Raw genomic sequence first — 144,179 nt, 5'->3', positions numbered from 1 at the left:
TCCAAAAACAGAAGACAGTTTTGCATACCTTACTGTTATGCACATGCAACACACTGTTGTGCCCGTGCTTCCCAATTCATGTTACCTTGTTGCCCCTGAAGACATCTGACTTCCAGTCCTTGCTCTGAGGCTTTATCCTTGTCAGCTGTCCTGCTGATTCTCTGGGAGTCACCTCCAGGAATCAGAGCTTGGTCTCCTCTTCCCCTGGAAAGTGCAGACCTCTCTTATCTCCTTTTACGGCTAGGGAAACCCTCTTACTCTCAAGGAAGCTTCCTTTTTCTAGTCACTCCAGTTCTTCCTACATTCCGTCCTCATTCTTCCACCTCATCCCATAGACCACCATCACTGACCACCTCTGCATTTCTGCACATTGTTTTCCCCTTCTGTTTTCCATCCTGTCACATTTACTTCCCAAGGCAGTGGGATTTAATGCTGTCTTTCTCTTTGAATGAGAGGGAAAGAAAACAGTCATAAAGACCAGGAGAAAAACTTAATACTCCAAATATGATTCCACTATAGTGTATAATTATTCCAGGTTCCTATACTGTAAGGTAACAAAGTAATTATTTCAGTCTCCTAGCTGAACTCAAATTATATCTAATAAGTTAAATGTACAAGCAATTTAAAAAGATAGAATACTTTGAAAATACACTTAAAATTCAGTCAGCCTTTCCTATTTGCCCACATCCATTTTTTTTAACCTTCAGCAGATAAGACTCAGATTCTGCAGACCATAAATTTAAAAGGGTGACCTTGGTTTAACATAGGTAAACTGAAACTCTCATAAGTCTCTCTGTATTTCCATCACCCCAAGTTTCCCCAAATGCTTCACCAGTATTTTATTTCCTAAATCAGTCTTCCCTTCCAAGGAAAAGCTCCATATCATTTTCAACTCCTCAAAGCACATTTCTTGACTTAACCTACCCTCCACCATTTATACAACTTGTAAATTACACCTTCGACATTCTTCTCAATGAACACTTTCTTCTGATTAATGAGATTAGTCACTGTTCCCATCCTGACCTCACTCCACCTAGATGTGCTGCTCCCCCCATTTGGAACACCCTTTAATGAATCTTCTGTTTTATTGTTAGTATTTATTTGCATTTTCAGCACACCTGGGTGGCTCAGTTGGTTATGCATCTGACTCTTGCTTTCGGCTCAGGTCATGATCTCACAGTTTGTGAGACTGAGCCCTGCATCAGGTTCTGTGCCAACAGCATGGAGCTTGCTTGGAATTCTCTCTCTCCTTCTCTCTCTGCCCCTCCCCCACTCTCTCTCTGTCTCAAAATAAGTAAACATTTGGGAAAAAAAAAGATTTATTTACATTCTCTGTAACTCTATCCACCCTAACATTGTGTCTCAGGAAGTGGAGGAGGGCACAGACCTAGGTTTAGTTTTCTGTGATCCTAGGCACTGGGACAGGCGGATGTAACCCCAACAAAGGTTTCACATCTTGGCTACCCACCGTCTTCTGCACTAAGATAGCCAGGTTTTAAACAAACATTGGGTTTTTAACAATGAGTGAATCTTCCCAATAGTTGGGATGTCTTCATGGTTCCAGAAAGGATAACAAAATACCACATGACAACTTACATATGCAGATAAGATTAATTCAAAGAGTGACACCTGGGTGGCTCAGTGGGTTGAGCATGCTACTCTGGCTCTGGGTCTCTGGGTCCATGGGTTTGAGCCCCACATTGGGCTCTGTGCTGATGTCTCAGAGCCGGCTTGGGATTCTCTGTCTCCCCCTCTCTCTGCCCCTCCCCTGCTCATGTTCTGTCTCTCTCTCAAGAATAAATAAACATAAAAAAAAAAAGATTAATTCAAACAAAGTTGACCAGTTTTACCACAACACACACCTTCATACTAGGCTCAGTCCCTCATTTCCTCTTTGCTTTAACTAAGATCTCTGCCTTGTCAGTCTCCATTGCCAAGTTTAAATCATTTGCACTTTGGTCTGCTCAGCTAAAGCTTGTTTCTCTAGCTTGTCTCATGAGCAGGTGTGGCTAATTTGCTTCTAGCTGTTACTAAGTTCTTGAAAGTCATATCTTGACAAGAAGATTCCTTGCCATCACTCATTTTACAGCTAATTGGAAGCCTTTCATTCATGGCCAATTATAACAGTTAATTAAGCTTCAGTAAATTGATTTAAATTTTTTTAATGTTTATTTATTTTTGAGAGAGAGAGAGAGAGAGAGGGTACAAGTGGGGAGGGGCAGAAAGAGGGGGACACAGAATCCAAAGCAGGCTACAGGCTCTGAGCTGTCAGCACAGAGCCCAACACGGGGCTTGAACCCACAAACGCGAGATCATGACCTGAGCCAAAGTCAGACGCTTAACCTATTGAGCCACCCAGGCACCCCCAGTAAATTGACTTTTAAAAATCTTTTTCATAAGATGAAAAAGAATTATATTTAGTAAAAGACACAATTTTTCTTTCTCTTTTATTTTTTTGAGGTTGCAATTTTATTTTTTTTTTAGTTTTTACTTAAATTTCAGTTAATTAACATACAGTGTAATATTACTCTCAGTTGTACAATATACTGATTCAACACTTACATACTGATGGCCAGCAGACACATGAAAAGATGTTCAACATTATTAATCATCAGGGAAATGCAAATCAATACTGCAATTAGCTATCAACTCAGAATGGCTAAAATCAACAATACAAGAAACGACAGGTGTTGGTGAGGATGTGGAGAAAGGGAAACCCTCTTGCACTATTAGTGGGAATACAAACTGTGCAGATACTTTGGAAAAACAGCATGGAGTTTCCTCAAAAATTAAAAATATATTATCCTACTGGCAACAATTGCACTACTAGGTTATTTACCCAAAGAATACAAAAATACTAATTCAAAGGGGTATATGCACCCCAGTGTTTATAGGAGCATTATCTATAATAGCCAGATTATGAAAACAGCCCAAGTGCCCTTCGACCAATGAATGGATAAAGAAGATGTGGTATATACATATGTAATGAAGTATAATTCAGCCATAAAAGAATAAAATCTTGCCATTCACAATGACGTAGATGGAGCTCAGGAGTATCATGCTAAGCAAAATAAGTCAGTCAGAGAAAGACAAATACCATATGATTTCAATCATATATGGAATTTAAGGAACAAAACAAATGAGCAAAAGGGGGGAAAAAGAGAGAAGAGAGACAAACCAAGAAACAGTCTCTTCACTATGGAAAACAAACTGATGGTGGCCAGAGTGGAGGTGGGGGGCAGGGGATGGGTGAAATAGAGGATGAGGATTATAGAAGTCTTTCTCTTTTTCAAGAGTTTCATTTTATAAGTTGCTGTGAAAAAGCAAAGTTACTCATTTTCTGAAATTGCAAAGAGCAATACTTTAAGTGATTCCATTTTGATCCTTCTCAGATGACTTATTCATTTAAATTCCACAAATGTTCACTGAAAACTAGTATGGAACCTGACCAAATATAAAAGATGTAGGTCCTAAACTCAATTGTTGATAACTCTGTAGGGCTGAAGATCACATACACAATTATGATGAAAGATGGAATCTACTAAAGAGTAGGGGAAAAAAAGAGCCCATGCTGCCAAGGTGGGACACTGGAGGAAAAGGTTCAGTCCAGCTGGGGAGGGGCTGATGGGTTAGGGAAGAAGGAGACAAAGGCAGAAGGAAGGGACAGAGAAGGCATTTCGGGTGGACAGAACAAAGTAGGCAAAAGAATGGGGGCCGGTGAGTAGACCTGCTCAGGGGGAGTTTGGGTGAGCTCAACCTTGGAAGAAGAGGAAGAATAGGGCTGGGAAAGCAGCATGGGCCTCGGTCATGGATGGTGTGGTGCTCATGTCAATCAGTTTATACTCCACTGCATCGTCTATATGGAGACAGTGGGAGTTTTTGAAAAAGAATATGATCAGGTCTGTGTTCAGAGAATCTTGCTTTGATGCTATAACTTACGAAGTGGGAGTTTTAGCAGGGTTGGGCAAGCTATAGCCCGTGGGCCAAATCGAGCCTATTATATGTAAGAATGGCTTTTACATTTTTAAATGGTTGGAAAAAAGTCAAAGAAGAGCATTTTGTGATACCTGAAAATTATATGAAATTCAGGTTTCAACATCCATAAGTAAAGTGTCATAAGAACACAGCAACACTCACTCATTTTTGGATTATCCAGGATGCTTTTCACCACAATGGCAGAACTGAGTCATTGCAACAGAGACCATCTGGTTCCAAAAGCCCAAAATATTTACTATTTGGCTCTTTACAGAAAATATTTTCTCATTCCCTTGTCTAGAGCTCTAGTTTAAAGAAATCCAACTTTGGACAACCAGAAACTGCAGGGGGAAAATGTAAAACACACAGAACTCACACTAGTTTAGGCTTGATACCTAAATTTTGCTCTCCATTAAGACAGGACAAAGTACTTTCTTCTTTATCCTTCATTCATTCATTTATCGACTCACCCCACGCTAGCCAATTAGTAACAAGTTGACTCTTCCAACTCCAAACACTGCTGTGGGAAAGAAGCAAATGAAAAATGCACGTTCAGTGTTGAAGAGGCACAGGCGAAGAAAGCCCTGCCTTCCCTTACCCTTTGCCAAATAGAACTAAGTCCCAACTCTAGAGCTGGCTGTGTCCCCTTGGGAAAGCTACATAATTTCCCTTTATTCATTTCTCATCTCTAAATTGGGCTCATATAATCTCCACTTCCTGCCTCACAGAGAATGAGATAATACAGAGGATAGTATTCTGTACATTTCACTCAACTAATATTGATCACCTACTATGTGCCAGGGAGTATTCCAGGCTCTGAGGCACGTGGGTAACAAAACAAAGATGCCTACTCTCATGGGGCCTGTCTTCAGTCTAATGAAAATGTTAGTCTCACCATCCTTTTTCCCCATCTATCCCTGTCCCCCTCCATTGGCAATTCCTATGCTATGGAAAATTGTTATAATTATACTTCGTTGTAACAATTTTCTATTGAAGTTGCTATATGCTAAATCCAATGGGCCGTTCTCTGACACAATAGCTTTTCCCCAGTTACCAGCTCTAAGGTGGGAGTGAAACGGCTATAAATTACTGTTGACATGCAGAGTGGGGAAGGAACTAGGCAGCCTTCTTATTCCTGGTAAGGATCAATCTAATTTGTCCAGATTTGTCCAAAGAGTTTAGTCATGGTGCATGTAAATATTCTTTTCTAAACGCAATTTTAATTTCTCTTTGCCAATATCAAATAGCTATGGAATGCTTTATAAAAATGGAGATGGATTCTCTGGGAATGATCCCAAAAGACATTTTCTGAGATTACAACACAAAAATAAGGCACCTAAACAGTCATATCGAAAGCATTTGAATGAAATTTACACACAAAAGATCACTTCTGTCAGAGTCTGCCTTTAGATGTATTCCAAATTCTCAATTTGAAGTCTAGATTTATTTACTTCCTTGACTTACTTAAATATGAAAGTTTATCTTTTTTTTTTAAATGAGCCTGAATCATACCAGGTAGAAATTCATTTCAAAAATATCTTATGCCTTTGTCTAATAAAGATCTAGAGTAGCACCGTCCAGTCGAGTTTTCTGTGATGATTAAAATACAGTGAAACCTTGGATTGCGAGTAACTTGTTCTGTGAGTGTTCTGCAAGACAAGCAAACATTTCTACTAAATTTTAACTTGATAAACGAGCGATGTCTTCCAATACGAGTAGTACATGATGCCGAACATCACATGATCACAACTGAGCCAATGGTTCTTGAAATTTGCTTCGATATACAAGTGCTTTGGATTACAAGGGTGTTTCAGGAACAAATTATGCTGGCAAACGAAGTGCTTACTGTATTCTAACTCTGTGCCACTAGCCACATGTATCTAATAAGCACTTAATATGGGTCTAGTATGACAGAAAAACTGAGTTTTAAATTCTATTTAATTTTAATTAATTTAAGTGTAAAATTACATAATAACCTGTGGTCAGTGCTTGCCGTTTTGGGCACTGCAGATCAAAGGGCTTCTAGACCGTAAGAGCCACAGATTCTAATCCTCCCTGTTTAAATGTTAAGTGAGAGTCCAGATTGCTACCACAGTGCTCACTGCCTCTTGAGAAAAGCAAAACCATCGAAAGACACGCAGAGGAATCTTCCTCTTCACTTTTGCACAGGGCAGAGGTTTAGAAGAGAGATGGAAATTCTGTGCTCGTATTTCGCTTTATAGGGCCAAAGGGAAAAAGTGTTATAGATATCTATCCCCAAACCACCATTTTCCCATGAATCCTAGTACGTACTCTGTGAAATACAGAAAGAATGAAAAGATTCTCTCTGATGTGCTACAGATATAAACAATTTCTCATTTTGCCCAGATAGGAGAATCTCCTCCTAAATCCTTTTCTTACTCAAGTTGGAGTTTTATTCATTCATTGAACAGACATCAGTTAAGCACATTGACTGTGCTGCTGTATAGGTAATCAAGTTATTAAATGCTGCAATCATCTATACAAATCTAACGCTTACTGAGTTAGCCAGTAGGGCACAGAGATCATTTTTGCCCCAAGGATGCTTCAAACCCTCTCTTGCCTGTTCTTCCTATCCCTGGTGCAAATATGGAACATATTCCACAACTTTTCAAGTCCCCTGCAGTCACAAGAGCAACGGCATTCAGTAGTTTTGAAAAGTGTCTTCCACTTTAACCTTGAAATGTCCATCTTTTATCCAATTTAAAGCCTCTGCCTCTCCCATCAAGGTCGGTCTGTGGCTGGGAAATCTGAGGGGTTAGGAGACACAGGTGGGCTTCTTCCTTACTCCTTCTAGCCTCCTACCTCCTCACTCATGCACTGGCTGCTGCTATGGGCCCCTCCAGGGTTGGAGCATATGGGAAAAGAGAGAAGTAATAGTGGGAACCTATTCTAACTATACTAGTAGACAGTCATAATCTGGTCTTAGTGCCCTGTGGGTATGTCAGATGCGTAATTGTGGACTCTTGTGATGCAGCCTTGCCTCTATCCAGTACCCCCACATCATCCCAAGTGGTCTCTTGCCTATAGCTCTTTCCTTTGGATAAAGATGCCTCCTTGGTGAGCCACTGCCATTCTACCCTCAGCCCTCTGGTCCCCAGGATGTCGGGTCACGTTGGCCTCCAGACCATCCTCTTAGCCAGAATCCTTCTCAAGATGATCCAATAAGCCTCCTTTGGAAGGATTCACTCAGGCCCATGGTAATACTTCTGCACCTTTGCCCTTTCAAAAACAACTATCTCTTTGCTTCTAGGCAATTTCAGCCACAGTCTCTTCCCTCAGAACTTAAATATGTGAGGCTCTATGTCCTTCAGACTCTATGGGGCTCACATCAGGTTCTCCAAGTGGTTCTCTTAAAACCTCTCCTTTGACCCGAGGTAGGAGAGTGACACTTCGCTCCTGAAGGGGGGTGACCTACACCCACAATCCCTCCAGGGAAATGCAAACTCCCAGATTTCCAACCTCCCAATCACTTCTTAACATTCTATTATAAACTGTCGATAGATATCTTGTAGCAACTGGGTTGTAGCCACTTGGCATCGATCGATACTTTTCCAAATGAATTATTAAGTGACAAACAATGACCAGCAGTTTTTGATTCAACATGTGTATCGGCAAGGACGCTTTTAGTGGTAACCGGTGATGTGCCAGAAAATGTTTATCAACCACATTTCCAGGGGAGGAGAGAATAGCCCTAATTTGCACCATTTGTCAATTCCTGAGTTTTAAATAGTGCCGTCGTGGCTAATTTCAAGCTAACAACACGATGTCACCGAATACAGAGTTGGGAAGAGATACACACTATCAGCTCTAGTGAGCCCACAGGAGCTGGTCCTAGCACTTACTGTCCCTCCAGTAGAAGTAGCAAATCGAACTGGTTCACGCTATAAGGGATATATTGGCTTACACTACAGGAAATCTGAAGGGTCGTGTAAGCGTTAGAGCCTGCTTATCTATGGGTTCATGGAACTCATGAAAGACCCAAGTTCTCTCTGGCTCTCTGTGCCTGCCAACAAAAAATGTTGGCTTGATTCTGAATCCTTGCTTTTGACTCTAGAACAGCCAGCTCACTCTGAATCTTTTCTTGGTCGGAGCTTTGAAACTTCAACTTGGCATCAAAGACCTTCTGAGTAGATGATTTTTCTTTAGAACTTAATGTCTCTCTTCTCTTCTTATTCTCAATATACAATTTTCAGGTGAAAGAAAAAGTTGTTTCAGATGATCTGTAAGGTCCTATCACCTTTTAAAGAGTTACAACTTGCTCCTATAACTTGTTTCCATCTATCCTGTTTCTTTGTACTCTTTTCCATGATGATCTCATCTTCTCACATGGCTTCACTGAATGTCCTGTGTATGGCAGATAACTCGCAAATATGTCACTCTAGCTCTGAAATCTCTTCATAATTCCAGTCTTTACATTTAAAAATGCCCAATTGGGGCGCCTGGGTGGCTCAGTCGGTTAAGCATCCGACTTCGGCTCAGGTCATGATCTCAGGGTCAGTGAGTTCAAGCCCCACGTCCGGCTCTGTGCTGACAGCTCAGAGCCTGGAGCCTGCTTCAGATTCTGTGTCTCCCTCTCTCTCTGACCCTCCCCCGTTCATGCTCTGTCTCTCTCTGTCTCAAAAGTAAATAAACATTAAAAAAAAAAATTAAAAATGCCCAATCAACATCCTTTTACAAGGGTATCCCAATGACTTCCAATTCAACCTATCTAATCCAAATAGATCAACTTTTCTTGTTCTTTCCAAGGAAACAAACAAAATAACCCAATGCTTTTCCTGAAACTGTCAGTCACTGTTATAGGCACCACTCCAGGGTACATAAGTTGACTCATCTTTTGAGAATCAGGGATGATGCCCAGGTCAAAATCTGATTTAAGAACCCAGATGGCTGGTATTTTAATTCACTGAGGGAGGGAAGAGAGTGATGGTAAGGCAGGTGGAAAAGGAGTGGCGCACATGTGATGGGATTCGTTTGGGGTATACTACATTTAGAGGGTGATTGCGATGTTCAAGAGAGGGTGTCTGGGAAACAATTATACTTGCTGGCCTAGTACTGAGACGAGGGATCTGGGCTGGAGAGAAAGATGAACTTGGTGACACTGATGTGGTTGAGCATACTCAGGGGAGCAGGCAGGAGGAGGAAAGAAGAAAAACTAGGCTGGACCCTTGAGTGTGGCACTGAGGGGAAGGCAGGGAGAAAAAAATCCTGAAAGATCAACTGAAAAGAAGCAGAGAAGTCTGAAGAAAGCCAGGAAGATGAAGTGTTATTGCAGTCCAGAGAGAAGCATGTTCAAGGAAAAGTTGTCTAGAGAGTCTAGAGAGGGTCTAGAGAGTCAGACCCTGCTGAAATCCAACACAGGGTGAGAACTGAGAAGCGTCTCTGGATCAGCAACAAAGAGCCTGTAGGAGCTTCCACACAGCGTTTTCAGGGGTGCGTTGGATGCAGCAGCCAGAACGTGGTGAGTGGGAAGTGAGGACGTGAATGACTGTTTGAGAAAGGGTGTCAAAAAAAGTGACAACCTTTTGGGAGGCAGAATCAACAAATGCTCACTCATCATCTATTATATTATTACATGGCCAGACTGTGAAATAAAAACAAATGCGAAATAAATTCCAGTGCTTCCCGGCAGGGAAAATGTGAGAGAAGGCTGCATCTGAAATGCAGCCTGAAGTTCACTGGCATTCTCAGGGGTAGATGTGTGAAGGGAATATCTAAAATACCAGAATGAACACGAGTAGGGGCATAACCACAGCAGATTAGGGTAGGCGTGAGGAGCTGGAGGGGATAGTCCAGTGTGCTTGGAGCTGAATTTTAGAAAAATGAGCTGAGATCAACCACAGCAGAGCAAAAAGAGGGAGACCAGGAAGTAGAACACTGGTTAGGAGGATCCCTTCCACTGGAGCTTTTCATCGCCATTGCAACATCTTTAAGCCCATCTTCTTTGAAAAGCAATCACCACCACCATCACCATTACCATAACAACCCCTGCCTGCCACTGCACATTGTTCTCTCCCTATCCCCTTCTTCTCTTTGCAAGAAAACAATTTAAAACACTTTCTACCCATGCATACTGACCTCCTTGGAGTCCCTTTGAGTCAGAATGTCAAGGTCCTACTATTCACTCCAAGCTACCTTTTAAGGCTTATCTCCAGGTTCTTTTCCATGGAGGAAGGGAGAAAGGGAGGGGTGTGTGTGTGTGTGTGTGTGTGTGTGTAAGGTAGGCCTTTGTGTTGCTAACAAGCAGAACAATTCTCTTCATTCTCCTTGGCTTCTGCCCCTCCCTGCCACAGCCTTCCTCCCTCTGAGTCACTGGTCTTCTGTCCTCTGTCAATCTTCCAGATGTATTTTGGAACTTTGTTCAATGCTTGCCTACTTTCTGTTTTCTTTGCTGTTATAAATATGTATTCCTTTACTATGGGGTCTTGGAAGGACTCAATTTTATTTTTGAAAATAGTCTAAGAGAACAGATAGATAAAAAGAAGAAAAAGAAATTATTCTGCCAGATTCTTATTGACCCAGCTTAAACGAAGCTTAATTCTAAAGAGAAAATCCATCAAGTGATGGGTTACAGCATGCTAAGGTGTCCTTTCCTTAAGGCCTTTGCCTCACCCTCCCCTCTAATCGAATGCTCTAACCTTGCCTTGTTCCTTCTTCTCCTTCAGGACTCTGCTCTATGTCACATCCTCAGAGAGCCCTTTCTTAATGATCAGCCTACCCCTGCCCAGTCACTCTCCCATCACCTGTGTTTGTTGTCTTCAAAGCAATTACCACTGGGTGAAATGATCTTGCAGAGATCTTGCCTCTCGTTCATGGTGAAATCCCAAGAGCCTTAGAACAGTGCTTGACCCTCAGTAAATACATAAGAAATATTACCTCCATAATTTCTTTATTTGATGAGGTACATTCAGAACGCTTGTAGTTTTTATATCCAAAACAAGCAATATCCTTTCCTTCCTTTCTGAAAAAATAGCAAAAAATGCGGCTTAAGTGGTTAATTCTAGGTCCTAATTATGGTATTGAAGTCTTGGAAAGATTCTATCATCATGCCACACTTCAATTTTTAGGAAACACCTAGTGAGGGTAAGTGTGGTAGAAGACACAGAGAGGTAAGTGACAGTCACTGAGTCCTGCTGAGCCACCTAACAGGGTTCCTTATGCCACATAGCATCTGGGTAAAATGTTCTGATCATCTCCAAGAGCTGCCACCCTCCTCTCCATCGCTTGACCACATAGCACTCTTCAGTCAAGTTCATATATTAACCATTCATGTGTCTCTGTTGATTCCATACAGAGTACTCTCTTTCTCCATAATCACCTCCCAGCTGTCCTTTAAGCCCCAGCTCCAAATTCCTTTTTCCATGGGCCTTTCCCCAAATTCCATGTCTCCATTGTTATTCATCACCTTCAAACACGCAGAGTGTACAATCTGTTACAGAGCTTCAGCTTTGTATTGTTCACTCTTTCCTGTTGTAAATCCCGACTCCCCAGTGGATTATAAACTCCAAGAGGAGCTTATGGTGGGTGCTCCTTGAATGCTGATGGTCTGAGCACTACCTGACTGAGTCTCCTGAAACAGATTTAAAGTTCAGAATCATGTTCATGCGGTAGAATGGAAAGAGATCTTGAAAACTCTTCCGACCCCTCAGTGTGTTCTCTGTATTTAAGAATCTCTTACGATTTGCCTCCCTCTCTCTTTTTATCTTATCTTTCCTTCCCTTCCCCTATGTTTATCTGGTTTGTTTCTTAAATTCCACATAGGAGTGAAATCATATATTTGTCTTTCTCTGACTGACTTATTTCACTTACCATAATATACTCTAGTTCCACCCACATTGTTGCAAATGGCAAGATTTCATTTTTTAAATCATTGAGTAGTAGTCCATTGTGTGTATATATATGTGTGTGTATATATATATATGTATATATACATGTATATATACACATATACGTATGTATGTATACACACACACACACACACACACACACCACATCTTCTTTATCTTCTTTATCCATTAATCAATCAATGGACATTTGGGCTCTTTCCATAATTTGGCTATTGTTGATAGTACTGCTATAAACATTGAGGTGCATGTGCCCTTTTGAATCAGCATTTTTGTATCCTTTGGATATATACCTAATAGTGCAATTTCCAGGATGTAGGGTAGTTCTGTTTTTAACTTTTTGAGGAAGCTCCATAGCGTTTTCCAGAGTGGCTGCACCAGTTTGCAGCGTGGTTCCCCTTTCTTTGCATCCCCACCAACATCTGTTGTTTTCTGAGTTGTTAATGTTAGCCATTCTGACAGGTGTGAGGTGGCATCTCATTGTGATTTTGATTTGTATATCTCTGATGATGAGGTGATGTTGAACATCTTTTCATGGGTCTGTTAGCCATCTGGATGTCTTCTTTGGAAAAGAGTCTATTCATGTCTTCTGCCCATTTCTTCACTGGATTATTTGTTTTTTGGGTGTTGAGTTTGATGAGTTCTTTATAGATTTGGGATACTAATCCTTTATCTGATAAAGGGTTGCTGAGGGGAGGTGGGTGGGGGATGGGCTAAATGGCTGATGGGCATTAAGGAGGGCACTTATTGGGAATGAGCACTGGGTGTTATATGTAAGTGATGAATCACTGGCTTCTACTCCTGAAGCCAAAACTACACTGTATGTTAACTAACTTGAATTTAAATATATAAATTTCAACAACAAAAAAAGAAAATCCTATTCTATTCTCCACCCAAGCTAACACATGCTTGCTGCCGTAGACACAAACATCTCTTACACTATTATAGACAAACATGTTATATTTGGGATGATGTGTCTCCTTGTACTCCAACTCTTTCCTCTTCCCACCCTCCAACATCCTGGTCCATAACACCAGGATGATAGAATCTTTAGAAGGATTAAAGTGACAAGGTGGAGGGAGGGTGAGGAGGAAATGGGAGAGTTGGATATTTTTTTATTTAGAAAAATGTGGAAGGGTATTAATTTATCCATTCTTTGCTTGACTTCTGAAAAAGATTTCAGTGGGAAAAGAAATGGGATTGCAATACCTCTTGTCTTTCACACTTTAAGCACTGAATCGTGTGTGTATCCATGTGTGAGTGTATGTGTGTTTAGCAGTAGAAAAGAAAGGATTCCAAAGCCATTGGTGTCATGATGCCAAAATATCCAGATGAAGAATTCAATCAATTGTGCAGATGTTACAAATACATAATGCCAAGTATCCCAATCTGTGGAAACATCGACTGATTTTTTTTTCATTAAAAAAAAAATATTTCAGCAGGGAACAGTTGCCGCCTGATTTGCCAAGCTTAAGAGCCAAAATCACAACACTTTCTATCCAAAGTTATCAGGTTGATGCTCTGGAAAGAGGTTTTGGTGTCTCAAAGATTTATCTTCTCTTCTTTCAGGGTACTCTTCAAGCAGGATTTTTTCTTTTTTACTTTTATTACGTATTTAATTTAATCAGAAGGGGGACACAAAAGATAGACAAAATGGACAAATCCTCAGAAATTGCTACAGAAAGAAACATTGTATTTTTTAAGTGGTATACATCAGAACAAAAAAACATTTTTTTGACGAGATTTAAATAGTCCTAAGGAAAACAACGTACAGAATACCATGAAGCGAGTTTTGTTGTGTTGACATATTAAGACTTCATAGCGCAGCCTCTGTAAACTCTGGTCTAGTTCAGGAATGCTCTAAATTGGCCCAAACTATCCAGGTCCTCGAGTACCTGACACCAGAGTACCATTTGGAATTTTGCATCGGGTAGATCCCACCTAGCTCCACACCCCTGCCAGGCTGGGTCACTGCCCAAACCGCAAGCCCCGTGGTCACGGTCTTCTTCCTTACTCCACCTCAAACTGCTCTTAGTTTCTTCTCTCCCTACCCAACCTCCCCACAGTCTCCTCCTATCCAAATCCTTGATTATTGGAGAAGAGGGGAGGCAAAGAACAAAGGCCCTTCACCCTCACTTTTGAAAAAGCTAAGGTCCTCTTCAGTCGTGTTACCATCCATGTTTATTTTCAGAAAATATTTTATTGTCACCATGATTAAATAGACAATCAAGTGTCGTTACTGTCATCCATAACTATCTTAACCAAGTTACCAGTTCACTCTGAAATTTTTTTTATTTTTGTCTTCCAAAAATTGAATCCTAAATATTTTTTAAAACCCCAGATTCTCAAGCTACTTTTCATACCTAAAACTATCTTTGAGATCACCCAGATGGCCCCTGAGAAATTATAAATATTGATTCTTTCACCGTATGAAAAGAGAGATGCTGGTTTGTTTGACGAGTTGCACGGGGAGGGTTGTCAGACCAGGAGAGACATTCATTCCCAGGTTAACTTTGTAGAAGGAAAATTTTATTAACATAAATTTATGAGAAATGGCCTGCTTTCTGGGAAATCCATGGTGATTTTTCAATATCTTTGCTGTCCACAACATATTTTAACCTTCATGGACGACATTGATCAAAACTCTAAGAAATAGCTGTGTTGGGTTTTCCTGTGTTTACCAGTCCGAGTATTGCTCTGCCTGATGACCTGATGAAGCCAGGCAACTATGGTGTTATCAGTCCTAATATCAGTTATTGTTTCAAATCTACTTGGCTGTAACCTTGCTCCTTTAATTTGGAGGTAGCACCTTTTAGGCCAGTTGCTCTCAACTGGGAACCTGCATCAGACTTAAGTATGGAGTTTTATAACAATACAGCTGTTTACTCCTGAATCTCTCTCTTTTTTTTTTTTTTAATTTTTTTAAGTGTTTATTTATTTTTGAGAATGAGAGACAGAGCGTGATTGGGAGAGGGGCAGGGAGAGAGGGAGATAAAGAATCCGAAGCAGGCTCCAGGCTCTGAGCTATCAGCACATAGCCCAATGCAAAGCTTGAACTCACAAAGCCACAAGATCACGACCTGAGCCAGAGTCGGATGCTTAACCAACTGAATCACCCAGGCGCCCCTAACTCAATCTCTTTACTTAGTATTCTTGGCACATGATAGCTCAGGATTATTATATATTATATCTTGAGGTTTTTTTCCGCTCTATAAAAATTATGTTTGTGTAAATCAGATGTGATATTTATTGACTTCATTAAAGATAGGCTTAGTTATTATACTTAGATATTTTATGTGAAAAAATGTTAATAACTTGATTGCTTTGGCGATATAACATAGCCTAATCACAGAAGTGAGCTCCACCTTTCTCACTGGTCCTGGGGTCCTGGCCTCTCACTCAGGGGGAGGGGACTGTATAAAGCATGGAATCTTAGGGGCCAGCTTAGAATCCTGCCCTACTCCATCTATCAATCCATCCTCATCAATATTTAAAGTAGCAGAAACCCTTCTTTTGTAATCTTTAATTTGCAGTCCAACTGGGAGTTTTAATTTTATTTATTTGGTATTTATTTCTTTTGGTAACTTCTTGTCATTGGAAGTTGGGAGAGGACTACAAGTGACATCAGGCTTGTCCCCTTTGTCTCCTAGACTTCTCTCCGCTTCTTGCTCTCTCTGCTGCTTCATCTCAGGCTCATTCACTGGCTCTTCTCTCTGTCTTATAAGGTGGATGTTCTCTGGGCTTCCATCCTCCTCCCTACTGTCTTCTCCCTGGATTTACTTTAACGGAATGGTTGCATCTGTTCCCAATTGCTTCAACCCCCATCCACATGCCAACACTGCTCACAATTTATATCTCCAGCCCAGTTATTTCTCCCTGATTTAACCATAATTATTCTCATTTTCCTTGATTTAAATCAACTTGGTTACCATGTTTACATATCAGAGACAATAATCTGTACTTTTCATGACATTTATAAACCTTGACTTCCTTTAAACCCATTTTATGGTACTATTGATTTTCTTAATGAAACTTGACAGGGTTTTAATATATGTTAGCTCAGAAACTGGCAAGTGGGACAATTAGTACCTAAAAGCTGTATTGCAGATTCAAGGAGATCTTCATCATATTTAAAGTATTTTTGTAAATGGCAGTCAGGAAAGTCCGAATGGTTAGGATAGCTAAGTGACATTTGCAGAGGAAATATTTTATTCCTGGGAGTCTTTGTATTATCCCCTTTGAAAAAAGATTTAAAAGAATGTCTTTACTCTATTATTTTTTTGAAAGAAAGAGTGTGTGAGCCAGTGTAAGCAGAGGAGGGGTGGGGGGCGGGGAGAGAGAGAATCTTAAGCAGGCACCACACTCAGCATGGAGCCCCACTCCGGGCTTGATCCCACGACCCTGGGATCACGACCTGAGCTGAAATCAAGAGTCAGACGCTCAACCAACTGAGCCACCCACGCCCCCGGTCTCATTCTCAATATGGTATAGCAGGTGTTACCTGCCAGATCATCAATCAAAAAGCCTGAAATAGGAGGTATTTTACAGGAACTTACTATCAACATCATCACTGTAACTACATTGTACATGGGTGCAATACATAAGAAAACATTTCCTCTATTTTGAGAGAAGCGATCGATGTGGGGGAAGGAGGAACAGGTCAGAATGGAAGTAAAGAAGTAGAGAGGTAAGTGAAAATACCAAGCTGAGAGCATTGGAGGTGTCAAAGGAAAGGGGACGGGCGGTTCCTTCCTGATGAAACCCCGTGCCTCACGCTTTAGGCACACTAGCACCCCTTCATTACTTGGCTGGACATGGGCACTGAAAGTCAGGAGGGACTTTAGCAGGCAGCCAGAAAATGCAGTGCCCGTAGAATTGGAATTTTCAAACTGTTTGGAAATAATTAGCAAATTGAGGAGAGGGAGGTAGGAAGAGACAGAGAGGCAGAGACGGAGAGAAATCAAGAGGGAGACATACTCAGAAAGAGGATCAGAGAACACTTTCCAGGCAAAGCCCCTAATAGAGTTACACAAGACAGGAATCTGGTTCGACGTTATGATTCCCGGAATTAGAAAACCACGGCCAATAAGGCCTTGTCATAATGAGTCAGTATAAAATGAACCAGGGGGAAAAAAAAAATCTGTCGATCTTCCCAGTGTGCATTAAGGGCAAGATTTTTGTCACCACATTTTGCCCAACATGTTGAAAAAATGTTTAATAAAAAACTTTAGACGCTAAAAGCAATATTTCTGTCACATGTAAAACCGTTCAAAGCAGATAGACGAGACAGCTACATGATGCCTTTTCCAAAACCCAAAGCATCCTTCAGACCCTAAGACCACCTTCACCAATGGAAGCTTCCACAAAGTTTGCTCTATGCAAGTCCCTCTAAGCTGGTCTGTAGTTTTGAAAATATGCTTGTTAGATCTAACGTGAACTGCTGCATCAGAAACATAGGAAATGAGTTATTATTCACACAAAAAAGTCCATGTTCGAGTGACATTCTTAAGAAACTTTAAATTATTCTGTTGAAACTGGAAGCATTCTGCTTTTCTCCCTTAAAACATATGCCAGTCGCTAAGTTGGTCAGCACTGGCCTTTTTTGCACAAAATAATGACAATAATGATAACAGCCATCGTCTACTGAGCACTGACTTTGTGGCACGTATCGCTCTAAGCGAAACTCTTGTATGAGATACGCTCTGTCGTTCACATGCACAGGGCAGTTAATTCTCACAAAAGGCAATATTTTGGTTTAGTGATTATCGATGATTCCATAGAGACATGGAAAGCAAGAGACAGAGAGGCTGAATGAGTTGCCTCGAGTTCCACAGTTGCCGGCGTCTGCTCAAGCTGCAACGCACCTGCGATGCTCTCTTTCCGCGTCTCTGCCCACCAGCGTCCCACACCCCACCCTTACTCCCACGCCCAAGAGAATGAATGAGCCCCTCTTCTGCGACCTTCTAGCACCTGTTCATCCCTGCAGCACAACTCTCTTTGTACTTCTGGTTTCCTTAAGACAGCATCTAGTACCGCGCACAGCAGATGCTGTCCAGATGCTGCCTACAATTACTGAATAAACTCTATACCTCCCACTAGATAGAACTTATTTCTCCTCAAACCTTCTACAACATTTAGCACATCCCTTATACAGCTTCATTTTAACGTTTTTTCATGCCAGTTTACTCTCTCATCTTGGTCCAGTCCCTTTCCACAGTTTAGAAATTCCTGCACGTTAGGGGCCTTATGTGAGGTATAACACGCAAAATCTGTGTACCAGGACGGCCCTGGGAAAATAGCTGCCAAAGTGAATGCCTGGAAACCACATCTACTCTTGTCAGAGCATTCATATCCCTAAAGAGGTGTCTCTCTCAAAATCCATTCCTTAATTATATCCCCCAAGTCGGATTCTTAACAGCCCTGTGCTCTGCTTAGCTGGATAACTACATGAATGTTATAATTCTGGCCCCCTCCACCTTACACAAGAGCCACGTTATCAGATTCTATGAACAGAGGCGTTTTGATAACTATGAATTATGTAGTAAACAGCTCATCACAAGGAGGAAAACTGGGAGCCCCAGAAAGTACAGAGTGAGAACCTGGTCTGAGAAACTCACTCTTCTGATAACAAGAGGTTAATAAGTGCATGAGACTAAGAATGGAGGAAGCCTGGACAATATTGGACCCTGACAGGGGTAGGTAGATAGGGGTCGTCAAAGAGTGCGGCATCCAGGGGACTAAGGATCAGGAACAACTAGCTCCCCTCCTAGTCGGGAGCTGTGGAAAAACCCACAGTTGGCAATTCAGCCAAGGCAGAATGCACTTAGTATCTTCCAATTCTAGAGCTGTGGAACTGGGCAACAGGGCCTGCCCCAGCCAGGCAGGCTGGTGAGCTCACATGAATGCCTCTACTCTGCTAAGCTAGATACGCTCTGTCCCACAGAATTCCTTATGCTATAGCTGAGTTGATCGTTTACTCTGTCCGTGTGCTGGGATGTAGGGTGAAAGCACGGGTTGAAAGGATAGAACATGATTGTTAATCTAAGGTGGTCTCAAAGGTTTGGCTTAATATGTTTTTTGTTAAATTTTTTTTAACGTTTTATTTATTTTTGAGACAGGGAGAGACAGAGCATGAACAGGGGAGGGTCAGAGAGAGGGAGACACAGAATCTGAAACAGGCTCCAGGCTCTGAGCTGTCAGCACAGAGCCCGACGTGGGGCTAGAACTCACGGACCATGAGATCATGACCTGAGCTGAAGTCGGCCACTTAACCAACTGAGCCACGCAGGCGCCCCTGGCTTAATATGTTTTTTAATGTTTCTTTATTTTTGAGAGAGAGAGAGCATGAGCGGGAGAGGGGCAGAGAGAGAGGGAGACACAGAATCCGAGACAGGCTCCAGGCTCTGAGCTGTCAGCACAGAGCCCGACACAGGGCTCGAACTCACGAACCATGAGATCGTGACCTGAGCCGAAGTCGGACCCTTAACTGACTGGCCACACAGGCACCCCTCAGAGGTTTGGTTTAAAGAGGAGAATTCTACTGTCCTGTGGATCTTGGACTTGCAAGGTTCAGAGGAGATGAATGAGGTCATCGTGGGTCCTGAGGCGTGGGTATCTTTAAAACAGCCCCTGGCAACAGTGCTGAGCCAATTCCCCAGAACTGCCCTACAATACTCTCACTCTGTCTTTCTTAACTTTTCCACCTGGCAGCTCCAGGCTTTGAGATGAGCCCATGAACTTTGTCCTCCTTTCTTTTTTCTTGGCTTCCTTCCAAAAGGCACCAGCTATTTATGGGGAGCCTTTTCCTGGTCATAAAACATATTGGCAGAATCGGCTTGGGGACAATTCTTATTTCTCTTGGGATATCTTTCTTGCAAGGTAGAACTACTGTCGTTGGATGATAAGGAAGTCTGTGAAAGGTCTAGATATATCGTGAGTAAGGAGCATTTCCAAGAGAGTTCCAAGTTAAAACTTAGCCTATATTGCAGTTTGGCTTTCAGTTTAATGTGGTCTTCAAAAGAAAAGAACGTGCCTTTACTAAGTAAAAAAAAATTTTAATGATTAGTTTTGAGAGAGAGAGAGAGAGAGAGACGGAGTGCAAATGGGGGAGGGACAGAGAGAGGAGACACAGGATCTGAAGCAGCTTCAGGCTCTGAGCTGTCAGCACAGAGCCCAATGCGGACTCAAACCCATGAATCGCTAGATCATGACTTGAGCCAAAGTCAGATGCTTAACCGACTGAGCCACCCGGGAGCCCCTACTGTGTAAGATTTCTGACAGCCTGTGTCTATACGTCACATTGCTTTTGCAGCGCTGTCATTAAAAAACTGGATTAAAAGTAGTTTATTCCAATTAATACATACACGTGGTCTTAAAAACAAAGCTGTATCAAAACATCTCTAGTAAAAGTCAGCAGTTGGTTAACCCACCTCTCTTCATAACTACAACCCCCCAAATAACTTTCAATTTAACTGTTTCTTCTGGGTTTTCCCTTTGTGAGACAGAGAGTGAGGGAGGGAGGGGCATAGAGCGAGGGAGAGACAGAATCCTAAACAGGCTCCACACTGTCAGTGCAGAGCCCGACACGGGCTCGGGAACTGTGAGCTCACGAACTCACGAGCTCATGAACCTTGAGATCATGACCGAAGCTGAAACCAAGAGTCAAATGCTTAACTGATTGAGCCACCCAGGTCCCCTTCTCTAGTACATTCCTAAGGAAGGATGCATAGGGTGGTTCTTTTTCTTAGTCCAAGCATATGTGAAAATGTCTTGCTCTCATACATGATTGATAGTTGGGCTGAGTATAGAACTTTTGACCTAAAGTCTTTTTTTCCCCCTCAGATTTTGAAGACATTTATTCATGTAGATGTTCAAGGTGTTTAAACCTTCTCTAAGAGCTGTATATAAAATAAAATATATATTATATATATATAGTATATATATTCTGGGGTTCTTAAATTTCAAGATGGTTGGAAATGAATTTTTAAAAAATCCATTATTGAGAGTGGTCTGTGGGGTTTTTTCAATCTGGAAACTCATGTCGCTCTCCCTCTCACTCTCTTCCTCTCGAGCCTCCTCCTTCTAGCCATAGGAGTTTTTCCTGCTTTCCATACCCTCTGCTCTTTTTTTCTAGAAATCTTATTGTTGACAGCTTTGAGTTGCTCTCTTTGTTATCTTATTGGGTTACAACTCTTCATCTTTTATCTTACTTTCTGGGATAGTTTCTTTGATTTGGTTGTAATCATATTTGTATTTTCAAGGCTCTTTCTTTATTTCCCTATAGCAGTTTGGTCTGCTATGCAAATAATGGCCTGCAATATTTTCTCTTCTCTCTGAGGATACTAATAAAAAATGTTTTCTATGTAATTTTTTTAAGTTGATTTATGTTTTGAAAGAGAGAGAGAGATAGAGAGAGGGAGAGGCAGGGGGTAGGGGAGAGAAGGAGAGAGAAAATCCCAAGCAGACTTTGTGGGGACAGCACAGAACCCAATGCAGGTCACGAACCATGAGATCATGACTTGAGCTAAAATCAAGAGTCAGTTGCTTAACCAACTGAACCACCCAGGCGCCCCCAAAATATTTTACCTTTTCTTTTATTTCTTGTATTGCATCTTTGCCATCCAAGTTCATTTTTTGTTTGTTTCATCAGTGTCTCTCAGGTTGGAGGCCCATAGGTGTTTGGTAATCTGTGGCTGTCCATTCACATTACTGTAACAGTATTGAGAGATACTTTACACACCTCACAACTCACCCATTTAAAGTGAACATAGCAATGGTTTGCAGGTATAGTTTTGCAACTATCACCACCTAAACTTTAGAACATTTTCATCACCCCAAAAAGAAACCCCATACCCGTTAGGAGTCATTTCCCATTTCTCCTCAGTTGATCTTCTCTCCCCTGCTTCTTCTGACTCAGCTCTAGGAAACCACTCATTACTTTCCATTTCTACATATTTGCCCATTCTGGCCATTTCATAATGGGGACTGAATCATACAGTCTCTTGTGACTGACTCCTTTCACTTAAAATGTTTTCCAGATTCCTCCATGTTGCAGCATGTGTTCGTATTTCACTTTTTTAAATTGCCAAATAATATTCCACCGTATGGATATGCCATATTTTGTTTATCCATTCATCCATTTACGGACATTTTCCCCACTTTCTGACCATGATGAATAAGGCTGGTGTGAACATTCATGTGCAAGTATTTATGTGGACATATGTTTTCATTTCTCTTGGGTTTACGTCTAGGAGCGGAACTGCTGGATCATATAACTCTAAGTGTGAATTTTTAAGAAACTGCCCGAAACATCGCTGAAGTGCTTCACCATTTTACATTCCCACCAGCAGTGTATACAGGTGTCCGTTTCCCTACATCCTCGCCAATAGTTGTGATTATCCATCCTTTTTATTATTGCCATGCTAGTGGGTATGGAGTGATGTCTTGGGGTTTTGATTTGCATTTCTCTAATAGCTAATGACATTGAACATCTATTCATGTACCTACGGGCTATGTGTATATTTTCTTTGAAAAAATGTCTCCTCAGATCCTTTGTCCATTTTTAATTGTTTTGTTGTTGTTGTTGTTGTTGTTGTCAATGTGTTTTATATATCCCGGACACAAATCCCTTATCAGATATATGATTTGCAAGTTTTTTCTCCCATTCTGTGGGCTATCTTTGCATTTCCTTGATAGTATCCTTTGAAGCACAGAAGGTTTTAATTTTAATGAAGTCCAATAGATCTATTTTTTTTTTCTTTTGTGTCTTGTGATTTTGGTGTCATCTCTAAGAAGGCATGGTCACAAAGATTTAATCCTATATTTTCTTCTATGGGTTTTACAGTTTTGGTCTTATATTTAGGTCTGTAATGCATTTTGAGGTGTTTTTTTGTTTGTTTGTTTGTTTGTTTGTTTGTTTTTGTATATGGTGTTTAGAAGAAGTCAAGTTTCATCCTCTTGCGTGTGAGGATTCAATTGTCCTCACACTGTTTGCTGAAAAGACTTGTTTACCCATCTTTAAGAGTGAAACATTGGACGACTAATTGGAAGTGCTATGAAGTTGTGAGTAAGCTGCATGAGAGGAGCTAAGCACCTGGAAGGCTCTCCTCTAGGGTTACTGGGCAGTGAGCTGGCCTTTTCCTGGAGTTCCCTAAAAAGGTAGTATTCAAAGATGTGTCACTCTGTCCTCAACCCTGTACCTTCCCCCACTGCACCTGCTGCTTTGGTCCAGAACATCTCTTGCTTAATTTCTACAAAAAATTAGCCTGTGGTCACTTGGAAATAGGTGATGGATGGGTGGGTAGGAGAAGGTTGACACCTGTCCAGTGTACGTTGGTGGAGACCCACCAGGGTTTAGTCACTTCAAATGCAGATTTCCCTGGATTTTAACCTTTTGCTATTATCCACACCTTGGTGCCTGCAAGTCTTGAGACTTCTTATGAGTTTCAGTGGAGCAAATTGACTCATTCTTCATCAGTGGACCTTTCAGCAGGTATGTGAGTTTTGGCTTCATCCACTCTGCCAAGTCACTTACCCTGCCTCTTTTTAATTGTACCCTCTGAAAATCTATTGAAAGACTTCGCCTGCTGATGACTCATCTCCCTTTCTTGTTTTGGTCATTTATCATTTTAATGATGCTCTGGAGCAAAAGAAGATAACCAGGTGATAAATATGCCACGTTTAACAGGAAATTTCTCTTCATTTCTGACTGTGCACGGCTTTAAAAAGAACTGCATTTCAAATCAGAATATAGCTAATTTCAGTAGGAGAATCTGATTTTATAAATGTGAATTTACAGTTAAAAAGAGAGAGAGAGAGAATAATCTTTCTAAATTCAAGCCTATGGTCCATATTAGAGGCCATCCCATTGACAAATTTAAACTCCCTTGATGGCGGGCACCTTGTCTCTGTTTCTCCCAGGAAATTCTCCGAGCCAACCACAGAGTTTAATACATGGGGAGCTTTCAATAAATGTTTTATAAAGGAATGGAAGAATTAATGAGCAGTCATATGATACTGATCAAAGTTGCCAATGACCATGAGTAGCCTCCTGGTAAATGGTAATATTTTTCTGCACTTACAGCGCTGATTTTGACTGATTTTTGCATCCTGACATGTGGGAAGTAGATGAAGTACATTAATTTCTCAAATGTAAGGTCCAAAGCTAAGCTGTGTTTTACTCATATGCAAGTCAACACAGACTGATGAGGTAGAGAAATTTACTCCTAGTTCAATGAAATCTGACTTCAAAGCAAGTTAAACTTACTCTTAAGTCAATCTTCCCACATTCTTCCCACCAACTGCAGAAGATGAAATGTCATTGTTCACCGATAGGACTTAAATTGAATTAATTAAATCCATCCATTTTGGTGATTATAAACTACAATCAAACTTATAACAGAATATTAGTTTATTATCTTGCTGTTTCACAATTATCTTGAGATATAGGAGATGAAATGATTGTCTTTGGGGTGAGCTTTTGTTTCATTTTATTCTGAAAATTCTAAGATATGTAGATTCACACCACCTAGAAGTATTTGTTCTGAATTTAATATTTTTGTTGTACAAGGTCACCAAGACACATGATAGCTATAAAGAAAGTAAGTTATTTGGAGTTGAGGAAGCAAAATACATATAGACAAACCATAATATATATGGTTATAACTTTATATGGTTTTACTCATCATATTTCACTCTACTTCAAGTTAATCTATTAGTAAACTCTGGAAATAGAAAATGCAAAATAGGAGATGTTGGTGATTTGACTTCTCAAAATGCTTAGCTTGCTGAGAAAGTTTCAGATAACTTTTAGGCATAGCACATCTAAATTAAGTTGGTTTCAACCCATTGCCTGTGCCTTGGATTGTTGCCCAGCACTTTCTCTAGGGTTTCTGGAAGATGTTGTTTCTTGCCTTTTTAAAAATAGTTGAGATATGATCAAGAAAAGAGTAGGTTTCCATTATTCTGAAAAAAATGTAGAAGCAAAGTGTTTTCCTCCCCAAAGTGGGGGGGAAAGTTGTTTGATCTCAGTCGTTCTACTTGATAATTACTATCTATTTTGTTCTTGGGTGTTTTTCCTTTTTTGTTTTGGCTTAAATCTCTTCATAACTAGTGACACTTGCTGGTTTCCTTCATTATCATTCATTAGATAGTTTAAAAATTACATGAACAGGGGTGCCTGGTGTCTCAATCGGCTGAGCGTCCGATTTAAACTCAGGTCATGATCTCACAATCTGTGAGTTCAAGACCTGCATCTGGCTCTGTGCTGACAGCTCAGAGCCTGGAACCTGCTTCAGATTCTGGGTCTCCCTCTCTCTCTGCCCCATCTCCCACTCATGCTCTGTCTCTGCCTCTCAAAAATGAGTAAGTGTTTAAAAAAAAATAGAATAAATTACAGGAACATCATTTTTTAAATATCAAATAACAATTTGAAATGTCATTTACATTACTTAAACTATGGTTATATCAATATTTTACTGGTAGAATTAGATACTCAGCTTGGAGTTACAGAGAAGTAAATAGTTATTGTCATTTATATTTTTCTAAAGAGACTCTTTCACAGGCGCAAGCCTAATGAGTTCACTTTTAATTTTATTCTGGAATCTTTCTGCATTCATATGCAACTGCTGATGTTTCTTGTATCTCAAGTCCTCCTGTTTCTTAGAACCATTTTTTACTATAAATTGAATGTTTATATCCTCCCCAAATTCATATGTTTTAAACCTAATCCCCAATGTGATGGTATTTGGAGTTGGGGCCTTTGGGAGGTGGTTTTGTCATGAGGGCAGAGCCTTCATGCCTGGGATTAGTGCCCTTCTAAAGGGATCTCAGAGAATTCCCTCACCAATTCTGTCACATGAGGTTCCAGGAAGAAGCTGTCAAGACCCAGGAAGCCTGTTCTCACCAGACACTGAGTGTGCCAGCACCTTGATCTTAGACTTCTCAGCCTACAGAGCTGTGATTAATGAGTGTCTGTAATTTATAAGCCACCCAGTCTATGGAATTCTGTGACAGTAACCCCAACTGACGAAGACATATTTTGTATTTTCTTGGTCTGTCTGTTTGAATAGCAATGAATGCTATCCTTTCTTAATTCTCGTATGTTCAATAATGCCTTGATTTTGCCTGCCCACTTAATATTTGTCTGGGTGGAGAATTCTAAATCCAAAACTTCAGAATTTAGGAACCATTATTCCATCGCTACATGTGTAACATCTTTTGTTAACCTGATTCAAGTACTCTGTAGCTAGTAACTTTTGTCTGGAAGGCTTTTAAGTTTCTCTCTTTGTCCTGGAGTTCTAACATTTCACAAGTATGTATCTAAATGCATTAATTGTTAATTATTCTCGACACTTAGTAGGGTCTTTCAAATCTTTCTTCAGCTCAGTACCTTTTTCTACTTTTGTTTCTCAATTATTTATTTCCTTTTATTCATCCTGTTTTCTCCTTTTGGAATTTTGATTAGGTGGCTATTGGACGTCCTAAAAACCTGCTGTATCTCTTAACTTCTCTCCTACTTTTAAAATAGGCAATAGAGAATATTAGTTTAAGAGCAAAGTCTCCGGGGTCAGATTTCCTAGATTTTAATTTCAGCTCTGCTGCCCCAGTAGCTGTGTGACTGGGCATGTTACTTAACTTCTCTGTAAGTAATAATAGTTCTCAGCTCAAAGAGTTGTTATAAAAATTAAATATGTGGGGCGCCTGGGTGGCTCAGTCGGTTAAGCGTCCGACTTCAGCTCAGGTCACGATCTCGCGGTCTGTGAGTTTGAGCCCCGCATAGGGCTCTGGGCTGATGGCTCAGAGCCTAGAGCCTGCTTCCAATTCTGTGTCTCCCTCTCTCTCTGCCCCTTCCCTGTTCATGCTCTGTCTCTCTCTGTCTCAAAAATAAATAAAACGTTAAAAAAAAACAAATTAAATATGTAACAACTAAAGCACTTAGAACAGTCTGGCACATATTAAGTACTACTATTATTTCCCTCTTCGTTGGCTCTTTGTCTGTATATTCTCAGAGTTCCTTGAATTTACTTTCTGTATTATCAACTTTTCTAGGTGTCCCTTTCATTATTCAGACCATTTATTTTTTTCATTCGAGCAACTGTATTTTTTTAAGTATTTATTTATTTTGAGAAGAAGGGAGCATGCACACTTGTGAGCCAGTGGGGGAGGGGCAGAGAGAGAGGGAGAGAGAGAATCCCAAGCAGGCCCTGTGTTGTCAGCGTTGAACCTGCCCTGGGACTTGATCCCATGAACCTTGAGATCGCGACCTGAGCCGAAATCAAGAGTCAGATGCTTGACTGACTGAGCCACCCAGGTGCCCCCCTGGCCCTGAGCTGTTGTATTTTTAGGTGCAATAATATCTGTCCCATTTTCTGATTGTTCCATTTTCATAGCAGCTTGTTCTCATTTTTGGTAGCAAAAACTTTAAGTTTTTATTTAAGTTCCAGTTAGTTAATACACAGTGTTATAATAGTTTCAGCTGTAAAATATAGTGATTCAACACCATAGAACACCCAGTGCTCAACACAAGTGCACTCCTTAATCGCCATCACCTGTCCCTCCCCAACCCCGCCTACCTCCCCCAAACTCAATTTTAATATTAATTGTTTTTTGAAGTATAAGTTCTTTTTTGTTCATCAAGTTATCTCCTCTTTTCTAGAGTATTTCTTCTGTTCATCTTGGTCTTTCTCTTCCACGGTGTGGATTTTCTTTAAATGCCTGGTGACCCTTGATTTCCTTTTATTGTGTATGGATGTTGGTAGACACACATACTGAGCTTGGGTTTCCTTTGTAGTTGTGTTCGATCTGACTCTACATCAGTCCGAGTCCAAACAGGAAAACAAAAGCACATTAAACATGGTAAACATTCACATAGATCAAAGTTAATACAGACATTTTTTACAAGAATTTTGGAAAGTCTGGAGGAGCAAAAGACAGTAGAGTCAAGTTACTTGAAGATTAATAACTATAGGAAACTGTGACCATCTCTGTTTTGAGGAGGCAAAACTTTACCCAAAGCTAGCTCGGATGTGCTGCTAAGGGTCCTGCTGTTGAAGCCCAGCTGTCTGAGCAGGAACCCGGTAATCTGATCTAAATATCCCCCCTGGGACTGGGGTCGGCAAATTTAAATGCCTACAGGGCTTGGTAAGCCTTGAAATATATGAAGCAGGTGGGCTGGTGGGCCTGAAACAGCGAGGGTGGTAGGAAATGCACACCCAGCCGAAAGGCATTTGCATGAAATTTTGCAAAATATTACGGCTGTCTAATAAAACTGATTTTCGGCTAGATTCTATATCTGCCGGTTTCCACTCTCCCAACATATTTTAAATATTTACTTTACAGGACAACTTATTTTCAGGTTTACCAAAGGCCTAATAACGCACACCACAGAGAGTGAGTTTTACTATTATCTGTAGAGCTGGATATTAGCAATTGGTGTCCTACTACATTATTTTGTTAGATTCATATATCGTAGTATGATTTGGGTCATACTGGTGAAAACATTCAGTTGGTGTTTTTGTTCAGCTCTTTTGAGGGTATAGGAAAACAATCTTGTTCCTTTTAATATTTTATAGTCTGCTTTTTGTAGCTCTGTCTGACAAACATGAGCTGGAGTATCATTACGTTTTGGATGCCTCCCAGATATGAATATCATTTTTCAGACCATAAAAGGAGTGACAGGATCCTTGGCAAATGGACTAGGGAGGACTGAACCTCAAAAGAACGGACTTTATGCTGACTGAAACAGTGGAGAAAAGGAAACAAGAAAAAGAAAAGTGGACCTGTCATACGGCCACCTGAATTTTCCCAGATATTATTAAGTTTATGGGGGAAAGACTCACACCAAGACCAAGCAATTACCTTCAACTCTAGGAGAAATGAACCAAGATGTTTTTGTGCCTTAATGCATGCCAGGCTCTGTACATTATCATTTTGTTTTTGTCAAGTTAACCACACATTTGAGCCCATATTATGGATGGAAGCTTGAGGCTCAGAGAATTTAAGCACCTGACCAGTTAAACAACTATTAAGTGCCACCTCTGCTATTTAAACATAAATCTGTTTGATTTCAACCCTTGGGTTCTTTCCTCTACACCATACTATTTCTTTATGAAGTCAGAAGTTAGTAAGAGATTTCAGAAGACCATGGGGAAACTCTCCACAAAGGAGCATTTTTGAGGGCTGTCTGTTTTCCCTTGACAATGTATTTTTTTAAATATTTTTTAATGTTTATTTTTGAGACAGAGGGACACAGAGCATGAACGGGGAGGGTCAGAGAGAGGGAGACACAGAATTTGAGGCAGGCTCCAGGCTCTGAGCTGTCAGCACAGTGCCTGACGCGGGGCTCGAACTCACAGACCGTGAGATCACGACCTGAGCCGAAATCAGACGCTTAACTGACGGAGCCACCCAGGCGCCCCTTCCCTTGTATTGTATTGAGACAATGTATTGAGAAAGTGTTATAAATTTTAGACATTTTACTGGTTACTTTGCAAGCAGAGCAATAAATGAGTAAAATTATTCCAACTTCATATCCACTTGGGTAGCTGTTGAGCCAACCAAGTCAGGCGTTGGTGATGACCCGGCAATCTTTGCCCTGTTCCACAAATAGAGCAGTGATGACTCATGTGCACAAAGTTGGTAATAAACTCACTTGCTCACGCATGCACCCTGAGCTGTGGTCCCCAGTGACTTAACGGGTCTCTGAATGTTGACAGCCAGCCACATCTAAAATCGCAGCTAGGAATAGAAGGGAACTGAGAAATCAGATACTGTGCTCTACTTCCAGAACCCTCACCGCACATAATGGAAAAACCAGCACAGGCCTTCAATAGGTAGCTGAAAGACTGAATTCTGGGCTGGTGGAATTAACCAACCTGAAAGGTGATTGTTCAAGGGCCAACTGATCCTGTGACTTGAAGTAAGTAAGAGGCCCTGGAAAGCCTGGCAGTTCATGAACACTGTCTGGTCGTATTCCCTCTTAAAATCAACATGTTGATATGTTTCTGAGCATATAATGGGCACTGCCTAATACCCCTAATTGCCACTTAGTGTCAATCTTGGGCTTATTCTTTCTGTGTGCTTTATGATCCCTTAATTGGTTGATTAGACCAGTGCTGGCTGTGAAGGAGGTAAGTTAGTGTTGCCTTCTGTCTACTCTTGAGACTAGACGTCAATATCCACTACCCTGCGGAGGCCACACCTTGATTTTTCCTTTGCCGTATCTTGTTTTGAAATCAGATACACCTGGAAAGCCCTTTATGCTTGTTAATATTAACTCAGAAGGTCCTAAATAGCTTCGCAACGTCCTCTCTTGCCTCTCTCTAATCCAGGGGTCCTCAAACTTTGGCATGCACAGAATGCACCTGCTAGACTTGTTAAAACACAGACTGTAGTGCCCCAGCCCAGTCGCTAAATCTAGGTGGAAGCCCCAAATTACGCATTTCTAGCATGTTCCTAGGTTATGTTAATGCTACCAGCCAGGTCATTCTTTGCGCACCAACCAGGTACTTCAACTCTGCTCTGGAACACAGAGACCTAGCCTTGCAGAAACCCATCAGGAGACTCAAGGCTTTGTGAAAAGCAACACTGAGGAAAAGCCAAACTCTGTTTTTCCCCCTAAGTGGGGGAAAGCCACAACGACCCTCTAATTCCGTGGTTCTCAAAGTGCAGCTCCCCAACCGGAAGTATTAGTGTCACCCAGGGACTTGCTAGGAATGCAAATTCTCAGGCCCCACCCCAGACCACTTGTGTCAGAAATTCTGGAGGTGCAGCCCCGCAATCTCTTTTCCGAGCTCCCCAGAGCTTGTCGTCTACAAGGCAGAGTGGCTTTTAATTGAATTTTTTATTGTGGTAATTGTGGACTCACATGCAGTTGTAAGAAATATTGTGGGGAGATTTCTTGTACATTTTGCCCAGCTCCCCTGAAAAGTAACATTTTGCAAAACGATAACTCAGTCATAACTGAGGTTTTAACATTGATACAATGCACCTCTTTTATTTGGAATTCAGCGGCTTTCCTTGTAGTAATGTGTGTGTGGTGGGCAGACACGCATGTGCATATTAAGTTCTATACGGTTTCATTACCTGTGTTTATTGGTGCATCAACCACCACAAACGAGTTCCAACACCATAAAGACCCTTCGGTTCGTCCTTTTTTTTTTTAATTTTTTTTTAACGTTTATTGATTTTTGAGACAGAGCATGAACGGGGGAGGGGCAGTGAGAGGGAGACACAGAATCTGAAACAGGCTCCAGGCTCTGAGCCGTCAGCTCAGAGCCCGATGCGGGGCTCGAACTCACGGACCGCGAGATCACGACCTGAGCCGAAGTTGGACGCTCAACCGACTGAGCCACCCAGGCGCCCCTGTCCTTCTTTTTAAACTGTTCCCTCTAGCACATCCTGCACCTTCCTGGTTCCTAACCCTTGGCAGTCTCTCTTCTGTTTTCCATTCCTAATGTTTGTCATTTCAAAAATATTATATAAATGAAATCATACAGTATGTAACTTTTTAGGATTGGCTTTGTTTCACTCAGTATAATTAGCTGGAGGCTCATCCAAGTTGGGTGTATCAATAGTTTGTTCCTTTTTATTGCTGAGGAGTTTTTAGGGGGAGTATGTAAGACAGTTTGTTTAAACATTCCTGTTGAAGGACATCTATACTGATTCCAACTTTTTGGCTATTACAAAGAAAATGGCTGTGAACATCCACAGAGAGGTTTTTGTGTGAGCATAAGTTTTCATTTATTTGGGGATAAATATCGAAAAATATACTTGCTAGGTGGTATGTAGTTACATGTTTGGTTTTACGAGAAACTCCCAAACTACTTTTCAGAGTGGCTATACCAATTACATTTTCGCAGCAAAGTGTGAATGATCCAGTTTCTCCACATCCTCACCACCATTTGGTGTTCTCACTATTTTTTGTTTTAGCCATTCTGATAGATGTGTAGTAATACCTCACCAGAGTTTGAACATACATTTCCCTAATGGCTAATGATCTTGAACCTCTTTCCATGTGCTTGTTTGCTATCTGGATATCCTCCCCAGTAGCATGACTGCTCACGTCTTTTGTCTATTTCTAACTGCATTATTTTTTGTTGTTGCTGTTTTTGCTGTCAAGTTTTAAGAATTCTTTACATATTCTAGATACAAATCCTGTGTTGGTTGTGTGGTTTGAAAAACTTTTTCCTCCAGTCTATAATTTCTCTCTTCGTCCTCTTCACATACATTTTCGCAGAGCAAAAGGTTTTAATTTCGGTAAAGTCCATTATCTCCTTTCATAGAAAAATTGTCCATAGTGAGGTTTTTTTTTAAAGTTTTTTTTTAATGTTTATTTTTGGGAGGGGGGGGCAGGGGCAGAGAGAGAGGGAGACACACAATCCAAAGCAGGCTTCAGGCTCCAAGCTGTTAGCACAGATCCCGACGTGGGGCTCGAACCCACAAACCGTGAGATCGTGACCTGAGCCGAAGTCAGACACTTAACTGACTGAGCCACCCAGACACCCCATAGTGAGGTTTTTTTCTTTATATTGTGGTAAGATACACATAACATAGTGACCTTTCAAAACACCTTTCTACAGTGACCCTTTAAAACACAGATCAGATTATGTCCCTTCCCTGTTTAATACCTTTTAATGGTTACCTATTGTCCTTAGGATAAAGTTAAAATCCCTAATGTGGAGTAAAGCCTTCAAGAGTGAGGCCACTCTTCTTTGCACCTCAGCCAAACAGAACTGCTTTTAGTTCCTCTAAGATATCTGGCTTTCTCTTTCTTTCCTCTGGGACCATATTCTCCTATCTTCTTCCCTTTACAAATTCAGGTTTTAGCTGCTATACTGTATATTTTACAGCACAAGCATCAATACTCTCAAAGCACTTCTCACATGGAGTTGTAAATGCACATTTTTCTACATTCCCCATTTGCTAAGCTCCTTGAAGGCAAGAGCTATTTAGTCATTGCTGTCTATCCTTTGCTTGTTGAAATGCCTGCCACACTATACGGCTAGACCTAAGTCACTAACCCCGGTGAAATACAGCCTTCCTCACAGGACCACCCCTCAGGAAAAGAAAGCAAAATCTAACCCAAACATTAGCCCCAAACTCAACATCACCCTCATCCTATCTGATCAACTTTCAAGACGTTCTGAAGTTACAAAGCAGCCTTTATTATTGAGCGCTTGTGTGTGGCATGGTATTTTTTTTTGGCAAAGTGTTTTATAATTAGCTTGTTGATTGTTTCTCAAAACCCTGAAGGAGAAATGTTCCCTTTCTGTAAGAGATCAGGGAACTGTGCCCAGAAAGATCAGAAAACTGCACCTAAAATCGTATGGCAAATCATTAGCCCTCACCACAAACTGGTTTTGTCTACTTGGCTTTGACCCTGATGTGTATTGGGGAAATCCATGGAAACCCAGGGAACACCCAGAGGGGGGTTATCCAATATAACTGTCTTTTTCAGGCTGTTGACAAAAATTGAATGATTATTTTAAATGTCTGTTGAGTGTACGAATCGAACAAATACGAGCCTACTTTTTTATGTGGAATGAGTATTCCTGTTTAAAGAGGTAGGCTTATTATGAGTCCTGCTCCTCACTAGCTTACTGAGTATTTTCTAGTTTATGGACTAGGTCCCGCAAATTAGTATAACCCTATACGATAGCTTCTATAATTAGTATTAGTATAACCCTAACCCTGTAGCTTCTATGACATTGGAAGCAGAGAAAAATCTTCACAATTGGCAGTAGTTAATTCTCCTTATTTCGCACAATTTAATCTGGATGTCTTCTCTACTAGCTGAGTGGATTTAAAGATGGACTCAAGCCCTCCATAGCAAGCCCTCACAAAAGGAAGAAGAGCCCTCCTCAAAGAGAGTGGTAATTCAGGAAGAAAATTCAGAAAGAAGGCTGACTAGCTCATCCCCCACACGATACCTTCTAGTATCTTCTAGAAGTTCTAAGGTAATATAGTTTGAAAGTCTACACAGTCTCCCTTGGGGTGACTGTGTTTGGGCTGACTGCAGTAGTAGGCCTCCTTGTTAGACCAAGGCTTGATTGTTGTTGGATCACCGTCCTTGTTGGATCACCATCCTTGCGTTCTTGCCAGAAGGACAAGATCTAAAGAACAGATCTGTCTCAAAGTATCACCCAAACCAGTGAGCCAAGTATAACAGCAGCCCCAGCCTGCCACAGGCTCAGGTCTTGGCCTGCATCTATCTCTCCGGGCAGGACCTGCTCATCTCTGGTTGATCTGCCCCAGGACTATTGCATCAGCAGCAGAAATTTACATCCAAAAGACATATTTTCTCCCCAATCCACTCAGAAATATTATAGGCTCAACGATTTTATCTTGATCATGAAGACAACATTGAACTGATCCTGAGATTCAAAACATTTTTCTAGTCTGGATTTAGTGACCAATATAAAACTGTTGTTCACTTATTTATTCAATATATACTTACTGAGTACTTCCTCTGCTCCAGGCGCTGTGTTTAGCACTGAGGATAGAGCAGTCAAAGCTTACAGTATGGCAGGGGCAGAGCCTAATATTAACCAGTCATACGAGAGCACACATACATCCTTTAAAGCCAACCTATGTATGTAGCACTTATTCGTTATAACACCATTTATATCTAAAACAGTTTCCTTAAAGTACACACACAGCACATTATATAGTAAACACTCTATTGCAGTGCATTGCGGGTGCGTGTATTTCCCCCACGCTCAATGAGAACCAGCTCAGCCGTTGGAGCATCAGCCACCAGGCTGCAAAGACCCTCAGCCTGTCTGTTTCTCAGCAGAAACACCGGGCTGCCTACATCCACGCAGAGCTGAATTCTGCCAACAACTCGCATGAGCTTGAAGTGGGTTCCTCCCCAGAGCTTCCAGACACCTTTGACTTTATAGTTCCTGGATCAGAAAACCAGTCAAACCTACGGGATTGCCACAGAGCTGTGGGATAATAATTAGCGTTGCTTTGAGATGCTGAGTTTGTGATAATTTGTTACAGCAACAGAAAACTAATAAAGGAGTAAGGGCGTGGACACGAATCAAGACATGATTCTGGAATTGTAACTAGGTGTTGGTGGAATGGACCACACAACAGTATGAGAGAGACGAGAAATGGTCAGAGTCTATATATTTTGAAAGTAGAGCCCGAACGATCTACTGATGTGGTACATAATTGGGAGTGGTTGAGGGTGACTCCGGGCTTTTTGACTGAGCAGTTGGAAGGATGAAGTCACCTGTAAATGGAGCAGTGTGCAAAGATAAATTTAGAGAGGTGGGGAGGCACTGCATTATGCACAACTTTCCTAGTTACGTTAAGAATTTTGAAAGAGAGTAGATCCGAAAGTTCTCATCGCAAGGGGAAAATTTTCTTTGTTAACTGTTTGAGTTGATGGTAACTTACTACGGTAATCATTTTGCAATATATGCACGTGAAGTCATTATGCTGTATGTTTAAACTTACCCAGCGTTGTATGTCAATTAGATCTCAAAAAAACTTAAAAAAATAACTTTTGGTGTTATCTTAAAAATAAAGGAAAGTTAACGAATACTTTTAAGGAGACAAAGATTACAATCAGATCTGCATTTTAAAAAGAGCACTCAGGAGCCCCACAGTGGAGAAACAGATGCAGTCAGGTACACCCATCCAATGTGAGTAGGTAACTTACACAGTTAGGAACGGCAGCAAAGCCAGGGTCCTCCAAGGTGAGAGCAAGGAGAGCCTCCCAGCTCATTAGAACAGAATTTCTCACACGTAAGTAAGAAGATGAGAGACTATTTCAAAAGGAAAAATCCTCAGAGGCAACCAAGATTTATTAAAACTATTTTAACTACAACATTCCTTAAATATGTAATAAAACTAGGCACAAAGAATGCATAATTATAATTCTTATACCACTATAAAAGCAAATAAATTTACAAATTAAACACTGAGAAACATACCACTCAAACTTAGAACGTTAATACGCTATTGCAGAAGAAACTGTTTCACGGAAACTCAACTGCCAAAGCTTGACTTAACAGTTGAAAGATGCAGTCTGTCTTTTTTTTTTTTTTTTTTTTTTTAGGCAACAACAATACAAAGGCAAACACCTGCTCTCAAGTGTGTTGTAAGAAATGATGTTACTAACATCAAAATTTTGCTTGCTAGTTGGAGAAAATCAGATGTCATAGCAGTCAACATTTTGCCACTGGACAACCTTCAAATGGCGTTTTTAATGAGGCACCACTTGATAGTTCTGTAAAGTTTACTTACTGGCATCAAGATGAGATAGCATTGTAATATCTGTAACATCTTAGAAATTTTCATTAATATGACATTTAATAGTCTTGTTGAGCATTCATCATCATATGTTTACCCCTCCACTCACTAACAATGAACTATTGAGAAGAAATACATATATGAAAGTGGAATTTTGTAACACATCTGCTTACAACACCACACAGTTCCTTCAAATTTAGCATGCCTATACGCAAAAAAAGGAAAACTACAAGGACTAGAAAGGAAGAAACAAAATTAAAATTATTTGCAAGTGATGTGATTTTGTACAGAAACACCGCAAAAGATGCTACAGAAAATTAGAAACAGCAAGAGAGATGGGGGCCTGGGTGGCTCGGTCAGTGGAGCGTTCGACTTCGGCTCAGGTCATGATCTCACGGTTAGAGTTCGAGTCCCATGTTGGGCTCTGTGCTGACAGCTCAGAGCCTGGAGCCTGCTTCGGATTCTGTGTCTCCTTCTCTCTGCCCCTCCCCCACTCACTCTCCATCTCTCTCTCCTTCAAAAATAAATAAACATTCAAAAAAAATTTTAAAAATTGAAATAACCAGAGAGCTTTTATAGCAAAGTTGCTGCCAATAAATGTTGGCATGCATTTCACATGCCAGCAGCAGTTGAAAAATAAAATTAAACAGACACTTTTTAAAATAATATAGTTTTGGGTGCAATTGTAAATGGGATCGATTCCTTGATATCTCTTTCTGCTGCTTCATGATTGGTGTATAGAAGTGAACCGATTTCTGTACATTGATTTTATATCCGGTGACTTTGCTGAATTCATGTATCAGTGCAAGCAGTTTTTTGGAGTCTTTTGGGTTTTCCATGTAGTATCATGTCATCCGCAAAGAGTGAAAGTTTGACTTCTTCCTTGACAATTTTTGTTGTCTGATTGCTGAGGCCAGAACTTCCAACACTATGGTAAACAACAGTGGTGAGAGTGGACATCCCTGTCGTGTTCCTGATCTTAGGGGGAAGCTCTCAGTTTTTCCCCATTGAGGATGATATTAGCTGTGGGCCTTCCATTTCGGCTTTATGATGTTAAGAAATGTTCCTTCTATCCCTACTTTCCTGAGGGTTTTTATCAAGAAAGGATGCTGTATTTTGTCAAATGCTTTTTTTGCATCCATTGAAAGAATCAGATTGTTCTTATCCTCTCTTTTATTAATGTGGTATATCACATTGATTGATTTGTGAATATTGAACAAGTCCTACAGCCCAGGAATAAGTCCCACTTGATCATGGTGAGTAATTCTTTTAATGTACTGTTAAATTCTACTTGGAGGCATCACAATTCCAGACTTTAATTACAAAGCTGTAATCATCAAGACAGTATGGTACTGGCATAAAAACAGACACAAAGATCAATGAAACAGAATAGAGAATCCAGAAATGGACCCACAAATACATGGCCAACTAATCTTCAACAAAGCAGGAAAGAGTATCCAATGGAAAAAAGACAATCTCTTCAGCAAATGGTGTTGGGACAACAGGACAGTGACATGCAGAAGAATAAAACCACTTCCTTATGCCATACACAAAAATAATTTCAAAATGGATAAAAGGCCTAAATGTGAGACAGGAAACCATTAAAATCCTACAGAAGAAAACAGGCAGCAACCTCTTTGATCTCAGCCACAGGAACTTCTTACTAAACATGTCTCCAGAGGTAAGGGAAATAAAAGCAAAAATGAACTATTAGGACCTCATCAAGATAAAAAGCTTCTGCACAGCAAAGGAAACAATCGACAAAACTAAAAGCCAACATATGGAATAGAAGATATTTGCAAATGACATGTCAGATAAAGGTTAGTATCCAAGATCTATAAAGAACTTACCAAACTCCTAGCACCCCCAAAACAAATAATCCAGTGAAGAAATGGGCAGAAGACATGAATAGACACTTTTCCAAGGAAGACATCCAGATGGCTAACAGACACATGAAAAGATGCTCAACATCACTCATCATCAGGGAAATATAAATCAAAACCACAATGAGGTACCACCTCACACGTGTCAGAATGGTTAAAATTAACAACTCAGGAAACCACAGATGTTGGTGAGGGTGTGGAGAAAGGGGAACCCTTTTGCACCTCTAGTGGGAACACAAACTGGTGCAGCCACTCTGGAAAACAGTATGGAGGTTTCTCAAAAAATTAATATAGACTACCCTACGACTAGCAACTGAACTATCCAAAGGATACAAAAATGCTGATTCTAGGGGCACATGAACCCCAATATTTATAGCAGTATGGCACATGAACCCCAATATTTATAGCATTAAGGCACATGAACCCCAACACATTTATAGCACTATGAACAATAGCCAGGTTATGGAGGGATCCAAAATGTCCATCATCTGATGAATGGATAAAGAAGATGTGGTGTATATATATATATATATATATATATATATATATGTAGGAGTATTATTCAGCAATGAAAAGCATCTTGTATTCCTGCCATTTGCAACAATGTGGATGGAACTAGAGGGTATTAAGCTAAGCCAAATTAGTCAGTCAGAGAAAGAGATATCATATGATTTCACTTGTATGTGGAATTTGAGAAACACAACAGATGAACATAGGGGAAGCGAAGGCAGAGGGAAGCAAACTGTAAGAAACTCTTAAACACAGAGAACAAACTGAGGGTTGCTGGAGGGGCGGTGAGGGGAAATGAGTTAAATGGGTGATGGGCATTAAGGAGGACACTTTTCAGGATGAGCACGGGGTGTCATATGTAAGAGATGAATCACTAGGTTCTACTCCTAAAGCCATGACGACACTCTGTGTTAACTAACTTGAATTTAAATAAAACACATAAAGAAGTATCTAATATCAAAAATGACATAACATAGGCAAGAACTTTCTGGATAAATGCATAAAATTTTACCGAATGATGTTTAAAGAGGCCTAAGAAAATGGAAAGATAAACGATGTTCATTGAGTGGAAAGTGCAATATTTAAAAAAGGTCAATTCTCTAAATTGATTCAGTGAAATACTAACCATATATCCAACATGTTTTTCTTTTTTGAAAATTAATAAGCTAATTATAAATTCTGCATAATGCAAAGAGCTGAGAATAACTAAGATACGTTTGAAGAAAAAAAAAGGTGAGATGACAAGTAGACATCGTTTACATAAGGTATTATCAAATTAAAGTACATAAGTACACATTGGTGCAGGCAGAGAAAAATAGACCAATAATACAAATTAGACTTCCCAAACAGATACATTAATATACAGGCTGTTGAAATAAGATTGGGGTAGTATTGCAGGTCAACAGGGAAATGATGATTTTCTTTTCAATAAATCATCCTGGGAAATTGATGATCCTTTTAAAGAAAAACAAAATTGAGTGCACTTCTCACAACATAAATAAAAAATAATCAGGTAGATTAAAAATCTAAATGAGAAAGCCAAAATTATTAAGCTTTATAAATATAATAAAACAGACTATCTTTATGACTTCAAGGTCATAAATTCTAATATTAGTCATAAGTAAATAAAGGTCAACTGCAAACTGTAAATAAAAGTCGCCTTGTAAATATTGTATAAAGTGCATAAACCACGTAAGATGGTAAGATCGATGGACTTAATTACACTAAAGTTAAGAGCTTGTGTTCATCAAAAGACACTGCACAGAGTAAAATGACAATCCACACACTGGGAGAGGATATTAACAAGCCATCAACAAGATGGGAGAGACTAGTGTTTTCTCTCGAGAAGGACCCACACAAAAGGAGATGTGATCATTACCAGCTCCAGGTCTTTGGGGAGGTAAGGTGTGAGCACTTCAGGAGATGCCTGTTTCGGATAACTGTGGCAACAGTTGTCCACACCACCTTCTGTTAATACAGAAAGGACTCTGGTGAGCACAAAAAGAAGCAGCCCCCAGGTTGCAAGGGAAATGATGTCACCTGGGGGTTATTTCAGCGATGTGAAGGAGGTAAAGCAACTGTCCAGGAAAGAAGTTGAAGGTAAGAAAGATTGAGGCTTATGGTGCAGGACTTCTAGAGGTCCCAGGGGTGAGCGGAAGGGGAGGGAGAGGCTCAGGTTTCGGTTAACCGATAGGATATAGAAAACAGTATGGAAAGGAGCCCTCAGGAGATGGCAGGTGACCAGAAGACGCCTGCCTGCATTCACCTGGCCCCATAAACTCAATTAGGAGGTTTAACGGAGGAGGTGAGCGCCAAGATTTAGTAGGATTTGGCCATGTCCTTGAAGTAAGCCCAGTGAGTATAGTGGGAGCCGGGTGCAATCTCACTGGCGGTGGCTGCTCCTGTGACCGTAGTCCGGTTGGAAAAGATGCCCAGCAAGTGTGAAGCTGTAATCTGTCAGTGGAAGATAGAGTGGGGCCACCGGTGCCCCAGTGTATTCTCCTCAGGAATGGGTGTTGTCTTACGTATACTTTAAGGGTTCCCTCAGGTGCAAGCTGATAACTACTGTCTTCCTTTTCCTCTTTCCCATGATGAGATAAGCTTAACTTTTAAAATATCTCATTTAGGCTTTGGCAGCTGAGCCATTTAATCTTGAAGGTGGACATTTAAAAGTGTAAGTAAGCTAATGATTTACTTTGGGTCAGGAGACCGAGGCTTTAGATTAAATAGCAAATGTTGGCTAGTTCTGTTATTTGGGGAGGATATTATAAGAGGTCCTATGGTAATGCCAGATAATATAACAGAATGACTTAAAAAGAATTTTAGGGGTTCCTGGGTGGCTCAATTGGTTAAGCATTGGACTCTTAACTTCGGCTCAGGTCACGATCTCACGATTTGTGATATTGAGCCCTGCGACCGGCTCTGTGTTGACAGTATGGAGCCTGCTTGGAATTCTCTCCCTCTCCCTCCCTCTTTGCTCTCCCTTCCCTGCTCTTTCTCTCTCAAAAATAAAATTATATTAAAAGAATTCTATATTTTAAGAGGTGCATAATACTACAAAAAGGCTTATGGGTATAACTGGACACGTGGGTAGCCTTATTATACCAGCAAGGGTTTGTAGCTGTAGACGGCAAACCTTGAAGAATTTTGACAGAACAGAAACCCATGAAAAGGAGCACAGATCGCTCGGGACCAACTGAAGGGATGAGGCAGAGCCCTGCACTTGCCAGCAGGGGGCAGCTTTTTCTTCTCCATGGAAAGGAATCCAGGAGCTCCCTAAGGCCTTGGGTGGGGAATCTGGTGCAGGGTGACAGAGCTAGAAAATGCCCCTGTTCCACGGGAGGGCTGGTCTAAGTGAGCCGTCACTGCCCCCCTCTCCGAGCACTGCGGCCTGTGGGGGACAAGGCGAGCGTGGGCTCTGTCCACGCCACTGGCTCTCCTGCAGCTGCTGCAGCCAGAGAGCGCGTCCCCCAAGTCTCTGTGGCCCCTGGACGGGGGCGTGTTGGAGACCCACGCATTCCTTCTGGCCCTCGCTCCAAAGGAGGTGAGGAAAGCAAGTGGCTGACCTACTCAGCTTTTGTAATAATCAGTGTCTGAACCACCCGACCAAGACTCAAAGGTGAGGAACCTCTCAAACACAGGAAAGGGGTTCTGACACTGGGCAACTGGCCACAACACTAACTTGTGACTGTTTCCTGTCCTTGTTGGCTTTTTAAACCTTTATTTGGATTTCACCCTGGCCTTCTACAGCACAGGTGATACGGAGCCTAAATGCAATAGGAGGCTCTGGAAATCAGTACGAAGTTAAGAGGATCGGCCCACGTATGAGTGGGGCCCTTCACTGGAAGGAGAAAGTATTTTGCAGGAAGTGGCGGTGCTTCAGGTCACGGATATGCCTTCTATTCACACGGAAGGAGGATGACAGTGTGACAGGAGGGGCCCAGAAACTGAGGTGTTAGTTTAAAATGAAAGAAATAAAATAATAATAATAATGAAAATTTAAAAAAAATTTTAAATGAAAGAAATACAGGGGCGCCTGGGTGACACAGCCTGTTAAGTGGATTAAACATCAACTCTTCATTTTGGCTGAGGTCATGATCTCACGGTTGTGAGTCGAATCCCCACATGGGGCTCTGTGCAGTCAGCAGATTGGGATTCAGTCCGTCTCCTCTCTCTCTGCCCCTCCTCCCCTTTCTCTCAAAATAAATAAACTTTTAAAAAAAATGAAAGAAATAGAATATGATGAAGTTGAACTCGACTTCTTATTTAAAAAAATTTTTTTATGTTTATTTATTTTTGAGAGAGAGAGAGACAGACAGAGCACGAGCAGGGGAGAGGCAGAGAGAGGGAGACAGAATCTGAAGCAGGCTCCAGGCTCTGAGCTGTCAGCACAGAGCCCAAGGCGGAGCTGGAACCCACGTACTGTGAGATCATGACTTGAGCCGTGAGATCATGACCTCAGCCGAAGTTGGAGGCTTAACAGACTGAGCCATCCAGGTGCCCCCCAATTTCTTACTTATTAACATTTGACCCTGTAATGTTATTATTGCTGCACACACACATATGGAGACTGCTACACATATACACATAGGTGTAGGAGCAGATATACATATAAACGTATGTAACAGTATACCTAATGTAGATATGTACTAATATCCATCTTTGTAATTGTTTGCTCTTCACTTTGCTTTTGTTTTCTCACTTTGTTTCATATTTTGCCTCCTTCCTTTCTCTTTCCTCCCCAAGTACTATTGATCCGACCGGATACCATAGGCAACCGAATTTCAACTGTAAGCCACATGCCCTTGATCCTGGTTCAATTCAATTCAATGTAATAAACATGTATTATTTGCCTATTAGGTGAAACACATACAGATATTTTTTAAAATTCAGTGACATATCTTGTCTCTCCTTGTCTCCCTCCTTACAGCTCATAATAGATTGTTTTTACAGGAGATATCTATCCGGGGCAGCACAAACAAAATGAATGGAGGGAGGCAGGCAAGGTACATACAAAACAAATGAACCAGTTATCTGGAAACTATTAGTGAGATACTTCTCTTTGTCACACTCTCTTGTTTTGTTATCCTTTAATATCTGAAGACACCCTGATTTTTGTACACCACTCACTAGCAAATTCGAAATACATTTGGAAATCACTACATAGACGATAAAGCCTGTGGGTAAATTAAATAAAGCACTGCTTCCAGCAAGAGAAAAACCTAGGAGATGCCGGTTTTATTTCTAATTCTCTTTTCCAATATTCGGAAAATATATTCTCATAAAATAGTGAATGATACGAAGAAAGGTGCACAATAGATGAAAAATATGTTGTGGGGCACCTATAATTTGCAAGAATATAATTAAGCTGTTATTGTTTAAATATGCTAGGTAAAGCTGGAGTCAATTTATTGGTAATATACTTTTGAGGCTCAACCAGGTGCCAATGCCCTGGGAAGCCAACGGTTCCGGGTTTGCCAAAGCCCAGTGGGGAGGGATGAAGGACTCTCGAGAATCTAATGAGGACACAGTTGTGTTGTTTTTAATCTAAAAATCTATCCTGTCACTTAACGGTCCTGAAGACCCAGATTGGCTATTGGTACAATCACTGTGAAGAGAAGATATTTCTGCAAAAGGAGATCATTGCTGGCCATGTTAAAAAGAGAATGATGACTAACAGAGTCTAAAGAAAAGGGATTTGCTTTTTGAAAGCAAGTATGCGACACACATGGCCAGCTTAAAATCAAGTTCTGGCACTTGAATCTGGAAACCTTCAAAGCAAAAAGTATGCACAGTTCTGCTCTTGTTAACACGTTCCCCCCGACCCCTTTCCTGCAACACTTCTTCCTAATCTTCAGCAGGCTTTCCAGCCCCCTACCCAGCTCCGCCTCCTTTCTGAGCAAATGACCTTGCCTCCTACCCTTCAGTGAAAGCAGTAGCACTCAGGGCCCAACCCTCCCAGAGTCCCAACTTTTGCACTGACGTAAATAGGTGAGTAATTATTTGCTTAATGTCTGCACATCTCCCCTGCCCAGTGGCAAGCGCCCTGAGATCAGGGATGGAGCCTGTTCACCAGTGTGGCCAGCACATGGCCCGCCTGGGGCTCAAAAGGTATCTGTTGAATGAATGCATGAATGAATGAATGAATGAATGAACACACTTCCTTCCCCCTCATTTATCAGTTTTTGTTTTAAAAACAAAAGTTGTGCTTTTTCCATAATACATCCTCGTGGTAAAAACCAAACCAAAACAAAACAAAACAAAACACGCCAGAATGGTAGAGAATCAGACTGAAGAGAAGACTGAAGTCACCCTCCTGGGGAAATTCCTCTGGCTCCCTCCTCACCTCCCCGCCGGCCTCAAAGCTCACCTTCCCCTGCACCCAGATTTCATCCTCTTGATGTGAGCTCCCCCAGGAAACCCTTCTCCTCCACGTGGACGAGTCAGGGAGGGGGGCTTGGCAGGGCCTTTCCTCAGGGTGGCCAAGAGTTGCAACAGCTGAGGGTGAAGGCAAGTAGTGCGGCCAAGGGGAACAGTGGCTGGGCGCCAGGGAAGCTAAATCAGTCATCAGATCTTAAGGGTGAGAGCAGGCTAAAGAAAATAAGAGGCAAAGCAAAAGGTCAGGGCAATGCAGCAGGAGGTCAAGAATGTAAGTGCAAGCGGAGGCCAAGGGAGAGGGTCCAGGGCCATACAGATGAATGGAGGAGGGAGATCAAGAATGCATTTTCTTTTATTTTGGGGTGTACCACGGGGTTGACGACGGCAGGCCTGGCATTCTGATGCCTCTTTAGAACTGCAACCTATTCATTATCCTCTCTTTCTCCAGGCCACTGTTTCCAATTCCTTTCTCAGGCTGTAACGATGCTACGCCTCCTCACCTAAAAACAAAATAAACAAAAAACCCCTCTCTCAACCCTGACTCCCCTTCAAACTACCACACCCGGTCTCTCCTCTGCCAATTCGGGACACATTTCTTGAAAGAATCTCCCTGCCTGTAGTCCTCTCCGCCCACTCACTGCCCAGCTCAGTTGTTTCTGCCTCCTGCACCCCTGCTTTGCTGAAAACCGGGCTTTGCCAAAGTCATCCTTGACCTTCGTATGGCTATCATTAGATACAGAGAATGTGGTTTTGTTGCCATCCGAACTGCTCTTTGGAGCTCTGACCACCGCCTCCTCATTTGGCCTCTCTGACCTACCCCAGCCTCCCAGCCCCACCTCCCCCCACTACTCTGCTGGTTCCGCTTCTCTGTCTCTAGCTCATCCTTTCCTTTGTGAGGCTCTCCACTCATTTTTGTCTATAGCTGCCTATGGACATCAGGTAACACTGCGTGATAGACAGCCGGCTGTGGGTGTCGGCCCATCCTAGAGCCGTTAACACTGCGAAGCTGCTCAAGCACCCGGCCTGGAAACGAAACCTCTTCTGCATTATTGTCCAGGATTGATTGCCCTCCACCGATTTTCAATCCTTTATTCCCATATCGGCTCGCCACCTCCTTTTTCTTACAAGAAAGCATTCTTTCCAGTCATTTTGTCATCTTATTATGGTTACCATTCACTGAGCATTTGCTATTAGGGTGTTTCACTCTCACTAATTGATGCATTAAGTTGTTTCTTTAGTCTGCAAATATTTACCTACTCTTACTATGGTACAGGCGCTGTGGATGTATCATTTCTAGTGATTACAACTCACTTAGAAGATAGCATATTGTCGCTTGAGAGGCTGACACTGAGGCTAGCATTTGTCACTCCTGGCTGACGCCCCAAGGACACTCAAGAGGTACAACAGGAATTTGGATTCACAGCTCTTTACATTTCGCTAAGATACCAAAAATTAATAGTCTATCTCTCATGAAGCATCTTATGCCAGGAGCTTTCCTCTCCTTTATCTTATTATACAAGTGGTATCATTAGCTTATGGCCTGATGTTATTTTTGAAACACCTCATTTATTTTTTTTTTAATTTTTAGTTTTTATTTATATTTGACAAAGAGAGAGACAGGGTGCAAGTGGGGGAGGGACAAAGAGGGAGAGAGGGAGACACAGAATCCGACCCAGGCTCCAGGCTCCAAGCTGTCAGCACAGAGCCCGATGCAGGGCTCGAACTCATGGACTTCAGATCATGACCTGAGACTAAGTCGGACGCGTAACCCACTGAGCCACCTGGGTGCCCCTTGATGTAATTTTTGAAACAGAGGAAGGAGAGATCATAGCAATGGACACCCCGAATGACACAACATTATTATCGGCATTATCACGCTTGTTTCCGCATGGTCCCAACGAGGCTACCTATAAATCACGTAGCTTGAGATTCACTTATTTATTCACGTCCTCATTAGATCTTACAATATATTTGTAGGGGATGGAGAGGTGGGAAGATCAATTTTAATCAAATAAACAAGAGAGCATATTATTATATCTGAGGAAAGTCCCGGGAGGAAAAGATACAAACAGATATTAAAGAAACTTGACTCGGATTGGGGGGGTGGGGTCAGGGAAGTCTCCTAAGGACATAACATGTGAGTTGAGATCTAAATGATAAACAGAAGTTAACCCCATAAATTGGTGAGTACTTCATAAGGAGGGAACAACAGCACATGCAGAGGCTGTGGGTAGAAGAATAGGCGTATTGCTCTCTCTCTTTTTTTTATGTTTATTTATTTCTGAGAGCTTGCGCGCTAGCAGGGAAGGGGGCAGAGAGAGTGGGGGGATGGGGGATCCAAAGTGGCCTCTGTCCTGACAGCAGAGCCCATTGCCGGGATGGAACTCATGAGCCGTGAGATCACAACCTGAGCCAAAGTGGACACTTGACCAACTGAGCCACCCGGACGCCCCTAGGCATATTGCTTTCACAGCCTAGCTGCTGGGGCATAGAGTGAGGGTCACAGAAGAGGCCGAGAGGAGTAGCCTGGGCCGGACTACCCCGACCACGCAGCATTCTTTTTCATCTTAAGAATCAGAGTCCAGCAGGATGGGGTCTTACCAGATTTGTGTTCTGAAAATCTTCCTCTGGCTGCTGTGTGGAGAACCTGCTGGAGGCCCCAGGAAAGACAGAGGATAGTTGGGAAGCTGTTGCTACAGTGAGAGAAGTAGATGACACCTTAGACTAGCGTGGTGGTCACAGAGGAAGAGAGAAGTCCCTAAGTGTGATACCTATTTGAGGAGGCAGAATCAGCAGGACGTGCTGACAGAGTTAGAGAAGTAACAAAGAATAAAGCGCCACAGTTATGTACGTGTCGGAGACGCCTAATCGCATGAATGATGGTGCCATCCACTGAGATGGGGAAGAGCAGTTGGAGGACATCACGGGTTTGCTGGGTTATGTTAAGATGGAAGGGTCTGTGGCACAACAAGGTGACCTCTGGATGTACAAGTCTGGAATTCCAAAGAGACCTGGGTTGAAAATAGGAAGTAAGGAGTCATCGGTGGAGTAATCAAGCCACGGCGTGCAGGAGACAGGCAGGAGGGGCTGCGGGATGAGAAAAGGTTAGGATGGAAACAGCCAGACTCCACCATCCAAAGGACTCACTTTCCCGTCATTTAAAAGAAAAACATTCTCTGAAGAAACTTAGCTACTTCTTAAAATAAAATTTCTCTTAACCAAATTATAAAACACTAACATAAGTAAGAAGGTTACAAAAAAGAAAGGAAACCCTGCACCTATCTGGTCCCAAATGAATCCGTAATGTTTTATTTATTTAAAAAAAAAAAAAACCCAAAGCATGCAAGATATTGACATTTGTTTAAGTCGAACAATGGTTGCTTGTTATATGTCTCCGTAATTTTCATATGAATGAAATATTCCATAATGAAACAAAAACAGTGACAGTGAAATTGTTCCAGGAAATAAAGCCAAAGCCAATAAAAATTCAGGCCAGAAATTAAATACAAGAAGCAGGTAAGGGAAAATAAAGGATTGGAGATATGGCCAAGAAGCCCCTTGGCCTCAGTAGGAAAGATGTTGGCTTAACCCAAGAAGATGTGCCCTGAATGATACTGCTGATATGTGTGTAGGAATTTCCAACATTATAGAGACCATAACACATAAAATCTTGGTTCTGTTTACATTTCAGGATAATGGGAAGGAAGAAGTTGGCCAATACTATTTGTTTGGGCTGCACGTAAAAGTCATTAGTGTGTTTCATGAATAGATGGTACTTTTGTGAGCCCTGTGTATGCAAGAATATACTTAAAATTTGGAAGCGAACTAGTGATTTATAAGTGATCTCTAATCAGAAATGACTTTGGTCGTATGACAGGACAATGAACCACTGTCCCCCTCACCAATATCACCTACTACCACAACCACCACCATCTCCACTACCCCCAAGAAAAGGTAAGGGAGGATTGTAGAAGGATATCACCTTTAAAAACTTACTGTGGCCTTTATATTAAGGGATATATGGCTCAGTAATGAACCTCTTCTCACGGTACCTAAATGACTACAAACCCCATTGTTTTGGGAAACTATGCTTGAGAGATGTGGAGACAATTAGAAAAAGGAAGAGGCATAGCCGTAACTCTCAAGGGTGGTGTTATTTCAAAAGCAACTGGGTATGGAGTGCTGTGCCTAGTCCCGATTTTTCTACTGTACTCCATGTTGTCAACCCTACCTTGGACCATCCTGTTGGACTCACCCCCATGGGGTGACTCTAGTAGTAAATAACTCAGACTTAGGAAAATGATTAATGATGACTGGGTCCCCTGAACTACCTTCTGGGGAAAGGGAAGGTCCCTAGGGTGAGGGCAATCCCTGGAGTATTGAAGGGACAGCTGTACCATCGACATTTGAAGAAGGGAGCCCTCCTCCATGCTTCATGGGCCTGAGGTGGAAGATCTGTTACTCCTCGTGTGATGGCTATGAAAGGTTTGATTTCTAGAGGAATCTTTTATTTCAAAAAATCACAGTTAGCATATAGTTGTTTTCCCTTTATATGCTCTAGCTCCCTTGTACTTTCGCCAAGACTTCAGCAAAATCTGATTAGCCCACGTAACTGTGAGTAGTGATGTTGTAGCGGGGCAAAAGAGGATGGCCCCAAATGGAAGTGTTTCTTCACTTTTGGTAATGGGTTGAATAGTGTCCTCCAATAACTCATGCCCCCCTGGAGATTCATCATGTGATCTCATTTGGAGTAAACCTTTGCAGGTATACCTAAGGCAAAGATCTTTAGAGGAGATTACCCTGGATAAGGTGTGCCCTCAATCCAGTGACTAGTGTCCTTTATAACAGATGGGAAGGAGGAAAACATACAGATGAAGAGAAACGCCTATGTGAAGACAGAGGCAGAGATTAGAGAGACCCATCATTAGCCAGGAACAGCAAGCATGGCCCGCAGGCCTCAGAAGCTAGGAGCGGGCGTGGAATTCATTCCAGAAGGAACCAACCCTGCTGAAACCTTGATGCGAGACCTCCAGGCTCCTGAACTGTGAAAGAGTAAATTGCTGCTGTTTTAAGCAACCCACTTCGAGACCATTTGTTAGAACAGGCCTAACTACCTGCTCCACAAATGAAATGAAACTACCACACCTCCACAAATGCCCTGGCGAGGGTGGCAACATTTGTTTGAGAGTGACTGGGGTCCTTGAGTTTCGGGCTGTAAAGAGCAGGAAAGCAGGCAGCGGCCTGGGACCGAGAGCAGAGGACGACAGAGGAACCAGTGGAAAGTGAGCAGCCAAGGAGACTGCTTAGAATGGACATAAGTGAACTCCCCCCACTTGCCCACCATGCTGGAAGGAGGGGAGCCAAAGGGACCAGGGATACCTGATGCTTGAGCTCTATCAGAATCCTCTTCAGGTACAGGAGTGTCCCTGATGTCCTCGACTCCTCCTCTCTTCTGACGACCTTCAGACTTCATGCACAGTGGGGCCATGTATCTCAATATGTCCACGTTCGTGTCGTTCTGACGATTACAAATGACGTGGGCTAAAGCAAGCTTAAATTCCTATTAAGGTCACACAAAATGTCTTGGGTCTTGCCAGAGGATGAACTGTCAAGTGAAGCCCCGTTTTTCTCACTTAAAACAAAAAACAGCTTTAAAAACACCAACAACAAAACAGCTTTATTGCGATAATTCACCTATCATGCAATTCACTTAAAGTGTACCATTTCATGGGTCTTAGGATACTCACACATTTGTGCAGCAATTACCACAATTTTAGAGCATTTTCATCCCCGCCAAAAGAAACCTCCCCACCATATCCGTAACCCCCACCCCCATCCACAGCTGTCCCCTCATCCTCGCTTTCTCTCTTTTCTGGTTGTGGATGGCAAAGCAGATAGCCCTGAGGGTAGGTGGCAGCCGCCCTTAAGAAGAAGGCAGCTTTAGCATAAAGCTCATACCACAGGAGGCAACACGGAGACACAGAAAGCTTTTCAAATCAAAGGAGCCAATTATTTAAGCCAATCTGAGTTGCATTTTCTGTCACTTGTATGTAGCTAAAAGCATCTTCACTGATATAATGACTAATGATGAAAAGGGACGAAACACAGTAAAAAAGACGCAGGATTTGGATTTCTTGTTTGGCAACTCTTTTTTTTTTTTTTTTTTTTTAAGTAGGCTTCACGCCCAGCGCAAGACCCAACGTGGGCCTTGAACTCATGACCCTGACATCAAGACTGAGCTGAGATCAAGAGTCAGATGCTTAACTGAGTCAGCCACCCAGGCGCCCTTGGCAACTATTTCTGATTGTCTGCCAAGGGCCGAGCACTTTACACGCATACTCTGGCCACTTACTATCAATGTGACGTTAGGCGAGTCTTACCCTTTTGTACCTCTGCTTCCCCGTCTCTAAAGGAAGGGATAATGGGAAGGGAGGGAATGGACTTAATTATTTTTAAAAGCCTCTTCTTGCTCTGTTGTGTAGACTTCATTTTAAAAATGAATAATATCACCCCTCAAGCATTGTTAATTCAATCATCCATTCGTTAACTGAAAATAATTGGAAATCTGCAATGTACTGAGATTAAAAGGATAAATAAGACATGGTCCCTGATCCTAATGAGTCCATAGTTATTAGGGAGATAGATATGGAAGCAACTAACTGTAATGAGTGCCATGAAGGATATTAAAGATGGAGGTCACGAAGCATGGTGGCGTCTCCGAAGGGAGTGCGGGTCAGGAAAGGTTGCAAAGAGTACTGCAGTACTCAGTACTCAGTACTGCAGATGAGTAACAAGTTTAGAGGCAGATGGTGGGAAAGACAGCAAGTTATTTTTATAGATGTAAATGATATACATAATATGAATATATATTACACGAACATATCTAATATAAATATAGATAAGAGAGAGAATAGATTTAGAGAAAAGACTTAATTAAAAATGCAAATGTGAGAAAGTATTGGGAATCAATGACAGCAATAGGAACAGTAATATTAGAAAACCTAATGTTTACTGAGTATTTACTACATCAGGCACTATTTTATTCCATTTTAGGTACTGTCTTTTCCCCCCCTCACATAACCTCATGAAATACACCATCATTCCCCTAATTTTACTAAGGGAAGCACAGGGAAGTAAAGTCACTTGCTCAGTTGGAAAGTGGTGGCACCAGGCTACAAGCCCGGGGGGGCTACCCAGAACCACTGCAGTGCGCAGGTATTCACGTAGGATCCTCCGAATGAAAGACAGGCAGACACCGTAGGGGAAGATTCTTTTTAAAAGTTTTTTTTTATTATTATTACGTTTCTTTATTTTTGAGAGGCAGAGAAAGACAGAGTGCGAGTGGGAGAGGGCCAGAGTGAGAGGGAGACACAGAATCCGAAGCAGGCTCCAGGCTCCGAGCTGTCAGCACAGAGCCCGATGCGGGGCTCGAACCCACGAACCGCGAGATCATGACCTGAGCCGAAGTCGGACGCTCCACCGACTGAGCCACCTAGGCGCCCCTGAAAGATTCTTTTTAAACTAATAAGGTGTATTTGATCCAACAACCAACGAAGGAAGAGTAGTATTTAGAAATAGTTGGAATGTGATGGGGTAAATAATATTGAAAGGATAATATCAAAGGCATAGGCCGGAGATGATAGAGGCACTGATGAATTCTCCCGGTGCAATGTGCTGTGTGAGCCTCCTAACATGGGACCTGGAATATGGGACAATAGAGCTTTTATCTCATGAGGCAGCGTCAGAGCAGGGTGGACAACATGCAAAGTGCTGGCCCTGGTGCCCAGCACATAGGAAACAGCCAGTGAACAACTATAGGTTTATAGAAGTTCTTGCTACAGGATGCTCTTCAGTAAAATCTGCAGATTTAATGAGAGAATGTACAGAAAAAGCCCTTTGGGGAAGGATACGGTGCTCTTCAGAGACGGTTTCATTACTATGACTGATTAAGTGGCACTTACAAACTAGAAACCTTGTTTTCCACAGGTGTTCATTCACTTCATTTATCAACAGAAGCAAGTCTCTCTTTTGCAGTCATGAATTTTCTCCTTCTAACTTGGCAATCACTAATTGTAGCATCAAGATGTTTTCAGATGTAGCTCCATTGTCAAGTCACTAAGCAACCGATTAACTGTACCTGAACTATTTTTTTTATTTTAAAATTTTTTTTAGTTTATTTAGTTTTGAGAGAGAGAGAGAGAGGGAGAGAAAGCAGGGGAGGGGCAGAGAGAGAGGGAGGCACAGAATTCGAAGCAGGCTGCAGGCCCTGAGCTGTCAGCACAGAGCCCGACGCGGCGCTCGAACTCATGAACCGTGAGATCATGACCTGAGCCGAAGTCAGCACTTAACCGACTGAGCCACCCAGGCACCCCATATACCTGAACTATTTTAAATAAACCTGTCCGGTGAAAACACATTCTGGTAAGTGCCCCTCAAGGAGTAAGAAAAAAATATTCCTCTAAATTGAAACCCAAACTCTTACATTTTTGCAATGAAATATCGTACTGTGGGACTCTGGTCCGATGGGAGAGATTCCTCTGGGGTCTATGTTAACCTTGGTCTGTCAGCAAAACCACGCTGCCGTGAGTCTCCATCTTTCATGATTCTTTGAGACTCAGGTGTTATAGACTGAACGTGTTTCCCCAAAATTCATCTGTTGAAATCCTAACCCACAATGTGATGATAATCACCTTGATGATTATGGCCTCATAAATGGAATTAGTGCCCTTATAAAAGGGACCCCAGAGAGTTCACAAGCCCTATTTCTGCCTTAAGAGATCACACCGAGGAGTGGGCAGTCTGCGACTGGAAGAGGGGCCTCTGCTGGCACCTTGACCTCAGACTATAAATCTCAGAAATAAATTTCTAGTGTTCACAAGCCATCCAGTCTGCGGCACTTTGGTATAGAAGCCTGCATGAAGGCATCAGGTTAGGACACCTCTCACTCCCTCCTCCCCCAGGTGACATTCAGGGTCTGGTTCTGAGCATACACCTTAAACTTAGCACGCCTTGGAATCTTGAGATGTTGCAAAAAAAACCCTGTCATTTCTATTTTCACTTATGAAGAGCAGCTGCTTTATAGAGAGAATAAAGTTAATTTGCAAAACCCTTGCCCATTTTAATAACAAAAAGGAATGTAAAAAAGAACGTAGAGGATAGCACATAACTAAGTAGAAACAGATGGCAGTGAAAACAATGTCACTCTAGAGGAACTTAAAAAAATTTTTTTAATTATTTTGTTGGTAATTTGTGTTATGGAAATTAGAATAACAAAGTTTTTAATGTGAAATTAAGCAAAAAGACAAATTCACCCAATGTCTCTTTCTGCATGTCTAATACATAAAGTCATTAGACAGAACTTAACATCCTAAAAATTATGGTTTTTCATTCATAAATGTTCGTAAATATTTATTGCCAATTTATCCTAAGATACAGTGTTGGATGTACCACCATATAAGCCTAAATTGAATAGAGGACAAATAATATTATCAGATATGATACAATGTATGACATGTAATGTAATACATAACATGTTATAGAGCATTTGTTACATAATGTATATTATGTTATTTACATGATATATACATATATACACACATATACATTTATACATATGTGTTACATATTATATACATATGTACATATATATGTATATATGTGTAAATGCAATCTATCAAAGTAACAGAAGGAGCTGGTTCCTTTCTTTTAAAGTGCCCCAGTCACTTCCAAGTAGGTCCAAGGGGACACCTCACACGTTTCCACAGACCAATCACTGTGGTCTGCCTCAGTCAACATCCTGTTCCTCCTTTCCTCCCCTGGTACCCACTCCACCATACGTGTTCAAGGAGCCATTTGGAAAGCTCAGAGGACATCCTGGCCCACATTCACAGGGTGGAATGAATACCAGTGTCTCTCAGGGCCCAGATTTGCAGGGGCAGTGGTGGAAAGAAGGGACTTCTCTGTTCCTTGGGCCCTGGGCAGGAACAGAGACCACACCAGCCCCCCTGTCCTCCTCCTCTTCTAGCTCAGCCTCTAGCGCTCAGGCCATAAAAGCCTCCCCTCCACACACATACATGTTAATGGCAGGAAATGGGACAAGGGGCAGGATGGGAGAAGGAGCTGGGACCTGGAAGCTTCCAGACTGATAGCAACCAAGCCCAAAGCATGACTTTATCAACTGCTGAACCCATGCTTGGGATATGTTTCAGCACGGGAGAAAATAAAAGAGTTAATACCTATCCTTATCAAACTATTCCAAAACATACAAGAGGAAGGAGAACTTACAAATTCATTCTATGAGGCCAGCATTGCCCTGATACCAAAACCAGGTAAAGACACCACTAAAAGTGAGAACTACAGGCCAATATCCCTGATGAACATGGATGCAACAATTCTCAACAACATACTAGCAAGCTGAATTCACCAATACGTTAAAAATATCATTCGCCATGATCAAGTGGGATTTATTCCCAGGATACAAGTGTGGTCCATTATTCGCAAATCAATCGGTGTGATGCATCATATCAATAAAAGAAAGAATAAGAACCATATGATCATTTCAATAGAGGCAGAAAAAAGTATTTGATAAAGTACAACACCCATTCATGTAAAAACCCTCGACAAAGTAAGTTTAGAGGGAACATACCTCAACATAGTAAAGGCTATATATGAAAAACCTACACAGCTAATCTCATCCTCAATGGGAAAACCTGAGAGCATTTCCTTTATGGTCAGGAACAAGGCAAAGATATCCACTCTCCCCACTTTTATTCAACGTAGTACTAGAAAGTCCTAGCCACAGCAATTAGCCAGTAAAAAGAAATAAAAGGCATCCAAATCAGTAAGGAAGAAGTAAAACTCTCACTATTTGCAGGTGATATGATACTATATATAGAAAACCCCAAAGACTCCACCAAAAAATGGTTAGAACTGATACACGAATTCAGCAAAGTTGCAGGATACAAAATCAATGTACAGAAATCTGTTGCATTTCTATACACCAATAATGAAGCAGCAGAAAGGGAAATCAAGGAATCAATCCCAATTGCACAAAAAATAAGATACAGGAATAATCCTAACCAAAGAAATGAAAGACCTATACTCTGAAAACTATAAGTCACTGATGAAAGAAACTGAAGGTGACACAAAGAAATGGAAAGACATTCCATGTTCATGGATTGGAAGAACAAATATTGTTAAAATGTCTGTACTACCCAAAGTGATCCTTGGTACACAATTAATGCAACCCCTGTCAAAATACCAACAGCATTTTTCACAAAGCTAGAACAAACAATCATAATGTTCGTATTTGGCTATCCCAAATAGGCAAAGCAATATTGAAAAAGAGAAGCAAAGCTGGGAGCATCACAATTCTGGATTTCAAGTAATAGTTACAAAGCCGTAATCATCAAAATAGCATGGCACTGGCACAAAAATTGACATATAGATCAATAGAACAGAATAGAAAATCCAGAAATAAACCCCTAATTATAGGGTCAATTAATCTGTGGCAAGCAAGAAAGAATAGCCAATGGGAAAAAGACAGTCTCTTCAACAAGTCATGTCAGAAAAAATGGTCAGCTACATGCAAAAGAATGAAACTGGACCACTTTCTTACACCATACACAAAAATAAATTTAAAATGGATAAAAGGCCTAAATGTGAGACCTGAAACCATAAAAATTCTAGAGGAGAACACAGGCAGCAATCTCTTTGATATCAGCCATAGCAACTTCTTACTAGATGTGTCCTGAGGCAAGGGAAATAAAAGCAAAAAGAAACTTAAACTATTGGGACTACATCAAAATAAAAAACTTCTGCACAGTGAAGGAGACTGTCAACAAAACTAAAAGGCAACCTATGGAATGGGAGAAGATATTTGCAAATGACATATCCAAAAAGGGTTAGTATCCAAAATATACAAAGAACTTATAAAACTCAGCACACACACACACACAATCCAATTAAAAGTGGGCAGAAGACATGAATAGATATTTTCCCAAAGAAGACATCCAGATGGCTAACAGACACACGAAAAGATGCTCAACATCACTCATCATCAGGGAAATGCAAATCAAAACTACAATGAGATACCACTTCACACCTGTCAGAATGGCTAAAACCAATAACACAGGAAACAACAGGTGTTGGTGAGGATGTGGGGAAAGGGGAACTCTCTTTCACTGTCGGTAGGAATGCAAACTGGTACAGCCACTGTGGAAAACAGAATGGAGGTTCGTCAAAAAGTTAAAAATAGAACTACCCTACAATCCAGCAATCACACTACTGGGCATTTACCCAAAGAATACAAAAATACTAATTCAAAGGGATACATGCACCCCTTTATTTATAGTATCAGCATTATTTACAATAGCTAAGGTATGGAAGCAGCCGAAGTATCCATCGATTGATGAATGGATAAAGGAATTTATAACATACATTATATATATATATTAAACAAAACAAACAAGCAAAGGGAAAAAATAAAGGAAAGACAAATTAAGAAACAGACTCTTGGGGTGCCTAGGTGGCACAGTTGTTTAAGCATCCAACTCTTGCTTTCGGCTCAGGTCATGATCTCATAGTTCATGGGTTCGAACCCCACATCAGGCTGCGCACTGGCAGCACAGAGCCTGCTTGGGATTCTCTTTCCCTCTCTCTCCGCCTCTCCCCTGGTCTCTCTCTCACTCTCTCTCAAAATAAATAAACAAACATTTAAAAAGAAGAAGAAAGAAATAGACTCTTAATTATAGAGAACAAACTTATGACCATCAGAGGGGAAATGAGTGGGATTAGGTGATGGGGTGATGGAGTAAAAAAAAAAACACTCCACAAAGCTCAGAACCTGGGATTGAGGTGTGACTTTGTCCTTTACACATTCAATATTGCAGAATATTGCAACACATCTTTCCTAACATACTACATGCTGCAATATGTCAACATACGTTGAAGCAGAAATGCAGGGAATGACTGTAAATCTCACTTCCAAACTGACTTTACCATTTTTGTTTAAGGTGTAAAGGAACCCCTGTTTTTCTTTCTGTAAATGGAGGTACTCAGTGTCCCATGTTTGGGGTTTGTTCCTTACTGACTCACTCAGATGCCCCCTCCAGTTTATAGTCAGACTTTTTACAAGAACCAGAACCTTTTTTCCTCGTGAACTCTTCGTGGCAAGTTGAACTAACAGATCCCTGCCTCTCCTGCCTCAATCATTAGCAGAGGGTCCTGTATCAAAAAGATTCCATAAAGCTTGATCATTCCTTCCAGACAGCAAAGGGAGAGGTCACTGACAACTAACGTACTATGACGTTTACTGCACTGAGGCTGAATCAAAAGCACCGTGTTGCGGGTGGGATGAGATTTTCTATTCTTCCTAAAGAATCAAACAAAAGGAAAAGTAACTCTGGTCATCCCTAGGTGAGTAAAGCACGTCTCTGAGACGTGTTGATTCACAGGGGACCAAGAAACAGACCGGCCAGCCCATGGCTCTTACTGGCAGGGAGACAGAACTGGAATCAGAATCCCACATTATCTCATTTTGGAGAGAGGAGCTTGTCTGCCTCTGAAGAGGAGTCCTTCTAGCTACCCGAGATGGATCTGCCCCTCCGCTCTCTCAAGCGCACCAGTTCAAACGCGGGCATGGGCTTCGCATGGGCATACAAATATGGTAAAGTGACTACTGTCTTAAGAAACAAAAACTTTCCTCACACTCATCCTCAAGAGTCATTTCCTCAGGGAAGTCTTTCCCTGCCCCCAGTGCAGTCTCTGTCGTTTTATATTTATTTGTGTCGCACGTTGAGTAAAACGTTTTCTCTTGCCAAATTATAAACTCCACAGGGATTATGTCTGTTTGGCTCACAGTTCTGTCCCTAGCACCCAGCACCAAGGGGGGGCACCCAATAAATGTCCACTAAATCAGAAGATGAGCAGATACAGACAGGACTGGGTTTTCTGAGGGAGGAGACGGAGTCACCAGGATTGAATGGAGGGCTCTCTGTGCGCAGGCAGAAGCCAGAGGGGAGGAGAGTCTCCAGTGAAGGCAGCAGTGGAGAAGCTTTGTGTCAGGGCCTTCCTCTGTACAGTCAAATTTGTCAAAACTTCAGCCTTCAAACTTCCACTTCGGAATACTCTTCTGGGATGTGCCTCACTCTTCAGAATTTAACATATCTACATAGTCCTGTGTTTGTGGCTGTTGAGAGCTGGCCAGGTAGGGCTGCCTCAAAGGGAAAGGCCCAGACCTCCTACTTTGCTGAGAGTCTCATCAGAGAAGGGACTGGAAGGGCACTGCCCCACTGGGAAGAATGGAAGGAAGAACCCCCCTTGGTCAGTGGCCTTACATGCAGTGACACAGAAGATGATCTCAATATTGAGTCTTAATGTCCCATATAGGTCAGGAATATCCTCCTTCCAGAATGACATAAGATAGGTCCTCAGTAACACCAAATTTTAAGACCAATAATTTCCAAAGTCATCTTCATGGTGGTATTTTAATTGGAAATGCTTTTTGATAAAAGCCCATTCTTTCAGTAAATTATTACTCAACTTTTCAACTTCTCGAAAACAAAAACAAGGGAAGCATCAATGGATTTACCCCTCCGTTCATTTATTTATTCAGCAAATACATCTTGACAAAAACAGCTACAGAACTTACAGTCTCAAGAGGAACCGTGCAAACAACCTATTCTTCAATGAGAAAGAATGAAGCAATACTACAGCATTGGGATGGCCAGATGCTAGAGGCCAATGCGGAAATCAGCACATAATTCTGACCTCTTTCACACCATCTCTCTCCTCCATTTGAGCACAAGTTCAATGCTTTCATGGAACTTTGCAAGTTTTGTTTTATTTCAGATTCAGTCTTCTGAAAATTAGGAAGTAGATTAATAATAGTTTCCTGCCATCCATCTCTTCAGAAGGCAAATAGGACACTGGAGTTTTGTTGTGGAGACAAGGGAATAAAAGAACACCCACAAGCTATTCGTTTGTAGAATGTAGATCACACAGGACGCGAGGATCAAATAGTCTGCCCTTTTGTACTAGGGATGAGCAAACAGGCCCAGGGGAATAGAATAAAATTCTGGGGTAATTATAAGAATTCTTCACTGACAAATGATATGACTGTTAGCATTTTCCATTTGAAAAAGGGGTATGTGGTGTGACTTAATTAAACTTTTTAAAATAACTCTATGAATAGGTACAAAGTGTTATCCCCAATCACAGATGAGAAAACTGAAGGATAGAGAGGCTGATAACTTGCCTAATTATCGTACAACTAATAACTAGTTATTAGCTAGTAAGTGTCAGAGCTGGAATTCAAACCTAGGGAATCTGGTTCCAGAAATCAGACACCAAGTGTTTGGGGCGCCTGGGTGGCTCAGTTGGTTAAGCGTCTGACTCTTGATTTGGGCCCAGGTCATGATCTCACTGTTTCATGAGTCTGAGTCCCACATCAGGCTCTGCACCAAGAGCATGGAGGCTGTTTGGGATTCTCCCTCTCCCTCTCTCTCTCTCTCTGCCCCTCCTGCACTCTCTCTCTCAGAATAAACTTAAAAACAACAACAACAACAACAAGAACAACAAGTGTTTAATTTGTTTAACTTTACATGTTCTGTCTCTTTTAAATTTGGAATTTGTGCATATATTTTTGTACATGTGTATATTGGACTTTTGTACATATATTTGTACATATAAATGTATTTAATGTGGTAAGTCTCATTAGACATGTCTGGGTTTTGGTGATAAGTCCTCTCATCTGATTTTCCCAGATAAAGCAAATACGAAGTGAAGACTGACATGACTAAGTTACTAACTCTTGGAGGAATGTCACAAAGGGTAAAATTTGCGTCTAGAGTAATTTGATATCATTTTCTCAAAGCCGTCATGCTACTGTGTTACCTGGCGACATCAAATCAATGTCGATCTCTGCTCAAACACCAGTTGTGCAAAACATGTCAGCATTGCTGGTAGCCTGGCAGATTTAATCATTGTCTCTCTGAGCACCAAAATTATAGTGGGACACCTAATCATCGTGCCTCTCAACTTTGGAGAAAAAAACAAACAGAAAAGATACAAATTATCAGTAGGGACAAACAACAGGTGATTTTACTTAATAACTCTGAAATAGACAGTGTTTGTTACAATATGCAAATCACAGGGCATCCTTCATTCATTCTCTCACTCGTTCGACCTCTAGCGACTGAGTACCTAGGTATCCGATGCAATGGAAATGCCATGAACACAGATAAGAATGAGATTGGCTGCTGAGGAGCTCAAAGTCTAATGGGGCCAAATAATGTATTATGATCTATCTCTGGAGCCCAGATGAGGGCAAGTTTAATCATGGGACAGAATGAGGAGAGCTTTGGAGTCACGTATACCTGAGTCCTAATTCAGATTCTGCCTCTCGCAAGCCACTTAACTCAGACTCAGTCAGAGAGTTTTCTCATCTGAAAAGTGGGGATAAAAACATCCACCTCACAGGGTGGTTGTAAGTACTAAATGCCATGCCCAAACATGCTGGTTCTCTTTTTCTACCCTTCTTAGAACTCTACCCCACTCCCACCCCATGTCCCCAACCTACCAAGAAAAAAGAGAACTGGAGGAGTTGAGAAGGGTTTCTTTCATTCACTTAAGTGGCGACATTGAACAGTGAGTAAAAGGTGAAGTTGACAGGCAGAGCCAGTGGCAAGGGATTCCAGAAAGTGGGCATAGCGCACTCAAAAGCTCTAAGGCATGGAAAACCATGGTATTGGTGCTGGGGGGTGGGGGGCAGTAAGTGGTTTAGAATCAGGGCTGTGTAGACAGGTATAGTTGATTGGTGCTTTGAGTGTCAAGTTGGAAAAGGAAGGTGGTGTGTTTGGTAAATACAACTGGTCGGGTGTCTGCCTGTAATGCCATTTCCAAAGGCTGACTTCCCTGGGGCTGGGGTTGAATGCTGACCACACAATGCACAATTCTCCTCTCTGAGCTGCCCATGTGCAACATATGGGCTCTGCTCTCCCTGTCACCTCCTGGATGGGACCTCGAGTCTGGTCCCTAACATCCCAATATTGGCCACTAGACTTGGATCTTCTAGGATCCTAGATCTAGTTTGATATTTCATTTTGAGATCCAGATGCTAGTTGTTTCATCAGGTGCGAAACTGAGATGGTAAGTGATCTATTCAGGTATCTTCTTCCTAGAGCCAGTAAGAAATAGTAGCTCATTTAGAGAGCATAACACTAAAAAGAAACTCAACCACAAATATAATTCCTGGTATTACTCAGTGTTTCACATAAATCAAATTCAGATTCATATAAAATAATGTCATTATAAAGACATTAGAATTTACAAAGGCTCATGCAATTATGCTCAAGAGATCATTGCTTTTATAGTAATTATTTTAAAAATCATAATAGTTTCGCTAAGCATGCCATTTAGGGTTGACTACATTGTAGGCAGGAAAACAGTTATCAGTCTTAGAAAAGAAAATGCTCAGAAGTAAAGGGAGGTGAGCTGTGGGAGATATTGAATTTGAAGCCAGTGGTTCATATTCCAGTCTGTCAATTATTAGCTCTGTGTCTTTGGACAAATCACTTAACCTCATTTCCCTTTCTCGCTGAATGGGGAAAATAATACTTAGGTTATTTTAGTACCAAGTACCATAATATACATTAAGGTGCTTCATAACCTAAAGTCAGTTTAGAATCATAATAATTATTAATTGGGGCGCCTGGGTGGCGCAGTCGGTTAAGCGTCCGACTTCAGCCAGGTCACGATCTCGTGGTCCGTGAGTTCGAGCCCCGCGTCGGGCTCTGGGCTGATGGCTCAGAGCCTGGAGCCTGCTTCCGATTCTGTGTCTCCCTCTCTCTCTGCCCCTCCCCCGTTCATGCTCTGTCTCTCTCTGTCTCAAAAATAAATAAACTTATTAAAAATTTTTTATAATAATTATTAATTGGAAAAACAATCCATGTTAAAAGTCTACTATCAAAGAAAAAAGTTTATACGCGTCTGCTAAAGTCACTGCTATCAAACTTCTCAACAATAGTCTATAAACCAAGGAAATTTAGAGTCTTGCCACGGGGTGTTTGGATAATAACTGTGTTCTATTTCCTTCCTCAGGCATTCATGTGTGCTAAAATTTGGCAATGGGTATACTCTGGATCATCAGACCTGAGAGATATTCCCCCCAAAGGGCTCTAGTCATGAAAAAATACTGCGTGCTCCATCCCAACCTAGAGAGACTGATTAAAACTTCTGAGGAATCCCACAAGAACTTTCACCACAATGTTTTCCAAACTTATGGGAGCAGAGAACTCTGTTTTCAAGTATTAATTTTGGTTCAAAAGAATATATTTGGGGAGTATTTCCCCATATAGACTTTTCTTAAAAATGAAAGAATTCCCAACTAAACCAATAACATTCTTAGGTCAATATAATTTCAGAGCAGAGAGTTTCCATCGAGTGAGCTTTGTCCAAATGGTACTAAATGCTATCTGCCGCGTAAGTTTTTCTTGATTGCAAACATTTCATTTGTCTCCATCCCTAGGTGAGTTTTTAGTGTTGTCTGAAAATAACAAGTCAGGAAAACAATGTGCCAAGAAATGTTCTCCATTTTTCAGGAGACTGAGTCACCAAGAACTTAAGTGACTTGGCCAAGGTCACATAGCTGGTAGGTGGTGGCTCTGAGATTTAAACCTAAGCTAACTGCTCCAGAGCCAGTGAATGATTTGACAACAAATCAGAATGTGTTTTACACTGTGGTCCTGCAGGTGTATTCACGTCGCTGGCGAGGGCTGCTTCTCATTGTTTCCAAGACTGGTTGAGAACAGACCTCGGAAGATTGGCAGGAAGATTCAACAGAGCCGTCAACGGCTCAAGGTTTGGATTGTATCAGGGAAGACAAAGCGTTGTCAGTTGTCTCGTACTATCCAGAAGTCTCTCTGAGCTCTTCGTAGACTCTGATGATGGACCGTAGCTCCAAGGGACGACACGCTTGGACCTTGTTCAGCACGGCACCGATTCACAGATGAAGGCAGCTCGTTTCACCTCAACCCACACCTGACATTAAGAGTTTATATAGGTGGGTAACCCACAGGACTCCAGCAAATTAGGCAATGAAACACCATTTTTTATCTTTTCTGTACTGAGATATGGATGCCAAGAACTGAATAAGAAGCTGTTCATTACAAAGTTGAGCAGTGGCACAGTTAACTAGTATCTGCCTTACAATTGCGTGATGTCATCTTCATCTGGTTGTCTCTGAAAAGGCCTGTCATTTTAGAAACCTGGGTTTTGTCTTTTTTTTTTTTAATTTTTTTTTAACGTTTATTTATTTTTGAGACAGAGAGAGACAGACCATGAACAGGGGAGGGTCAGAGAGAGAGGGAGACACAGAATCTGAAATAGGCTCCAGGCTCTGAGCTGTCAGCACAGAGCCTGACCCGGGGCTCGAACTCACGGACTGCGAGATCGTGACCTGAGCCGAAGTCGGACACTTAACCGACTGAGCCACCCAGGCGCCCCCTGGGTTTTGTCTTTAGTAAGCATTAGGCAGAGAGAAATGTACGTCCGTCTTGATCTCCCACTAACCCTCTCTCAAGCCTATCAATTTTGACAGTTCAGTAGCTTTACAAAATATGCTTATGTTTATTAAATAAGAATCAGCGGAAAGTGTGGTAGTATAAAGATAATGTAGTTTCAACAAGTTTAAAGGGACCTGAAAATTATTCTGATGTAGTCGAATTTCTCAGAATGGAAATTTCTTGTTATGACAAACTAAGGAGGTATACTAGGTGGGCGGTCAGGTGGGCGATCATCAGCTTTCATAAAACAAGGATTTTTCTAGATACTGATTTTTATGTATGTTTCGTGTCCAACACGGCAACCCCAGTGAAGGTATTTGCTGCATCATCCTTCTATTGAATTTGCATCGTTGCGCGGTTTTAGTACAATTCGATGGGTCTGGCCAGGTCAGAAAGCAATTTGTGTTGCCTGGTGAGTTTGCTGCACTGTGGAGTCAGATCGCCATTGGAGAATATCTTTCCCCAAAGAACGACACATGAGTACGAAAATAAACACAGGGCTATGAATAAATGGGTTACAGAGGCCTTCTTTGAAATAAGAATTTTGCTTACCATCAGAAAATGGCTTTGACATGAACAGTTTTCCTTGAAATGGCAGGTTAATGCCTTTAGTGAAGAGAATTAAAATTATAGTGCTATTTATCATATCCTAATTCCTTCTCCATACATACTGAGGGTTATGCTTAAATTGAAATCCCAGAAAAGAAATTGCCTCGAAGATCGCCACTCATAGTTAAATGCTACCAAGCCACCCCCAGCTTCACTGATGCATGAAGGGGCTTTAATGGTGACTGACGGGTTTTTCATTTATACCCCTTCCTCCATTTTTCCCCCCTTTTACGTCAGGCTCAGGTTCGACATCCCCAAACCTGGAGGCAGTTTAGGGACACCTACCCGAAAGACTTTTTTCCTGACTTGAAGGGAAGATCAACATGCATTTCTGCATGTAGGGCAGACTCAACAAATGCAACCTTGACTATTGAGGAGACTTCATTACAAAACCACAAACAACCAAACAACAACCGCGAAAACCCGAACTCACACCAAGGTATTCTCCGCTGTCGGGGACCCAGAGAGGAGGGAGCAGGGGCCGGCGGCTCCCAGGCTTCACTCTTGCGGGACAGCTGGGCAACTCAGCCCACCTGGGAGGATGCTTCTGTTTACATCTCAGGTTGCCGCCTGGCGATTGGTGGCTGGGCTGGAAGGGAGGGTCCTCAGGAAAGGCGACACTGGGGATGCTGCCCCCTATCACATGATGGAAATTTCCACTCTTTAGAAAGGCGAAAAGAAAAGAAAGGAGGGTCTCTCAATCCACCCTTTTCCTATACTTCCCCCGGATCCCAATCGGCAGAAGTAGAAAACGACACAGGTGAGTGACACTTTTCTAATCTCTGCTAGACTTAGAGACTTGTCAGTGTGCGAACTGGTGGCTGGATCCCAGCCGGTGTTGGTGTGGGTGCGCGTGTGTGATTGCGCGCACAGGGACACGCACGCGTGTGCGGTCCGTTTGCTCAACCTTCTGGGGCTTAGGTTAGGCATTGCGGCTCTTCGTAACTTGTTTGTTGATTGACCCTAATTCTTCTTAGATTTTCTAAAGGATCATGCTTTGGGTGGGTTATTGCAGGCTAATGACCGATTGACTAGAAATTAAGTAAACCAGGGCATACAGAGGTAAAGGGAACTAGCTGGGAAGGCTCGTGTGTGGCTCTCTTTGCAAGAGAGGTGGCGGTTCCAAGGTAGCCCATTCCCAGGAGGCGGGAGGGGGTGGCTGGGGCTTGCCCTCCCCCCCCCCCCCCCGGATTTCCTAGGCCCTTGGGATTTCCAGTTGGGTGTCCAGCGACCGCCTTGCACAGCGGTGGCCCTGCCACCAGCCTCGCTCGAGTCGGGTCGGCTTGCGATCAGTGCTGGCAAGTGCTACCCAAGTCGCGGGGCCGGGGCCGGTGTCCTCAGGGCGGGGACATTGGGTGCTGGACCTAAAATAGACCCGTTGTCCCTGACAGCTGGGCTGCTTGGGCCAGGCCAGCACGGTTCCCCTGGTGGGGGGCTGTGGCCCCAGGAGGAGTCCCGAGAGTGTCTGCTTGAGGGGAGGAGGAAGGCGAGAGCCTTGCTGGGTCTGGGGGCCCTGACTGCGGGCGGCAGCAGCGGGTTCGAACACTGAGGCCGAAGTTCCGACGGAGGTGTCCAGCGCCCGCTCCAGGGGACCGGAGAGCCCGGGGCGCACAGGAGAGAAGGGAGGAGAGGTGCAGAAACGCGGAGCGGGAAAGGCGAGTAGAATCGAGGGGACGTCGAGGGGACATCAGAGAGAGGGGTGAAGGCGAGAGGCGATAAGAGGCCAGAGCCCCGGAGAGCGTGAGGGTTGGAGGGAAAATGGAGAAAAGAGAATGAATGAGAAGAGCGAAGGGAGCGCACACGCAGGGAGCTCCTGGGGGTGACCTGGGAGCCTCGGAGTCCGGAGTCCGAGAGAGGAGAGAGGCGACCGCGGGGACGAGCGGGCTGTGTGCTGGGAGCGGCACGGGGAGTGGCTTTTCACAGGCAGTGGCACCGGTGGGCGCTGCGCCCTGGCCGCTGGCAGGGGTGGAGGCGCCGAGGCACGCGGTGCACCCCTCGGGGCCCCCAGCTTCTCTTAGCGATCCAGCAAGGACAGGTAGGGAGAACGCCCCTCCGGTGCCGTGAGCACCAGGACGGCCCAGGAGATGCGTACCCGCCTGCTGACTTGGTCAGAGAAAGCGATAAACTAGGAAGCCCAGCCTGGGAGGCTTGGTGGCTGGTGTGCCAGGGTGGCACCGGGCAGTGACGGTGCAGTAGTTGGGTCCTTGAGAGACTCGGCGAGGACCTAGAGATCCCGAGCCTCAGTTCTAAGCCGAGTGTTTAGAGACCTGGTCCTGGTTTCACCAGAGGACGGAGTGTGTCTGGATGTCAATTTCTCAGGGCAAAAGTGCATCTCTACCTGTCTCCGGGCATCTTACACCCTGAGAAAAGAGGCAAAGGGGTAGCTGTGGCCCTGAAGGTATAAGCAGACCCTGGCCGCCCAGGCGCGTCCCACAGACACCTATTCGCCAGGGGCCCCTCCCCACTCCTCCCCTCACCCCCGGCTCCTGGGCCGGCTTTCTTTGTTATGCATTTGGGAGCGGTGCAGCTTCTCACCCCTGGGGAAGGAAGGAGAGTTGGCCCGTTTCCCAGTTTACTGCTTTCTTATATTCGTATTTGCTTCCCGGCAGCGCAGACACAGTCATTATGACTGAATTGTCTTACATTGTAAAAAGAACACGCTATGCCTGGATCACAATCTCCAGGGCCGGTAGATAGGGCTCTACTTTGGGTTTGGTTCAACTTCGGTTATAGACTTTTATAGAACTTAATTTGGGGGTGAAGTGGGGGGGATAAGCCCCACTGCAAACAAGTCCCTAAGGAGTCATCGAGGTTGGTAGACTCTCTCACTTGGAACACAAGAAGTGTGTGTGCGTGCACGTGCGTGTGCACATGTGTATGTAGCTTCGCAAATGCTAACACATGAAATCTACAGAAAATCCACAGTCTGGGTAGAAGTTTGTTAAGGACAGAGAAACTGAAGACTATGTGAACTTTGCCAAATTATTGAATGCCATGTGTTCAGAGACAGAAAGCTTTTATTGGGCTGATTCTGTCACAAAACACTAAAACGAAGGGAGACTGGTGTAAGGGGACAAATGGTTTTCAAGGCTGCAGGGATGGGTATGTAATGCAAGGTGCTCCAAGGAGGCTAGTCTGTACTGGATTAGTGATCACAATGACTTACACATATATATCCGTTATTATATTTATTCTGTTTTGCTTCTTTTATGTGAAGTCCTCATAACCACCTTAGGAAATAGACTCTATTATTATACTCATTTTACAGAGCAAGATTGGGACATATACAGTGCAGGGAACATAGAACCTCTTTGGAAGTCCTATTTGGGCAATTACTTGTTCTTAAATCTAAACGAACAGTTCTCTTTCACTTTGGACTTTATCAGGGGCAGAACCGGACAGGTGACTTTCAGGGACCCAAAGCTGGCTGTTTGGCCTGTTACAGACCAAACCGATGCTAAGAAAGCCAAGGCATGATCATACAGCTACAGACTGAATCTTCGCAGGCCCAGAACTAGATTTTTTCAGTAAGTGACGTTTGAGAAATGCATAGTATGCCTGTGGTTACCTGTCAGTTTATCAAATGCTGAGGACGAGCATGATAAATACAGCTGCTGTGGACTTCTGTGTTAAATGTTTTTCTTCTTTCATGTCATTGCCATTGTTTATTTCCTCAGTGTTTTTCAGGCATCTATTTCTTTTTCTTCCCCCTTATCTTTTGTACTGACTTACTAATATTTTCTAACTATTGTTAAAAACAAGGGGCGCCTGGGTGGCTCAGTCGGTTAAGTGGCCGACTTCGGCTCAGGTCATGATCTCGCGGTCCGTGAGTTCAAGCCCCGTGTCGGGCTCTGTGCTGACCGCTCAGAGCCTGGAGCCTGTTTCAGATTTTGTGTCTCCCTCTCTCTGACCCTCCCCCATTCATGCTTTGTCTCTCTCTGTCTCAAAAATAAATAAACGTTAAAAAAAAAAATTTAAAAACAAAAAAAACACCAAGAAGGGCTTAATTTAATTTTTACTCTCCAAAGCAATGACTTCTATGAAAAAAAAAAAAAATCAAAGGAATAATGGGGTTTATGGCTACTTATATATTTTTGATATCTATCAAAATAGTACAGTTTGGTTTTTTTTTTTTTTGAATGTGCTTCATGTATCACCTGAAGTTATCCTCCTTGCCACAACTGCCCTGGGGACATCTTGTAGGAAGGGTAAGGGGCGGGAGTAGGGGAGAGAGAAAGAAAGGAGAGGAGAACTCTGTTAAGAGCCAGACTTTTATAGCTAAGTCCTTATGTTCCAAATGTGAATCACCTTTAATCTTCACACAGACTTCCATGGTATAGGTGTTTGTTATCTCCAGTTTACAGAGGAGGAAACTGAAGCTCATAGAAATGGAGGAAAGAGCCAAGGGTCACCCAGCTGGTAAGTGACAGTGCTGGCATCAGAACTAAGTCCCTTCCGTGCCTGAGTTCCTGCCTCCATTTGAGCCAGCACAAAGAAAGAGGACTAGGAAAACCAAAACTTAAGGAAAAAAGAGGTTTAGAAAGATGTTGCACAATAGGGTAGGATATGCACGATGGGAGAAATGAACTGCCAATTCCCTTGTGTGTGACTGCTAACCTTCTTCTGATCCTCTTTCTCCTATTTTTGTAGTGACTTAATTCCATTCGTTCATTCCACAGTCACTGAGTATCATTACCTTCCAGGAACCCTGTTAAGGAGTTTCTTTTATCCCTGTTTCCCTAACACCTACCACTGTCCCGGGCAAATGTGCCCAAGAGATGTTTGTTGAATAAATGAATTAGTCTAGTCAAGGAAAGAATAAGCAAGCGAACAGTCACACTAACAGCATGTTGATGGCCAGGAAAAGTTCAGACTGGAGTATGGCACCACTGAAGCCGGCTTAGGGAGGGGGCCAGAGAACATTTCAAGACTAGGTAACACCTGAGCTAGGTTATGAAGTAGAAATAAAAGTTAGGCAGGCAAAGAAGTGAAGGAAGTGGGAGAAGATTCTCAACAGAGACCAGCCTGAAGGGAGAAAGGAGAAAGTGTGAGCCACTTAGGGAGCTTAGGAGTTCAGTACTGGGAAGTGGAACATGTAAGGGAAGAGGCTGGGAGGGAGGAGTGTCCTGTGAGGTCCTCACTCATTCTGTCTGCAGGGGTCCCAAAGCTCTGCCTTGCCCTTGCATTTCAGAAGTGAACTGTCCCAACAAGGAACAAAATGACTGAATACAGGAATTGGCAACACATTTTATTATTTTATCATTTGATTATGGTCATATAATAGAGAACTATAATTTTTTAGACTCCTTATAATGTTAGGGTTTGAAACACTGTGCTCAAATGGAAAGACCAGACTTTGGTGTCCTCTGTATGGGAAAATCAATTATTTTTCTAGTTCTTGAGGGGATATTCCATTTTAACAAAGATACAATTTACACAATCACAAAAAACTATTTCCAAACAAATGCTTTTCTGTGTTTTTCTGACGGGGAGGGGTAGCTGGGGAGGATTTGTCTCCTTATTTTAGTTTTTAGTGGTTTTATTTATTTTACTGTGTTGCAGAAGAGTCTGGAAGGAAAAATGTATTTAAAAAAAAAAACAAAAAAAACCCAAAGTGAGATAGGGAACGGAGTGACAGTAATGATGTCAACCTCCTAGCTCCAAAGTAGATGTTTATGCCAGTTTAGATTCTGGCTTTTGATAACAGACTTGGAGAATTTAACTCCCACAGTCTCTTGTTTTGTTAGGGATCTTTTATGCCAGTTTTTCATCCCAGGCTCAGAGGTCTGCCTGCCTCTTCACCATTTCCACACTTGTAAAATACTGTTACTCAAACTCTTCTTATTTGGAAGGGAATTCAAAGGGTAAATGAAATCTACAAATAATCCAAAATCTAATTTCAGTTAATACATTAAATCCTTGACTTTTTAGCATTATATCCCTGGGCAATTTTTTTAATCTTTTTGAGCTTCTCTACAACTACAAAATTGAGATCATAATAGCACCTACCTCATGGGATTGTTATGAGGATTAAATGAGTTAACACATGTAAAATGCTTAGACTAATGCCTGACTCATAGTGAGCACTCAATATGGGATTGCTATTATTGTTAATGTTATTTATTCTGCCACCCAAAGCATTATTTGAAATGCTAACAAATGTCTATATGTTCTTTGACCATGTGTTTTCCTCTGTCATAACTAAAATGAAGGAAGCAGAAGAGAGGAAATGAAAAAAGGGATAAATAATAAACAGGATGGTCCAGCCCAGAATAACATCACTCCCTGCATAATAAGATTGAAATGTTCCCTTATTTCCTGTTGGCTATTTGCCCTTATTTCTCCTGATAAATCTCGTGTGTATCCGTCATCAAAATGAACATCATCTCCAATTCCCTTGTTTTCTCTTATTTTTGTCTCCATGGTGCCTCACACAGTGCCTGGCACAAACAAATACTCATGCATGTCTGCTGAAGAAAGGAAGGAAGGAAAACCTGTTGTTTTTTTTTAAAAAAAACAGTATTTAATTCTTTAAAAAAATTTTTTTAACATTTATTCAGTTTTGAGAGAGAGACAGAGTGTGAGCAGGGGAGGGACAGGAAGAGAGGGAGACACAGAATTGGAAGCAGGCTCCAGACTCTGAACTGTCAGCGCAGAGCCCGAAGCGGGGTTCGAACTCAGGAACCATGAGATCATGACCTAAGCCAAAGTCGGCCGCTTAACTGACTGAGCCACCCAAGCACCTCAAAACAACTTATTCTTCAAGCAAACTCTTGAAGCAACTCTTCAAGCAAGCATGTTTTCACTGAAATATTAAAGGCTTTTGCAAAGTGAATTTGTGCCTTACTGACCATCAATGTAAACCTTTTTAAATAAATTACTTATTCAGTGTGCATTATTGCACACCATTAAGCATGCAGGCAGGGAATCAGGGCGTGTGGACAGGAATCCCTGCTCCATCATACAGCTGGGCTTCCTGGATTCAGGTCTTGGTTCTATCATCTGGATGTGCTGGCTTCCAGTTTGGCTCTCCCGCTTTCTACCTGAGTGGCCCAGATAGAGCTAGTTACTTAACCTCACGGCTTCATTCTCTTCCTCTATAAAATGAGGGAAACGTTTCCCACTTCATAACGATTTCATGAGGATAAAACAATTATACGTGGCACATGGTGAAATTTAGGAGTGTTTGTTAAGCAGCTAAAGAGACTAGTTTTCGAATTCGATGTAATACTAATACCAGCCTTATAGAATTCGGGTGATGATACTGCACGGCACATTATAAATGGTAATGTTACCATGACTATTGCTATTATGGCAAATCCTTATTTCTATGTTTCTGCTATGAGGAGTTGGGGCCCTGACGTGGCTTTTCCATTTTTTGGTCCATTGAAAATCATATTGATTCTGCCTTCTGTTTCAGGGTAACTTTTCCTCCCCACCCACCCTGTGTTTGTCCTGTCATTTTGCCTTGCGTCATTCATGCGCTTTTCACACTGCATACTCCTCAGGACAAGGACTTTGCTCTTTGTTTTGGCATAATTTCATACCACTGGGTACACTCATGGCACTATAAAAATGTTAAAGAAAAAAAAGAAAAAAAAAAAAGATGTAATCCCCCCAAGAGGCAACTTTGGCCACCGCTGTGTCTGCAGTGTTGCTACTCGGAGTGCGGAGTGTGCTGTCCAGAGCATCTCTGGCAGTGGCCGGTGGCTTATGGGCGACGCGCGTCCTGCTCAGCCACCCCCCGTTTGTGCGCTGGGAGCATGAGCTGGGTCGCGGCGCCAGGGAGGACTGCGGGAGGCCACCACGTCAGGGACAGGCGCTGCTCACGACTTTGCCTGCTTTTGCTGAGACTTCACTAGAGAAACCAGGCGAGTGAGGGAGATGGACTTGGAAAGAGAAGTAGAAAAAAAAAACTGAAAAAGGAGGGGAGAGGGAGGGCAGCCCTTTCTGGTTTTTAAGAAAGGTTTCCTGCATGCGACATGGGGCTACCCATGCTATAGTCTTATTTTCTGGAATTTCTCCAAATGGGAGGAATGTGGTACATAGATGCCGAATGTTCTTATGAACTGTATGATCAAACTGATCTTGATTGTTAAAGTGGTCTAACTAAAAACATTCGTGTTTCCAACCTTGCTTCATGAATGCCTGAAAAGCAATCCTATGCTTCACAGCACGACATAAATGGAGTGATTTCATTATAGTCCAGAGAACACATTTCATCACTGTGTTACTCCTTTGTGGTTTTTGAAGCAATTCTTTAGAAACAGCACATTTAAAAAAAATCTGACACTTTTTTTGGCATGTGTCATGACGCTGTATGTCATTATACTTGCTGTACAGAGGAGTCCGTGCTGTTGGTGGACTTCCATATATTTAAGCTTCTTATTTTGAAGTCATTATAGAGTCACAGGAAGCTGTAAAGGTAGCACAGGGAGGCCCCATACACCTTTGACCCAGTTTCCTCCAATGGTTACATCTGACAACTTCCGGGCAATAGCAAAACCAGGAAATCGATGTTGGTACAATATGTGTGTACAATATGTATAGTTTCTGTGTCATTTTATCATGTGGACAGATTTGTGCAGCCACCGCCAGAAACAAAACCTAGAACTTCCATGACCCGGATGACCTCCCTTGTGTGATTCCTTCATAGCCACACTCACCTCCTTCTCCCTTTCCCTGGCAATGAGAGGTTTCCCATCTCCCTATTTTCATTGTTTTGAGAATGTTACATAAGCAGAATCATAGGATATGTGATCTTTTTGCAGTTGATTTTTTTTTTTTCATTCAGCATACCATTCCTGAGATCTATTCAAGTTGTTGTGTCAATAGTTGGGTCCTTTTCGTTGTGAAGTAGTATTCCGGCTGCTTCGCCATATTTGGTGGTGAGTTTTCTTCTCAAATGATGGACTTGTCTAGAACGCCAGTTGGATTAAAGGGATACTGAGGGTACTTGGGGAAAGTGTGAGGACAAATTTGGATAAGTTTTTAACTTCAAAATGACATGTGTGTGTTACAGGGCAAAAAGATGTGTATAAACTACATTTTTATGTAAAACAGGGATGACTGGCCAACTGGAAAGGAGAAAAGGAATATGGCAGAAAAAAAACTATGAATTTAGACAATAAGATATAAAACATGGCACTTTTTAAGATTTCTACACCGATAGGATTATGTGTTCTGTGCCTTTATCATTAGTTAGGATAACTCTGGTTTCTTGAAGCTAATTTTAAAAATGCTTCTGCAGTAGGGATTTCCCTGCCAGTCTGTGCTCAGTCACATAGCTGATAACTCAGGGGGCATGGCTGGAAATGACTGAGTGGCTCTCCAGTTTGACAGGGGTCGCTGAGAGTCAAAATAGCATCTTTAGCCCCAGGGCATTTATCAAGGGTCCTGAGATTGTCAGCATTATACTCTTCTGGGCATTCACCCCATCTATCAGTGGGGGGAGCATCTCCCAGAGTTCACTTAAGTCAGGTGTTTTTGGTTTTTTGTTTTTGTTTTTTAATGTTTCTTTTATTTTTGACAGAGAGAGAGAGGGACAGAGAGAGAGAGAATGAGAGAGCACAAGTGGGAGAGGGTCAGAGAGAGAGAGAGGGAGACACAATCCAAAGCAGGCTCCAGGCTCTGAACTGTCAGCACAGAGCCCAACGCTGGGCTTGAACCCACAAACTGCGAGATCATGACAAGAGCAGAAGTAGGACATTCAACCACTGAGCCACCCAGGTGCCCCTCTAAGTCAGGTTTTGAAACAAGGATGTTCTTCTTCACCTGAACACCCAGAAGCATCGGGAACCTGGACTCCAACAGCTGTAACTAGCTCAGGGAAGTGCAGCACTTCTGAATAGTACTTAGAAGAGTTAGGCTTACACCACCCCCCCTTTCGTTGGCACCTAAAGTTCTCTCCCCCCGCCCTGTCCTCCCCAAACAGTGGAGGGAACAAATTATCTACCAGCATCTGAAAGTATAAATACCCATTTGTGTTTTTAGAATTTCACACTTTTCACAGACATATTGTCATTTCACAAAATAACAGTCTAGAGCCCTGACTAGATCCAAGTCTAACTGAAGGCATCATGCTAAGTCACCAATTTAATGATTTCTGTTACCAGAAACATATTCCTTATTCCAAACTCTGCCAGAGGATAGAGGGTAGGTACAGGATGCTGGTTCCAAAGCATAAACATAGATGGACTGTCATAGCTAAAATAATTTAGAACTCCTTTTATAGGCACATCTGCTCTCCTGAATCTTTCAAAATGGGGCAGAATCTTTGTACCATCTATGTAATTTATTTTATTTTGTGTGAATGTTAGATACCTCACATCACTTTGCAGGCTGTTCTGCTGGGTTACATCTCCTTTATGGGGACCCTAAGGTCCCACAGCCTGTGGTAGGACAGAATGCAGCCTAGCAATCTTGAGGGAGTGAACACTCTGTTGTAAGTCAGGAGACTGAACAAAAGGCTTGCTGAATTTTGTTCACCTCTCTTGCTATTATGCTATTACTTATTTTTTTTTTAATTTTTTTTTAACGTTTATTTACTTTTGAGACAGAGAGAGACAGAGCATGAACGGGGGGAGGGTCAGAGAGAGAGAGCGAGACACAGAATCTGAAACAGGCTCCAGGCTCTGAGCTGTCAGCACAGAGCCCGACGCGGGGCTCGAACTCATGAGCCGTGAGATCATGACCTGAGCTGAAGTCGGACGCTCAACCGACTGAGCCACCCAGGCGCCCCGGTATTACTTATTTAACTAATGATGACAGTCATTCCAAGGGTGTGATGCGAAATGCAGACATAGGCTACGGTTCCCAACATTGCGGATTTTGGTTTTTTTAAGGGATAACTGAGGGGGTTTGTTTGTTTCTTAAACTCTTTCTTTAAAGCGAAAAAAAACCCAGAGCTTTTCTGAAAGAAAAATAGAAATGCCTCATGTACTATATCAGTGTAGACAAAACCCAAACAGCTGTACAATTACTTTTGAACAATTTTGTAATTGCTAGGGCAGTATCCACACTTTACAGAATGACACCAAATATAATGGTTTACATTATTCTTTATACCAGAATTCCGTAAAGTTCAAACTCCTTAACGTGGCCGTCAAGGTCAACCTCAGCCAGACTCTACACAAACACTCCATGTGAGCTGCAGTAGACTCCAATTGTCTTGGTATTACTGGGGCCAAACTTCTGATCCCATTTCTCCTGCCTGGAACCACCCTCCTCTCTCTGACGTCATACCATTATTCCTCTGTGAAACCTGTTCCATTTGTCCCAGTTCCCATGAGGAGCCCTCCAGTTCAGTTCCAGGTCTTGAAGACAGGTATCCTGTTATGAATAGTGTCCAACAAAAAAGTAGGTACCCAGTAGTGATGGAATGTTGTCAGGAGCTGGGCTCTGCAGTCAGATGTGGGGGGTGGGGGTGAGTCCCGGCTCAGTCACCTATTCACCAGCTTTGGTCTCTGGGTAAATTACTCAGTCTTCTTGAGCATCGGTTGCCTTACATGTAAAATGGGGATAATAATACTACCTACCTCAAAGGTTAGGGTATTACTGATTTGATACATGTAACATGCTTAGCATAGGGCTGGCTGTCATGTATATGGTTACTAATGAGAACTTTAAAAATGAGATTTCAGACTTTACAAAATTAACAGGCTTATGGTTTGAGTGGAGGATGCAGACTAGAAAACTTGGTAGTTCAGGCTTCTCTGTGTCTCTCAACCCTACCTGCTGTCATAGGAAGGGACAGGGTCCCTTTATGCCTATCAAGGAAGGCAATCTCTAATCCCCGCCCACTAAGATGGAACTCAGAGTGAAGCAGAGAGATTCTTTCCTTCTTAGATCTAACATAAATATGTGCAGCTTGGCATCGATTTTATTTTTAGTAAGAAGTGATCAAATGATGAGTACATGTCTATGAAGGGAACAAATACTAGATGTTGACTTCAAAGAGTAATGAAAGTAGTCATCCATCCTCGAAGCTATTACCAATACAATCTGTAGCCTTAGAAAAGTGAAAAGTTCGATGAATTAACCGGTTGTTGAATCTGCATAATGCCAAATTAGTAGGTTTTCTGATATTCCCTTACAAACTGGTTGATATTTCACTGAAGCGTAGGTTCAGTCCAATCAAGGGCATAATCATTAGTGCACTCTGTGTTCACTGGTTTCTAAACAAACCCTTTTTGTGTCTTGAATTACAGATCTAAAAATGATGGGTTCAGTCCACAGCATGCAATTACAAACAGAATGGGGATACTTTAAATAAATAGCAAAGTAGATTAGTTTGGGATGGGGTCGGGGGGGAGAGTCACATACAGATTCTGATTTTATGTTGTTCTTGGGGCCATACCTTAAATACTACTTTTTGCCAAGTGATAGAAACTCTATGTGTACAAGTATTGCAAATAACAACCCCCCAACCCCGAAGATGTCCACAAAAATTTGGTGAGGTGCACATGTACACATGGATATTTATAAATTTCACAGGCGTAGAAGAGAAAAATTCTGTTCAAAAGTCTCATTTGTTGGGGTGCCTGTGTAGCTCAACCGGTTGAGCATCCAACTCTTGATTGATTTCAGCTAAGTCATGATCTCATGGTCTGTGAGATCGTCCCACCTAGCGATTCTGTCTCTCCCTCTCTCCCCACTTGCTCTCTCTCTCTCTCAAAAGAAATAAATATAAAAACAAGTTTCATTTGTTTAGCTAAGGAGATAGAAAAACTCTTACATAATTAGCGCAGTGTTCTGGTTCAGAGGAAGTTATACCTATCATGGATTGTCAATTTTCAAAAAATCAGAATATAGCAAGATCCATTTTAAAATTAGAATTTTACTCAACATGATTTAATCTTTTGTTGACGTCATCAATAATGGCAAAACTCAAAAATGCTAGGTAATAGGAATTTCTGGTTAGTTGAAGGAATTTAGAGTATCTTCCTTCTGCTTTCAACCTTTTGGTAGGAATACCAAGAAAAACATATGGAAAAGTTCTAAACTAGGAAACGTAAACCTTTTTAATATGGTTTCTAACATATTCCGAAGTAGAATATAGACAATGATACTGCATCTTTGCAAAACTTCAACAGTTATTAATACTTGTCTGTTATATTTCATCGATACCCATATCTTTCCTCCCTGCTACCCTTACCACAACCATTACTACATTATTTCCAAGAGAATCCAAGTCACCAAATAATTTGATCCATACATGATTCAATATGTATCTCACAAAGATAAGTCTTGAAGAATAACCAAATCATCATACCTTAAATAAGCCATTTTCTTAATATTACCAAATTTCCAAGCAGTGTTCATATATGTCTGATTATCTCTCTATTTTACTCCTAGTTTGTTTGAATCAGAATCGAAATGGGCTTCACACACTCTTTGGTTGATATGGATTAAAAGAGGTTTAAGAGACAGACATAAGTTCAGCCAATCCTCATCTCTTTTCTCACTTGCAATTTATTGGACAGTGAAACCAAGTCATTTGTCCTATGAAATTTCCCATACTCTGAATTTTGTTGATTTCCAAACTTTTAAAATGTCATCCTCAAGTTTTAATAGTCTGCCTTCTTTAAATCTAACCCTCATAAAATTGCTTCTCTCTCTTTTAAAATGTTTATTTATTTTGAGAGAGAGAGAGAGAGAGAGAGAGAGAGAGAGAGAGAGTGAGCGGGGTGGGGGGGACAGAGAGAGGGAGAGAGAGAATCCCAAGCAGCCTCCACAGCACCGTCAGCACAGAGCCCAACACAGGACTCAAAATCATGAAGAGCGAGATCATGACCTGAGCTGAAATCAAGAGTCGGATGCTCAACCAACTGAGCCACCCAGGCACCCCTAAATTGCTTCTCTTTTAAAGAAAAATTATACCTTGTCATTCTTTGCCTGTTTCTTTGAGGATCCTCCAGCCTACATTTTGCCTAATTTTGTCCAAATATCCTTCATTTTAATGCCTATGATTTACCTAACACTTCTTCCTGATAGAACCTGTCCAACCTGGAATGCCCTTAGGTCAGATTTCAAAATGTGTACTGGCCTCCTCACCCAGGTGCTTACTCAGCTTTCTCTGTATTGTCTCAAGACATCACCAGTAAACACTAGGTTGCTTTGAATTTAAAAATCATGCCACATGGATCCTGAGAAACGTAACAGAAACCCATGGGGGAGGAGAAGGAAAAAAAAAAAAAGAGGTTAGAGTGGGAGAGAGCCAAAGCATAAGAGACTGTTAAAAACTGAGAACAAACTGAGGGTTGATGGGGGGTGGGAGGGAGGGCAGGGTGGGTGATGGGTATTGAGGAGGGCACCTTTTGGGATGAGCACTGGGTGTTGTATGGAAACCAATTTGACAGTAAATTTCATATATTAAAAAATAAAAAAAAAAGAAATTAAATAATATAAAAAAAATCATGCCACATGACTGCTTTTTAAAAAGTCCTTTTTGATTACGACATATACAAGTATATTTACTAGGAAATTATGTATTTGGGATTTGCTTTAAAATCATAGGGGAGTAAGAGTGGTGATTTGGATTCAGGAAGACTGCCACAGTTGATAACTGTTCAAGCTAGATAGTGCATCTGTGACGTTTCACTACATTATCCTATCGACATTTGTATAAATTTGAGGTTTTCCATAATAAATGACATATACTATATTACCCAAGCTAAATAATGAAACATTTTAGGGGCCTATGTTGTGACACCTTTGCTAAAAATCATCAAAAAAATCATGCCTAAGGGGGCGCCTGGGTGGCTCAGTCAGTAAAGCGTTCAACTCTTGATATCCGCTCAGATCATGATTCACAGTCGTGAGTTCAAGTCCTACATCAGGCTCATGCTGCACATGGAGCCTGCTTGGGATTCTCTCCCCCTTTGCCCTTCACCTCCTTTCTCTCTCTCTCTCTCAAAATAAATAACATTAAAAAAAATTGTGCCTAAGGAACACGCACTTGCTTATCCTATTCCGGAAGTCTGGTTTGCCTAAAAACAAATCAGTTTTAAAGTAAAATGAAATCATCAGATAAGTAATATTTAAATAAAATGGGGACATGGTTTGGAATGATTTGAAACAGGACTCATGCGGAGGTGCTTCATAGGTTTTGTGGTCTGTCTTAAGACTCTGGTGTGGTAGAACTCACTGATGTGCCCCTGGAGCCTACTAATAGCTAACGAAAGACTCCCAGAAGAGGAGTGAACCAACTTATTTGATTATCCCATAAAAAAAGATTCTAGGATAGATTATGAAGGTCACACTACCTCTCCCTGCTACTATGCTAGAGGAACGTGCAGGTCCTATTTTCCAAGGTGAAAAGTCAAACACAAACTTTTTCAAAAACCTATCAGCTTTTAACTTTAGTCGGATTTCTCTTTATTTTGTTCAATTGTTGAAAAGAGAACTTAGCACCTTATGCTTACATTAGTCATATATACTAGGAAATGCCTTTTAAAGGGCATATAGCCTTTATCAATAATTTTCTGTTAACTAAATGTAATACAAGTAAAATAATTTATGAGGGCATTTATTATTTTTTTAAACTTACATCCAAGGGTAATTTTTAACTGTAATCAGCCATGCAACTACAAAACTCTCGTATATAGGGACCTGCTTCATTACATCTTTTCTGAAGTTGCATGAATTTAATCCCATACGGTATATACGAATTCCCAGTCAGTCCAGTTGAGAATAATTAAGGGAAAGAGTAAGAACTGAGGCTGAAAGTGGAAAGGAAAGGAAAACGGATGCACAGTAAGAAGAAATGCTTTTGTGTGAAGGCTTGGAACACATAAGTGGAACATAGGTCCTAGGGTAAGGCTTGCTGGGTTCTCACTTTGAGGGGAGGGAGCTACAAGCAGCGTGAAGGGGGGCTGGCAGCGTGTGTTCATGTCTCAGGTTAGAAATACCTGCTTCGAGAGACAGAGGAATAGGCTTCAGAAATATCTACTCCTCTAGGCCTAGTATGTTACTGAAAGGCTTCCAGAAGTTTCTCCATCTCAAGCGTCTGTGTTAGTCCTGTTTCTGGGCCCACACTGAGAGATAGCAAGCAGGAGACAATGCCTCTAATCCGTAAGATCAGAAAGACATTAGACATTTTATTAGAATGAGGTCATACACTGAAAACGTACCCTGGTATATGTAGATTTATATACAACAAAGCAGTGGGAGTTTGCAATTGTTGGAACTCTGGGAGAGGCCCTAGAGACATTTTCATGAACAAAAGGTGACAAGTCTAAATTTAATTATCCTCATGATTACCAATTTAAAATACACAATAATATCATTGGTAACACTTTTACTTTTATGAGTATAAAAATATTATACAGAGTCACACGGGCTTGGCTTGACCCTAATCCCAAACTATATCTTCTCTGTAAGCTATTAAGTTACCCGACCTGGAATTCTCCTGTCACAGACTAAGAATTTGATCCTCTCAGCGGGTGAGAGGTTATTCTGCACTCAGATCCCCCAATGCCTCTGAGCTGTTACTTCTTACATAGTCACTTTTTGAAACATTTTTAATCAGAATTGAAATAAAAAGCCAATCATAATTCATCCAGCAAAATTATTATTTATGTATCCATTTCTGAATTTGCAGATTTGTAAACATTTTAAGTTTGGCAAAAGATTTAGGAAAACAATTCAGTAGCCCATGTGAGTACATTGTTATTACTCCTTTATTCTCCACCAAAATTAGTTGAGAAAAATAAATTAGGAAGCACACTTTTGAGTAGGGACAGGACAGAAATAGTCAAGTGGGATGGGCTTCAAATTCCACGGGACTTTGGTCACCAAATACACTAACTGAGGCCAAAAGAAGGCCCAGTCATTTGCCCATCAGCCATAAAACAAATAATTTTCTCACAATAAATAAAGAAATGTTTTACATTTGCTCCTTAGAAATTGTTTGGGGTTCTTTTTGGATTCTGTGGGTTTCACTTTTAACAAACTCAAACTTGTATAGAAACTATCAGACAAAATAAAATAAGGCATATTTATAGGTCATGCGTTTAATAAAATGATAGTCATTAGCCCAAACTCTTACACTGCTGTGGTTGTGTCTTCTTTGCCAGAGTCCCTATTATGCAGCCCAATATACTAAACCTTTAAGATTCTTTTTGAGGAAAAAAAAGTAATGAAAAGTACTTAGGAATATTCTAAGTATTTCTCAGGATTATCATGGTCTCCTATGAAAATATCACTGCATACATTTCCATTTTTCCAAATATCTAAACTATCTGTACATCTAACATACTTTTTTGAATGTTCCTTTAATAAAAAAAAAAAAAAAAAAAGCTCTCCTTATCGTAGAAACACATATACGCTTTGTGTTGCAGTGGTTGCTATGACAAGTCTGTATATTTTATTAAATACCAGACCAGAGCAAACAGACGTTGCAACAGAGGTGGTGCTAGGGGCATCAAGACCTTGTCAGCATGTCTGTTATAAATATATATTTTTTCAGGGTTTCCTACATGTGAAATGTTAACTCTGTAACAAGGTTAACACAAGACAACAAATGCTATTGCCCAAATGGCTGAATGTTTTAAGGGGCCCTAAAATAGGAAAGAAAATGAAGCCATTTCTTCTGGAGATCTGTGAATATTATAAATAACAAAAGTTTGGAGACCATTCCTGAAATGGCCAGTAGGCCTAGAAATTCAACTTGCCAACTGGTTTTCAGCCAAGAATACGGACTAAAATTTTTCAATTGCGGTTTGTACATGACCATTATTCTTCTGAATCAAAAATAATCTCCTGCTTAAGAGTAGGTTCTCATAAAAATTTTAAGGACCTAGGCTATTTTATGTGGTTCACTGATTTAAAAATATACAACCACCACCAACAATAAATAATATTTATTTAGTCCTTACTGTATCTCAGGTCCTATTCTCAGCTCCTTACATGTTATTATCTTACTTGGGGAAACATAAAGCATACGTATGCCTTCTTTAATCAGTTACTGTTCTGTGCAAAAATAAGGAAGGAACTAAAAAATAAAAAGAGGTCTTAATTTACCCATCTACCTAAGACATAAAGTGAGGGCATCTCCATAAGATTCACAGAGTCAGAGGGGGAGACAGATGCCCTCTGAACACCAAGAACCCTTGAAAAACTGTTTTCTTCCCCCATCTAGTCAATGCAGGCATCCTCTCTTATGTATCAGTTGTGTCAATTATCTTCAAATGATTTCAGTGACCACAACATGGAATAACTGATGGTGGTTAGATGAGATAATGCAGTGCTTTAAAAGAAAATCCTTTCCTAAACATTTTAGGTGAGAATGCATGTGCCACAAAGCCATACGACCTCCTCTTTTTCTGCATACTAAAAGTGAATCTGTTTATACACCTAAATATTCCTCTTGGGGATATCAAGACATCTGTGACCACGTATATAATAAAAACTGAGTGCTTTTATTTGCTGAAATCCCAGGAAAAAGAATAAACAGAGCCCTCAGTTTTTCACTCCAGCTGGAATGATTCAGCTTATTGAGGTCATCATGAGGAGATTTCTCTAAGACATCTGAAAATGTGTTTCATCTTTTTGCCACATATTTCTCAATCCTTATATTAGTGTAATAAAAATAAGTTGTGTCGGATATTTAAGAAATATTTAAATAATGTTTCTTGTGATCCAAAACCTGACCAGAACACACTTGAGTACAATCCTAGGGAGTCTTTCAACAATTCACTCTGGCCTCCTCATTTTCTCTTCTCTTTCATTACTTAGCTCTTGCTCCTATTGTTTCTCTTCTTAAAGGGGCATTGGCAGTGACAATGGCGCATGGGAGTGATACAAACATTGTGTACTTAACAATTGCCCCAGGCAAACCAGCGTATACATTGGGCTGTAACTAATTCAGCAGATTCGTTTTGTTATCCTACCACCAAATAGTGGGGCTGACTCTTTTTTTTAACTAAATTTACCTTTTACCTTAAAACTTTTTTTGTTGTTGTTTTTTTTAATGTTTATTTATTTTTGAAAGCAAGAGAGGCTAAGCATGAGCCCGGGAGAGGCAGAGAGCGAGGGAGGCAACAGAATCTGAAGCAGGCTCCAGGCTCTGAGCTGTCAGCACAGAGCCCGATGCGGGGCTCGAACTCGTGAACCGTGAGATCATGACCTGAGCCGAAGTCGGACGCTTAACCAACTGAGCCCCCCAGGTGCCTCCCTTATGACATTTAAACTGGGTTGTTGAGACCATGAATCTTAGTAGTCTGGGTAGGTACTACCATAATGACACCTAACGATGCCTAAAGACATCTATAGTCATGTAATAAATATACTTCAATATTACTGTTTTGGAGGACAACAGGGACTTGTTCATGTCAGTATATTCACACTGGTGTGGAAACAGCTCAGTATGTCAGCAACTGGAAGAGCAACTGTCTGTTGTTGTTTTTTTTTAATGTTTACTTATTTTTGAGAAAGAAAGGGGGGGAGGGGCAGAGAGAGAGGGAGATAGAGGATCTGAAGTGGGCTCTGCGCTGACAGCCCGATGCGGGGCTCGAACTCACAAAGCATGAAATCATGCCCTGAGCTGAAGTCGGACGTTTAACTGACTAAGCCACCCAGGCGCCCAAAGAGCAACTATCTGAAAGGGGAAGAGGTAGAAAGGAAGTAAAATACCAGCGTACACATCACCAACTTCCATCAGCAGCACACGGTCATTCACATTCGTACCCATACCACCTAATGGGTAAAAAAAAAAAAACAAAAAAAATCAACAACAAAAAAACCTGGTATGTTTCCCAAATAGTGTTAAGAATATTTTATAAGAACACTAAAGATTGTAATCAAATGTTATTTTTAATGTCTATAAAGCATTCTGTATGAAAACACCTCCATGTATGCTTTCCCATTTCTAACAAAGACCGAATTAAACTGGAACTCATACAGGATTTGACAGCACAGTCTCAAAGACTTCAGTTCAAATTCTAAGCAGTTGTATCCAGGTGAGCCTCAAATTAACGAGAAGGAGCCTATGTGCATGCTCGTAAGACTTGTTCGTGTTGAAGAGATGTAAAGATGGAAGTGATGGGGTCCTGTTTGATCAAGAAGCTGCCTCAGAGAGCCCTTCATGTTGCCTGCTTGCTCAGCCATGCACTGATTGATAATGATGAAAAGGATCTTGCAGCTGAATCAAGTGACAACGATTGGATCAGAATTGTAGCTGAGGAGAGTAGAAATTATAGTTGAGAATTCGTAGAAATTAGTATTAAAACTAATACTAGTATTAGTATTAAATAGGTATTAGAATTAGTATTAGTATCAGAATTAGTAAAAATGCCCAGCAAGATCTCAAATCCCAGAGTATAAGCAAAATGTAGGTTACTTCCTTTGGCATTTGGAAAATGTGTTCTCGGTATATCTGTGGGTCTTCATGTTTTGTTAGTGTCACCAAAGAAATAAAAAATAAATAAATAACCCAAAGCCAAGCCAAGCCAACCCTCTCCCTCACCCAAGTCTACCAGTACATTTACATGTTTAAACACTGGCTCTGAGGACAGGTTCAGGGGTAAATATGTACCATGGGGCTGTTCAGCTTCACAGGTTGGTTAATGTTAAACAAACACATATTGCAAATCATGTCTTATTACGAGGTTGTTTTCTGAGATTCCACGGGTCAGGGTCAAAACCTGCCATTTTCTAGCTTTTCGACAGGGCTAATCAATAGTGTAACAAGTGGAATAACGGTCTAATTAAACAGTGACAATACACTTCCAAAGCAAAGGTGTCGAAACTATTTTATGATCAATCAATTTTGCTAATGTCCTATTGCCCTTATAAACAGCAAAAAAGAAAAAAACACACCTACCTTTTACATTTATAATGATTAAATATCCATTATCTCATTTACCTCTCAAAGTAACCTGGGATAATGGTTTCTGTTAGACCAGTTTGAAAGAGAAAATTGAATTCCAGAATATTTACGTGACTTTATCTGCTTATTCAACAAAGATGTATTAAGTGGGTGATACTGGGTTTTGAAGTCAGAGACAATTCTTTAAAGACACAAATACTCACATAATGTTTACCATGTGCCACTCTTCTAAATTCTCTACAAATATGAACTTAGTTATTCCTCATAACAGCGGTGTAGGGCAGGCACTATCATAACCTCCTCTTTACAGATGAAGGGCCTGAGGCAGGGAAGTGGCCAACTTTCCCCAAGTCTGACAGCTAATAAGTGACAGAAATTGGATTTAAATCCAGGCATTCAAGCCCCAGAATCTATACTAGTTGACCCTGTGCTATGCTGAATAAGGCACAGCATCTGCTCCCAAGGACTTTCAAAGTCTAAAAGGGCAGACATGTAGACAAACGTGTCAGTACAGTTCGCAGGAAGCAGAGGGCGCGGAGGAGGGATGATTAACTCTAACTTGTCCAGAAGCTCTCAGCTGGCAGGCGGCAGAATGGGAATCAGATCCAAATCCATGAATTTGGACTCCAGAGTCCGTGTGCTGTCCATTTCATAGGGCAGGCCCATATTTGATAAAAGGGTTTAGAATGACAATAAGAAAGCAATGCGCTTATAGGAACATAGCATGTGAACCAAAGGATAAAGACCATGCTTCTCTAAATAGGAAAAAGAAAGCACTGTGGTTCCTAACAGATATAAGATACAGGTATACAGATCTCCCTCTCATCATCTGTGTAATACATATATGTATAATACATATAACACATAATTTAATATATATGTAGATACCAGCAGAACTCTCAAGTATATCAAATCAACTGCAAAATTCCTCAGTTATTCTAAGGCTTGCAGTCAGTCAGAAAAAAAAAACAACAACAGATATTCTACTCGAAAGTAGGAGAAAGGCCTAAAGACATGGAGACAGTGATGAGCATCATTCTGGGCATATAATAGATATTCAGCGATTACTGGCTGACTGATTGATTTACTGAAAACAAGCAAGAAAAAGAAAAAAGACTAGAGATGATGCATTCTGTTGCTCACCTTTTAACCTTGCTGAAAATTTTGATGAGAATTAGGTAAATTGAAACATTTAGAATCAGGATTTCATGTCAACATACCAATTTTATGATGAACAGGTCTCTATTGGACAACCATTTTGATATTTCTTTGACCACTGTATAAGCGTGGCTACCAACTATTTACATTTCTACGTTTTGTAGTCCAAGCAGTGGCAAAAAGAACTCCACAGGAAATAGATATTTGGCCAGTTTGTAAGTGTACTTGTAAGTGTATTTTTGGCACATAGTAGTTGTATTTGTAAGTGTATTTTTGGCACATAGTAGGTCCCCAATAAATGATAATGTGAAGTTCATTTGCTCTTCCCAATGGTCCTGTTATTATCCCAAGAATTATATACTTTTTATAAATGAGAAAATGAAGACCCAGAGAGTTTACCAATTTGTTGATAGTTCCCATAGCTAGTGAATGATGGAATTAGAACTTGAACCCAGATTTCCCGAATTGCAAATGTCAAGTGCTAGCATAACAAAGGAAGAAGAACTTGTTCAGCCATTCAGATCCTTTTGGGTATCAAAAACTTTCTCCAGGTAGACTGCAAGGGATGAATAGGGATCCTTTCAAGACAAAAATGTGAAGCTCTTTTCAGGCCTCCTATGAAAAAACTAACGTTAAAAGTCTTATGCAAGATTCAAAGGAAGTGCCATCAGCTTTAAAACTTAAGAGCACAAGCACAATAATTTGAATCTATGTGATTATCTTATGCACATGTAAATATCAGATCACCCATAATTAAGAAGTATCAGTCTTTAAGCTGTTATTTATCATACTACTCTAGATGCTATAAAAAGGAATTTGAATATAGATACTTACAAATTAAGATACCAATATTACTGGATAAATTACTCATAATTATGCATCAATCTTTACTTAGATGTATTTTAAAATAATTAAGTTTAGATATGTTGAACCTTAGATTCTAAAATTAAAAATAACCTTCAAATAGCTAGGAAAGAATAGAAAGAGTCAAGATTTCTATAGTTAAAACTTCAATTTCTGTAAGACTTGTAATTAGCTCCTTTCTCATGTATTTTACATGATATGAAGCAAAATACCTATAAACCTAAACTTTTCTGCTCTTAGCCAAATTATATGATAACAATCCTGATGGTCTAAACACAAAGCAGAGGCCCCAGCCCACCTGAACACTTTCTCCAAGAATGTAATGCAGGCAAGAACTGCCCCAGGCTACCCTAGTGGTGTGTGTGTGTGTGTGTGTGTGTGTGTGTGTGTGTGTGTGTGTGTTTCCTGTTTGCAATCTTTATTATCACAATTTCTAACACATTTTCTTCACGTATCTGAAGTGTCCGCACTGTTCGGCTGCTCTTTTTTATAAGCTCATTTGAACAAAACAACAACAGAAAGACAAGGCACCCAAAGCCTGGTGAGATCCCACCTGCTACCTCTCCCATCGCTTGCCTCCAACTTTGCTGCTTCTTGCCTCCTTTGCCTTTGCTCATGCTGTCCCTGCGCTGGTGGTCTGCTCCCCATCCCTCGGATCCTGGCCAGCTCCTGTTTATTCTTTTAGTCTGAGCCCAGCTGTCATCTCCAGGAAGTCCTGTCCATCTTTCTCAAACTGAGTTGGGTGCCACACTTATCCTTCCCCTCAGTTCTTACAGGCATCTCACCTACTACCTTACAGTGGCCTGACCTACATAAGCAGTGGATTCCCTTGAGAGTCCAGGGCTTCAGAGACTGGATCTTCATTTTTTATTGTCTCTGTTGCCTTAGCCCCTCCCACAAAGTCTGGTTCATAGGTGTTCAATAATGAGTGAGTAGATGAAGATAACTCCTTCCACTGTAATAGAAATCGACTATCTCACAGCATTATGCTAGAAATAGTGATGTCCATTTTTCTCCACAATATTTTGAGATCTATTAGCGTACCTCCTGCTGGTGGGGAAAAAGCAATCCCTCCTTTCAAACAAACTGGACATGTATAATTTTGTCTTGACTCTAAATAACTCATAAGTGCCCATTCAGAATCGAAGATTTTTCAAGAGGGTTGATTATTGCTGGTCAAGCACCCAAAATACTCTCACCAGAAATAGACATTTATCCGGGATAAAGAATTGTTACAAAACCTAGGAGAGGAACTCTTCATATTGTTTTTGTCTTTAATACACATTTATTGTTTTTCTTATGGTGAAAGTAATCCCTAATTTTTAAAGATTATTTGCAAATATTGATGAGAAAGAGATTATCCATGTTTCCCCAACTGGGAGATAACCACTATTCGTATTTTGATAGGTGTTCTTTCAGGCATTTTTCCTTTGAATCTGTTTGTGTACATATATGTAAGTTTAAAAACACAGGGATCATATTACTATTAGATTTTGTGATTTGCTTTTAAAACCTATAGTTACAATTTTTGCATACCTTTATTATTCCTTGAATATTCTTTGAACACATGACTGGTAATTATTGCTTTATATTCTGGGAAGGCAGTTCTCTATAAAAGGACTAATGCATATAATATGAGCATTCGCTTTACCCCACCTTACCATTGTCTCTGAGAAGAACAACTCAGGAACTATTGCATTTTAACATATCACAGGATCCATCAATTGAAATAATTATTACAATGTTTCCTGTTGCAACCTCATATATAAGTTCCAAAGAAAGGTTTTGGAGGCACAGATTGAAATCATTGTCCTTAACAGAGACTTTCATTAATTCAACATTTATACAGTGCCTATTATAACCCAAGCATAGGCTAAAATTAATCAAGGTAAGCAAGCAAAAGAAATTGTTTACAACTAAATTGGCTGTCTAGACATACTTGAATCCATCCCCAAACCTCCTAAACCATCTGACTGAATGTCCCCCCTCTGCTGCTGTCCTGCTAAGTAAGGTCAAGACATTTACTTTACCTGAGTCAATTTTCCTATATTTAAAGAAAGATTGATGCTACCAACTTTACACCCAGCTTTCCAGGAATTATAATTCCTCGTTCAAGCCACCCACAAAGTACAAAAAAACTCAGGTAGTCTTAACTGCCGCTGGGCACTGGTAACCCTTGTAGCAGAGAGGATGAGTGTATCAGTCTCTAAGCGCCCTGCAAAGAGCTCTGAGCCTGTGGCCCTGCCCTGGAGTTGCTGACAGCCCAGCAGGAGAGATGAACATTCCTGGCAGAAACCTGCACCTCATTTACTGCACAGACCTGACGCAGGAAATCCTCCGTGAGAGACTCAGGTCCGTGAGAACTGTCATTGTCAACTGTGACAGATCTCACTCTGCTCAGATTCCTTTGAAAAACAGTTTGTGGTAGACATGCACACTTTATTTCAACATTGAGGCCAGCCTGACCATATCGCTTGTTAACAGGGACACTGATTCCTTTACAGCACAAGTTCATGTCCTCACCTTTTGGGAGCCCCCTTCCCATTAAAGATCCCATTGAGTGTTCTTCTGCCTCCTTACAGCCTATTGGGTCACAGCTCAAGATACTGTTGGGAGTCCAAGTTCAGGCAAGATGGCACCAGGTTTACAATCTCCAATCAATGATAAAATTACAAAATCAAAATGTCTAGAAAATGTTGTGGTAGAGAATTTGCTTTTAAAGGAAAGGGATGGATGGGAATATAAAGGAGAGCAATGGAACTTACTGTGCTGTGGCCCCCAAAGAATAGTTTTTAAACCCTCAATTGCTCTTCATTAGAAAGGCAGTCAACTCAAGCTCCCATTGTGTTAATACTGCATTCTGTACAAAGAACTGAGATGAACAAGGTGATTTAGCTGGAAGTGTTGTTATCATTATAGTTCTACATCACCTTCCTTCCCAGGGCTGACTCCTCAAGCAGGCATTGTAAAGGGTAGGACTCATTCTTCAAAGCAAACTTTTAAAAGCTCTAATTTAGCATTTAGAATTTCGGTATATTATTTTAAATCGTAACCAGCCATAGCCTCACAGACCTTGTTATCTTTTACCCCGACAGATCTGCTCAGGCAGAAGTTGGAATGAACTTTTGATACTGTTTTCTTTGCATCATTTCAATGTGGTATCAAAAAATAAAGATTGACAAGAATTTGAGTTGCTGAAAAGACAAATAGCAGAGAGCAAAAATAACAACATGAGCTGTCTTCTAACTAGATTTTTTGTTTTTTTGTTTTTGTTTTTTGGGTTTGTTTTTTTATTTTTGTTTTTTGTTTGTTTCATTTTGTTTTTTGGTTTTTGTTTTTGTTTTTTGGTCAGCTGAGGCTAAAAGGAATCTTCTATTTAGGTCTGTGGCAAAGTCTCTTAAATTTGTCAACCTGCTCCAAACTTGTTTGCTAATTTTGCAACATAGTAGTTGACTATGCAAACATTTCCAAAACATTCCATTGTATAACTGTAAAGGTGCTGTAGGCTGGGTTGAAAAGAGGGGCAGGCCATCAACTAAGTCACTTTCTCAGAATGCATGGGTCATTGCATTTTTCTTGGTCAGGGATTTTTTAGAGCAGAAAAGCAAGGTCTCTTCCAGGGGCCTGGGCTGGGAAGTCCTTTGAGGTCTCTTATTTGAGAGTGTTTCGAGTTTCTGAAGGTATCCCCAAATGAGGCTATTGAAAGTCGTTTGTATGGTATGTGGGTTTAGGTGTTAATTTGCTAAATAGACACGTTGATAATGTACTACATTTAATAAGCCTGTTTTGGGCTTTAAGTAAATTTTTAAATATATTTGGAGCCTTAAAAAATGGAAGTGGCCTAAGATTCGATGGATATCTGACAGGCTGTGCTGAAGGAGGATTAGACAAACATTAATCTTTAGTTCTTTTTTTTTTTTAAGTTTATTTATTTATTTTTCAGAGAGAGAGTGAGTGAGGAAGAGAGGGCCAGAGAGAGGGGGAGAGAGAGAACCCCAAGCAGGCTCCAAGCTGTCAGTGCAGAGCCCGATGTGGGGCTTGAACTCACAAACCATGAGATCATGACCTGAACCTAAATTAGGAGTCGGATGCTTAACCGACTGAGCCACCCAGGCGCCCCTTAATCTTTAGCTCTGCGTCTGCAATTAATTTGGCATGTGGCTCTTTGGGGGTATTCAGTTTTATCTGCCTTTATTCTGTATTTTTTATTCTGTGAGTTGAGGTTAATAACTATAAAACCATAGAAAAAGACACCTACAGCAATACCTAAGCTTTCATCATTCTGCAAGTGATACAAAGACTATTGTAGCTCAAGTATATACACAGTCAACTCACCTTCGGGATCATAGAATTCTGTTATTTGAATTATTTAGGAAGATTTCTGTAACATTTCTGTACGGAATTTTTTTTCTTTCATTTTTTTCTTGTGTCCATATTGAGAGATAAAATGAAGAATTTGGAGCGCCAAAGCATGACGTCAAAAAAAAAAAAAAAATCACAAATTCTCTTCAACACTGTAAGCCTGAAAATGAAAATCCAGAGGGTAAAAACTCCATCAAAAAGAAATAATCAAGATCTTGTTTCTGACTGCAGTTGTCCTAGTATCTATTTTTAAGAATGACTTGGTAAATCAGGTAGACATTTACCCACAATACGATAGGAAATAGTTGGATTAATGTAAGTGCCCATATTTGGAAGCACTAATATTGACTGTAGGATGATGAACATATAGTCTCGGGACTTGATCTACTTTATTAGAGTTTGAGTTTATGAAGCTAAAGGCTGAAAATGATAAAAAAAAAAAAGTAACTTCTTGGAAAATAAGGCATCACAAAAAGAACGTAGTTCTTTTCTGCTCTAAAAGAGTGTCACTTTTTTAGCAAGGATAAAAAGAAAGATGAGAAAAAGGTAGGTGACCTAAAGAGAAGTTAAAACAGGAGAAAAGAAAAGGAAGGGAATGCAGGTACAGACATGATACAAAATTATTAAAAATTAGGTAATTTGGTTTCTTCTTAGTCAATACTGTTTCTACCCTCTTCTGCCAGTTTGGCTATAATCAGATCATATTTCCAAGTATTATTTTGTCCCATGACTAAAATTAGAAATTTGGGTGCAGTTCTGATGAGAACAAGAGGTTATCTTTCTCAGTGTCATTGCAAAATGCCATGATGGTCTGGCTAAGGCATTTTTTTTTAATTGTTGACTCATTTTGACTTGATCCAGCTGGAACTTTCTGAGGACAGCACTGAAAGTGGAAATTTTAAACAAGATAATCAGTGATTTTAAATATAAGCAAGAAAAATTTTAATTCAATGTATAGGTAGGATCTGAACTTATTTTGAGCCAACAATTTTGTACTTTGAATAGAGAACATATTGGGATATACGCTCTAAGATCTTCTCTGTACTATCTGAAAATGATAGCCATAGATGGATGGATGAGGTGCCAAAATGGATGCGTTATCACCATGTAGTCTCTTCCTGTATATAAAGAAAAATGAAGATTGTATTGCAAGTTTCTTGTTTTTCATAGGATAGTCACATAAAATTCATGGCATGTATGGTGAGCTAGTAAGAGTGATAAATCGGAACAGTAGTATAAGAAAGAGTCAAACCACCAGTGACCTTGGTTTAAATCCTTTCCATTTGCCTTTTCTTCTGCCATTATCCTCAGATAGGTAAATATCACCAAAGCCAAACTATCATTCAGCCTCCTCACTGACCTCCGTGTCCCTGCCTCCATCTCCTCCTTCTTCCTACCTGCCTCCCCTTCCTGCTGATTTTATAATTTTTTTTTTCAGAAGCCTTCAAGAGATCCTTATCATTAAAATTCTGAGCTTCTTTTACAGTCTGGACTATTCCATTCTATGCCTTTTTTTTTTTTTTTTTTTTTTTTTTTCTGCCAGAACACACTTTAGTCTGTTTACAGTTTTCACCCAGGATGCCTTTCCTTTTTCTTTCTACCTATTGGGATCTCATGTGGACTTTGAAGGTCCTCCTCAAAGTCCATGGGCTCCATAACTCCTTCTTGGATGGTTTCAGTCCCAGGGGACTCTTCATCTTCCGGAGTCCTGTGCAATTATGCTGACATTAACTGTGTTATAGTCTGGGAAGTCAGGTATCCCTTTATGTGGACATATCTTATCCCTTGGGTCCCCTTTCCCCTTAACCCACGTACCAAGTCTCCTATATCTGCTCCTGGTAACACTTATATGAATTCCTTTTATGAAGGATTAAAGTGTTTGTCATCTTCTTGCCCAGACTTGCTTCATTTTTCACTACCCACAGATTTTTCATTGTATTCACTTTTTAAAGTCGGTACATATTCTGGTTCATTACCTCTTCCTAGAGTGGTACTGGAGCCAAATCAGAGACTAAATGAATATGTTGCATTTGCCATGCTTTAAAAATCAAAAGAGCAAAGACCTATTACCAAATGTATATAAAATTACATCACGAATGATTTTAAGAAATATGTAGAACATGAAACTATAGCGTTAAGTCTGTCTTCCTGATGAAAGGCAAGTTACAATGAGTTTCATCAAAAGCAGACTATATGTTTTTTCATTAATTGAAATACCTAAACATGTCAAAAATTGAGGGAAGAAAATAGTCAAACAAGCTCCCAAGCTGTTTTAATTCAGCTAACTTTTATCAAATTAATTTTCATATGTATATATTTGAGTTTTAAGTCAGTGTTAGCAAAGTTTGTGATAAGAATTTTGCAATTAGAATAGATTCAGAAGAAATATAGACCTCTCTTATGTGTGTTTTTTATTTTAATCTAATATGCTAGTTTACTATAATTTAGCGTATTTGAAGAAGATCTGAATTATAAATGAAATCTAAACTAAAATTTTAAGAGAGGTAAACTTTAGTTATTTATACATTTATCTCTATCCTTTTTAATATGAAGATACCATGGAATGAAATTCACATATTAGATTTTTTTTCAGCTGACCCACTATGAAATGGAATGTTACTAGAATACAGATATTTAATCTTCTAACAATTAGTGCAGGTTTTTGCTTGTTTAATCTTATACTCATCTGGTAACTTTGCAAAAAGAAAAATCTTAAGTTGGAAAGATCACAGTTTAAACAATGGAAGTGCTTTGAAAAGGAATAGTCTTTAAATTTTTCTGAAGTTAAAATTAATATATTTGTTATAATTTTTCCCTAGACCATAATAATTTTCACAAAAAAACAAATCTACAGAGTGATTTTGAAAAATAAAGAACAAGCTAAGTAAGACACAAATACAAGCCAAGATACCATATTAAAGTTAATAGACCAAATGGGCACATTTGAAAAGGAAATTAGAAAGGGGTGAATGGACATTTTACTTAAGCTGCTGCAGGGCACTATTAAGAATTTCTTACTCAAAGAACAATGCTTAGTTGTGTTTTTATAGAAATAGAGAGCTGACCCATGTGTTGTAATCTAACATTTCTTCTGATTGGTCATCAGATTGTTCACTCATGTCATAAATATTTAAAAGGCAAAGAACCCTGAATTCTGGATTGATTTTTAATCTTTTTTTCACCTCACTCTGATATGTGTAATTGATACATTTTCATAACAGAACAAATTATATGCCAACACACTTTGACTTTCTCTAATTTGTAGAAAGCCAAATAGATTTCTTTGAAAAGGAGGAAATGCTCATTTAGAAGTTCTTTACAAACTCCAAACAGGGGTGCCTGGAGAACTTATTTGGTTGAGCGTCCAACTCTTGATTTCTGCTCAGATCATGATCTCAGGGTCGGAGGAGCCTGCTTAAGATTCTCTTTCTCTCTCTCCTTCTGCCCCTCTCTCCCACTCGTGTTCTCTCTAAAAAATTTTTTTAAATAAAAAACTCCAGATAGCATTGTGCTTATTCAGCACAGTGCCTTTGGAATGGTAACAGTGGTAGACAGAGCTTACGATTTTCAATCTTGCAGTGCCTTAAGTAAGTTGGTGCCATTTGGAAGTGTCTGTCATTCTATAGAATTTCCTCCAAATAAGCCAGAAATTCAAATATATTTGAATATATATCCCCTATACCTAATATTTTCTATGCATTCTGATTATAATGCTTCAGTCAACAATCAGACTCCATAACTATTATTATTGTATTATTATGCTTTGGCTTCAGTTCATACACCTAGAAACATCAATTTTCCAAAAGCTTTATCAACCAACTTATATGATCTTCATACAGAATGAGAGCAGTCAAGATAAAACTTTCAGTAAATGAGTATTTTGCTGTATAAAAGCCAAAATTCTACAAACAAATAGAAATTGGTGTAACTGATGTTTAATCCAAATGTACAACAGTCAACTGAGTTAGCTGCCTCTTTTTTTTTTTTTTTTTTTTTTTTTTTTTTTTTTTTTTTGAGAGCTGACGCAAGTTGGACAGAGGGAGACGTTGGGGCAAGGTGGTGGTGGTCTGATTGGCCTGTCTCATTCACGCCCACTGGTCTTTAAATCATTGTCTAGAGCCCCAAAGGTTCATATAAGTCAACACTGTCGCAGGGGTCTGCCATTTCAAACAATTCCAGAAAGATCGCACAGGACTGGATAAATAATTAAGGTAAAGTTCTTTTTACATGAATAGTTGCAGTGTTAAGATAATGCTTCCCTTCTTCTTTTTATGGTGTTGATTATTTATTACAAATCAGATGTTTGAAAACAGTACTTGGGCAATTCTTTTCTCATTTAAAAAAGATAAAATTGGAATTATTTACCCACATCTTGACTGCAGCTTTCTTTTGCAGATAATTTTAGGTTTGAGCATAAAATTAGGACAGTGGATAATAGAAAAGAGAAAAAAGGGTTAGGTAACAAGTATTTAGTTATTTACATCTCCTGGTTAACCACTGAGTAAAGAGTTGACATAATTTGTCTTAGTAAAATTATAAGGTTTTAGAAGAACATTCCAAATGCTATAACATTAAAGATTTTCCTTGTCTTGAAAACAAAAATGCCCACAAAAACCAGTGAAAGGAGGAACATCCCATGACTGCAGCAGGTATCAATGGCTAAGAGTTTGGGCTGCACCATTGGTAAATGCAAAAAACACAGTTGTGTTTTACCTTGCTTCTTATGTGTCCATTTTAATGAAGGAGTATTTTTAGAGCAAATTTACTAAAAGAAACTGGAAAAGTGAATAGAATATAAGAACATATATGAGAATAAGAATAGAAACATAGCTTTAGATTTTGAAGGACTAGAATCAATGATCTAAAAATAAAGCTATATTCCCCAAATTTATCAATCAGATGGGGGAAATTCTCCATGGATTTAAGTATCTGCATATTTTGGGTATCTTGCTGAACATCAAGTAAGGGTCTCACCTAAATTCCCAGGTGATAGCAAAGAGTGTTTCCTAACTCATTGAAAAAAGTATTTAAACTGATGATATATATCACATTCATGGTCAGTTGGCTGAAAGTTTGATTTTTGACACACTGAAGAAATTTAGGTGTGTTTTCTAGAAAAGACTACCATTTATTTTATAGGCCAAGACCCTCCAGTTGTTCAGATTTATATTTAGATAATGTTTTCGGATTTTCTTGAAAGTCTTTATTTTTCTACTCCTATGAAGTATATCAGTAAGATTTAAGTACTGAGAAATGCAGTTTTGAGGACTAAATTCTTGAGTTTTCTATAACCATGTTTTAATATGAGTTGCTTTACAAAAAGTAAAATAAATTATTTTAAAACAGTACCTCTGAGGGTGATCTAGTATCTATTATGAAGGATGTTGACATTTTAGAATTTATTGCATCCACAATTCAGGTTCTGAAATATCATGCTTTAATACATGAAGCATACAGAATTCACTCTGATATATCATACGGGACAGATCTTTCTACATTCCTGGAAACTACTGTTTGAGGAAATAGGAACTGAAACTTATGCACGAATATAAGAGGCTTCTTCATGTTTAAGATGATAGAGAACCTCTGTTACCATCTAAGAACAGAGCTAGAAATGCTATTTTGCTTATAAAAGAAAATAACATTTAACACATTCAGATTTTATGAATTGTCCTTTATATGATTCAAATGACTGCTTTATGCTTATATCAGCAAGCATTTAATCTTCTTACAAAAGGAAAAGATCTCAACATAGGGTTATTTCTTTTAACTTTTCTAGTTCTCCCCAGGTACTATTTCTAAGCTATGGCTGAGTAGGGGAAAGGAATGGAAATGTTAAAATATTAGCACCAGCAATAGAAGTAGTCAAGTAAACAGTTTTGCTGTCATTGGCAGTTTCTTTTCTAAGAGGTACCTCAGACTGAATGATACCAAATGATTTTGTGGAAGCTAATTTCTGTGAAAAATCATGCCACAGACTAACAAGCCATCTGACTGTCAATATGTGACCAGAAAGACACCGTTGGGGAAACTGTTTAAAAGAATCTAATATAAAGGTAATGTTAGATTGACTCCATTGTTAACGCTGTATTCATTTACCTGAGGTACATTTGGGGTGTGGATTTAAGTCCATTGCTTGGATGCAAAGATCATTTGGCTCTTAGAAGTTGTATGACCAGCTACTTCCCACTTGCTCAACCAAAGGGTAAATGAGATGTCAGGCTATCTGCTACCTAAACCTAGATTTCAGGGTAGATTCATCAGAACTTGGCATGAAAGACTAGACAGACTGGATGGTGGGAAATGCTCTGCCAGTGCTAGCTTCCTTTTCCCTTTCCCTTATCAGGTAAAATAAATGTTTACAGTCACTAGGAAAGGTCATAACTTTTGCCTCTTGACTCAAGGACAGTTTGGCTTCCCAGATTTGAGGTCTTTCTTTGACGTTGAACTACATAAGTAACACACAAGTTTGCTTTTCTGAGAATCTTCCAGCCTGCATTTTTTGGGCACCTATTCAAACAAGGCACAATGTTTAGTAACTAGAATTTGGATATAAGGAATCAGCTATGATGACATTTAAGATAGCACTTAATAAATGTGAAAAAACAAAGCCTTCTAATAGTAATAGTATCCTAAATACTTCGTTTCAAGTTCTGATTTTGTATCTTCACGAATGAGTGAAGCAACAATGCAGATGACCACCCCCCACCCCCCCCGGAATGTTTAGTCCATTTCTGCAAGGTCTCTGTATCACAGAGAAACTTCCCTTCATTGAGGAGCAAAGCTAGACTACAGAAAGTTCTGTCAAACCAAATTTGATTTTTCTTTTAGAATAATTTTGAACATTCTTTGTGCAACGATGCTGTTCTTTCTCGTGATGACCAGAGGGAAACACTTCCATGCCACTTTGAAATATTAACCTGTAAAGGGGTAGCAAGAATGCATACTTGTAACTATGAAGGAGAGCATATACGGTTGCAATGGCCTTAGGAGGATATAATACGAGGCACGGTGCCACATGTGCTGGGAATACGTAGGTTCCCCACGCTGTTCCCACTTTCATGAAGCTCGCCACTTAGTGGAACAGACGGTTCTTTATCAAAGAATCACATAAAACGTAAGTGCAAAGTGTGATAAGTAGGTGAAGGAAAGGAGAACCTACCACAAGAGTGTATAACAGGGATCTAGTTTAGATGGCAGGCCTCTCTGACCACATTTAAAGATTTCCAGATTCTTTTAACTTTGGCAGATACCTGGGTTTAAGAATGTGGGAAAGAACATTCCAGGTGGAAAGAACAGCATGTTAAAAGGTCCCGAGGTGGCAAGGAGAAATGAAAAAGGCCCAGGCAGTGAAGGGAGGTGTCATTCAATTTGGGCCTAAAGAGCAACATGTGTGTTCAAGTAGGCAGATCTCTGTAACGTAGTAGGAAATTTGACTTGATTCTAAAGAGTAATGAAAAAAATCGTTTTTTTTTTTTAATTTTGAAAGAAGGATTGATAGGACTTGGTGATAGATTGGACATGGATAGAAAGATTCAGGATAGAGAATGAGAGGTGTCAATACCTGTTATAGCCAGATTCTTCTTGTGAGCAATTGGGTTAATGACAGTGCTGTGTACTGAGATGGGGGCAGGAGAATGTGTGTCTATGAACATTTTATTCTATTTTAATGTCACATATAATGTACCGTATATAGTATATTACATATATTATATTTTTCAATCAAGGTATATGCCAACATCATTCTTTTCTGGTCTGCCCATGCAATGATTCATTGATTGTTCGAGAAGTAGCTATTTAGAGAAAAAGTGAAAATGTAAATTATGTTTTAATAGTTCAAAATCTGTTTTTTCTACTAAACAGTTCATCAGCTACAGCAATTCTGTCTTAGTCGTGCTTTATCTTTCAGAGTTTCTGGCCCACATTTCATTCTCAATTTGTTGAATGAATAAATACCATCTGTAAAATACTTCCACACTGAAGTATAATCATGTTAGTAAACTTTAATAATTATGCACTGAGTGTTTCAAAGTATGTACTTTCTGCTACAGGCACATGATGCAGAATATTTAGTTTCTCATGTTCTAATTCTTTTTAAATTTTGCTCTTGGCTGTTTCCTTGAGTGGCCAGTCATACAATCTTTAGAGCTAAAGATATGAGATAGGAAGATGTGTTCCAGCTTTTATGAGAAGATATCCCTTCGCCAGGACCAAAATCAGGATTAGGGGCCAAAATCTTAAACCACTAATTCATACTTCATGGGCTATATTATCTCATCTTCAAAAGAGAATGTAATGATTTATATATGGTACAAACAGCATGAGATTAAGTCTCAATTCCCATATTTTTAAGGATACCTACCTTGCTTACATTTTTTCTGAGTTTGGAGAACTCTAAAGTCCTCTTTTATGAAAACTGTAGATATACATGTAAGATGCTATATATGTTGGCATGCTGATAAAAATAGCAATTAAATTCTGATTATTAAAAGAAAGAACAGGAATTTACTACTACTCCGTGCCAAACTTTGAGGAGCATGATATCTCCTAAATCCTGATAGCACTGCTTTGTGGTAAATAATATTACCCTCATTTTACATACGGGAAGATGGAAATGTCAGAAGTTAGTTAATTCGGCCAAGATTTATGCCTGGTTATATTTATCATCAGAGCCATATGTTAATAGATATGAAGCTCTATAACAGTGTCGGCATGTGGTAAGTACTGCCGCATTTTATATACTTTTTTATATCAGGTTAGCTTAATATGAATAAAATCAGTGAGGTTCCTTTGAATAAATATGCAATGAAATGGAATTTAACTGAAGCCCCCAGGCCTACTGCCACATATATTCTGGGAACCCCCTAGAGGGGTTGACTAAAGCACAGAATACAGTGCATTCCAGGTACCGTGACTCAGCTGTGCAAACGGCCTGAGGCGGTAGAGAACCTGTTGAGTTCCTGCAACTGCACCAGGGCTGATGAAGCTAGAACACTGAGGTGGGGAGGAGAGGGAACCAGAAAAGAGAGTGAACCCTGCAGAACCATGTTGAGAATTTAGATTTTCTCCTAAGAACAAGGGGAGGACAGGAAAGGGTTTTAAGCAAATAAATATGATCCAGATTTTGTTTTTAAAAGGTCACTCTCGTTTTTGTGTGAAAAGCAAATTGCCGGAGAGGAGAGGCAAGAGAGGGTTCAAGGACAGGGATTAGGACTGTTACAGTTGACAGCAGAAGAAATGATGGTAGCTTGGACACGACTGATGGAGGCAGAAATAGAGAGTAGTAGACTAACTTGAGAAATACTCTGACTAGGTGTAAAATCAACCAGACTTTAAAAAGGACTGGATGTGGGGGGTAAGGTAGGAAAACTTTTAAGAGAAGACTCATGCTTCCGGTTTGAGTAACTTGATAAATGGTAACGATATTCTCCGGTTAGGAAACATCGGAAGAAGAGGACACTGTTACAAGTTAGATTTGGGTCACATGGAATTTAAACTGCCTTTGAGATATCCAAGTATATACATCAGTTAGGACACTGGACATGTGCAGCTGGAGAGGAGAAGAGAGGCCTGGATAAGGATGTCACTTGAGCAGTCCTTGGGATATGAAGTCTTGGGAGTAGATTGGAAGACTGGGGGGTTTAGGACCTAATGTTGAGAAATTTAAGCAACGAAGTGTTAAGCAAAATACTTTTTAAAAGAAAAAACCAAGAAGTTCCAAAAAATATCAGTGTCATTAATAAACACAAGTTTGGAAGCATTCTTCGAAGGCAGAGAGCAGATATTTTTCACTGGAAAAGTCTGTGAAAGAGAGAAGGAAGCCAGGGTAAACCAGGGTAAGTGGGCTTTTTTCCCCCAGAATAAGCCTGGCAGCAGCTCCAAGTTAAATCAACGTATATGAAGAGAAGGTGTGGATCACTGGCAACCACTGACCAGGGGGTCACCAATGAACCTCGATCTGGACATTTTAGCCCATTTGGGCTGCCGCCTTCGCTCAAAGGATAAGGCTGTGATCTAGGGCCTTTACAGAAGACACTAGGGCCTCCACAGCAGACAGAGAGGAGTTACAAGCGGGAATGGAAGCTCCATCCACGAGGAAAACACATGACAGCATTTTGCTCCCACAGAAACCTCTCCTAGAGTGCCCCCCGTGGCTGGGAGTGGGGTTCTCAGGGGATGCTCCATACACAGACATCTGCAGAGAAGCCACTTACAGGACCTACAAGAGAGCAACCCATCAATGAAACCTGCAAGATTTAAGAGCAACCTCAAGTACTACCTAAGTTAACCCATGTCCCCTTCATTCACAAAGATAGACAACCTAAGGTCACTAAGAATTTAAGGAAAACCAGCAAGCAAGAGAAGGACCAAGTTGAACAAACAGAATTAACTCCAGAAAAAAAAAAATACATAAATTTAAGGAGCAAAAGAAGCTTTTGAAAACTTCCAATCAATGTCCTTAGAAAGATTTGAGGAAATATTGCACCTGTAAAACAAATATAAAAAGATAGGATGAAAAAAGAGGGAGAAGTTCAAAACCAAGTTATTATAAACTCAAAACATGACTGTGAAAAATAGTTAGTGGACAGGTCAAGAAGTAAAATAGGGGGCACCTGGGTGGCTCAGTCGGTTGGGCATCTGACTTTGGCTCAGGTCATGATCTCACAGTTTGTGGGTTCGAGCCCTGCATTGGGCTCTGTGCTGACACCTTGGAGCCTGGAGCCTGCTTCAGATTCTGTGTCTCCTCTCTCTGCCCCTTACCTACTTGCAGTGTATCTGTCTCGCTCTCTCTCAAAATAAACATTAAAAAATTAAATTAAAAATAAATAAAATAGATATAGCTTAAAAGTAATGTGTGTTATATAGTAGAATACTACTCAGCCATAAAAAGAATGAAATCTTGTCATTTGCAAGGACATGGAGGGAGCTAGGGAGTATCATGCTAAGAGAAATAAGTCAGTCAGAGAAAGTCACATGATTTCACTCATATGTGGAATTTAAGAAACAAAACAAACGAGCAAAGGAGGAAAAAGAAGAAAGCAAACCAAGAAACAGACTTAACTATAGAGAACAAACTGATGGTTATCAGAGGAGAAGTGGTGGGGGCATGGGTGAAACAGGTGATGGGGATGAAGGAGTGCACTTGTGATGAGCACCAGGTATTGTATGGAAGTGTTGAATCACTAAATTCTGCACCTGAAACTAATATTTACACTGTAGGTTAACTCACTGAAATTTAAATAAAAACTTAACAAAATAAACTGTTTTTCTACTTAATACTTCTTCAGACCAAGTCTGAGGGCAAAGCCAAGTCATTTTTCCAATGTGAAACAACTCAGAAATTCTGTTTACAAACATGGACACACTGTGTAAGAGGAGTCAATCAAGGTGGATTCCAGCACGATGCAAAATGAACTGAAGAAAGAAGATAGAATGGTGTTCAGAGGACATTGGCAGCTCAGTGAGACCCAGAGTGTGGAGGAGGAGACCATTCAGAAAGTAACAGTGATGAAAAATTCACTTTCAAAGTTTTAATCACAGACGACTTCTATATCATTTATTAGGCTGTCAAATATACCACTGGTTCTTTGGAGCATAGTATTAACACAATCATAATGTTGTAAATGCTGATTGTTGGTTTTTAGTGTTCAAAACAACCTACAGAAAATTACGAGACTTAGTTGTTTTACAGAATAATATGAAAATATTATGAGTCTCAATATTATAAAAAGCATTTCATTAACCACAACAATTAGAAGTGCGTGAGAGGATGGATAGAAAGAAGTACACTAATTTCCTCATCCGTCATATGCACGAGTCTAGAATTGATAAACCATCTCAGAGGTTTTAGTGAATAATTTAGAAGGACTAACTTTATATAAAGAACTAAAAATAGAAACGGTCATTAATGGTTCTTGCTCTCAAGCGAAACTGGTCTGTGTGACGGGTGAGAACCTTTTTTTACTCATTTAATACAAGTTTCTATTTTTTTTCTTTAACCATACGCATGTCTTCCCTTCTTTCTTTGACTTTTATAGTTTTTTATAATTTTTCATTTGTTATTATATACACACACACACACACTACCTCATGTTCATGAATATATTCATTTTTCTTTCTTCTACTTAAAAATACATACACTATGTGTTTTTTTTTTTTTTTTTTTCTTAATCCTGAGAGCTACTATCTTTTTTTTGGTTCTGGACAATTCTCTTCCATTATGTCTTTCTATTTTGTTTCTCCCTGGCCTTACATGTTTCTCATATTAGGAGAGCTATTAGAATATGTTAAATTTCGGGGCACCTGGGTGGCTCAGTCGGTTGAGCATCTGACTTCGGCTCAGGTCCTGATCTCACGGTCCGTGAGTTTGAGCCCTGCATCAGGCTCTGTGCTGACAGCTCAGAACCTGGAGCCTGCTTCTGATTCTGTGTCTCCGTCTCTCTCTGACCCTCCCCCCGTTCATGTTCTGTCTTTCTCTGTCTCAAAAATAAATAAACGTTGAAAAAAAATTTAAAAAAAAGAATATGTTAGATTTCTTATTCTTGCTTCCCCCCACCATGTCTCTTAACTTTGTATTTGTCTTTACCTATTTGTGATACGATTTGAGTGATTTCCACGGACCTATCTTCCAGTTTCATGACTCTCCCTTCAGCTGAGTTCTCTTTATTTCAATGACTTTTTTTTTTTTTTTTTAGAATTCCTTTTTGGCTCTTTTTCAAATAAGCCTGATCTTTTACAATGTTCTTATTTTATGAATTTTGTTTCTTATTTTGAATCTTCCTATTACTTTTTATTATGTTGTAAAGTCTCTTTTAAGTTGCTTTGCCATCTCAGGGGCGCCTGGGTGGCTCAGTCAGTTGAGCGTCCGACTTTCGGCTCAGGTCATGATCTCACGGTCTGTGAGTTTGAGCCCCGCATCGGGCTCTGTGCTGACAGCTCAGAGCCTGGAGCCTGCTTCGGATTCTGTGTCTCCTTCTCTCTCTGTCCCTTCCCTGCTCGTGCTCTGTCTCTCTTTCTCTCTCAAAAATAAACATGAAAAACAATTTTTTTAATTAAAAAAGAAATAAGTAAATTGCTTTGCCATCTCTAGTTACTTAAGTATGAATCTTATATCTCATGCTTACTGATGTTCTTCCTGAGTTTTCATGTGGCTTTTGTAATTTAGGGTTGTGAACTCATCAAGTGTTTCTTCCACAGATGTGCTACTAGAGTACTGGATTGCAGAGGCATTTCCATGTGGTTGTTTTATATCTGTCAGGGGACTTATGGATTTCATGAGTTCAAGCAATTTTTATGTTAGTTTCTGTGCTCAGGATTTTCTTACCAAATAGGTAGTGCACATTTGAGAACACCTCCCAAGAGTGATAGTATTTCTCCCACTATAACAGTTAAAGAATGGACGGGGGCGCCGGGGTGGCTCAGTCGGTTAAGCGGCCGACTTCGGCTCAGGTCACGATCTCGCGGTCCATGAGTTCGAGCCCCGCGTCGGGCTCTGTGCTGACAGCTCAGAGCCTGGAGCCTGTTTCAGATTCTGTGTCTCCCTCTCTCTGACCCTCCCCCATTCATGCTCTGTCTCTCTCTGTCTCAAAAATAAATAAACATTAAAAAATAAATAAATAAAAAATAAAAATAAAAAAACAGTTAAAGAATGGACTGATTCTAATAGTAAAAACTTAAGAAATTGTGTCAACAACATATGATGGATTCAGTTTTTTGTTTTTTTTTTTAAAACACAATGCCAGTCCACCCCTTTTTATGTTACTATGAAAATGAGGTAAAAAAAAAAAAAAAAAAAAAAGAAAAGTGCTGGGATTCAAAGAATTAAAGGCAGAGTAGAACCTAAAAGCTGAGTCTCTTTGTTGTTAAAACGCATTTTAATTTTTATATGGATGTTGACTGATGCTTACTCAAAGATCTTGGCTTCATGATCCAAGTGCCTGGAAAGCAGCTCCCTTAGCATGATCGTCCTATCCTGTGTTGCCGGTTATCAAGCATTTTAGTGATGTTAATTCTTTCATGCCCAATTAGCAAATTCAAGCAGACCATTAGATTCTGCTTTGTTAGGTCTTTGTCAACAATTCACTTTTCCTTTCTTTTAAACCATGCAATTTGCTTACAAACAGAAAAGCTTCTTGAAGATCACAGCCAGGTGTTATTTTTTTTTCTTCCCACAGTGAATAGTAAAACACTTGCCATGTTGATATACATAGGCACTCTATAAATATCTGCTGATTGAGCAATTTATTAATGATTTTCCTTCTTCTCTTTGATTTTCCCTTTTTTGTATTGGGTAAAGGAAACTTGCCAGACATATTTACATGACAGTTTCAGGAGTTTACTTTCTTTCCATGTTTTTATAGAGACCATACACAAAGTAGGTGATTCTATATTCATTTATCTAGTTTAAAGAAAATTACAATGGTTTATTTTGTGTTCCGCTCACAGAACAGAGTGTTCTGAACATCAGCCCAAAGAGGAAGAACCTTAAGCTGAAGGTACAGCCTACTGTTTACACTGAAGGAGCTTGTGTGTGGACAAGAAGCGCTGACAGCTGAAATGGATCCCATGGAACTGAGAAATGTCAACATCGAACCTGATGATGAGAGCATCAGTGGAGAAAGTGTTCAAGATGGCTACACTGGGATGGGAAATTTAGAAAAGGCAGCAATGAGCAGGTATGGGGTTAAAGATGACCAGGTTCCATGGAAAAATGAGAGGTTTGTGGATGTGAGAACAATGTTTTTCAATTCATTACCTATTTGAGAGATAACAATGACATCGATGTTAACACATCAACTTTCTGATCCTAAAGTATTCATTATTACATCATTATTCTGTGTCTCTGATTTAGACTGTGTGTGACTAATTTAGAATTGAAGTTATAGCATTCTTGTACCATTAATATAGGATACTTCGAGTTATATTAGCCTACCGTTTCTTTTACCTCTTGGACTATTTTCTCTATCCCTCTTCCTTTGACTTCCCCTTAAATGCTGCTGCGTCTCCAGAATTCTGTAGGGATTCTTTGGTCACTAAAAGTGTCCTGTGAGCAAGCTCATTCACAACTATCATGGTCTCACCCACTGAATGTGTGCCACGTCTTGGGCCTGTTAGACATCTCCACTTCCTTTCAGATCGTTATACCCAACTGTGTGCTACACATCTGTATGGGGTATCTCACATGTCAGAACTGCCTCATGTATAAAGTCAAACTTGTAATGTCTAATATTGAACTCCTATAATTCTCTTCCAAACCTGCTCCTCCCCCAGGAGTCCCCAACACAGTGAAAGTCACCACTATCATACAGCAACACAATCTGAAGACCCCGATTAACAACCCTGAGTTGTCCCTTCCCTCGAACCACACATCCAATGTTTGATTGTAGTCAGTTGGTTCCACCTCTTTGAATACTTGAAATCCACCCACTTCTGTGTACCCATTCTACTGCCATCTCACTTTAGGTCCTTATCTGTCACCTATTAAAACAGGCTGGTTGGTCTCCCTGTCTTACAGTTTGCTCTCCCCCAACTAGCTCTTCACATCCCTGCAAAAGTCATCTTTTACAGTTGCCAAGGGACTGCTGTTCCATCCCTTGGTAAAGCCTTTCAGTGGCTCCCCATTAGCTATAAGACAAAGACTGGGCTACACGTTGCTTGGCAATGATCTGTCCCTCGCCTAGCTCTCCTGTTCATCTCTTGCTCTGCTCCCTTTTTGTAGGGAAGCCTTGTTGAGCCACTCCCAGTTCCCTGTGCCTTCACTCATTCTGCTCCATCTGCCTGGAATATCCTCTTTTAGTATCACCCACCTACCTGCCCCTTTCTCTCTATTGATACCATTCATCCTTCAAGACACAGCTCAAAGTCAGAACTCTTATGAAGTCCGGAGGTGGAAGTGACCACCGGCTCCTTTGTGTGCCCTCTCTCGTCATTATACTGCTACAACAGGCTAATGGCTTCTGTGGCCCCAGCACAAATCACACGGCCTGGAATGTGATACGTGCACAATAGCCATTTGATAAAGTAAACTAACTCCTCACCATATGGTATATAACATGAATGATGCACGACTTAAGACACTTAGAAGGAAATTTTTGACCAAATCTCGGCCTGAGGTAGAGAATATCCTTAGACAAGGACAGCTCATTTCATTTCACAACATCCAGGAAAGGCCGCAGGAGGAAGCACTGGTCTTCCTCCATGGAGCCAGTGGAGTAAACTTTCATGCTGTTGGACCAGAGAGGCCACAGACATGCAAATCGTGGTGTTTTCTAGGTTGAGCAACCCTTGAGAACGCACGATGTGGCAGAACACAGGGCTCTGGAATCTGTAGAGTGGATATCTGAGTTTGGAGACGATATGTATCTTCCGGAAGCCTCAGTGAAAAATGCAGAATGACAAACCAGCACCTAACATTCTCGGGGTGAAGTGAATACCTGAAAAGATCGCTGATACTCAGTAAACCTTGTTTCTTTGTCCTCCACTTCGTCACCCTTAGTAAACTGATCAACTCTGATGGCTCTTGTTTCTGAGAAAGATGAGCATAGATGTGATCTCTGCAGAGGTGGCCGAGCTGAAGGGGATGCCCTCCTGAGAACAGTCCTACAGGGTCATTCGATTTGGGCTCTGAAAGCCATAATGGAAAGAGCAGGAATGCTTTTGTTAAAACTGTATCGAGTGTTCTGGGCCACTTACAGTGCCTTAGCTTTTAACTCCTGACTCAAACACAGGTCATCATTTTGCAATTTTACAGTCACTCTTAAAGGATGGGTTTTGCTTACATTTGGTTTGGATTGTTCCCCTAAATATGTCTAATTTCCCAAAAGTTCACAATTCATTTATTTGAAATCATTATACTTGTGTTTTCAATACAGGCTGGGTTCAGTATCAAAACATTTAAGACGTTCAAAACATTTCTCATATATTTTATCCAATATTGTCATGTGTTATTATAATTCATCACACGCCAAAATAAAAACTTACGAATGACTCAAGAAAGAAACTCTTACTTACTTTTACATTTTACATTTTAAAAACTACTCCTGGACTGAAGGATTCTAATGTATTGATTAAGGTTAAAAAAAAAAAAAAAAAAAAAAAGAATGTTGGCATTCCAGAGTTTAAATCCAGACGACACTTTTGCTTTATAATCCTTAGGCCTGCTTTAGGCTCCATTTCATCTTATTGTCTGTTTCCAACTATGAGCATTATGTACCAGTCTCCACGCAGCAAGTATATTAACTACCGACGATTAAAATAAAGCACCAAAAGGGAGCAGGGGGTTGCGGGGGTTAGTGCAGGGATGAAAGAAAGCAGCATCTGAGGGCACGATGCTCCCTATAAGAAATAGGAGGATGCCAGGAAATGTTCCTAACTTGTGCACAGGAAGCATCTGGAAAAGCACATAAAGCTTAGTAATTTTGTCAGCTGGTCCTGCATACACTTTGCGTTGTTCCACATTCTCAAAAAGGAACCTGGTTGTCCCTCTTGCTCGCAAGATATTTTCAGGATTAGCTTCTATTACAAAGGATAATTTGTACAGATCGCCTGTAATTATTAGTCAAGCCTTTTGGAAACGTGGTGGTAGTAGATCTATATCCTCAAGACGCCTGGCAGACAACTGTGGGACCTGTACAGGAAGGCAATGTGCAGTTGCCAGCCTCTGCCCAAGTAGCCCACAATCACCACGGTGTTCACAGATCATGACATTTTAAGGTCCTGCTTCCTTCCCGGCTCTTCCAATTTCATGGGTGTCTTTAATGCTTTTCTTCCTTTCTCATCGTCTAATAAGCCAAATGTATTTCCAGAGCAGTTAAAATCCTCACACTCAGACACAAAAACCAAACACGACACAGAGCTACCATTGAACTACATTCCAGCACGGGATAGGTGAATACACAGGTGGAGCAAAAAAAAAAAAAAAAAAAAAAAGGAAAAAATACCAGCTACAGGGCCCTGCCTGGGGCTGCAGGGCGCCATGGAAGACCCTAGACTTGGAGCCTAGTGGGTGTAGGCATGGTACTTCCCTTTTCTGAGCCATGGTCACCTCATCCTCAGAGTAGGGGCGTGAAAGTTCCTCTCACAGGGATATCCAAGCATCGACTGAGTTGAAGATCAAAGGCCTAGGCCCTTAGCAAATATCTGCTGAATTGAGAGAATCATCTGATTATGGTGGGGCAGGAGTTGAGAAAACTCAGTCACTGCTCCGGTACCCTCTCTTTGTGAGGGCCCTAAATGGAAACCGCATTAGCTGTCATTCTCTTTCTTGCAGAGTTAATGTGGGAAGAAGAAATGTGGCTTAAAAAAAGGTGCCAACTGAAAAACTATTTTCTCCTTTCCTAACTTCATCTCTCCTTCCCAAAGTACATTCATAAGTGGAGGGCAGTTGTTGGTCTGGGAGGACCACTGATATGAAGAGAAGGGGGGAAGGAAGAGAAGGAAGAGAAGGGGGGAAAAGGTTTCAGCGCCTTGTTTTTCCTCCCTGATCCAGTTACTTAGGTCACCCGAAACAAGTACAATTCAGAGCATTTACTTAGATGTTTTTACTTTATTTCTTTTTTTTATGTGCATTCAGTCAATTTACTAACGAAGATGCTGAAAGTCAGAAATTCCTGACAAATGGATTTTTGGGGGAAAAGAAGCTGGCAGATTACGATGATGAACATGTAAGTGAATCTCTGCTTTCAGGCAGTAAACAGGACTTGAGGGTGTCTGATCTACCTAGGTCTCTGTGGGAAAACAATGTGACTGAAATTTTCCAAGCCTTGATCAGCACATTCTCTGTTTATTCAGGCCCTTACTGGAATAAGGACTTGTTTTTCCTGTTCGCCATATGGCTACATAAATCATTTATGAAATTCATTTGTTTTTTGGAGAAATCATTCTAACTCAAATGTAGTCTGCAATCATACATGCTTTCCTTTCTTTATGTTACTCAGCCTGTATTTTTTATTTTTACTGAGACCCCTGCTAAAACCAAGCATTCCATTCCATTGAAAATTACATGCTTTTACTGAAGTAACAGCTTTTGTTCACTGTGATTTTATCTTAGTCTTCAATTTCGAACCATAATCTCCTCCAGCAAAGATAATGTGAGAATAAGAATAATTTGAAAAAGGTCACCCTTTTGGCAAATATTTGCTTCAAACGTGCCCCTTTTTCTTTAAGCATCCTGGAACCACCTCCTTTGGAATGTCTTCATTCAACCTGAGTAATGCTATCATGGGAAGTGGGATCTTGGGCCTTTCCTACGCCATGGCCAACACGGGGATCATACTTTTTATGTAAGTATTTGGTTCAAAGCCCATGCACACCTGGTGTTCTTTCAGTTAACAACCTCAAGTCTGATCTTTGTGAACAATAATGCTCTGAGAAAGTATTAGCATATTCTTGGGCTTATATAGATAGAACAGCAACCTGAGGAATGATCAGAGCATACCAATCCTGGTGCTTGTTCAACCAACTGCCCCTAACCAAATGGCAGAAAGTATATGTGCTCAACCACCTAGAGTGCTGGAACAGCCCTACCAGTCCATAGAAAGCAATTCACAAAGTGATTCACCATAAAAAGATCTTTTCCAGCAGCAGATCTGGCTTTATCACACTCTTAGGAAAGATCCCATTCCAATCCAGGCCTACAGATCCCTGCATGCTCCGATCTCTTCTTGTGCCCCATCCCCTACGCCCCTTAAATGCCTGATAACGATGGGCACACTGGCCTTCTCTCCATCCCAGAAGTTGCCATATTCCTTCTCACCACAGGGCCTTTGCACATGGTCCTAGTATCCTTTTCCCTTTCTTCCTCATCTAGTTAACTCCTCATAGCACATCTCCCCCTCCCCCTCATCGATACCTTCCCTGACTTCCATGACTGGGACAAACACTCCCCACAGTTTTAATATTTTAGTGCAGTTGTCTGATATATTTGGTTAGTGTCTATCTTCTTCCTTGCTAGACTATAATCTCCAGAGGATGGAGCCAATGTCTGTTTTCACCCACTAGATGTCTGTATCCCCAAGACCCAGCATAGTGCTTGACATGGAAATATTTGCAGAGTAGCCAAAATGTATTCCTAGACCTATGTACTTGGTCAAATGCTGCCTAAGGACAGCAGCGCCACATAGCTGACCTGGAGGATGGATATCACATCATCTATGACAGACGGCCACAGGTGTTTGTGTACCTTACGTACAGCCTGGTATTTTCCAAGACACAGTTGGCAGTAGTGAAATTCTTCACAGGAATAAAGTCTAATATTAGTCAGGCATCCGTGTGAATGCAGATTGCCACCCCTAATGCAATGCCAGGGTGTTAAATAACTGTCTAAGAATGCAATGCTTATATTATATATAAATATATGCTATTTATGTTTTGAACATCATTTGTGATTATCTAATCACACAGCTATTTGAGGGCTAAGGATCAGGCAGGACTATAAATATTTATATTGTGTTAGTGCTTTGGCCTGTTTTAGGTATAACATTTTTTAGCTGAATGGATTTTTATGTCAACCACTCTTTATGTCATGTTTGAAATAAAGGGTTTTTTTTTTTTAATTCTCTGAATCTTAATGGCTTAGAGATGTGTTCGTATACATAGTCATATACTTCTGTAATGTATGCTATCTCTAAGACTGCCTTCTCCTTATTAATTACACATGCCATTACAATCAGAAGTTATCATCGCTTACTGATGAACAGAAATAAGAAACTCTTCCCCCGATCCTAGGGCCACAAGATTATTTTCAAGGAAGAAGAGTATTTCACTTTTAAAACCGACAGCCTCATTTCAGGCCTAAACAACATTTAACAGATTAAGATGTCCAGAGCAATTAAACTGTTATACATGATGGGGTCTGTTCTGTGTATCCAAGTGGCACAGACTGAATGCAGCCGTCTCCCTTAATTCTCAACAAGTGACACAGGATTTCATTGGTTTTACTTTTAGTATTTTTGGCCAAAGCAAGTATATGTTTAGAATACAGGGAATGCTCATTATTTTTCCAGGAAACAAAATTATGCCATCTGAATTGCATCTTTAAAAACAGGGAAGTTCACAGGGCATACGGAAAAATTTACGAATAAGTCATTGATTACAGTACCGGTAAACAGACTTTGTGGAAAGCAAGAGCACAATATAGCTAGTTAGAAACACTTGAAACTCATGGCCCAAACGTACATTTGCAAAGTTGACTTCGTCAGGAATTACCAAAGAATTAGATCAATTGTGGCAAAATGTTTATTGTTGTGTAAAATAAAGAATAAGGGTGTTGTTGTTGTTGTTGTTGTTGTTGTTGTTGTTTTGTTCTTTAGGTTTTAGGTAAAGGTTAGTATTGTTCCTTTATTTATTATATAGGTGCTTCTATCTATGCTCTTATTTCTGCTTTCCAAATCTTGTTTTTGGAGAAACACTGATCACTGTACAAGAATCCCTACATGCCTGTGGACATGTGGAGGAGTCTGAACCAGAAAGGATTCTTTCTGAACACATATAAAGGCATTTTCCTGCACCCTATACTTCCTTCTCTTTTTTTCTATTTTACAGGCAATTGCCTGAGCTGTGGCTCACAAGTATCTTGCCATCTAACATGCAGGATCAGTAGTGGAGTTTAGACTCTGTATGCTTTGGTGTCTGTATTTCTAGATTTTACATTAAAATTTAGCCAGGCCATCAAATAGCCCTTAAATTATAAATGTGGCTGAGACTATCACACACACCTGATGTACATATACCCATATGCTGAGTAAGTAGGCATAGTGTTTGCTAATTTTGCTATACATTCAGCATCTAAGTTGTAAACCAGATTCCACTAGTGGAAAGGTTAGGAACTTCTGGTGGTACGTTTTAGCACATAAAATATAGCAAATTCCCATTGTGTGACAGGAAAGGGTATGTGTAGAGTTCTGAAAAGAATTTCTCAGCTTCCCCCCAATCCACATACTTTCGGAAGGTTAATGACTGAAAGGGCCCATGTGATAATTTATTATAATATCTAACATGAGTTGTGTCTTCTTTCTTATAGACATTTATTTTCTACTCTCTATTCCCTTCCTAGAATCATGCTGCTTGCGGTAGCAATATTATCCCTGTACTCAGTTCACCTTTTATTAAAGACCGCCAAGGAAGGAGGTATGCTACCCCTTAAGTCCAAGACGTCCTATTTTGATTCTTGTTAAAGGTATTTCAGTCGATAGCTCTAGAACTGGAGGATGATTTTAGTTAATTTCCCATTGCATTTTCTCTGACCCCAATGACACGGCCTCTCAATGTTTTTAGTAATTTGGGCAGCTCAGGGAAGTGAAAGGCAACTGGCTCAGGTTTAAGCCAAATAGAAAAAAGGAGCCTTGATGGATGACAGAAATAACAGTTCTGACGTGCTGCACAGAGCTAAGATGAATGAAGCCATTGCTTCTTGTCTGGAGAACATGTAACATATTTGGTATTGGCTTTTGAGATTGCATCTTTTGGGTTTATAATTTCTGTGTGGTGTTTATGTACACATTTGAGACTCCAGTGTGCAATTATAGAAATATTTTAGTCATTAAAACAATCCTTTTAGGGGCGCCTGGGTGGCTCAGTCGGTTAAGCGTCTGACTCTTGATTTCAGCTCAGGTCATGATCTCACGATTCATGAGATCGAGCCCTGTGCATGGAACCTGATTAATATTCTCTCTCTCTCCTTCTGCCCCTCTTCCTCTCTCTCTCAAACAAACAATCCTTTTAAAAGGTGTTTTATTTTTTATTATAGGGTCTTTAATTTATGAAAAACTAGGGGAAAAGGCATTTGGATGGCCTGGGAAAATCGGAGCTTTTGTTTCCATTACAATGCAGAACATTGGAGGTAAGGGCATATAGCTTTCCCTACCACTTACACTTTCGAGAGAATGTTCAATAAATAAGAAAACTCTTACAGCAATGAACAAGCACTTTAAATACAGAAAAACAGCTGCTTTACATTCAGAAATTTAAAAGACAAGAAGATTGTTAAGTAGATTTACTGTTCCTTAATCAAAAATAACAATATCTAAGAAAATATTATATAAGATCCCACCAAATGTATTCTAGAAGTATAGAACAAAACCTCTTGATGTCAAATGCTATCATGGCCTTAATTTTACTTAAGAAAAATTAAAGCATTAGTGCTTATTTCATTGTTGGAACAGTTGAGGTTTCCTACGTATGATGGGGTTTATTTCGTCAAACTGAAAATTAAGTATCTGAGGGGTATATCCAAGTATGGGGTATCCTTCAGATAGCCTGTACAGAACCAGCCCATTGGAGTGTGTCCCGAGAAATTGTGCCAAAGCAGAAATTCGGCTAGACATCAGAAGCATTATGATAAAACCACAAATCCTTGGTTCTACAGATTCTTATAATTCCTACTAAATTATAATTTCCAGAGCCTAGAAATACGCATTTGTAATAGTGTTCCAGGTGATATGTTTGCCCACCAGCTTCACTGGTCCCGTGGAGTCTTTGACCCCCAGAAGGCATCCAGACCCAGTTTCCTATGTCCTACTGTCTATGTCCTCTTGCTTGGCCTGGAAGCTATCATCACACAGCAGCACTTCTTTCCTCACCTCTCCTGTCCCCAAACCTGCCATTCTATTCTTTTCTTTCTTCTCTCAATGAATACCAGCAACATCCAGTTTCTTAAGCCAGGAATCTTACATATCATCCTAAACTTCTCCCTCTCTCCCTAACCCTGAATGTCCAAATACCACCTCCTGTCCAGTCTATTATCTTACCTGCCTTGTGAAGCTCTCCTCTCTTTCAAGTCTCTCCCCCATAGTTCAGGTGATCATTGTTTCTGCTCAGACTCTTGCATTAGCCTTCTAACTGGGCTTCCTGCCCTGAGTTTCTCCTGCTCTGATCTCCAGATCAGATTCAAATCTAGTGTTGCTTCTCACACACATAAAATTCTTTAGCATGCCCTCATTATTTTCAGGGTAGAGTTTAAACTCCTTGGTCTGACATAGAAGGGTCTTCATCTGCCTATTTTTCTGATACCTTTCCTATCACCCCCAAATCTACCTAGCTACCTAGCTTCTATATGTCCTGTCATACCATAACAAACCATATTCAGTTCCCCTACTTTTGTAGGCCTGCCACCCTAACACACACACACACACACACACACACACACACACACACACACACTCGTTCTGTTTGCTCCCATGACTTCTCCAGATTATTAGATACTAGTTCCCCTGGGCTCCCTTGCACCCCTATTTATATATATCTGATATGTTATTGTTTTTAAAAAATATTTTTAAACCATTGAGTAGAGAATAGGCTTTTAGAGTCTGATGCACTCAAATGTGAGTCTGTTTCTGCCACTGTGACTTTACTCCAGTGAGTCTAATTTGTCCATCTATGAGAATGGGAGTATTATTCCATCTCACAAGGTCATTTTGAGGATGAAATCAGACAACATATGGCACATAATGAGGGTTCAGTACATCCTTTCCTCCCCAGTTCTCAGATTCAATGTCCTGGAGCCCTCCTGATTTTTTTTTAAATGGGCATAATTATAAGACAAATACATACTAACTGTGAAAAACTGGAACATGACATAAATACATAAATTTATGTAGATTATAAAGATATATGTAAATTATAAAGAGATGTTTATATAAGTCACCCTTAGAAATAACTACTTCAATAATTTCTCTATGCAAAATTTAATAAGTATATTGTTACTGTTAAAATTGGATCATCTTATAATACGGATTTGCAGCTTCCTTTTTTCTTTACCTGACAATATGCCTTGAATGTATTTGCATATTCTTTTTAATGGCTTTGAATTTTCCATTGTACAAATGTACCATAATTGGTTTACTGAATCCCTTATTGACATTGTAATAGTGAAAAACTGGAAACCATCCAAACAATTGCTACAATAAATAAATTTGCACAGCAATCTTGCAAGGAGGTAACCCTTCTTAATAAAATCACTGGAGGGGCGCCTGGGTGGCTTAGTTGGTTAAGCCTGAGTTCAAGCTCCTTATCGGGCTCTGTGCTGACACCTTGGAGCCTGGAGCCTGCTTCAGATTCTGTGTCTCCCTATCTGTCCCTCCCCTGCTTGCACTCTGTCTCTCTCTTAAAAATAAACATTAAAATGTTTTCTTCATTAAAAGAAAAATAATAAAGTCACTGGAGTTATCTAGGATTTCCCAAATTCAGCAATTCCTTTAGTAACCTTTATCCAATTCTAACTGCTCCTGCTAAAGGACAGTCAGTAAGCAGATAAATAAAATCCAGGCATACCTTCATGATTTGTATTTATTTCTTTTCATATTTGTATGTATTAAGATCACAGCTCCGGGTAGAATTTGGCAGGAATTCCAGGATTGTTTCATTCATTTTACTGGGTTTGGGCCACAAGCATAGAAGCTCCCCATCCCCACCAAATAGACCGCTTTACATTTGGTTCAAATTTTTAGCCTTTTCAAGGCTTAAAACATCAAGCATTTCATAGTATCACCTCATAGCTGATCTAACTTATTTGTTTGAATAACTGAAATACCCTGACACATATCTGGCCCTAAACCCCAAGGGCTGGGGGACAACCACAACATCTGTGGCTCAAAGTGTAACTACTAAGTAATGGAATAAACTATAAAATGGCCTCTCAAGATGCACACACATGAAGGAAGTATGGCTTTAAGGCGCTAACACAAAATTTCATATACCATTCCTGAAAATGCTCTCACTTTGGTTACTCTGTGTGATTAGTAGTTATTTTAGCCTAAGGGAAATCACTTGTATTTCTGTATTTAGCAACTCCACATTTAGAACATTTAACTTTCTCAATCCCCTGAAAAATTAACATTTACCACAGATGTTTCAACATTAGCAGAATAATGTTGACATTACCCAGACAGGTCTGGATCATTCTAAATTTTCGAAGACCAAACACATTAACAGTGGTGACATCACTGAAAGTCAGCAATTAATAGCTCTAAAATTGAATGGTACCTCACTGAGCCAGTTAATCAGAAATATCTCCTCTGTTTACGCACCGTAAGATTTAGCTTTAGCCAAGGTCTTTGTAAAGATTAACCAAATAATATTTACAGAAGACACATCAGGTATTATAAAAATCATTTCACTTCACAATAGAGGAGAAACACTGGCCTGGGGATCAGGGATCTTCTATTTTGGATGTGGTCTGTCGTTTTCAATCTGTGTGATCTTGGGTATGTCATCTAAGCTTTCAAACCTTTATGGCCTCAGCTGTGGAATGAAGATAACATACATCTTGCTGATTTACAAGGCTTTTCAGCTGATCAAATGGAGTGAAGTGCAGTACTAAACAACACAGGGAGTTATTATCACCATTATTACTTGTTCGAGGTTAAGTATTTTGAAACTACTAATAGCACAATTTGCAAACTAGAAATCTGCTTTACGTATCTGTGAGCAAAACTTCACCAGAAAGATGGAGAACACACTTTTTTTTTTTAGCAATGCAAAACCCGTCAGTTTTATTTTTAAGTTAATAAAATGTATTTTTATTTTTAAATGCTTTCAATGTTTATTTACTTTTGAAAGCGAGACAGAGTGTGAGCAGGGGAGGGGCAGAGATAGAGGCAGACACAGAATCAGAAGCAGGCTCCAGGCTCTGAGCTGTCAGCACAGAGCTGGATGTGGGGCTCGAACCATGAACCATGAGATCATGACCTGAGCAGAAGCCAGATAGATGCTTAACGGACTGAGCCACCCAGGTGCCCCAAAATGTAGTTTATTTTTAATTTACTGGACCATGTGTCAAATTAGCATTCTACTTCACGGAGTGGATGGACTTAGAAAAGATGTTGCATAAATCCCTATAACTTTTGGCAAGATTATATGTTATGCATATGTATACATACATCTTTTTCCAGGGAGAGGGTTTATAGATTATATCAGATTTTCAGAACAGTACATGATCACACGTGGATCATTTGTCAAGATGCTCAAGAGCTTTTGCCACTTGGTATAATTTCTTATTTGGTCAAGAAGAGACTTGGATATAGAGAAGAGAAAATTCACTGACAAAAGTGGGAAAGCTATCATCTCTTTCATTCTTTTATCAATCCAGTCAGCCTCCAGTTTAGACAATTAGTGGTCTGAGGCTTTGGGTGCCCATCAGGGAGGTTACAGAGGACTAGACTAGCACCCACCCGGGGAAGCCAGAGTGACATATAATCTACACAGCACCGCCCTACAGTTCTGCCCTCTCTCCTCTGGCTGATGCCTGTTGTTGCCAGGCCCCTGCCCAAATGATGGACACAAAAACAGGCACACTTAGTACAGGCCATCATGACGTCTAACTGATGGAACAACTTTACTAAAAACCTCAGAGCTGGATTAAAAACAGAATCAGCATTGATACTGTCAGCAAAGGTCCATGTGTAAGAGCCAGAGGGCCAAATACCTGTTTTTGAAAAGAACGTGGAAGCAGTACAAGATATACTGGGTGGCTTTTCTTTCTGTTCAGGGGATCAGATGCACATCTGACGGGAAGACTGAATGTCCCAAAGGCCAGGACTTCTCACAACTTGCCTGTGACTTTAGTGCTATGTGCACCACTAAGCTGTCACGTTTTCCATTTTAGCAATGTCAAGCTACCTCTTTATCATTAAATATGAGCTACCTGAAGTAATCAGAGCATTCATGGGACTTGAAGAAAATACTGGGTATGTCTTATGTTCTCTCTACAACATCCTTTGGCTGATTCTACTTGGTCTTTTCTGCTCCTAACATTCTTGACGCTCTTTCCCTTGTAGAGAATGGTACCTCAATGGCAACTACCTCGTCATATTTGTGTCTGTTGGAATCATTCTTCCACTTTCTCTTCTTAAAAATTTAGGTAAAGTCATCTTTCGTTTTTATTTTCATTTCCTATTCCAATAGGTAAGTCAATTGTAGATACTGTATTCACCTTACAGAATTTCTCTGCTAACTTTTAGGTTACCTTGGTTACACCAGTGGATTTTCTCTTACCTGCATGGTGTTTTTTGTCAGTGTGGTAAGTGATTTATTGACATGATCCTTGTAGGTTGGTGAGCATGAGACACATAGTCCCTGAATTAGTGTCCTCATTTTTGTTCAAGCAATTCACTAGCATGAAATACTTCTTGCATCACAAGCCATTTTCTTATATTCTAATTTGGAATGAGAAAAGAACAGTCATGATTTTAAAAATAGTTGAGTTAGAATGTCAAGGCCATTGCTAATAGTATGTTCTAAGCACACTGGATATATATTTGGACAAAAGGAACCCTTCAAGCAGTAACATGACAATGATCTAGTATTTAGAAAGGTGGAGGAAGACGTGAAGAGTCCCAGAAATCAGTGAGCTATAGAATTATTCATGTCTACATCAGTCAGCCATTTTCTCCCACACATTCCACCCATGAAAAGAGGGTAATCCCAGTGGAATTAAAGAAGAGATCCTTCTCCCCATTGCCCCCACTCCCTGCCAAAAAGGGAAACTTTTGTAATATCCTGGATGCCAAAATGTATATAGCATTTCCCCAAAAAAGGCAAAAGAAGATGGGAAATTTTTTGATAATCCATATTAATTTGAAGAAATAAAAGATATGAAATATAGCAAGGAAATGATCATCTTTATCACAGAAGAATATGGATGATTCTTAGAAGAGATTCATGCAAAATACTGTCCTATTGATTCTCAGGGACACAACTCTTTCCTTAGAGCAGAGGCTAGAGAGTCTCCATTGTCTATTAGCCTAAAGGGAATCTTCAGCAGAGGCCCCTCACCACTACCCCATAACCTATATAAATGGATTTTTGTTTCCCTGTTCTCCTCAAAAAGCTGATTTTTTTTTTAATGGCTGGGCCTAGGTGATTTACAAGAAATTCCAAATACCCTGCCCTCTGCCTGTTCTGGATCACAATGTTGGAAATCTGACATTCAACAATACACTTCCAGTGCACATGGTAATATTGCCTAACAACTCTGAGATTAATGGCGTGAACTTCATGATGGATTACACCCACCAAAATCCTGCAGGGCTAGATGAGAACCAGGCCAAGGGCTCTCTTCATGGCAGTGGAGTAGAGTATGAAGCACACAGTGATGACAAGTGTCAACCCAAATACTTTGTGTTCAACTCCCGGGTAAGTGATGAGCCTACCAAAATGGCTGGGTCTTCATTTTATAAGCTGAGATGGCTTGGGATTGCCATCTGTGTTGAAAAGCTACACATGCGTTGTTGTCTTTGTTTTTCAGACGGCCTACGCAATTCCCATCCTAGCATTTGCTTTTGTGTGCCACCCTGAGGTCCTTCCCATATACAGTGAACTTAAAGAGTAAGGCAGCCATCATTTTAACATTCTAACTTGTTTTGAAAATGTGCTCATATGTTCAGAGGTGCTTTATACAAAAGCATGGTTAATGGCTTTCTCTTCAGAGAAGGTTTGTGGTACATACCACTCATCAGTAATGTATTTTAACCAAAAAGGTATGAATTAGCCCCCTCCCTACACTACCGTATCTGCTTCCTTCTCTCCCATTTCTTCATCCTAATGGTCCACAAGAGGAATTTAGGTCAGGGGGAGGAAGAGCCAATGGCTAGAAGAATTTTGGCAGGAATGAGAAATTTGAATTTGAAATTTGCTAGGAATGATGTCACCTCAGCTATAAATGACCGCACCCATGAAGACCAAAAATTATGGCTAAGGTGACCTCGCTAAGCCATTGATGTCACTTGTGCTCTGTCTTTAACCCTTGTCTAGAAGACATTCACCACAGGGATGTGCCAAAACCTGGCCTTCATTGTCTTATCTGTACAATGGAGACAATGGCTAGACAATCTTGTTTCTTCTAGCTGAAATTCTAGGATTCGTTTGTAGTCTTTTCCCTTTGAGGCTGTTGACATCTACTTAGGTATGTAGTGTGTCTGAGCCCTCTAGCACTGCTTTCCCCTTTACCTTTAGAGAAAGGTGGCCTATAGTAATTCTCACTTTATTTAATCCGGGTATCAGTAACCTCACTCTTTATTCTCAGTACATAGCAATAATTGCTTCACAAATTCTGATTTAACTTATAAAAAATTTGGGGAACACTTTCAATTATTTTTGCTTTACTTGGAAAATCACATGCGGCATTTACTCTACACTTGACCTTAACCGAAGACCAAGAAGTGATAGCAGTTACTCCAGAAGCCCGGCAATTGACTTTAAGCAGCTGGGTGCCCTCCAGAATGGTTTCCAGACACTTCTAGGCTCTCTTGTGGTCTGGACTCATGCAAGTTGTGCTTTGCTGATTCTAGTAGGTTTGTGTCCTCCCACATGAAATATGAATCCCATCTCACTATGAAGTATGAAAGCTTCCTACATTAGCAGACAGTTTGATCTTTGTGTTAATTACATTCTTGCGTACTCAGTAGACAAGTATATTTATCAACACAAAATAAACCAGTCTTCTTCTAGGAAAATAGTTGTCTCTAAGACTGACAGAGTAGTAGTTAAGAAAAATGGAAACAAATCCCCCACAGCTCTCTAGGACAAGTTTAAAGAAGCTATGTTTCTGTATGAGATATGTGGTTTTATAATAGTACACAGACACATTCTTTCACTATTTTAGACATTTTTTTACTAAAAAAATGATAAAAAAAAAAAAACACTGAGCTTTTTTTTTTTTTTCATTTCAGTCGGTCCCGGAGGAAGATGCAAACAGTGTCAAATATTTCCATCACGGGAATGCTCATCATGTACCTGCTTGCTGCCCTCTTTGGTTACCTAACCTTCTATGGTAGGTCACTCTGTCAAAGTCATTCTCTTTGTGCAAATCCTAGTTGGACTGATCATTAACCCGGGTAGGTATAATTCTTTTAATTACCCTCTATAAGCAGCATGATCTATAGTCCATGTAGTCAACTAACATGCTATTTTAGCCTTGTCACTTGACCTAAGAAAATGGGACCTGAACCAGTCTAGCTAACAAGTTACAACAATTTGTGAATTCATACATGTTTTATGAAAAACCAGCCCTCAAATCTACATTATTTTCCTTACGGGATAGATTATATTTCCTTGACTTACACTTCTTAGGCCATCTCATGCTAGAAGCAATCACAGTGAATCCAATCGTATGTTGTAAAGCTTTCTTGGTGGAATAAATAACTACTAAGCAAATGGTAGGGAAAGTGCAAAGTCCTTGAGTTGGAACCTGCTTCTTGTTTACCAGTCAAGTGGGATCTGGGGGCTTGGAGCATTAGGCAAATTTTCTGGCTTATCCCATTCTATTCTGTTATAGTGAACAGTTTCCTGAGAAAAGACGACATGACAGAGTTCCACTCAATCTGGGAGTGCACTACCAGAAACAAAAAAAGTTACTATGGACACATTAGATTATGCCTAAAACAATTTGTCTATGGCATCTTAATGGACACCAAAGTAGGATTGTTATTGCACTCCATTGAAGCATACCCTAATAGACAAATTTCAGGGACTTAAACATTGACCTGTTACCACTAATCAGTGTAATCAACATAAATAAACCTTTTGTTTAAACTTCTCTAACTTTTTAGTTGTTTTTTTCTTCTGATTCACTAAATTAAATTGATTACTAGACAAATTGTGGAGGAAAAGACTGGGGAGGGAGCACCATTTACTTGGTTTTTTTTCTATTTGACTAATAGTTGGCTATTAACCAAGCATTCACTTTAGATTGGGCATTAACTGCTTGTTGGTTGTGAATTAATAAAAGTTAGATCAATACCACTGAAGGTATTTTTACCCCGTTTCATCTGATTTGGAGGGGCGTAGGGAGAAAAATCCAACTACATCTGATTCTATAAGCATCTCCATGTCATTTGTGTCTGGAATTCTGAGTGAATAAGCTTTCCAGGAGCATGGCATCTTAATCTTAGATCAGTATTCATTGGGAGACCCTGTTAAAATCATGCTAATTCATCCTTGAATGTTACTTATACTGATTCTAATGAGTTTCATAAGATAAGCTTGAAAAATCCCCGGAAGTATCTGTATTGGTATCATGATAGAGTCATAATTACTGAACTTGAAAAAATATTAAAAATCGTTTGTCATAAGGTTTCCATACTAGATTCAGAGAAGCTGCATCAAGGCTCACTTAGCAGGTGGGAATAGAGGGGGAAGTGGGCAGGATGTAAGGGACAGGCTGGTGGGGGCTTGGACCTTTCATCCCCTTCAACCAGAGCACCTCAGCTTCCCGTCTCTTGTGAGGCTTCTGTACAAACTGAGATAGACTTATCACGAAGCAAATGAGCCAGAGAGGCATCTTCACAATTTTATTCTAGCTTCTTTAACTTCATAAGCTTCATTGGCCCCCTTGTCCATTTGAAGAAAGATCAACACAAATAATAAATAAGCTCAAAGATAGGATAAAAACAGGTGTCTAGATTCCCAGACCTGGGTGTTTTTTTCTGTTGTACTGTGTTCCCTTTGTAAAATGTTGATTTTGGTAATCAGTACTGACTTGGAAACACCAAACTGGACCCATTCTCTTCTTCTTTGTAGGAGAAGTTGAAGACGAATTACTTCATGCTTATAGCAAAGTATATACATTTGACACCCCTCTCCTCATGGTACGCCTGGCAGTCCTTGTGGCAGTGACACTAACTGTGCCCATTGTCCTGTTCCCAGTAAGTACCTGAAGCTTTGATGGAAGAATCCTGCTTAATCTCCTAGCTTAGATATGTTCCAATTTGACATGGATTTAATTATGTGAGTTTGCACTTGCAATGCCTGAAGACGTTATTTTCACACAGCATTTTGGAGCCATTTAAGATGGACAATTTAATACGTAGATTCAACAAATATTTTTTGATGTTAAACACCTTTTAAAAAGTCTTTATTTGGGGGGAGAGGGAGAGAGAGAGAAAGAGAGAGAGAGAGAGAGAGAGAGAGAGAGGGAGAATCCCAAGCAGGCTCCATGCTACCAGCACAGAGCCCAATGCGGGGCTCGATCTCATGAACCATGACATTGTGACCTGAGCCGATATCAAGGATCGGATGCTTAACCGACTGAGGCACCCAGGCGCCTCAAATGTTAAACACTTTTAAAATATAGGAGGAAAAATATAATCACAAAATTTCTATTTATTTTCCAACTTTATTGAGGTCAAAGTTTTTTGTTAAACTTCAATTCAAAAAGAAGATCTTGGGTTTCTATCTTGTGGGTTAGCAGAAATGAGTAGGAGTTCATAGAACTTCTGGAACTTAAAAGGCAAAAACTATATTACTTTTCAATTTGTTGCATTTTCACCAGTTCTGAAGGTATTCAAATTTCCCCTACAGTTTTGTTGCAGTCACATTCAAATGTTGCCTTATTTAATCTGATTCCTTGAAGACCAATGAGAAGGGGAATTTTATTACGTAAATTACTTACTAGAACTAAATCTCTTGAAAAATAGCTATATTTTCCACTGTATATCTTTTCTACTATCCCTAACACTGATACATGCCCTCGACTAGACTCATACTGCGATCACCCCTTCTTGGCATTTGCCTTTGGCATCACTTGTCCTGGGATCACAGAGCAGGGCTGGTTGAAGAGATTTGGGCTGCCTGAGTTAAAACCACCACCTATGGACAAACACAGGTCCGCATTCTCCTGCCAGCTCTTCTCCTTTCATAAATACTCAATTTACTCATTCATTAAGGGGGGAAAATAAGCGACCTAGTAACCAGCACCATACTGTACAGAATGTTCCATACAGGGCCCAGCATATAAGGACTACTCATATAATGACACTGTGGTCACTTTAAATGCAGCTTGTGTGCTGAAATATTTTTTAACACATTCCTTTTTCATGAGTGCATGAAATCAGATCCTTATTACTATGAGGGCTAATATTTTACTCCTAAATAATATTTTGCCTCACACATGTCTGAAAGTATTTCAGATGACATGCATACAGCGTTAGCCTAAAATCAGCTCCATCATGGGTACGAGGCAGAAGACAGCTATTGACAGAAAGTGTACCATAAGGTAAAATTTCTAAGCAAACAGTGTCTCTGAGGAACCAAAGTTGAAAGCCCTTTTTGTGTGTAAAGAGCTAATTTTTGGCACACAGTAGGTATTCACATCATTATCGAGTCAAAGCATTTTATAGAAGAAATTTGTTATGTGGCTCTGTATTGCTTTATTCATAAGCCCTAAATATAGCACTTTGAGGTCATGGTCTTGGGAGATTAATGGACTTGCCTGTGGTCATGCAGTTAGTCACAGTTGATTAATGCACCGCTCACAGAAGGACACTGATGTCTGAGGTCAAGATAAAGGTCAAGATAAAGGAAGTGGAAGTCACACTGATGGTCATTTTACCTCGACATTTAAAATCCAGATCTCCCCATAGAAGTTCTTTCTCTTGTGACAGGGCACGGATATAAATTTGACCATCAGGAACAGTAGTGGTTTGGAAATGTCTCCCATTAGATGTCCCTTAGAATCAAAATGGATCATGGGAACCAAAATTTCAAAACATAACTCATCCTTAAGTATTTGTACCCAACGTTAGCATTTACGAAACATGCTGCACATAATTCTGTCTTTGACCCTAGAACATTATTACATTGAGATAATCTGCGTAGGTGTCCACCTTATCTCCTGGTTTAAAAGTCTTAAAGGTTAGGAATGTGCACAGTGACTGGTGCAGGAGAAGTTTGACAACAATCGCCCAGAAAAATGGTCTCCAAATGAATCTTGCCTTTTGAGATGTGTAAACTGCTTTTTCTAGCAATAGCATAAGCTGTTCGCCCTGCCAACATTTGCCATGAACTTTAGTTTGGGTCAGGAGCTGGGCTAAATGAATTAAGTGTCCATGGGTATGATGCAGAACATAAAAGTAAACATGGAGGACAAAAAAGTCTCCTCGTCCCAGTCAAACCCACAAGACTACCTTCAGACACTTTCTCCCTAAAGTGAGAGAAGTTATTAGTGATGTGTTTGTTTCTTATGATTTAGAGCCATGATTTCCAACATGTCAAACGCTGAGCCATGCACAGCAGGGTTCCCCGGTAGTTTTTTTGAATTAAGAAACTCTTGACCAATAAGAAGTTTATTTACTTTGCTTTGATATCCCCATATACAAGTAATCAAAAACAAACAAAACCTAATCTGGATTAAAATCTCTCGATTTTAGGCATAATTGTATATTCTACTTCTTTCAACAGAGGATAATAGGCTCTTTTTCTTAGGAGCCCAAGAAGACACAATAAGGAAGGGCGTTGCTGTTATTGGTTGACTAGATGGATTTTCCTTTGATTACTCTATTACCTTATTTTCTGCAGTTAGGCTAGTTTTTTCCATAATAAAAGACATTGAGTGCAGAAATGATTATTGAACAGATGAATAAATGAAGTGAATTACTTTTTTACTAGTAGCTCAACATTTGTTTCTATTGTTGGGGGTGGGGGTTTTATGGGAGAGTAGTCTATTATGGGACTACACCTCCTTCCCAAAGACTATTAATTCCGTTTTCAGCTTGTACTCCCCTTTATGCAGTAAAGTTCACCCATTACATGAAAAACAGAAAACCAGATCATCCTAAGGAGTTTATCAAGAACACACAGACTCACATTCCATTTGCCATACCTTAAAAAAAAAAAAAAAATCACATCTCAGATTTTCTAGCTACTTCTCTTTTATTCTGTGATGGTGAAATCATTTTTCCCCACATATGTTGCCATCAGATCTGTTTTGAATCATATGCAGATATAGGCATAGAAATATGGCAAATGTTGCTGTGGACTGGAATAGAGTAGTGGTCCACAGATATTTCCAACACTCCTACCCTAAGCAGTCTTACAAAATGAAACTGATTCGCTTCTAAACAATAAGATTGATTTTTTTTTAAGAGTTCAGACCTAAGGTTCCCACTTTTTACTCTGCCTCCCAGTGGGTCCCCAGATTAGAACATAGCACCTCCTATTCTGAATACTCTCTCTGGAAATAACAGATGTTTTCTCTAGAGCTGCAAAGGACCTTTCTGGAATCCTTCTGGGTCAGAGGGCATGGCTGTTGCTAAGGACTTCCCCACCCACAGCATCTGACCCACATTTCCAGGTTCTTATCAGTTTGTGTCAGTGGAGAAAAGGCACTTAGATAAGTGGAACAGCAGGCAGTGCTTTGTGGGTAACACGCCAGAATTGCCTCAGTCCTGACATAGGTAAATAGAACTGTTCAGGACCTATTGATCCAGGCTCACCTCTCAAGGCAGCATTTTAACATAGAATGACCGGCAAGTTTTCTTCTATTCTTTTCCACCACCACCAGCCCCCTACTATCTCCCTGCTTGCCCTATGATCCTTTCTAGGAATGCATTGTCAATTCTACATGCTTTCAGTTCTGTTTGGGATTTTGTTTTTCTTTATTTGCTGTGAGGAGCAAGCTTTCACCATTTATTCCAATGATGATTCCTGTAAATCTTCTGTACTCTTACATCACCAAGCCAAACCTTAGTCTTTCTGGGAGCCATGAGACCTTAGGAAACCACATTCACATTCAGGGGACCTGCACTTAGAGGTTTACCTCTAACTCAGCTTATGGAATAGAGTATTCCTTTAACAAAAGACCAAAAACAAAAAACACAAAAAACAAACAAAAAAAACCTCACATATATAAGTCCTCTGCCTGAAAATAACCTGTATTCTACTTGTTTATTCTGTAAATTTCGCACTTTCAGACAAGTAAATCTTTAAGCCATAAGGATGTACCATGGAAAGTTTATGTTGAAGCCTAATAAGACTGGTTTGGACAATATCCAATAAGCATGGAGTGTGGATCATAATGTAGAATTAATGGACAGCTGGGGAAAATGTAATCAAGGCATTTGCTTTCTTCAGCCTACTTTTCAGAGCGAATTTCATAATTTTCACTAATCCAATTTTTAAAATCCTTTACAAAGTCACTCTTAAACCATTTCCAGAGACTATCTGGTTTGCCATTCTGGAAATGAAATTGCTTTTGAAACCTAAACAGATGGCTTTAATTTTGGTGGACCAGTATGAAAGGAATGCCACATTAGACACTACAAGCAATTCGGCTCAAAGTTTTCATCGTTCATACATGTGTTTCAAAAATGTATTTTACATTTTTGCTTTTACATGAGTTCCCATCACTCCACCAGTAAGAGACTTCAGAAGTAAAATTTTAAGTGGAAAATCAATGCCAGCATTTCTAAAAATGTGAAGTCCGAGCTTAACTGGAGTGTTCCCTTATTGAAAAGCCAATAGAAAAATGCCACTGAGTCAAAAGTGTCCTCTAAAAGATTCTAAAGATGAGAGCATTTTCTACTTTGTTAAGCTGTTCAAACATGCAGGGCATTCCCTCCACCCACAAGGATCTTTTTTATTATCCAGTTATAGCACAGTAACTTGAAAGACTGCTACAAATGGAGCCTCTCTTGACCCTTCACCTACTTATTGTAGCTGTTGAAATAGGGCTGAAGTCTGTCAAGGCTCCCGAAGGGTGGGAAGGGATTCATTCTGTTCAACTTAATTCAACATGTATTGAGTGCCTGCTGTGTGCAAGACACCAAACAAGAAACTCTGAGGAATGCTAAAATTATCAGGTCCTATTCTTTGTATTTTGTGTGCATTTATAATCTGTAATTGGGAACGGAGGGCAAGGGCAAAAAGAAATACAAAGAGTATCATTTTAAAAAACATTATGTGGCAAAATAAGCATTATATGCTAAATACGATGCCAAATTTTTAAAAAACCCAGATGTGTAAAAATCACAAGGAGTGCAAATCAATTCAGTGCTCGCCCTTAATACTTAATCCTGTTTGACAACACATGTTTAGAAATCAATAAGGGTTTTACTGTGTCCCTGAATTCTGTCTTACCTGTTATTTTCTCTGAGATAACTTTTAAGAAAACATTCTGAAAGCTGAGAAAGTGAGCAAAAGGAAAATAACTATCTCAAAGAAATATCAGCATCAAGGCTGCACAACAATATCAACATACCTTTTTTCTTTAATGGTTAGTTTTGAGAGCGTGCAAGCAGAGGAGGGGCAGAAAGAGAGGGAGACAGAGGATCCAAAATGGGCTCTGCACTGACAGCAGAGAGCCTGATGCAGAGCTCAAACCCACAAGCTATGAGATCATGACCTGAGCTGAAGTCGGGGCTCAGGTGCCCCAATATCAACATAGTTAATAACTGAACTGTACACTTAAAAATAGTTAAGATAGTTAACATTATGAATATTTTACCACATTAATGAAATTTTGAAAAACAAATCAGCATCAAGATCTTTTCTGGGAGAAAAAGGAAAAACACAAAGTGCTTTAGAGTGACAAGAATATTTGAAATAGTAGACGAAAATCAAAAACAAATTAGTAACCTTGCCTTTGAACTTTCTTGTTGCAGATTCGTACATCAGTGACCACACTCTTGTTTCCCAAAAGACCCTTCAGTTGGATAAGACATTTCTTGATTGCAGCCATACTTCTTGCACTTAATAATGTTCTGGTCATCCTTGTACCAACTATAAAATACATCTTTGGATTCATAGGTAAGTTTGAGAAAGGTTTTTATTTAATCAGCTCAAGTGGATACCTCCTTAAGTGGCAGACAGGGAGCTGGTGGAGGGGAAGTCAAGGATCCCTGCTCCATCTTTGACTCATGGGATTCTTGTGAGCCCAGCCAGGCCACCTGGTCACCTCCCCTCCCTCCCAGGTGACTCTGGAAGTTGATCACAGGATCAGAAAATGTCAACAGTAAAAGCTACCTTATAGGTCATCTAGTCCAGCTGCCTTTTCTGATGGAAATGGAGCCCCACAGAAGTCAAGTCATATACAGTTCCCCACTTCCCCTCCATCCAAAAGTAGAACATTATATGAAATCTTTTGTAAGCCTTGATGGCATAAAGCTACGAAGAAACTACGATTCATTCATATGGAAGCATTTTTGAGCATCCTAGACACAAAAGATAACCGCTCTTGGACTCTTCTGATAACTTACGACACAATATTGCTAACAAATCCAGAAAATAAATCGACCTAAAACACAGATATTCACAACGGTTCAAAAGCCATGGCATCTTAATGCTGAGATGGAGTGTAGTTCCCAAGGAAGAGACCTGGAGACACCTCTCTCGCTGCTCAGGGGGCGCTGCCTCCATAATGTTCACTGCAAAACAAATTCTGGGTGCAACTTTCACCTTTTAATTTTTTTCCCCATAAAGACAGAAATCTTCTTTGGATTTCTTTCAGTTAGGGAAGGTAGGTGCTAACATAGGTCCTTCCTAAAAGTGAAGTGGCATAACATGACATAACATGAACTTTTGCAAAGTGGGGAATACCTGTATCTTGGACTATTGCAGGATTTGAATTTAGGTCTTAACTCTGCATCAAAAAGTAAGGAAGACACAGTCTACCTATAGGATGCTTTCTCGAGTCTGTCAGTATCAGCTGAGCACTGATGGCCATCTTTGGAGGTGGAGAAGGTTGGTCTTGTAAAGCAGATTTCCTTAACTGTGTGGCCCGTTAATATAGTTTTCATCTGCTGATTTGAGGGATTACTCAAATTTTAAATACAATATAACATTTTTTTGGATTAGGTGTCAGCAACTTGAAAAGTTGGAAGTGGATAAGAAGGATGTATGATGAGTTCAGCTTCCTTAGTATGTGTTTCTATTGTCAGTTTCCTATAAATTTTTAAGTCAGCCTTTTTTTTGTTTACTATATGTTATGTGTACTTAGGATACAACTATGATGTTAGGTATATTTTAATTTTCTTGATAAACATTTGAATAAGCAACCAAGACAAGTTTATAGTACTTTCAGTGCTAAGATTAGGGTAGCATTAGACTTTTAAAGTGCATGACCTTGAGTCTCTGCCTTGCTGAGTAAGACATTGACCTGTCCTGTGTTTATCCCCTCAGGGGCTTCTTCTGCCACTATGCTGATCTTCATACTTCCAGCAGTGTTTTACCTTAAACTTGTCAAGAAAGAACCTCTTAGGTCACCACAAAAGGTTGGGGTAAGTAAGGCTTGCAATCTCCCCCGTTATAAGTTGCTCTTTAACTGAGAGTAAACCGAAAATATACAATTCAAAAAGATTGACCAAGAACTGAAAATCAGAGATGGGCTGGAACTTTAGTGGAGAGAAAGGAGGGTAGATCTCTGGTACTGAGATGATTCCAGGATTTCTTCCCGTCATAAATCAAGAATCTTGTGTTAAGTCCTTTCTACCCATCAAACACTAAGAGTTTTCCCACAGGCATATATGGATACCAGTTTCCACCACCAAGATTGTAGCACTATCCATAGGAAATTATGTGGGAAGGAATGAGGCTCCCTGACAGTGTTATGAAATAATTGAAACATTTTAGTCATATTTTTTTAGGTTAGGAAGGCCAAAAGAAAAGATGCTGCCTGGTTTCCCCCTCCATAGTACCTTGGAGTGGACTGAGATCCAGAACAAAACCATTGTTTTCCAGTTAACCTATTTAGATATAAAATTTAATTTTATTAAGCGAGAGCATATTTCTTTTCCAAAATGATGTTATAGAAACACACGCCAGAATGAATTGTTTTTCTAATTATTTCTTTAATGTTTATTTTTGAGAGAGAGAGAGGCAGAGACAGAGACAGAGTGTCAGCAGGGAAGGGGCAGAGAGAGAGGGAGACACACAATCTGAAGCAGGCTATCAGCACAGAGCCCGACACAGGGGTCAAACCCACAAACTGCAAGATCATGACCTGAGCCAAAGTCAGATGCTCAGCCCACTGAGCCACCCAGGCTCCCCTTGTTTTTCTAATTATCAAATAGTCATTGATAATATTTAAGTATATCTTCCATTTAAGGCTTAAAAACAGTGCCTCTTACTAAGTTATGCTGAATGTTGCCTGAGAGTCATTCACTCCTCAGGACTGTTCAGGGACTTCAGGACAGTTTGGTATCCAAAGCTCCTCCCAACATCTCCTCCCCACCCCTGCCCCCGAATTCCTAGCCTCTCCAGTCTATTTTGCTTGGACTTTTACAGAAGGGTGACCATGACAAATTATTTATCCTGTTTGTGACCCATTCTGAGTTTGATGTAAAAATGAGTAAAATTGTCCCCTGGATCCTTTCTAGTGAAAAACTTCACCTGTTGCTTCCTCATAGATTGAATGAGGTGGTTGATCCCAGTGATGATAATATATAAGGCCCCTTCTAGTGTTTTACACACACACACACACACACACACACACACACACACACACACACACACGTTTTTAAAGGAATATGTAACATAGATTAGGCTTTTGTTTTTATCTGTTTACTTTGTAAATTTAATCCTGTCCTATAGACTATAATATGCCCTTCACCTAAAAGATTGTGAGCACATTCAATGTCATTGTATCTTTTTCTGTCACTTGTTTTTTTTTTAATGATTACAGAGTATTCCATCATTTTGATGTAACAAATCAACCATTTATCTATTTTGAAGACTTAGATTAAATCTCTCCACTGTATTCACCCTCTTTCCTCAACTTGGCTTCTAAATTCACTGAACTGCTAGGCATAGACATCTGAGCCATAAGAATAATACAATTCAATATGCCAATCAGATTGCTGTCTTGGGTAAACAATTTCTAAGAGCAAACTGTGCTAAATATGGTTTCTGTGTTCCCTAACAAGCTCTCTGATTTACAGGCTTTAATTTTCCTTGTGGTTGGAATCATCTTCATGATTGGAAGCATGGCACTCATTATAATTGACTGGATTTACAACCCTCCAAATTCCAAGCATCACTAACCCAAAGAAAAATACCTTTTCTATTGGAAATGGTTGCAAATTATGCTGCAAAAGACATTTGAGTTCTATTGATTGGAATGTTATTCATAGGAAATAACAGGAAGATTCCAAAGATGTTTATAGTAACATCACCAGGCACCTGTGGAAGAAAAAAAAGCATCATTTTTGTCAAGAATGGCTGTTTATAGGTTTAAAACCTGCGGTGCACATTTCTACCCAGGTTTTCCTAAAACAGTGTGAGAGGATGCATTTTTGCTGTTGCACAAGCAGAATAAGGGTAGCTGCATGGAATGGTCATCAGATAATACCTTTTCCCCTTCCCCTCAAATTACCAAATACTTGTATTCTCAGAACATCCAACAAAAATGCCCTGGTGGCAAAGCTATCACCGCTTAATGCCTTCCCCCAATCCAGCACCAAATACTCTAGGTCTATTTAATAACAGAGGCAAAAACCATGTCTTAGGAACTGTCCCCGTAAGGTACATGAATGATCAGACAGCCGGCTAGAACATCTTATTGTCAACAGTGAAGGAATATTTGCCCATTTTGTTTGTAACACTGAATTAATGAATTCTTCATTCAATAGATTTTTGGTAAATGTTAAAGACATCTTATTAAACACAGGCATATCTCGTTTCTTGTGCTTTGTTGTGCTTAGCACTGAGGTTTTTTGCAGGTTTTTTTTCCTGTTGGTTTTTTTGTTTGTTTGTTTGTTTGTTTGTTTACAAATTGGTGCGTGACAACCTTGCGTGGAGCATCATTTTTCCAACAGCATTTGCTCACTTTGTGCCTCTGTCACATTTTGGTAATTCTCATAGTATTTCAAACTTTTTCATTATTATATTTGTTATGGTGATCTATGATCAGTGATTAAGACTTGCTGAAAGCTCAGATATGGTTAGCACTTTTTAGCAATTTTTTAATTAAGGTATGTACATTTTTTTAGACAATACTGTTGCACACTTAGTACACTATAGCATAAGCATAATTTTTATAGACACTGGGAAGCCAAAAAATCTATCTGACTTGCTTTATTGTAATACTCGCTTTACTGGGATTGTCTGGAACCCAACCTGCAATATCTCCGAGGTATGCCTACATGTCTTATCAACTGTCCCTGAAAGGTACATACATGAAAGATCAGACACCAGTACACCTTATTGTCAACAGTAAAGGAATGTTTCGCCTCTTCTGTTTGGGACATTGGAGTGCCTTCTTCATTCAATTTTTTTTATGTATAAATGTTAAAACATCTTCTAAACAGAGAGAGGGGCTTTAAATTACAGAGCAACAACAAAAATAATGCTTATTGCTCAACTGCCTGTTCTGGAAGCATTTGTTCTTCAATATTATTCCTAGTCCTCTTGTCATGCTTTTTTGTCACTGAACAATGCTCTCCCTCTCGTCTTCCATTGTCATTCATAATTTTTAGATAGACCACGATTCATGTGGAGCTACATTACCCAGTATTGTTTGATACATTTTTATTTGATAAACATTCAGTGCAGGAAACTGTGATTGCTATATGTGTATGTATATAATCTTATTCTGTAGTCATCAGAATTTTGATGTATGGTACATTTGATTTTTATTTTTTACATGTGTAGTTTTCTCTCTTCACAGTCAAAACGTTTATGTTATTGAGGGTGGGGGCAGGGAATTATGTTGATAAACTCAAAAATCCATTTGTATGTATCTGCCTATTGGGGATATTTTAAATTTGAAACCTAAGTTATATATAGTTCAGTAATGCTCTTCAATGTTTACAAAAACAACAATCATCTACAAGAAAATAAGTTCCTTGTTTGCAAATAATTGTCAGTACCAAAGTTGTTCTTCTAACTAAGCATGTCTAAAATAGGATTTAGTTCATTTTAGCTTGCACAGGAGTCTGACATTCATTTGCCATTTAATGCAATGTTGAATGGTTCTCCATAAAAGTGCTAACACTACAGAGATGCAAACTGGTACTCTTGCTCCCTTCAACAACATGCTCACATAAAATGGATTTAAAAACTAGCACTTGCTGCCCAGAATTTCTAGACTTTGCCACTTCCTCCCCCCCTAAATCGGTAGGAAGAACACTTATTGTAGATTTTTATATTTTAGTCAAGCCAAGTATGAAATACAAGTATCGGCTAAGTATAATATTAAATCATATTTCAATAGGGTTTTTTGTATTGTGCCTTAAGAAAACGTACATTTGTTTTATATATTATTTTCTAGAGGCATAATACTGTCAAATGGTGCACTTTGTTATGGAAACTGAGCATTACTAGACACTATCATAACTTTGGAGTCACTATTATCGGAAAATACTTGCCAAATAGCATCTTCAAGATAGGTTTCTATTAACGGTCACCTAGAGAGTGTGTCAAAATAAGAAAATGGAAAAAGGTACCTTCTGAGTGTTAAAGGTTTAATCTGAATGTATTTAAATATAAAGATGAAGACTGATTCAAAAATTGGGGAAGTATCCAATCTGTATTAGTCTGAATACTTTACCTTTGAAATTACGAACTTGAAAATATCAACGTCTGTAATTATACAGATATTCAAGAGCAATACTACAGTGCCAAATAATAAAGCACCATTTTTTTCTCATGGCAATTTTCAGGATTAGAGCTCACATAGACTGCAGGGCAGGCTTACATATGGTATCTTGTACTGGTTAATTTAACCCCATTTATAAACAGATGAAAGTTTTATTTTCTTATTTCATTTATAAGATGGTTCAATGTACTGGGAGGCTTTTTTTTATTACAGAAAGTGTATATTGGTATATAATAAATGAACTTTTCAAATGACTGATTTGATTTTCTTTCTACTGTTGAAGGCTATAAATTATTTGTACATGAGAAAAAATTTTTAAGTCTAAATATTGTCTTCTACTGGTATATGTTCCATTTTCATTGTTAGTCTTGACATAACTAAAATTTGTAGCTGTCAAAACATAGTTGCCATCTTATTTTGGTAAAATACACAGCTAATCCTGAAGTTTGTTTTAAGTTTTTATTTAAGTAATCTCTACACTCCTCATAAGGCTTGAACTCACAATCCTGAGATCAAGAGCCACATGCTCTTTCCACTGGAGAAGCCAGGCACCCCCTAAATCATTTTTATTTATGTCATCACATACATATCTCCTAGAATGAGTCTCTATATAGTTGATCAGGAGGAATTCATTTGTGATGGAAGAAGAATAAAAGAAATATGAAGATTAGTAAAATAGAGACATGGAAGGTTTGGAGAAGGGAAAGCAACACGGGAGTGCAGCAGATTGGGTAGAAATGGACAATTGCTGGGATATCAGGTCAAACGCTAAGTTGAGTGCTGGACTTTCTAAGAAACTTCCAAATAGTTCTCCAAGGTGTTCCCACCATTTTCATTTTCATCAAGAATATATACAAGCCCCAGTTGCTCTACAGCCTTGCCCACATTTGGCATTGTGGCATTGTATTTTGTAGCCTTTCAAGTGGGTGTGGAATTGTATTTTTTTAAGTTTATTTATTTTTGAGAGAGAGGATCCCAAGCAGTTCCATGCTGGTAGCACAGAGCCTGACACAGGACTCGAACTCACAAACCATGAGATCAGGACCTGAGCTGAAATCAAGAGTCATACCCTTAACTGACTGAGCCACCCAGGTGCCCCATGAAATGGTATCTCATTTCCATTCCCTTGCTGACTAGTGTTGGAAATTTTTCATGTGTTCACTGGCCATTCATGTTTCCTTTTGTGAAGTGCCTGCTCAAATCTTTTGGCCATTTTAAGAGTTAAGTTGTTTGTCTTTTTATTGTGGATTTGTCAGTTCTTTATATATTCTGGACACATGTCCTTTGTCAGATGGCAATGTATTTTCTCAGTCTAGGACAAGCCTACTCATTTACCTAAAGGTATCTTAATTATATCTTTCTGGGGCCATGTCTGTATAGCTTACTAGAATAATTCCTGTCTTACTAGAATAAAGTTAGTTAGGATGGTATTGTTATAATTAACATTTAGATTTTCAAATCTGGAGAGGAGGTCTTCTTCTCTTTTTCAGGCAGAGCATAATCTGTTTTCTTGCCTTCTAGTGAGCTTTATTGAATGTATACTAATGTAGTTTTTTTTAATAGATAATTGACTAATTGCTAAGTCACTTTGACTCTAGGTTAGGAGACCCAGTACTACTGAGATAGACCCAGGACATCAAAAACCCTTCCTGGCTACTTGTAATCAAGTTCATTAGCTTTCTCAGTCCTTGTTATAGGCATATACAGATGAAACAGGAGAAATTACTTCATGTGCAGAAGCAGTCCGCAGGGCGTCTGCTTCTATGGCATGTGATGGTCTTTTCCCAAGAAAATATTGGGTACTAATTATCCAATAGACCATATTGAAGAAACTGATTGAAAAAAGAAAATTAGCTTAGACCCTTCCTTCACATCATACACCAAAAGTGGAAAAAGTCAGTAAGTAAGGCAAAAACCTAAGCAGCGACATTTTAGGAAGAACGACCTGACAGCTGCCCAGGGAAGTAAGACACAGTGGAGGAAATTACAAGGGCAATGATGGATCGTGGGACTATACAGTAGTACATTAAAGAGCAATTTAGAAAACACCAGTTACTGGGGTGCCTGGGTGGCTCAGTCAGTTAAGTGACCAACTTCAGCTCAGGTCATGATCTTACAGTTGGTGAGTTTCAGCCCCGTATCAAGCTCGCTGCTGTCAGCACGGAGCCCTCTTTGGATGCTCTGTCTCCCTCTCTCTGTCCTTCCCCACTTGTGCGCTCTCTTTCAAAAATAAATCAACATTAAAAAAAAAAAATACCAGCCAGTATCAAATACAAACCAATATACCCTTAATGTATGAATACATAAAAAAAAAAAAACAAACAAGGATGGGCACCCAGGTGGCTTAGTTAGCTAAGTGCCCCGACTCTTGGTTTCAGCTCAGGTCATGATCTCGTGGTTCATGAGTTCGAGCCTAGCATTGGTCTCCGCACTGACAGAGCAGAGCCTGCTTGGGATTTTCTCGCTCTCCCTTTCTCTCTGTTCCTCTGCCATGCTCTCTCTCTCAAAATAAACTTAAAAAAAAAAAAAAGGAAACTAAGAATCTAATAGAAGAATGGGCAATGGACATGAAATCACAGAAGAAAAATGGTGAATGAGTGTAAGTCATTTGACCTATGAGTCAAAAACAAGTAAAAACACAAATATAATTGTTTTGTCTGTCACATTACTAAAATAAGAAAATTAATCCTTTGTGCTGGTGAGTGCAGGGAGTTGAACACTCGTTCAATGCTGGTGGCAGAAATCCTGGCTTGGCTTATCTGGAAAGCATGCTGGCAACGCTTAAAGATCCCTAAGGATGTTTGTAGTGGGCAGACAGACCCCAAAAGATCTAATCCCATGAGCCCTTAAAATCAGAGAACTTTCTTCAGCTGAAATCAGAAAGATTCAAAGCATGAGAGGGACCTCAAACTGCCACTGCTGCTTAAAGACAGAAGAGACCATGTGGAAACATAAGGAAATGAATTCTGCCAACAACTTAAATGAGCCAAGAAAATGGTTCTCCTGAGTCTCCAAATAGAAGCCCAGGGCACCAATGCTTTGATTTGAAGTTTGTGAGACCCCAAGCACAGAACTCTGCCTAGCTAGCCAGACTTCTGACCCACAGATCTAGCAGATAGTAAAATGAGGCTTGTTTTAAGTTGCTAAGTTTGTGACAATTTGTTACAGCAACAGGAAACTAGGAAATACAATAATGTTCATGTTTTTTGATCCACTAACTCTTCTAAGAAACTATTCTGAGGAAGAAATCAGAGAAGTGAATTGACTTCTGTCTACTAATGTATTCTTTCAACATATAATGGGATACATTTTTGAAACACTCCAAAAGTCCAAAATTGTGGAATGATTTAATAAATTCTAGTAGCTTCACAGCCTGGAATAGGACATAGTCATTAAAAATGCTTTTGAATCATTACCAACAAAATGAGAAACTATGGTATAAAGTGAAAAAAAAAAGAATGCATGCTTCATTATACCAATTTTACATATTAAAAATGCATGGAATAGAACAGAAATAGGAAAACGGAAATAGACATAAGCGTTAAGAGTAGATATGATAGATAACAAGATAAGTGAGGTTATTCTTCAACCTAGATTTGTTATTTTCTAAATTTTCTACGGAGACCATTCCTTTTACAGTTATGAAAAACTCAGAGAAACATTTTTTTGTCAATTTAGATTTTCTGGAAATAACTAAAAGATGCTGCCAATTTTTATGTTTTCAGCTGAATCTAAAGGCAGAATTGGAGAATACAATTCACGATTGGGGGAACAGTCACAGATGACTGAAGCACAAGTAGAAAGGATGGGGCAGACCCTCGCCAGAGGGGAGGCATGGGAAGGACATAAAGAAAACAGTACAGCAGAGCCAGTAGGCCAGGATTTCAGTCCCAGATCCATGGTTTGGGAAAGTCATTCAATTTTACTGAGCTTCAGTTTTTTCATTTCTGTTGGTGTAATTTCTACATAATGCAATTCCCAAGATGACTTAGCTTAGAATCATTGGGAGTATCAGAAAGTCCTTATATCTCTAGTGCACATACTTGTCAGCCATAAGGAAGGGATCCTCCAAGTGCTCCAAAGCATACCCTGCAGCAATGATTTCTGCAGCTGGGTCCTGAAAGTGGGAGTTAGGTTAAGTCAACTGCTCCCGGGGAACACTCCACCTTGCCACTCAGGCTGAATAATTTAATGGACAAACCCTTATTCAGTGAAGACCGTGCACCAGATACTGTCCTAGGCACAAGAATACAGAGTAGTCCTGGTCTTTAAGGAGCTTATAGAGGAAGGGGCCCATGTATGCAGACAGTTATAATATAAAATCGAAAATACTGGATGGAACTAGAGTATATTATGCTAAGCGAAATAAGTCAGAAAAATACCACATGATTTCACTCCTATGGAATTTAAAAAACAAAACAGATGAACATAGGGGAAGGGAAGGAAACATAAAATAAGGTAAAAACAGAGGAACGCGTCATAAGAGACTCTTAATGATAGAGAACAAACTGAGGGGTTTGGAGGGTAGAGGGGATGGGCTAAGTGGGTGATGGGCATTAAGGAGGGCACTTGTTGCGATGCACACTGGGTGTTGTATATGGTGGATGAATCACTAAGTTCTACTCCTGAAACCAACACGATACTATGTGTTAACTAACTTGAATTTAAATAAAATCTTAGAAGAAAAAAAAAGTAAAACTAATTACATGTGTGTGTGTGTGTACGTGTGTGTGTGTGTATGTACATACATATGATCCCATGGAGTCTCTAAGGGGAGTACCCAAGTCAAGCTTGGGGAGTGAAGAGTACTCTGATTTCTGGCATCAGATGCCTGTTAATCCTGGCAGTTGAATCCTAAAGGACACACTGAAGTTATCAGATAAAAGATGAGAAGCAGAACAGCACAGACAAAAAAATGATTGCTCCCATTGACTCCCCACTCCACACAGACACATGTATGCATACACCTCCCACATACTCTGTATTAGATTCCTTTTGCTGCTATAACAAATTACCATAGTCTTAGTGACTGTAAAGAACACATTTTATCATCTTATAGGCGGCTCCAGCAGGGATCAGTAAACCAAGCAGACCAAGTAAAACAAAGATTCTTAAAACTAAACTGATAAGCACTACAGCCACAAAGTAGGTCAAGACATGTGTGTCAAATCTAAACAGAGTGGCTGCCTGCTACAGTAAAAGATTTTAATAGAATGTTTGATACACAATTGAAAGTCACCCACCACACCAAGAACCAAGAAAATTACAGCTTGAATAAAATGAACTGATGCCAACACAGAGATGAATCAGATGTTCAAATTACCTAGCAAGAATTTTTAATTGTTTTTAATGTTTGTTTTTGAGAGACAGAAAGACAGAGCATGAGCAGGGGAGGGGCAGAGAAAGAGAGGGAGACACAGAACCTGAAGCAGGCTCCAGGCTCTGAGCTGTCAGTGCAGAGCCCAATGCGGGGCTGGAACTCATGAACCACAAAATCACGACCTGAGCCAAAGTCTGACGCTTAACCTACTGAGCCACCTGAGCAGCCCTCCTAACAAGAATTTTAAAGTAGCCATTCTAAAAATACTTCAATGTTAATCATAAATTCTCTTAAAACAAAAAAATAGAACATTCCAGCAAAAAAACTGAAGTCTATAAAAATAATTAGAAATTACAAATGGAAAAATATAACAGAAATTTAAAGAAAAATTCAGGGGCGCCTGGGTGGCTCAGCCAGTTGGGAGTCTGACTTCCGCTCAGGTCATGATCTCGCAGTCTGAGTTCGAGGCCTGTGTCGGGCTCTGGGCTGACAGCTCAGAGCCTACAGCCTGATTCAGATTCTGCGTCTCCTTCTCTCTCTCTGCCCCTCCCCCCTTATGCTCTTTCTAGCTCTCAAAAATGAATAAACATTTAAAAAAATTCTTTTTAAATAAAGAAAAATTTGTTGGGTGTGCTCAGTAGAATGGAGATAGAGAATAGAATCAGCATACCTGAGTAAATATAAATAGAATTCATCCAATTTGAACAAAAAAAAAAAAAAAAAAGAGGAAGGAGACTAGAAAAAGAAACAATAGAACAGAACTGGGCTATTGACCTCTGTGACAAAAATGTCACATACATTTTTGTATTAACAGAGTCCTAGAACATTTGTATTATCAGAGTCCCAGAAAGAAAAGAGATAGATTAAAGCTAAAAGACAATTCGAAGAAATAATGGCTGAGGGACTTCCCAAATTTGGTGAGAGATGCCAAGCTATATACTTTAAAACCTCAGTGAATTCCCAAAAGGAAAATCCAAAGAAATCCCCGCAAATACTTGTCAAATGCTTGAAAGCATCCTGAGAGGAACACGTTACCTATAGGGGAACACTTATTTAAGGTCTGAGGATTTCTTATCAAAACATGTGGAGGTCACAAAGAACTGGCACATTTTCAAGTGCTGACAGAAAAGAAGTTTCAACGTAAACTCTGTATCAAGCAAAACTAGCTTTCAGGAAGAAAGGGGAAACAGCATTCTCAGAAAAAGGAAAATTAAGTGAATGGCCCACCCGTAAAGATGCGGCAAAGAATGTTCTTCAAACGGAAAATAAGTGATAAAAAAAAAAAAAATTAGAGAATCAGGAAAGAGCAAAGACCAGAAATATGGATACATGCAGTAGACCATTCTTTTCTTCACAAGCTTCATAAATAATTTTTACTTCAATCAGAAAATGTATCATCTAATACTCAAGGCAATGATTTTTTAAGTGGAGAACCAAAAAAGACTTAAACAGAAATGAGGTTTTCACAATTTGCTGCTGGTGGTAAAATGTTACCAGTAGACTGTGAGAAGTCACTCATGCATGCTACAATAGCCAGAGCAACCGCTATAAGAACTATACAAAGATTCACTCAGAAACACCATAAGTAAAGGTGAATTTCTCAAAAATATTTCAGTAATCCACTGGAAGCCAAGAAAAGAGAAACAGGAATGAGAATCAGAAAAAAAAAAAAAAAAAGACAATAAAATGGCACACTTAAGCAATAACAACAAATGCCTTAAATGTAAGTGGTTGAAGTACATTAATCAAAAAAAAAAAAAAGTTAAAAGAATGAATAGGGGCACCTGGGTGGCTCAGTCAGTTAAGCATCGGACTCTTGATTTTGGCTCAGATCACGATTTCACAGCTTGTGAGATCAAGCCCCATGTCAGGCTCTACACTGACGGCACAGAGCCTGCTTAGGATTCTCTCTCTCTCTCTCTCTCTCTCTCTCTCTCTCTCTGCCTCTCCCCTGCTCATGAGCTCTCAAGACAAGTAAATAACCTTAAGACACATAATAAATGAGTAAAAATCATGACCCAACTACATGCTAAGAAACTCACTTCTAATTCATTGACACAGGTAAGTTGGAAGTAAAAAGGAGTAAAAAGATACACATTAAAAAAAAAAATCACCCAGAAAAGTAGGCATGGCTATATTCATGTGATAAAACAGACTTCAGAGAAAAGTTATTAGAGACAAAAAGGTGTTCCTTTGCCTCTGCCACGTACATAATAAAAAGATCGATCCAGCAGGAAGACCTACCAATCCTAAATTTGTACACACACACCAAAGAACAGAGCCTCAAAATACATGAAGTGAAAACTGACCAGAAAGATGAATCCACAATTATAGATGCAGACTTCCCCACCCATCTCTCAGAAATCGATAGAACTACTAGACAGAAAATCAGCAAAGATCTAGAAAATCCAAACAATACAATCAAAAGGTTCTGATGCACACAGAACACTCCACGAGCAGCAGCACACTGCAGTTTTTTTTTCCAAAGTATGCATGAAACATTTACCAACACAGATCATATCCTGAGTCATAAAACAGACCCTCAAATTAAAGAGAAGTGACATCACACAGAGTGCATTTTCTGACCATGATGGAATCAACTAGCAACTATTAGCAGAAAGGTATGGAAGTCAAATAACACTTCTGTATAATCTTTGGGTCAAAGTATCAAAGGAGAATTAAGTACATAGAACTGAATAAAAATTAAAAGAAACATATCAAAATATGTAGGATGCATCTAAGGTGGTGCTGAGAGAAATTTGTAGTGCTAAGTTATATTAGAAATGAAGGGAGGTCTCAAATCT

General features: G+C 40.1%; 1 protein-coding gene and 1 long non-coding RNA gene across 4 annotated transcripts; one reads left to right on the top strand and one right to left on the bottom strand.

Annotated features, from left to right (window-relative positions):
- Positions 1–44,463: 44,463 nt before the first annotated feature.
- Positions 44,464–53,012, bottom strand: LOC132660345 (uncharacterized). The gene is made up of 3 exons (XR_009601725.3): positions 52,854–53,012; positions 49,751–50,003; positions 44,464–44,871 (listed from the first exon to the last, which is right to left on the bottom strand). It is a non-coding gene; the product is annotated as an uncharacterized LOC132660345 (long non-coding RNA).
- Positions 53,013–65,184: 12,172 nt separating this feature from the next.
- SLC38A4 (solute carrier family 38 member 4) lies at positions 65,185–133,850 on the top strand. Of its 3 annotated transcripts, none has more exons than XM_060657857.3 (16): positions 65,185–65,302; positions 106,202–106,431; positions 110,328–110,418; positions 110,921–111,036; positions 113,808–113,881; positions 114,501–114,593; positions 119,355–119,436; positions 119,527–119,609; positions 119,710–119,768; positions 120,608–120,883; positions 120,996–121,075; positions 122,419–122,519; positions 124,268–124,392; positions 130,126–130,270; positions 131,642–131,739; positions 133,399–133,850. In XM_060657857.3, exons 2-16 carry the CDS (start codon positions 106,313–106,315, stop codon positions 133,498–133,500), a joined length of 1,644 nt encoding a protein of 547 aa, XP_060513840.1. In that variant the 5' UTR covers positions 65,185–65,302; positions 106,202–106,312; the 3' UTR covers positions 133,501–133,850. The 3 variants fall into 3 exon arrangements, with proteins under 3 accessions (XP_060513840.1, XP_060513839.1, XP_078306051.1); XM_060657856.3 differs by lacking the exon at positions 65,185–65,302 and adding an exon at positions 95,848–95,967; XM_078449925.2 differs by lacking the exon at positions 65,185–65,302 and adding an exon at positions 97,789–97,812.
- Positions 133,851–144,179: the final 10,329 nt, after the last annotated feature.

Source organism: Panthera onca, chromosome B4, assembly GCF_046562875.1.
Source record: "Panthera onca isolate mPanOnc1 chromosome B4, mPanOnc1 haplotype 2, whole genome shotgun sequence".
Taxonomy (NCBI): Eukaryota; Metazoa; Chordata; class Mammalia; order Carnivora; family Felidae; genus Panthera; species Panthera onca.
This window is presented reverse-complemented; position numbering and strand designations above follow the sequence as displayed.

What these genes read in the sequence shown, in the direction of transcription:
- SLC38A4 (XM_060657857.3), top strand. Translation starts at nt 106,313, where the DNA reads ATGGATCCCATGGAACTGAGAAATGTCAACATCGAACCTGATGATGAG. An exon ending in ACTTTGTGTTCAACTCCCGG is followed by an intron (nt 120,884 to 120,995) that starts GTAAGTGATGAG and finishes TTTGTTTTTCAG; the next exon opens with ACGGCCTACGCAATTCCCAT. An exon ending in ATATACAGTGAACTTAAAGA is followed by an intron (nt 121,076 to 122,418) that starts GTAAGGCAGCCA and finishes TTTTCATTTCAG; the next exon opens with TCGGTCCCGGAGGAAGATGC.